The sequence below is a fragment of the Myodes glareolus genome, chromosome 13 (genome assembly GCF_982192425.1).
Source record: "Myodes glareolus chromosome 13, mMyoGla1.1, whole genome shotgun sequence".
NCBI classification, from domain to species: Eukaryota; Metazoa; Chordata; class Mammalia; order Rodentia; family Cricetidae; genus Myodes; species Myodes glareolus.
The window spans coordinates 39,214,291-39,358,469 of NC_142038.1; positions in this window are offsets into that span (position 1 = coordinate 39,214,291).

A 144,179-nucleotide genomic window follows, 5' to 3' on the forward strand; every position below is an offset into this window, starting at 1 on the left:
AGTTTTGATTTTTAGAGACAGTTCATAGAAATGAGTAGTATATTCTATTTGAAACCTTGGCTGTGACCATGCTAGTCTCAGACCTTTTATCTTAAAGATCTGATATAAAGCCGAGAAATCAGCACTCACTGGTGGCTCCAGGGCATGGACTCAAGGAGATGGAAGAAGCTACCGACTCTACACTTGTTTATCAGAATTTCACACACACAAATGAACTCTTGACTCACTGATAGAACTAAATCATGAGACTGAAGCTAGGATTATGTCTAGTTGCGGCTCACCCTACTGAGAACATAAGCAAAATGAATCTAATAATAAAACTATTTCACATGTGATACTGATTTTAATAATTGCAGAAACATGCCTTGTCCATCAAGCACAGTGCTTTTTTTTTCTAAATTGATATACACACTGCCCTGCCCCCTTGGAGATGAATGACTAAGGAGTATAGGGAAAGACAAGAAATAGGAAAGTTGTGGAGACTGAGGATAAGTATGTTTCTCAATTTTAAGTTGAGCGTTTCAGTTTAAGAAATGTTTTTAAATCTTTGTTTTTAACTGAGGTCTTGTTATGTGGCCTAAACTAGTCTTGACTCTTGAGGTCAACTGTTCCTCCTGCTTCATCTACCTTAGTACCAAGACTAATCACATGTGCCTCCCAGCGTAAAATGAATTTAAATGCCAAATAATTGAAACATCAAAGGCTAGTAGCTTTATGTGAATTTAAATACACATTTGCTATAATCTCTTAATGTTACATTATGGTCTTAAATTGAGACAACTTAACTCTAAAGAATGTCTTCCTTTATCTATGTATATCTATGTAGACTAAGAATAGAGCAAAGAGGGGATTTAGACACAGAGATACAAAAATAGAGGACAGAAACAGAATAAAGGGAATTGGGCAATGCTAGACTTTTGAACAAACAAACTATCAGAATTTAGATAAGGATAGACAGCAGGGAAGGTAGGATATAGTATACCTTAACCCAAACAGTTTTCAGGTATTGAAATTAGCTTCTAAGAAAGTGCTCAGAGAAAATGCCGAAAGACAGAAGACAAAGCAGCCTTTTCAAACCTTCCTGGTTACCATTACCATAAAACACCAGCACTTTGAAAGAAAAATACCATGTAAGTTCTAAATAAATAAAACTTCGGCAATGTGTTTAAACAGTGTTGAAAACTGAGGCGTTCCAGGATGCTGAGTAGTATTAAATCAATAAAGCGACTTTTCTCCATATAAATACATTCTATTCACATCGCTCATTACCCATACTTCACAATGATATTCTGATTAATAGAGCATGGAGTAGATCTCCCAGATGCCAGCCAGATGTTCAAAAAAAAAGTTAATGTTGTTTGACTTAAGGAAAAAAGTATAAATCATATGTATTCTGACATGCATAATGGAGCAAAGGGGATGAAGTCCCATGAGAAATCCCTACTTATTTCATAATTCTATTTAAATTAAAGAGAGAGAAAACGGAGTGTAACTTTGGTACCATATAGAAAACAGTGAAAAATAAAAAAGAAAGATAACTGAAGAGGAGCAGATAAAATTAGTGGTGAAATACACTGAAGTGAATAAACATTAATGATAAAGCATGCTCACTGTAATTTAACACCAGGACCATTCTCATCATCGATTTGCTATAACCTAGCAATTTGGAGATAGCTGTAAAAGAACAACTTGGCAGGTAGGAATAATATGAGGAAAGGGTTAATCTACAAAACTACAGGCCCAGATAGGGAGAGAGGTTTAATATATTTTGATTTATTAGCAGTTGTACATACCATCAGATGTTAAATATGGAGACAAAGAATATATATATATAGTATATGTATATATAAATTATATATAACTATATATTAATGTATAAATTATATATATATATATATATATTTAGAGAGAGAGGAGAGAGAGAGTTTAGTTTCCTTTCATCTGCTATAAGAGTTCAAGAAACCATGTTGTTGGCATTCTATACCCTCTGTCTCGGTAGGCTTATCTGACACTCTTCACTTCTTATGGTTGTAAGGTTATGATATATGTAGATAACACATGCCCATACCTTTCCACAGTAGTGAAAGGAAGAGCTAAGAGGATACCAGGTTACCCAGAAAGAAAAAAGAAAAAGAAGTGGTTAATTGGTATATTTGTGAAAACTGGCCATCAAGAACAAAAAAGTCTCATAAATAATGTTTCCCTATTTCTATGATGTAACTAATCCCACTACAGCCAACTTCAAGTTGTCAGAATATTGTTGATGTAAAGCAGGAAAGAAATGTGCAAAAATGCCCTCTTGGTGGTGGTACTGTCTGTAACAGATCACCAAAAAAAAAAAAGAAAGAAAGAAAAGAAAGAAAGAAAGAAAAGAAAACACCTCATCTGCTTTCTGAATAGAGTTTGAAGTATGTACTGAAGGGCAAAGGCTGCTTCTAACCGAAGTTACAATTAGGAGAATAATTAGGTAGTCAGAATAGACACACATTAAAATGTGTTAAGTTTAGTTAATGAGATAACTGAATACTGTCCAGTATTACTATAGTGATGAGAAAATCATTTGCAGTCCACTATCGCAAAATGAGGCTCAATGGGTAAAAGAACTTCCCAATCAAATCTGATAATGTGAGCTCTGTGTTTTGGATCTACAGTTGAGGGAAAGAAAAAACTGCACACTATCCTCTGACCTCCACACTGATACCTTGGTACATGTGTGCCCACATGCACATGTGTCAGACACATCACAGGCATACTTTCATGTGCATACACACAACACAATAATAATAATAATAATAATAATAATAAAATACATTTTAAAATGCTTAATAAAGAGAAATCTTACCAACTAACCCAAAGATGGTTATTACTAGATTTGTATCTAGAGTGACCAGATTTCACTTTCTATCATTACAAACCTGAACCTTTTATTTTTCTGTTTTTTTTAAATTTGTAAATAATACTATAAGGTCTTTCATTTTTCTAAAATTATATTGTAAATAGAGCTCACTGAAAGAATTGGAAAAAAATAAAGTATCTTTCTCTTATGCTATTTTAAGGCACTTGAGTGTATTTGCTATGAATAAAATAATGTGAAAATACAAAAAAAATGCACGCTATCCGTTTTTCATGAAACCTACCAATCTTAAGGGCAGGTTTAGTGGCACATATCTGTTATTGCATCTCTCAAAAGATGGAGGTAAAAGACAATGAATTTGAGACCAAGGCTATGTTACATGGCAAGATTCCATTTAGAAAACTTATTATATTGTATAATATGAATTATACCGTCAAGAATAGAGCAGGAGTATGAAAAGGGTCATCCTTTCATATATGTAGCAATTTTCATTAAACTTGAAAAAAACTGTCTATGTGAGTATACACTTGGTTGTCAATTTGATTTGATTTAGAATAGCCATGGAAACAAACTCTAGACTAGGATAACAAATGTGAAAAACCCATCCTAAATGGGCAACCTCATCCCAAGAACTGTGACCTTGATTGAATGAAAAGGAGAAAGTGAGCTGTGTTCTAGAACTCATCTGTCATTGCTTCATGCTTGATGATACACTGTGATCAGTTAGTTACCTTCACTATCTGTGCTACAACTTTCCTTTCATGATGGACTACATACACTCTTTACCTATGAGTCTAAATATCACTTCCTTAGGTTGTTGGGGTTTTGTTTTAATTGGTGGTTGTTCTGGTTTTTTGTTTTGTTTTGTTTTGTTTTGTTTTGTTTTTTGAGACAGGGTTTCTCTGCATTGCTTTGTAGCCTGTCCTGGAACTCACTCTGTAGACCAGGTTGGTCTGGTCTTGAACTCACAGAAATCCACCTGCCTTTGTCTTCAAAGTGCTGGGATTAAAGGCATGTGCCATTAATACCTGGCTCCTCAGGTTGTTCTGTCAGGTCTTTTGTCATTGATGTGATGAGCTGTCCAGAGTAATCAAATGATACTCTTCTCATTTCTTGATGCACAGATGCTCAACACATGGACCATAAGTTAAGGTACAAAATAAAAGGAGTTTTTAGTGTTCTCAAGTATTTTTTTAAAATATAATATAACTGGAGGCTGGAGAGATGGCTCAGTGGTTAAGAGCACTGGCTGCTCTTCTAGATTTCGTGAGTTCAGTTCCCAGCAACTACATGGTGGCTGACAACCATCTGTAATGAGATTTGGTGCCCTCTTCTGTTGTGTGGGCATACATGGAGGCAGAATGTTGTATACATGATAAATAAATAAATCTTTTAAAAAATATAACTGTCTATTTATATTCTTTAATTCTTATCAAATTAAAAACTTCTCTACATTCTATGCAACTTCTAATTAAATTTTAATCCTTGAGAAATAGACATGGCCTCACAATTTGATATTCTTTTTGACAAATGTGGCTTTTACCTTGAAGTTAGAGTTACTAAGTAGAGGGAATGAAAACGAGTGGAAAACCTGGTACAGTCATCATTTTGCTCTGAATTTAACTTCCCCTGCATGAACTTCTTGGGCTACGAGCCCCTTTTATTCCTTGAGATTTATAACATTTCATAACACCGTATGAATTACAAATCAAGATGTACTGTAGAGACAGCAGAGTATTGATTTCCTAAGACCATAAGCATCAATCTTGCTCACAATGACTTTCAGAAATAACCTGATTCTTTTTCTTTCAGCCTGCTTAAAAGTGAATGAACTCGTGTCATGACCTGTCTTTGCAACTGTCTGCTTTCCTTCACAGTGCACCACTGTTTCCTGCTTTAACACCTCGCCACATGATGCTCTTATGAAGATATGTCTTTTAACTGTCTGGTGTTCTTCTTATCTTGTGATCTGGTACATTCGTCCAGTACATTTTGCAATGCATACATCTATCTATGGTTCATATACTTGACATAAAAAATGCTTCTGCCTCTTACTTTTGTGATAAACAAAATCTTTTAGATAAACTAATCTGCAGCAATAAATGATGAAATACAGATCAACCGTGAGAGTTAGGATGCTTGCTTCTCAGTTTCACTTGGGAACACTTTCTTTATCTAGAGTAATACTTACTGAGTAGATTGGTATAAAGGATAAAAGTAAAAGATACATTAGCATATCAGGCAGAGACCTCAGGTCTTTCATACTATATACTTGTACTAATGTGATGAAAGGATAGCCCTGCAGAAACCCACACAAAGATTTTGTTCTCTGGATCATTTCAATTCTCTATTTTTCAAGTAGTTCAGAACCACGTATATGAGACAACTGGATCTTAACACAGGTACTCTGATGGGTCTCCTGACCTCTTTGTTCAATTCTCCTGAATACCTCATGTGCTCAGGTTTCAGCTGAGCCAATCTAGTGCATCTTAGTTTGGAAAGCATAAATACTAATAGATTTAAAACGTTCAAACTTGTCCTTCAGATTGCTTTCCTCTTAAATCCACCTCACCCCGTTAACTTTGGTAATGTGAATGCAAAGCTTCAGAATCTTCATGTCACAAAGTGATGGTGCTTTGTCAAAGTGTGGACAAAAGAAAGGGTGAACAACCTATCACTTGTTACTGTCTTCTGAGGGGGAAAGTCTATACACACATCTACATCTTCTAATTAAAGGAGGTGCACACCATAGATGTTTCAGATGCTAAAGGACACTGTATTTAAGAATTGAATTTGTTTCCTGTTCACTTAATAGGATTAAGGTTACCCATGGATACTAGGGGCATTTTAAAGGAAGACCATATTCTTCACATTTTTTTGGACCTGTTCAATAGCTATTTGTGAGTTATGCAAGATTGCCTGGACACAATGTATAAAGTTTTACAAGATCTTTGTTTTGTTATTTGAATTTAATTACTCTAGTTTCTTCTTCCTAATCTGTAGCTATTGAAAAGAGCCTCTTACAAGGATAATGTGGATGTTTAATGAGATAATGTACACAAACTTGTTGAAAATAGTTTCAAGAGCATACAAACTCTCAAAATCTCCATGGTGATGACAGCATCAGTAAGATGGCTGCTGCCTTACCTGCTAGGATACTGGATGCGTGCAGAAACTGTCAGAGCTTCCCCATGTAGTGGTGATCACGTTTGTCAAAATGTTCCTGTGTTGACTAGTCTCATGTCCACTTGAAACACACTAGAATCATTTTAGAAGAAGCAACCTCGTGTGAGAACATGCCTTTACTAGATTGGCCTGTGAGCAAACCTGTGCTACATTTTCTTTATTGATGGTAGATGTAGGAAGAGCTAGCTCACTGTGAGTGGTGTCCCTCCTGGGTTGGCGATAGTGAGTACTATAAGGAACGAGGCTGAATAAGCAGCGGGAACAAGTCAGGAAACTGTTACTCTATGTCTTCGACTTCAGTTCCTGCCTTCAGGTTTCTGCCTTGAGCTCCTGCCATGATGCCCTTCATGATGGACTATGACCAGGACATGTACGCTGAAATAAATACTTTTCTCCCAAGTTGCCTGGGTCATGGGGTTTTATCACAGCAATAGAAACCCTAAGGCAGTTTTCACGATTTTACTTCTTCTAACATAAAAAGAGTTCAAGTACGCTAACATTCAAAGCAACTGAGTGCTTATATGGATGGGTACATCTCCTACCTTAAAAACTAAACCAATAGACAACGCTGTAAGCATTTTTGTACATATCACTACTAACATATAAATTCATTGCTTCATGTTTTTGAAAGCATGGCTAGCCCACTTTAGATAACACATCTTTCCTCAAACTTTTATGCACAGAAACTCCAAATGCAGGGCTTGAAGAGCATATACCTCAAAAGCAGCTATATCCACTCATTTTTCTCATGCTTTTGCCCCCTGGAAACCTAGTCCTGACCCACCGAGAAGCTTAATGAAGCAGTCAAAATTGTTACTCAAACGAAGCAAGAGCCTAAATTCATGGTCCCCAAAGGAAACGAAAGTTTTGAAAAGGTTACAGGTGAATTTTATTTCTCTCTCTATTGCTCCAAGTTTCTGAAAACATATTTATCATTTTCAAAAGCAGCAGCAGCCTTGGCCAGAACCTTTCCCGTATCCCCAGGGAGTTAGATGACCATATGCAAACATTTCAAGCCAGACCAACAACTGTGCATTCCTTCTCCAAGACCCAAATGATATCCCAGGAGACAGAACTCACGGATTTGCAAAACACGCGTTATTATCCTAAAGAAAGGAGCAAATAATGAAGCCATTTTTTCCTATTACAGCGCTTCCTGCTCAAAGCGACACCTTCAAGGTTGTTAGCCTTAAAAATGCACTCGCCTTACATAATAGTCTCCATGGTCTTAGTATCCTGATGTTAGGCAATGTGTTTTATTTTAAAACTGTTCTTGTCATGAAAGAGAAATAGCAAAAATTCCCAGTAGAACCGCCCCAGATCAGGTCAAGTAAATCCTCCTGGGCCCTTACTGAGTGTGTACACTCTATCAAGATACACACATTGTAAAAGAAAACTGCTCTGACCTCCAGGCCCAGGCTGCCCTATCTGGTGAAAGATAAAGGACTTGATTTGGAGACTCTTAAAAATATATAAGCTCATTTCTAGAAAACAGATCAACCACTTCTTAGTATTTCATCTTAATCATTACTCATATTTTGATTTTCTTCTTCTGTGTTTACACACATTTTTCATTTTTCTAGCCATTGTATTAAAAATAAATATTAACAGAAAAATCAGTGACACACACTTTAACATATTTACAGAGAGATTTCAGAGGGGAAAATAATGAAAGAAGTATCTGTAAACACTTAGAAATCTAAAATTTTTGAGTCTTGGTTGCTTGATAATGTCTGTTATGTCCCAAGTGATTTGGAGCAGAATCCAAAGTAAATAGTCACAATTTTCTAGATCTAGTACTTCAAAGTCACTATCCATTGTACTGCTAACATCAGTAGACATTTACTAAGCATTCACCCTGGCACCCTCTGTGCTAGGGTTTGGAGCTACAGAGACAATACCTGAAGTCCACTTATACAATGACAAATGTTCAAAATAGAGATGCCAACTGCTATGAAAAGGATTCAAATCTTTAAAAGCTAGAAGGGCAACAACTGACTCTGCACTTCAGAAAAGATACCATGCACACATACATTAACTTATTGATGAGGAAGTCCATTAGAAACTGTAATATCTGATGAGATCTGTCTTCATGAAATTATGGAAGAGAAACTATGCAAAAAAGCACCCCGGCAAGAACCTGAGAGTTGACATTATAGTCATAGTAAATAATAATATGGTGGTGGAGTCAATAAACAAATGAAAAGATCTTAGTTCATATTGAAAAGTTTGAGCATAATTGCTACCTTGATAGCTCAAAAATTACTTTGATCATAAGGTAAAGATGGGATTGGGAGGAGATGTGGTGAGGACAGAACATTTCATGGACAGATGAAGCAATGCTTGAAAATATCCAGAAGACATGTCGTGTTATTAGAAAGGAAGGAAGGGGTTTATAAACCTGAAGCATAGCAGACATTTGAGACAATCATGAGAGCTAAGCAGGGACATGTGAAGGCACATACATTAAGGGTGGGAACAGGGTATTAGATTTTCAAGGAAAGGTGAACATGCAACCCCTGAAAGAAAGAATGCCTGTAGTGAACACTCAAGAACATCATATGTTAGCCTAGCAAGATACAATCAGACCAGTGGACTGCAGTTCAGTAGTTAACATGAAAGTATAAAAGGGCCAAGAAATATAACTAACTTTCACCTGTTGCACATATCTAAAAATATTATCTCTCTGTAGTACTTTGTTGTGTATTTAACCTGAATATTCAGGGCATATTAAAATCATATTTACTTTTTTCCATATATATAGCTAATAAGAATGCCTTTTTTTATTTTAAAATATAGGCTTTTGAAAGACAGGGAAGAATTGCTAGCATTAGATCAACATGCCCAATTGTTCTGGCTTGTTTAATGTTGACTTGACACAAGCAAAAGTCATCTGAGAGGAAAGAACCCGAATTGGAAAAGTGCCTTCATAAGATTAGGCTATAGGCAAGCCTTAATGATTGATGGTCGAGGGCCGAACCTGTTGTGCATGGTACCATTCCTGGGCTGGTGGTCCTAGATTCTAAAAGAAGGCAGGCTGAGCAGTTTAGAGAAAGCAAGCAAGCAAGAAGCCCTTTTCCATGGTTTCTGTATCAGCCCTTGCCTCCAGGTTCCTGCACTGCATGAGTCTCTGTCCTGACTTTTTTCAGTGATGAACAGTGATTTGGAAATTAAAGCCTAATAAAACCTTTCACCCCAAGTTTCTTTGGTTATGGCATTTAATCACAGCAATTGTAACCCAGTAGGGTTAGTTTAGTAACCCTAACTAAAATATCAATTGATATTTACAAATGTAGTGGTATAGTCTATATGGAGAGCCCAACCCTAAAAGAATATTCTTGACTTTGTTTGATAATTTTTACTTGCTGATGTTTCTTTAAAATATTACAAAACCTTTGACAAAAATATAAATATTCTAGCTATGTAAATATTTATGTTTACTAGGAGACAAATATCAAAAAACATGAAAACAACTCACTTGATAATTTCCTAAGAAATACAAATAAATATAAATAAATAATATTTTCTTCCTAATTTATGAAATATGTGTAGGCTTATAGCAGTAGTTTTCCATAAGCGGGCTAAATTAAAACAAGGAGGAATATGCCAAGATATATCATTTGGCTTCATTTTATTTTTAAATACATAGTAAACTGTGTCCTCAATTCATAAGTTTCATAGACATTCTCTTTCATTCAGAAAGACTTAATTCACCATTTATAACTCCTCTAGGTGATTCTAGTGTACGTAAAACTTAAGAAATCTAGCTTTTAAAAAATATTTCTATGGCTGGGTGGTGGTGGTGCATGCCTTTAATCCCAGCACTCGGGAGGCAGAGGTAGGAGGATCTCTGTGAGTTTGAGGCCAGTCTGGTCTACAAGAGCTAGTTATAGGACAGGTTCCCAAGCTAGAGAGAAATGCTGTCTTGCCAAAACCAAAAAAAAAAATAGAAACGGAAAAGAAAAAAGAAAGAAGGAGAGAAAAAAGAAAGAAAGAGAAAGAAAGGAAGAAAAGAAAGAAAGAAAGGAAAGAAAGAAAGAAAGAAAGAAAGAAAGAAAGAAAGAAAGAAAGAAAGAAAGAAAGAAAGACTTCTAGGACTAGGCATGATAGTCCATCCTTTTAATCCCAACATTTAGGAGACAGAAATCAATGGATCTCAATGAGTTCAAGACTAGACTAGTTTACATATCAAGTTATAAGACAGTCAGTATTAAATAGAGAAACCTTGTCTCAAAATCAATCAATCAATCAATCAATCAATAAAATGTTACAGGGTTAGAATGGGACAATTATATATATTCCTGTTTCTCTCTTTCCTAATTATTATGTATACAAACATATAAATTAAAACTGTTGTCTCCATTTATTGTTGGATATATATATGACTGACCATTGGATAACCTAACTGGGAGCTCCTTTCTGGGAACACTAACTTTCCCTCTCTCAGAAGCCATTTATTGCCTCTAACTTATCATCTAAGTTTCAGACCCAGTGAGACTTCCCCATCCATGTTAGCATGTCACATGGTGTTGTCATTTTATATGTCTTGTTTAGGCAGTCATATTGTTGAGATTTCGTGAGTCCATATACTTTCCTGTCATATATAAAGACACACTCTCATGTTAGACATTGTGTTCCTCTGGCTCTTTGGGTCTTTTCCCCACCTTTTCCATGGTGATGCCCAAACCTTAAAGGCAGGGTTTGGTCTTAAATGTATTTACAGGAACTGGGAAGTCCATGGTCAGTTGTTCTCTTCATTCTGACCAGTTGCAGCTTTCTGTAATAGTCTCCATCTGCTGCAAAAGAAAAGAAGTTTCTTTGATGAGGGATGGGAGCTACTGTGGGTATCAGGTAAGTGTTTAGAATGTAGTTAGAAATTATGTTGATGTAGGAAACTGGCAGTCCTAGATTCTCCTCGAGAGTCAGGGCCTTCGCCACCCATGGATAGTTGACTAGGTTTGCAGTAAATTATTACATGACCAACATGCTATAGTTGATATCAATTGTAATGGTGTAAATAAGAATGGCCTCCATAGGTTCATGCATTTAAATATTTAGTCATCAGTTAATGGCGCTTCTTGAGAGGGATTTGGAGCTGTGATCTTAAAGTCTTCCTTGTTGGAGGAAGTATGTCACTGTGTGTAGCCTTTGGGGTTTCAAAGTTCAAACTAAGCCTAGTAACTCTCTCTCCTCTCGCTGCCTACAGCTCGGGATGTACTTATCACAGCTACTTCTCCAGTACCTTATAAGCCTGCTTGCCACCGTGTTCCTCACCCTGAAGATAATGAACTAAACCTCAGAAACTATAAGCCCTAATTAAATGCTTTCTTTTATAAGAGATAATGTGATCTTCGTCTATTCTTCACAGCAATAGAACACAAAGACACCAATATTGTCAACACAAGCCAAAATAATATGAATTACTAGATTTAATTCCTACTCAGGATCACATAAAAGATTTTATTATTTTCTGATCTAAACGAAGATGTCTTTACCTTTTTACTTCTCAAACTTGTTAATAATATTCCAGCCCAATGTGCACAAAACATTTTTCATCTCTTAAAGATGCCTCAGCCAACAGATGGTGCTATGTATAACATTTTTATGATAGTATATAGTATTAAAATATATATTGCAGCTGAACTTCATGTTTAATTATGTGGAAGATATGCATGAAAATAAATTTCCTGAAATATATGTTTCATAAGCTTTTAAGATGTGTGAAAAAATTACAAAGTCACTGAAGAATGTTAAAGTTGAGTCAAGGGTCATAAACCCTTCAATTATGTATGTAAACTTGTCAGAGTTTGGGAAGGTTCATGTTCTTTAAAATTAAGCTTAGCATGTGACTTCATCGAGGGGAATCTGGGATCCTGGAAGTCATCAGTTGGCCTCTTCTGGGCCAGCCCTCCATTCAGAAATTACTTTCTCTAATATACTGTCTCTGTAGTCCCTTCTCAAAGAGCTACAGCTTTGACTTTCAAGGCTTCTTTTTTTATATTTAGCAATGGGGAGCAATTGATATTTTCAGCATTCTCATGCAAGAATTCAATGCACACACACGCACACAAACACACACACAAGCACCCATGCATACACAGATACACACACACGTGACACTGATCTTCTAAGATGTTATAGACAATTCAGCATAATTCACTTTGTTGAGCTCTATTCCATCACAATCTAGGTAAGGAGTTTGTGAAGAAAGTGCACCGCTGTGTGCATCTGGCACTTCTGGCTGTGTCTGTGAAACTACATTTTCAGACAAAGTTAAAACACGAGGGCTCTGACCAAAATCAACAGCATGATGCCTTGGTGGACTTGTAATATGAAACACTGTTGTGGGAGATAAGGATTAGTTGCAGGAAGTAGTTCATTCCAGAGTGTTCTTGGTGGCTGTATCTTGTCCTAGCCTCTTTGTATAAACCTTTTTCTCTACTTCCTACCCATCGTAACATGGACTTTGCTGTCCCATCATGCCATCACTATGATAGGAACTCCCTGTAACTGTGATATGTAATCTTTTCTCTCCTTGTGATATTTATATAAAAATTTCACATTGATTTCAAAATAGCTAATATTAATCAATCAATCAGTGATCAGCATGGCTCTATATGGCACTTTTTGTGCAAAATATTTCTCATTATGACAGTCTAAGAACTCTGGTCCAACTCTATAACATTCCAGGTCAGAGCATCACAGTATTTGCTGCTTGAACAACATCTTGTTCAAGGCTTTGCTGTATCTCTTTAAACCCCAAATAAACCAGTTGATTATTATTTGTAGTCATTGAGCAAACTGAAAGTTTCATAGAATGTGCAATAAGTAATATCAACAAATGAAAATGAGTCTGTTTTCAAGGCCCTCTATCTATCATCAGAAGGTTAGTTTTATGATCATGAAGAGTTACATAATGTATGAATTTTGTATTATTTTCTGATAACTGAGATCTCACACCTCACTTTGTAACAGCTGTGCTAAGGTTGATACCCATGCTGCAAGAATTTCCACTTGTTTCATTTTTATAATTATAGCTCTGCAGTATTATTCATTGTTTGTCAAGTCATTCCTGCCATGCTTTCCTTTAAGTCTTTAACTGCGGCCATCTTTGCCTCAAGCATCTTAGCAGAGGCTTATTCATAACATTTGCTAACTCCAGGCAGTTACTGCCTGCTGCATTGGGACATTTGCTTTTATTTTGTTACTGAGTATGGATCACAATTTATTATTGTTGTTTTCAGAGTAAGATATTTATAAAATAGTGGGTGTTTTAATGACTATAATTGTAACTTTTAGATTGTCTCTTATAACTTTGTTTTGATCAAGTTTATTTTTTTGTTGTTGTTCTTTTGTAATATCTCTGAACTGTATCTGTAGACTCTCACTATCATGTCAGAAAGCAGCATTTTTTGATTAATACAGTTGTTTTATATTTAACCCTATCTTCTTAAGGGTTTGTACCATATCAGTCCATCTAAGAGTTTAGCAAAATTTGGTCAGCAATTGTGTTCAAATATCCCTAGCAGTAAGTGGCTCTCCAGAGCCTGCTTTATGAAAGGAGAGAACTCTCGCCCAGTAGTTTTCCTCTTAGGTTTATGTATACACCATGTCATGAATACACCCCAAATAAAAATAAATAAGTAAACAGATAAGTAAATAAATGCAGAACAATATTGTTTAGCAGCATCATTGGTAACTTTATTACACGGAGAAATTCTTATTTTAATTGACATCTAGTTCCTCAGAGATGGCATTTCATAAGGGAACTAAAAATAGTTAGCTCTAGGATATTATTTAAGAAGAAAATTATGCTTTTTGTTCCACCTCAAGCAATATCCGATTAATTTATACCTTTAAACTTATCTTTCTCTTTTCTGAGAGTTCATATATGCATAAATTATTTGTATCATTAGAGTTAAAATAAGCCAGATCTGAGCACTGTTTCATTCAGAAAATAAAACACAGAGAACAGTTGGCAACAGGAACCCTGCAAAGATCTCCTGCTGCATTACTTCATCATCAGCAAGGTTTGCACGCCCACAGAAACTGGCTGTTGTCATTCATCTGAACTTCAGTCTATTGTTACTTTATTTATTATTATTGTTATCATCATTATCATTTTACTTTTTTAGTTTTTGTTATTTTCTATTAAAAATAATTATTTAAACATTCTCATCATCTTCTTGGAAAACTGTCCAGTGGTTTAGAGATGAGAACTGTCAGTGCCTTCTAGGCTTCATACAGCTTTCTGCTGTTGTTGTGTGACAAAATGGCTTCCTTGGTATTGGAAACGCCAAATATGATTCCCATCATTTTCTTTGGACGCTTAGAGGCATACTTGGGTTTTAAATTTTGAAACTGTGTTTACCTTAAGTGTGATTACATAATAACTAGTTATAATATTTAAGAAATATATATAAACTTAATAAAAATAGAAATGTAAAACTATATAAGTTAAGGAATTTACATTTAAGTTACCTCAGAGGACATAGGGAACGTAGAGGGGGAACTTTTTAAGACCATATACGAAATAGGCTGAATGTGAAATTCCCAACAGAGGCTCCTATGGCAGAAGCTTAGCTCCCATTTCATAGCTCTGTTGAGGTATGATGGGTTCACAAAGGCATTTACATCTACAATGGATCAATGGGCTAATGAGTTCATGCTTGTGAGGCAATAAGAAGGAGGGGTCTACAAGGAGGAAAGAGATCACTGGAGCATGGTCTTTGAAGGCTGTACTAGTTTGTGGTAAAAAAAGAACTCAGTGCAATAGACTGCCCCTGGATGAGTCTGATCAATATTAAGTTTAGGGAGAAAAATAAAATTTTGAAGAGGAAATGATTCTCCCTGCCCATGCCCAAGATAGAATTTACATTTTCCTCTCCTCTTTCCTCTTAAGTTCCTTCCTGCTCCTTCCCATTCTCCTTTTTTTTCCCTTTCTTGCTTGGTGTCATGAGATGAGCAGCTTTTCCCCCCATCATGTTTGTCCCACATGAAATTTCTGACTTGAAACCTAGTGTTAGAGAAAAAGGGCTGGAAGCTGAACCACTGAATCGCAGCGCTAACATGAGCAGTGTTTTGCTTTAGTTGTTTGTTTCAGAGCTTTTCCCAGGAATGGAGCATCAGCACAGTCCAGTCATAGCTACTGGCTCTGGCCGGGGAGATACTTTATGCAGTATAGGATATGAAGTAGCAAAGGACATCATTTCAAATTCTGATTTTATTGAGTACTTTATAGTATGCTGTAGCAAATTGTGAAAAGAGTAAAATTCTATTAGCCTACTTGTAATTAAAACAGTAGCTATGCCCTGAAATTAGGCTGTATGCAATTCGGCTGGAGAACAGGCAGAGTAAAGCAGGTGGAAACACGTTTCACTGTTTTCAAATTCTCTACAAAACTATAGAAAATTCCAAAACAAATGTTTTTTCACAAGAAGTTACTTGCAATTTACTCAGATTACGCACATCAATACAATCCCCTTCTCTGTCATGCTCTAACCCTCTTTCTTCGTACATATGCAAATACATTTGCATAATATATAACAGATAGGTGGCATACATCATATCATGTGTGCAAGTTTTCACTCACTACAAGGTTGGGATATAAAGTTAGTTTAGTGGACATCAAATTGCCATTCACAAAACTGGATAAATCTGTTAACTCTGTGAACATTTTAGTCTGAAATGACATGGTAATCTGTTTGGTTTACCATAAGTTATCATTTACACATTAAATTGTAAATATTTTATAATATTTCTCTGAAATTTAGCTTTGTTAGAAGGTAAAAATGTCCCTGGCATCTTGTAGACCTATTTCACAAATATTAAGTTTTTTCGCCAAGTCAGATTTCGTTCACCAAATGTCACAAAATCTCTGTAGGCATTTTAATTCTTAAAAGTGACATTCTATTCCATTGTAAATGACTCCTGGGTTTTCTGACAAAGTAGGCTTGATATTTTCTAATTGCAATTATTTCCAAAAAAGCTTTTCTTCCTCCCTTTTCCCTGTGTATTGCTCCCAAGACCCTTTGGACAATTAGCAACTGAAATTGACTATCAGAGGGCAGAGAGCTGAAATTATTAAAATCATAGATGAAGATGACAAAGGCGGTACAGAACAAATTTAGAACTCTTAGCAATCATTGCTCTTTGTGTTCTGGGAACAGCAATGCTCCCTTAGTGTGTATATAGAATATATTTTTAATCAATCCATTTCTACAGCACTGTGCTTTATGTTTAAGTTGGAGTGTGATAATTAACGTGAAATAGAAAGTAGAGGAAGATGTTATTGATATTTAGGCCCTTAGAAGACTCTGTCCATGACAGAGAGTTTAACAAAGTATGCCATTTTCAAACATAAATTGGTCTTTTCATTGTTAAAAGGAATAGCCTTTAAAAATAGCTGAGAAATTGATCCTGATGTTGTCTCCGCTATTTGTCTTTTCCAAGAGATGGGTAAGTACTGGGAAACATAGTGAGTAGATGAGTGTTTAATTAATTAGGACTGTAGACAGCTGCATGTCTGCAAATGAGCAGATGTGTGCTACAGCCACCCTCCCCCCAAAAAACTGCTGCTCCCGTCATCCCTAAGAGTCAACACAAAACGTAACAGTAGAAAAGCATTGAATCAAAGACTTCCAAAGCTTGCAAAGATGACTTTTCAACTCATTGCTGCCATTTAGGAGTGAGTAGTTTGCTCTGCAGAGGGTTTCATCATTAGTAAGGGTTTGAAATGAACTCCAATGTGCAACTTTATAACCCATTGACTTAGAGTTTGGAATAACTTGCGCTAGGATAAAGCAAGCTTAAACCGATTTGAAAGGGAATTGCACCACAGCAAAGATTTTTTTAAAGACTTATTTCTAGGGCTCTGCTTATAGTAATTTATTAGCACATGTTATATGACCATATGGAAACTTTGATTTATAAACTGCAGGTGTTTCATTCAATTTTTTCAATTATTGAATAAAAATATTTATAGCAAAGATTTCTTTTTCTTGTTCTCTCCACCACTTTTTTGTTTTACTAAACTGATTGTGACCACACTGTGCCACTTTTCTTTAAATGAGATTCAAGACGCCCCCTGCAGAGATGGTTTTTTTTCCCCAGTCCCCTTTGAATTAGGGAGAGATCTGATCAGCAGGCTCTCCTCAGCTTTGAGAGCCTATAAACATAAGCATGTGCCTGGGACGCCATGAAGATTTGTGAGCTGATGTAGCTAATCAAACGTCCTTTGTCATTTCTGGGCATCTCATACACTGGCATATGAGGCGCTGTTTGTCCAAGCTTTCTCTTGCCTCTCCTATTGTCTTTACAAGTCTCAGGAAAGCTGACCTGTAAAGATTGTCTCTCATACTGCGGGATGTCTGTGCACTTTTCTGATTGTTTGCGTTGCCGTATAAAAGACATTTTAATTCCATGCGGTCTCTTCTTGTGTCTAGTTCCAGTGCTAACGCTATTCTGTCCCCAAACTTTGTGCCTACCCCAATGTCTTGAAAAGTAGTCTATATATGTGTCCATCAAATACTTAACAGCATTTCAGGTTTAAAAATTAAGGTCTCAGTTCCATTTTGAATAGACCTCTGTACAGAGTAAAATATATGGATCTAATTTACTTCTTCTGAAGGTGAATACCAGGTTTTACTATCAATGTTTGTTGGATAGACTATCTTTTCCCCAATGTATGTTTTTGTCTTTGTCAAAAATTTGGTGAGCATAGCTTTATTGATTTATGTCCAGGTCCTCTGTTCAGTTCTGTTCATCCGCTGTCTGCTTTTCTGACAATACTAGGCTGCTTGTATCATTTTAGTACAATTTGAGGTCAAGTATTGTAAAACTTTCAGCTGTGTTCTTACTCCTTAAGATTGCTTTGATATTATGTGATTTTTGTGATTCCATATGAATTTTGCATTCTTTTCTATATATGTGAAGTAAAAGCATAACCTTAATAGGTTTTTTCATTGAATCTGTAGTTTAAATTTTGTAGTATAGCCTTTTGCATCATTAATTTTTTTTTCAGTTTGGAAGCATCTAATGTCTTCTTTGATTTTCTGTTTCAATATCATAAAATTCGTATTGTAGAGTCTTCTTTTTCTTTGTTACTATATATTCCTAGGTACTTAAAATTATTTTGGAGGAAATAATTTTTCTAACTTCTTTCTCTGAGAGTACATATGAAGACCACTGTTTTTTTAATATTTACTTTCTACCCTTCAATTTTATTGTGCATGTTAGGTTTAAGATTGTTCTACTAAATTATATTAGGTCTTTTATGTAAGAAACCATGTCTTCTACAAATAAGAGTCTTGTCTTTCCGATTTCATTGTTTCAATGTATTTCTCTTGTGTAATTGCAATCACTGAGACTTCGATAATTACATCAAATAAAAGAGGCAGAAGAGGATATTCTTGTCCCATTCCTCAGTTTAGCATTTATACATCAGAAAAGAGATACTATCCAGAATTGACACAGACCTGCAAAATTTAAATACCAAAAAAAAAATAAAACTAATAATCAGCAAGTAGGATGATGATTTGAATGGATTGTTTTCAAACAAAGAGGCATGAATAGCCAAGATATTTTTTAACATGCTTGACCACCACGCAAATGCTAACTCTAGAGAAGTTCATATGGACATAAAAATCTTTGGGTCTATATAGAGCTTGTTTGACTGGTCAAATTGATTTGATGATGTTTTCTATTTAAAAATTCATTACAATGAATTAACTTTCAGAACTCTTTAAGATGCTTTGTTTTCTACAGAGGCGAGGACATCTCACTTTCTGATTCTGTACTTAGCTGGTGCTTGCTCTGCCCAAGCCAGCTCAGTAAAAGGACAAGAGACTTGGCAGCTGCTCTCTTGGGCCACACAAATCTCCAAAGTTATTTATTGAAATAACCATCACTTCAGGAAGGTAATTGGTCAAATTCCAACAAGAGACAGTGAAAGGGGGAGAGTTTAAAGCTGAAAGTTGAAGCTGACCTCAGAGTCCCAACTTGTTATGAACTGCAAGGGAGCTGGCCAAGCTAGAATAAATGTCAGAGACCTTTGGGAGGTAACAGAGAATACCTGCAAATCATCTGAGAAGATCTTGGCCAGGCCCTATGAAACTATATTAAAAGATAATTATTTTTCAAATTAATATTCAAGAATGCAACAGTGAAGAAAAGTTCATATTCATTTTTCTTAAAGAAGGAAACGCCAGGTAGAACAGTATTTTAAGACTACAGCACTAATACTTGAAGTCAGGCGGTGATAGAAAAAGAAAACTAAAGCATCTACAGTAAATAATCCATCAGGACATGCACTTCTTTGTAGCCAGAAGATGATGTTGGTATGATAAAATGAGAAATAGCATTTAGTGGGTGCTTATTTATGCCAGGAATTATGACCCCAGCTTTTTGTCTTATAACATTTAAAACTGCCATATAACCAGACATTGACATTTTTACCTGGGTCTGCACAATTTGTTATTTTATTTCATATTCATGATATCTATAAACAACTTTTATCTTGAAGACTTATAAAGAAATTAAAATTTTTCTTTTCTTAAATAAGCACTGTTTAAATACATATCAAGAATTAGCACAGTTAATTACTTTACGGACCATATTTAGCATTAAGACGTAAGTATAGGTGAGAAAATTGAAGCATAGAAAAATGAAGTACATTGTTCATAGTTGCAGAATTGACTCTTTCATTTGGTGCTGCTATACTAGAATACGAGAGCCTGGATATTTTATGAAGAAAAGAGATACTTCTCACATTTCAAAGGCAAAGAAGTTCATGTTGGAGGGGTTAGAATCTGGTAGGTGTCTTTTTTCAGAGTCATAACATAGCAGAAGGCATCATGTGGGTAAGAAGTAACAAAGCTATGGTCATCCATCACGAGAAAACTACTACTGCTGTAATGACGTGATATATTATGTAATTCCTTATAATGTAATTATCACTCACTTCTTTTAAACTGTCACATTAGAGATTCTTCTGTAAATACAAGCTGTCTATCCATTGTGTAAATAAAGATATAATGTGAATGGAGGCAAATGGATTCCAGATTTAACATTCGCAATGAAGAAGCATGCAGTACTTTTCCCAACATCAGTCAGTTAGAAAGGAGAGTGTCTTTTTATTAATTGTATTAAGTGATATTCTCTCGATAGTTGAGAACTCAACAAGATTAGGTAATAATTGGAAAGTATGAGGTATTCAGTAGGAATAAAGAATTGTGATTTATTTTTATGGCAAATACTAACATAGGTTGAAAACTTTTGATGTAGTTAGATATTAGGCTAGTAACTCATATAACATAAACTTTAATTTTCCCTATCTTAAAGATTAAAAAAATCAACTTTAGAAATAAATTCTTAGTAACCTGTCCAGAATGGTAAATCAGATAGATGCATAAGCTCAATTTCATCTGATTTATGTTTTGTGTTGCTCAGGAACTATCAAATCTTTTACCAACTATCATTGTTTAGAATTGGAAACTAAGCCAATGGGACTTGCTAATGAACAGAAAAGGTCTTCAGAACTATGCCCATGCATGGCCAGCTAGACACCTGGGTCACTTCCAAGATGGAACAAGAATTTCTGCAAAACTTTCTCTTATGCCAAGCCAGATATAATTTCAAAGGTATGGTTTACAACAAGTTCCAGTGTATTCCTTTCTGCAGGAAGCTCTCTCACACAGTGCTGACATCAAAATGCTATCTCTGCAGGGTTTTTTTTTATACAGACCTCTACCAAGAAAGTAAACAATTTAAAATCGTGAATAGTGCTCTGGAGGAGAGAGGAAAGATAAGAGACTTGACTGCCCTTGCTTCCTGCAAACAAGGCCATGTTGGGCAGCAGCTGGCGCACGGGTAACTCATTAGAGCCTCTTGAAGCCTTGGCAAGTGCAGTGGGTAATCTGAGAGCTCAGCAAGGAGACTCCTCGCCCAGAAGTCAATCAATCTGCTGTCAGGTCTGAGCAGGAAGCATATCAAGGCTCAAGATTGACCCCCCACTAGAGCACATGGTCTGCTAAGCAGGAAAACAGTATTGGGTCATGAACAGCAATGCCTGAGTGATGCAGGTAGCTTGGACTCCATTCTCCCTAAACAGAAAGGGCATCTGATGCGAGGCTTCAAAGATAGAGACAGTTCTATCACTCCGTACACAGACTTTACTTATTATATTAGTCAACACCAGAAATACACAATCTGAATCTGATGAGTTCCCTGGAAAGATCATAATGAAGAAACAACAAACAGTAGGGGAGGCATATTATAAAATAAAACCTCAAAAATAATATCGAGGAACCCAGCAACTAGTCATAGTTAAAAAGGAGCAAAGGGGCTAAGCCTACAGAAGGCTAGGGACAGGGCAGGGAACTATGATTACCAGGGTGGAGCCTCTTGTAAAGCAGACACTGGCACTGCAAGGGAGTGAGCATACGGGTGGATATCATCTCACTAGTGTCCCCTCTTGCCCATTGGCCTCTTGCCAATGTCTCCAATTGACTAAACCAGCCTGTAGCAACATTTGAATAAGAGCCCTGGGAAACCAGTCTGTTCGTATCAGCTGCTCGAGGAGCAGGGCAGAACCTAATGACTCTGGGTGGGTAAAGACATTAGCCATCGTTCGTGGTGAGGAGCTCCCCCTTTAGCTCTGTGGTCCTCATGCCACAGCGACATAGGACAGCAGCCATGAACACTGGAAGAGTAAGAAGCTTGACAATGAGCATGGTGTTCACAGCCAAACGGCAACCCCAGTAAGAGCTTCTTTTTTACCTTGACTGCATGTGGAACTAGCACTTCTGAACATCCTTTTTGAGAGCAGAAGCTAAAAGTTCAAATCACTATATTCTTAAATGACCTTAATTTTAAGCCCTGGAAGCTAATTACCAAAACAATTCATTTTCAAGATGGTCAGCCAACAAATCTTCTCTGGAAATGAAGAACGTTTCAATAATGATGTGAATTCAATCAATTTTTAAAGATTGATATAATTGAAAACAGTACTCTGACGACCAAAACTTATCTGTGAGGAATATGTCTTTTCCAAGGCAATGGTACTCCTTTGATCACATATTTCGGACTCAATTAATGCAGACATTGCTTGACAAAAAGGCATGAACTTCTCAGTGGCAGTGAGTAGGCTTGACTTGTCAGCCTTCAATCTTCTGATTCTTTTAGCCCTACATTTAAAAGTAATATCCTAGGATTCAAATGTGAGTGGAGCAGATAATGACCTTTGTGACATCCACACTAGTATATTGTCATCCTCTTGCCTTGCTCTAGCCTGTACAATTCCAACAGTCATCTATAGAATTCATTGGTAATCACTGGTAATCATTCCAAATGGTGAATGAGGATGGGAACACAGTTTTACACTCCCTGACAAATCTGCTTTCCTTTTCTGGATCATCAGATCAGGAGGCAAAGCCCATAGTCTCTTTCATGGGTTGTATTTCTGGAGAGACTCCTGGTAACTTCCCTCAATTTTCAAATTATGTTTAAAAAAATCTGACCTTGAAAAAACAGTTTATGTGCAACAAATGCAATGAATATTCATGGCAAAATAAGTCGCCCAACCCTGTCTTAAATTAATAGATACACTTAATCCCAGAGAGAAGAGAGAAATTTATCTAAACAATTATGCCAAATATTGAACAAAGTTAAAAAGAAACCAAAAAATTAATTTCTGTGAATAAGGATAAAGTTTTGTTTTGTATTGATTGCTGACACCTTAAGAATAATCCATGGACATTTATTTAAGTATTTATTTTTTATGTGTTTGTAGATTAGTTCCCAAAGTAGAACTGACTTCTTTCTGATAAATGAACAATGTAGATAGAAATAATAATATCTTTCATAATAATAGAGAAGCAAAGAGGCCTATGAGCATAAAAAATGACATTGTCAATGATTTCTACTTATATGTTATGCTCATCAAATTAGTTTTTATATTCAATGCCTATTTATATATCCAATGCATATTCATTAAGTATTTTGTATTTGCCAGACAATGGAATTACTACAGTAAAACCACAACCTCCATATCTGCTCTCTTAAGGTTTATAGTTTAGTTGGCTAGAATATTAAACATGCCAAAACATCGAATGAAAAGTTTGCCAAGGAAATATGAAATATTTTAGGATTATAACTTTGGTCTTTCTAGCTCCACATGTCAGACTGAAGTGAAGATAACTTCTGGACATTGTGTTCTATATGAGAACTTAAGAATGTGTCAGTTACACAACTAAAGAGAAGGAAAAGGCAATGAATGCACTGAGCAAAATCAAAGATAGCTGGGGGTTAGTGGCGCATGCCTTTAATCCCAGCACTCGAGAAGCAGAGGCAGGTGAATTTCTATGAGTTTGAGGCCAGCCTGCTCTACAAGAGCTACTTCCAGAACAGGCTCCAAAGCTACAGAGAAACCCTGTCTCAAAAACCAAACAAAAAAACAATCAAAAATTCAAGGGCTGTGGCTTGCGGGAGCATGTTCAAATGACTGGTTATAGGTATTGTGGTTACATTGTGATACGAAACTTAGAACAGGATAGACAGAAAGTAGGTCATAAAATGAGCATTAAGGAGTATGAGCTTTGCTGCTCCTGACTGACAGGGGGCCCTGGGCTCTCTTCTGTGTGGTGGGGAGCAGTAATTCCAGTAATTCCTAGTATCCAAAGCCTAACCTCTGCAAAGATTAAAGGGACAGTCTGTGAACAGACCAAGTACACAGCAGGTACAGTGCTAGGATGGACGAATGAATATGGAAGTCGCTGTGAGGAATAATGGAAAGGCTTCCAGTTTGTCTTTCCAAGTGCAGTAGACGTTGACTGCACTGGCTCCATGTCTGTTACACTTTGAGACATATTTGTCCAATTGCGGGATAACTGTGAGAACTCAAAACATTAACATGATGAGCACTTCAAACCTGAGCATATCCAGCTCTTCAAATAACAGTTTTATTGAAACAGAGACTCACATTGTATCCTTGAACTTATTGCCCCGTGTGTCAACCTCCCAAACGCTGTGATTGCAGGCATAAGCCATCAAGCCTGGCTCAGGAATTTTATACTCTTAGTGGATTGGAAATGCATCATCTCTTTCTTTTGCCCCAAGCTGCTCTACCATACAAAAAGAAAACCAGCAACAATTTATCCACTCCACTCCATGCTTTGGTGGCTTTATTGAACTTCCCACTGCTTTTCTCTCCTTCTAGTGACTACTACAATTATCTGTTTCTCTGTACAATGGACTAATAACTTTCTGTGAGTTAATAAGAATATGTGGTTTTTACCTCTGTACCTGACTTTGTTAACAGAATGCTCTCCAGCCCTATTCAATTGCAAAAAGTGACAGAATTCTTGTGTGTGTGTGTGTGTGTGTGTGTGTGTGTGTGTGTGTGTGTGTGAGAGAGAGAGAGAGAGAGAGAGAGAGAGAGAGAGAGTAGGGAGGGGACAGATAAAGAAAGGCAGATTTTCTGTGAGTGATGAATTCATTGAGGTTCCCCATTATTATATTAGGTCCTACTTTTAAGTCTAATGATATTTGTTTTATTTGTTTGCGTATTCTTATGTGTGTATAACATATATTTGTATTCATCTATATATGGTTGCAAGTATGTAGATAATTAGTATAATGACTGCATTATAGACTAATAGAATTAATGTTTATATAAAATATAAATATAGGACCATTTATACTTATTTTCTTAAAGAGTTGAACTTCTTTTTAAAATATTTCATTGTATACTTATCTTACATTTGTATGTCAACGTTTTCCAACATTCCACCTTAATTTCTCTGCCTGTTTAACAATTGTATGGGTTACTTCTGGAAAGCTTTTAAACTATTTTTTAGAAAATTTAGTCAGTCTACATTGTTCAGTTGGTAAATTTATCTTAATATTAAAGGTTGTCATTGCCAAGCATGAAATCTTCCTGTCTCATTGATAACTATATTATATTTAACATAGGATTTTTGTTCCTTCCCATTCCTTTACATATTATTTCTGTGATCTGATAGCTTTTACCATTCCAAGGTTTGCTTTTTTTCGCCACCATGAATGTGTTCTAACAGGATGTATATGTCCATGTTGCCTTGGTGTTAGTTGTATTAGGTAATTTTCTCATTGCTTTGGAAAAATACATGACAGAACCTTAGAGAAACGGGGATTTATTTTGGCCTACAGCTAATGGGAGTATCTCACAGGAATATGAGACTACCTGCTCATGTCTCAGTGACCCAGGAAGAAGAAAATGGGACCAGGTTATGAGCTGTAAAGCCTGTCACCAATGACCCACTTCTTCCAGCTAGGCCCACCTCTCGAAGGTTCCCAAACCTTCCTGAAACAGTGCAGTAAGTGGAGACAAAGCAATTAAGCACATGAATACATTGGAACAATTCACATCCAAACATTGGCATTCTGCTCTTGGATACACAGCTATCTTATTAAAATGAAAGTCATCCAGGCCATCTTCAGAAGCCTCCATAGTCTTAACAAGTCAAACACTCTTCAGAGTCTCATGTAAGACTAACAGGAATATTTTTTTACAAGTTCAATTTTTAATTTATTAGAACCCAGAAGATTTTTAAAAGCAGCGTTGCTGTCAAATTAACACTTAATTCAGGGCAAAAATACATTGAAACAAACAACCCTAATTCTTAAGATAAAAGTAAAACACTGTAAACAAAACAAAGCAGCACTAATACAGACTGTAGAATGCCACAATTTAAAGAGATCCACATAGCACTTGATAGCACTACAATGTTAATACAGTACTTACAGGAATCTTAACTGTGAGAAAGTTTTTAAATATTTTTTTCAAAAGATAATACATAAACATTTGAATTCCAAAAAGGAAAAGCCAACCAATCAACCAAACAAACAAAATAGAAGCCCAGCAAAGACAGATCTAAGCAAGACTGAGACCCAATAAAAAAATAGAAAATCGAAAACTTTATCTCCCATATCTTGGGCTTCTGTTTCCATTGCTGAGGTTATACAAACTTGAATAGCCTCGTTGTATGTGTGGTCTCTCTCTTGGGCTAGGCTTATGAAAAGTGTGTGGCTTTTCTTGGTGAGTCTCCCATATTTCTTGACGGTCCAATATTATGGATTTTCTGCATCATTGTAAACTCTGTCTCTACAACTTCACACACAACACACTTTGGAGTTCCACTCAGAGAACTCCGTCATGCTGCATACTTCCTGGCTTAGTACCTTCTGTAACTTTGGTGCGAAACTCATTGCCCTGCACACTTGTGAAAGCAATACCACATGAGTGATGTTAAGCGTCACTGCTAGTTTAGATAGAGCCAGGTCTCATTGGTCCACAGCTGAAGCCATCACTGTGTGTCTTCACAGCTGAACCTGGAACCACACTGCCGAAGAATTATTTTTTAGGCAACCATGCTGAAGACTCTCTCTCTCTTTCCAGAGATTTTCCTTTGAAATGAGTTTGTGCTGTTATATCTTCACATTTTTCATGAGTGAATTACAACCACTTTGACCACACCTACTTTGTCTCCATTATTAACTGGGATCAAGCTCCCTCAGTAAGGCCTTATTCATTGAAACTTTCCCAGCCTACCAAAACATTCAGGAACCACAGATTTACAAGCGTGAACCTGGGGAAGGCATTTCATCATCATTTTATTTCTATTGCGTTTTATTTCTATTCTCATTGGTATTTTACATGGGAATTCTCTGGGTAAGAATTTCCTCACTTTCTTCCTATCTAGGAAAGACTTTATTTCCTCCACGACTTAAGGCTCATTTTGCTGGGTGTTGTATTTCAGGCTGGCAATCTTTGCCTATCAATAATTTGAATATTTCATTCAATTCACTTTGGGCATACATAATTTTCGTCAAGAAGCTGGCTAAGTATAGATGACTTTCCATTATCTGTGATTTGAGAGTTTTTCTGTTTTTAGTATTCTCCTTTTGTCCTGTACTTTTGGCATTTGATTACCTTGGTGAAAGGTGTTGTTTGGTTTGAGTTTTGTTTTTTTTAAAATTCCTGAGTCCGGATATGCATATCTCTCATCGCTTTGGAAGTTTTCAGTTATTTTCCAAAATAGGTTTTCAACGGGATTGGCTCTTGTTCTGAAATCCCTATCACATGAATATTTATTCAATTATCAGAATTCCATTACCAACTTTCTTTACTCTTTAAAATCTCTCCCTTTTTATGTCTGTATTAACTAAAATGATATGCACAGAAATCCTTTGCTCTAGTTGCCTGTAGTGGGCTATGCCTGTGATTCCAGCATTCAATACAAACTGAAATAGTGTAGGGGGAGCGAGGGAGGAAAGAAGAAAGGGAGGGAGGGAGGAAGGAAAGAAAAGAAGGAGGAAGGAAGAAAGGAAGGGATGGTATAAGGAAAGAAGGAAGGAAGGAAGGAAGGAAGGAAGGAAGGAAGGAAGGAAGGAAGGAAAATTTTCTGTTGTGTTGGTCTGTTGTACAAACTATTTTCTTTGTTGTCCTACTAATTGATAATTTATCTAAAGCATCTCTTTGATATTTTTTATGATTTATATCTCTGCTAAATTGATGTGGGAGAATTGTCTGTATTCTGTCAATCATATTTTAATAAAATGCTGATTGGCCAGACAGGCAGTATAGGCGGGAAAACCAGACAGGAAGTAGAGGTGATGCAATGAGAACAGGAGAATTCTGGGAAGCAGGGAGGTTCCTCTGCCACTCCTGCGCTGACCACCGAAGAGGCAACATGTAAGCAGTCAAACTGAGAAAGGTACTGAGCTGTGTGGCTAACATACATAAGGATAATGGGGTAACATAAGTTATAAGAGCTAATAAGTAGCCTGACCTAATGGGCCAATCAGTTTATAACCTTATGGAGTCCTGTGTGTAATTTCTCTTTGGGATTTGCCGGCTGTTGGGTACCGGGCGGGACGGAAACCCCAACAAGCCGGCCCACTCATGTTACACTAAATGTCTCATTCATGTTCCAAATTCCTCATTTTTTTCTCTTGATGTCACTCACTGAGTTTTCATAATAAAACTCTGAAAAATATTTCATTCTATTTTAGAGGTACTTTCCCCTTTTGTTGATGCCCTTTTATCACCCATTCCTTTCAGTTTTATATGAGGGATTTTCTTTGATTAGATGTGGGGTAGAAAGACTTGTTTAAAAGATGCATTGTGTTTCTTAAAGGAAGCTGTAAAAACACAGCCTCTAAGTGTGTTTCTTATCTTGAATCAATGTCCACAAGAATGCCTTCACATCTATACCACAGCAGTAGCTAAAGATATGACTTTGTTGTAGACCAAGACTTCCATGCACCTTGTAGCACGAATTCTATTTGGTCTTAATTAATCAAGACCTAGAGACAAATATTGGAGCCCAAGCTAAAAGATCAGAGAAGCAAAGCAGCCTGCCACTGGCTCTTACTTCTACCCCAGACTGAAGTGGGCAAGACCCTGTCTCCACGAATCCTCAGACTGAAGACTGAGTCTGAGACCTGTCTCCTCCTGTCTTATATTCCTCTCTAGTGCTGGGGTTAAAGGCATACACCACCACCGCCAAGTCTCTATGACTAGCTAGTATGACTGGTTTGTCCTCTGATCTTCAGATAAACAAATAATATACCACTATAGTATCAGTATTCTCAACCTGCACAGAATGAAGTTCTGAGAGCATTAGGTGCTGTGGCAGCAGCTGCCACAGGATCTTATAGTGTGACATATAAAGATTTTCCTTATATCTCTCAGTAGCTGTACAAGTGACACCCAGAACTGTGGCTCTAAAACCTGATTTCCAAGCCACAGTGTGTACAGGAGACCTTCCCCAGGACTCTCAGTTTGAACGTGGGAGATGCCTAGCACTGTGGTTTCTGGATCCATGGGATAAAACAAGAAATTCTCTCAGTTTCACAAAATTGCCCTGAGTTGGAGTCTTCAGCTCTTATAAACATGATCTGAAAATTGAGCAAACAAAGATCCTGGGGTCCTATAAACAATTTCAACTGGTGTATAGGACTGCCATACTGCGTGATGTCATTTACTTGCATTGTAGAGGAAATGACCTTTGCAGAGGATGTGTGGCAGGGGCTGGGCTTTGAGGTTTCAAAATTCCTTCTTTCCCTCTTTGGTTTCCCTACCTTGTACTTATGGATTGGACTGTAAATTCTTAGCTATTGCCCCAGCACCTGCTGCCATCCTCCTTTCTGTAATGGTCACGGACTCATCCTCTGAAGGTATAAGGTCCCATTAAACATCTTCTACAAGTTGACTTGGTCATGGTGCCTTATCACAGAAATAGATAGGTAACTAAGAAATATGTCTTTCCAACTCCCCATGCTAGGAGATTTCTGTACTTCAAAATATATTTTCGTCTCTTTGGCAGTATGGTAATGAGTTACACTGTTAAAACATCTTGGCTCCTTTTAGCTTTAAAGTTCTGTTTAGTTTTGTTAAGATAGGTCTCACTATACAACCCTGACTGCACTGGAATTCTTAGAGATCTATTTACCTCTATGTCTCAAGTAGTAATACCAAAGGCATGATCCACCATGATCAACTTTGGTCTTTTGAAGTAAAAAAAAAATCTTGATATCAAAATTAACAATTATGGACATTCTTAAAAATTAAAATACTTCACAAGATCAAACAAACTTGCATATTTCATTTAACTAATTTTTAATGAAGTAAAAGAGAAATATACTTAAATGTTAACATTTAAATTATCAAAATGATAATGGGCTTATAATTACTGTTGGCATTTTTTCTGGTGATGCTTCCTTAAGTATGAAGAAACTGAACAACTTTTAATTTTGAGCAAGAAATGGCTTATTACTTCCTATTTTATAACCTTGAGAGGATCATACCATCAAATTATTGTATTTTTATACCCAAATTACCTGGAATAATTCCTTTCACATGGGCATGCATTCCAAATGCATTTAGTTGAACAAAATTTATAATCACAGCTATGTTAGCAATTAATTTTTTTAAAAAATGAATGAATGACATATTTAAACAAAGAATGTATTGAAGAAACACAAGTAACAACCAGTTCAATAGTTCAAGGCAACAGGAAAAGGATAGCAATTCCATGGGGAATTTAACGTGTCAACGTTTCACACATTAATACAAAAGCACCTTATATATTCATCACGGAAAAGAAGATAGTTTTCCAAGATCATAAAAGAGCTCTGGAGAACCTGATGCCACTTAGGTGAAAATACATCTGAGAGCTACACTAGCTGGTTGTACAGGATCTTCTACTCATTGTATACTTCCCTTAGATTTCTTAAAATAAATGATCGGTACCTTGGTTAAGGATGCAAAACATTCTAGAACAAACATTCAACTTCTACCCTAGAAAATGAGCTTCAGAATCTCAGGGTGAGCTTTGTCCATGACAATGATAGAGGTCATAAGTCCAGAGACTGATACTAGGGTAAGTCTTCAAAGACACTTTCTTTTCTTTGTATAATATTTTTCAAAGTGTCTTTTACAGAATTTTGAAAATTGTCACTCATTCCACCTTCTACTTCTCTATAACTTGTGTCAGAAAAGTGAAAACAAATCTGTGGTCCAGGGCGAATAAATATAAGTGACATGGACACGCTGCCCCAGTTTGATCACTTATTTCAACCAAGCAACAGCCTGTTGTATTCTAGGCATGATAAGTCTCTTTCAAGGACTCGTTGGCTGTTTCTCTGACTAGATATTTCAGAATGTACAGTCTTGCTCTTACATGGAAAGCTCTGGAAGTACTTACACATTTATTCTTGGGAATCAGAAAAAATATGCAATTAGGGATGGTAACCCAACTTAAGTTACCTCAGCACCCAAGAGACTAAAGCAGGAGAATTTTCTCAACTTTGGGACCAGTCTGTGCCTTGAGGCTAGTCTGTGCTACATAGACATTTGAAGTCAACCGTTACAGTGTGATGCCCTATCTCAAGAAAACAGTCAAAAGAAAACATACTTTCCATTTAATTTGTATCTCCATATTCAAAATAGTTTAGACTGTATCCTTAGATTATCAGCTTTATGTCTTAAGAAATAAGTGGATATCTCTTTGACATTACCAAATTATATCTTCAGCATCACGAAGGACCTTCATTGTGTTTGAGGCATGGTCTTGGATTATTATTGGAAATGGGAATATGGAGGATGTGGTAGTACTTTATTTTGAGTTAGATCTGTCCTAAAATGGTAGAATATGTGAGAAAAGGGATGAATAAATAGTGTCATTCATTCGTCTCTTCAGAGACAGATTTCTTAAATATCCCTAATGAGGAAGAATGCTTAAAAGAAATTCAACACTATCTCAGAATTGAGTATAATAGAGCATTATTTATTTAAGGGTAGACTCACAGATCAAAATCCTTTGCTGGAACAAGGAACAGGAACCAAATCCCACAGCCAGAAAAGAGGCCGGAAGTGCGCTTTACATCAGACTAAATAGTAAAAGAGGTCACGCCCAAGTGGATGGGTAACTTAAAGGCTACTGGCAGTAGGAATTCCTACAGTACCCTAAACGCATATATAGCTCAGAAACTATCTCCATCTTAGCACCATGATGCTTCTGGAGACCTCATAATGTTAATAAATATTTACAATGAAAGTTCAATTGGTATAATGTGAACTGATTACATTTTTTTAAAATAATCCATGTTAATGCCACTTTTGCATTGCCCACTGCTGAGTGATTCAGATTACAAACATACATGTATATGTATGTATATGTATATATACCACATAACTGAATAATGAAATCTACCATCAATTTCTTTCAAATCTTGGAATGAAATGCAACTGCAAAATATTTGTGTTCATGGAAGTGATCTATCAAATCCCCTTCCATTACTAGCCAGCTCTTACCCGTACTCTTTCCCTTATGATTGATGATCTTCCCTGCTTCCTAATTCAGAACACGACTTCCCTCAGAAATTAAGTTTACGGACTGCCTTTGACCTACTCTCTACTAGATAAAAATAAATGTCAACGCACTGAAATCCAGAGGTCTATTCCTTCAGCATTGTGTGTGTGTGTGTGTGTGTGTGTGTGTGTGTGTGTGTGTGTGTGTGTGTGTGTGTTAGCACAAAGTAATGGTAAGGAAAGATAAAATGATGCTTTAAAAATCTCACTGCAGTTTCTCTAACCAAGGCTGCAAGCTGATGTGGATCAAGTACATAAAATGACCAGAGCCAAAGAATTCACTCCAAATTCCTCAAAAAGCAAAACAAAAGGAAAATTCATTCTACCATGTCTTAGATTTGTGTAACCCTTTATGACCATCCCCTAGAATTAATAAAATCAAAAGGGACTCTTTGTCTTCTTTCACTTTCTTCCTTAGTTTCTACTTGCTTTGTTCTGTATTTGTGTTAAGAAAGGCAGAATCAGAATGCTCTGGTTTGTTAAAAACAACCATTGATATTGCAAAATGAATTGTTGTCATTGTTAAAAAGACATAACAACATAACACCAAAAATCCCAAAAAAGAATAAAATGTATTGGGAAAAGAAAATTCATGAAGTTTTAAAATTTGAAAGAAAAACAGTAAGGATCTTTTTAATTCTTCAAATAAGCCACCACAATATACACTACACAAAATAGTGTCTCAAAGTAAGGTAAGAAAGGCAATTGAAAAGATGGCATTGGGTAAGCCAAAGATAATCCTGCATGTGCATTACATTTTCTGTTCAGAAATTCAAAAAAATTACAGTTTTTGCTTCTCCCTGATAAATTACAGATAGAACAACATTTTCTTCAATCCAAAATATCTCCATCCTCTTAAATTTAGAAACCTATAGACAATTAATGGTGATAGTGGCATAGTGGGTATGAACTTGGACTTCAACTGTGGGTCTTAATATGAACTCTTACTATGTTTGGTTCCATGTTCTCAGACAGATACCATAATATTCCTCAGCTTATGATTACCTTCTCACTCCAAATATACAGAAATAGAAGCTTATATGTTTTTTCGCCGAGTTTGTATGATGTCCAGCCAAATTTCAACTTGCATTGAACTATAAATTTCCTGCCCTGTTGAAGTCATTATACCAAAAGATACCTGACAATGATCATAATGAATATTCTTTCTGTCTATGAGGTTATAGGCCTGAAGTCACGTTCACACCACACACTTGTAATTGCTATTATTTTAAGGTCATATTCAGTGACTTTGGCTGGAGGAAATGATTTGGGGGTGAGATGTGGAACACTAGAAACCTGAAAAAAAAAGATTGACATTTATTAATATGGGCAGCCATCCTTGTGAAAAATAAATGGAATCGATTATAATGATGAGATTATTTTGAAGACTTAACAATCTGTCATAAACATATCCAAAAATATGGTGTGACAGTATGCTAACATAATTCTACCTGAAAGATTAGTAATTATGATTCATGTACATAAATTATGATAGAGTACACATGAAGTTACTATGTTTTAGCCAGTATCTAAGAGAATCCTTATTTTGGTAAAGATAGACCCTGGGTGGGAGAGTTTTGGCAACCAGAGTGAAAAAATAAGAGAATTTTAATCTCCCATATTAAATTTGACCCAGCAAAGACTGAATCTAGTAAAACATACTGAATTGCAGAAAGCAACTCCGTGGAGAATGATTCAATTCACATTATGTTAAATTAGATCCTCCATATAAAAAGTGCTCTTTCTAAAGAAAAAGAACTGTATAAAAAACTGAAGGGTATTTATTTCATTAGAGTTATTGTTTGTTACATGATATTCCTTACTTCATCTGGGATGAATTCACCATGAGCTTGTGATAGATGAGTTGATGTTTCCTACTCATGTCCTTTAGAAGTGCTTTAGAATATTTTACTTCAAGTAATATCCCTAGAAGTACAAATTATAAATGAGAAAGTTATAATATTTTTAAAACCACATTTATAGTTCATTTTACAATTAATGAGAATATAAGACATAATTTATTTGAATGGAAGAAGACCATTTCACATTCATGTATAGCTGAACCACTTAAATATTATTTATGGTGTTGTGGTTTCCTCTAAGCAGAGAAATAGCCAGTGCTTTTATAAAAATATCTATTACCTTCACTGTTAAAATTATGATTACCTAAACACAATTTTCGTAAAATAAAGAAGAATGGTAAAATCCATGATATATGTCCCTTGTTTTAAACTGCGTCCTCCAGTAATTGCTTGCTGAGTGACTTTAAGGGCTTAATGTAATGTTGCGAGCAATGTAAAATTTGCACAGAACATAAAGCCTTCACCTCCGTCATATCAATACTACAAATAGAGTCATGAAGTTTAAGAAGTTATAAAGATGACTTTCCTCATATATATGGCTTTAAAATTGTGGGTGATTTTAGATAATTGAACGAGTGAATCAAGTAAAGTGGGGTAACATAAAAATATTACAGTGTATATATTTTCCATTATTATTTATGATAGCTTTCTTATGTGATACCTTTTATGGAAGATACATAAAATATAGGCATGATAACACTGGAACTATGCTTTCATTTTATGTGGACAGCAATTTGTCATCTCTCGCTTAATAGGTGTTAGGAATGTTCTGAGGCATATTGATTCTGGGTGTCACTGCAGGAAATAAAATTCATTTGTTGAGTAACACTTGACATCGTCCATAAGGCAACATTTTTTGCAGAATTTTTTTAAAAAGTTGCATCTCTGTAACTTTTATAATTATTTCTGATACATCTATGTAATTTTCTATGACATTGAACAACTAAATCTCATTAGAAAAATAGAAAATTCAGTAAAGAACAATCCTGTGTCTATAAACAAAGACTAGCTCTGGTCAAATGTTCAGCTGGATTATCTTAAAGAGTTTAATGAAAATAAATATAAGTTTAATGCATAAAAGAGGAAACTGACACAGTTTAGGCTAGAAACAGTCATTTCCATGATTCTTGTGGCATGCCATTACCGGCCTCTAATTTATGATTAAACCATTCTAGAATACTAGTCATGAATTTGAACTGTAGAACATCCATTCTTCCCAACGAAGCCTACACAATGCAAGGGCTAGACTAATGCAGCCTATATTCCCAGCTCCCTTTGTCTGTCTTCACCACTTGCCCTCCAGTCTCAGGCTATGAGCTCACAGTGTTTCCCAGTGCCATGAAGAAATGTGAGCCCCAGTGGGACAGTCTGGTGGTTCATCTGCCTCATTACTGGCTATGGCACAGAGCTCAATCCATCCTTGAGAACATGAAGGTCACTGTACCTGCAAAACTCAGATATTACTCAGCTTAGATTATCTAGGGCTCGCCTTCTTCGACATTGCTTCAACTTTGGGCAGTAGAGTGTAATGAAAGATCCAATTCCCTGTAAGCAGGATAAGGTAATAAGAATGATAATTTACTAGTAATTTAGTACTGTGTTGGAGAAACACATAATTAGAGAGTTGTCAGTGGCCCTCCATCTCTAATTGTATGTGTAGATAAATCCTCTATAACAACCTTAGTACCAATGGAAGACACAAAGTGTAAACATTTTTCTTTGCTAGGTAGTACCACATGTGAGTAGCTAAAGTGTTATTTAATCACATATGTACCTTAGAATTAGGCAGCCCATATGTATATGACTGTGGATCCTAACCTAGTGTTTGCTGGTCTAAGGAAGCTATGAGCTCAGGACACAATGCAACTTGGCATCACTGATTTTTATTGATATAGCATAGAAGCAGAAACTGGTCAGTTCATGACGGTGTCCCTGTCAGGCAGAATCCTTCAGTGTAGTATCACCACAGACCAGCGTCTCTGTGTGAGACAAACAGGTACACCTAAATCCCAGGGTGAGACCTACAGGCACGCATCCCTCTCTCTGATACTCTGAACACACACTAACAAAATGTTTGATCCACAGTGGCTCCTTTGAACTGAAACAGTAAGAAACCCCCAATAGGAGGGCCTAGAAAATCTGGACCTGGCTGACATCTAGAACTAAAATTGTACAAATTAAGGACAGTGAAAATTAAGCAGCCTCTTTAGAATTTCTAGAATGACAGAATAGAAACAAATGATCCTCCAGGTGCTAAGAGTATATCACATGTCTGTAAATATCAGATTTTTCTGGAAACCATGGCCTCATTAAGTATTCAAATTTAGATGCCAGATAGGAACGGGGGTCAATTTACTTCAATGGCGTGATACTATGTACATATTTACATATCAATCACACTCCAGCACAGGCACTATAGGCAGGAGTAGTGAGCCAACAAAAATTGGACACCCTCTTTTTTGCAAGAGAAAGAAAACATGAAGTCGGGTGTGTATATAAGTGGGGGAGAATCTGGGAGGATTTGGGGATGGGAAATAATATATATTATGCATTGCATGAAACTCAGTATGTTAAATGAAATGTACTGCACTAAATTCTCAAAAATAAACATGACCATTGTTTTTTTTTTAAAATGAAATGATAGGAACTAATCATGCAGAATCAATATGAGAGAATTGTCAGGGAATTTACAACAATTGTTTTATGGAAATCCAACAGAGAAACACTGCGTATTTTAACAGGAAAAAAAAACGTAAAGAGGTGAAAGCAAACAAAAACTGAATAATTTATTGAATTAAAAGTAAAGTGAAATTAAAATACAATTGAAGGCATCAGTATTAGGATAGAGCCAACTGAAGAAAATAAATAGTGACCTTAAATCCAAAAAAAAAGCATAGACTTAGTACTCCTTATAAGAGCATTGCATAGTAGTTAAAAGAATAAAAGTTTAGCAAGTTGGAGTCAAGAAAGATATGAGAATGCTAAAGGGGTAAGAAATTAATTCAAAGAAATATCAATAGAAGCTTCCCAAACCTAGAGAAGGAAATTAATATCTAGTAAGGAAGGTGAAAGATTATGCACATAATCTAAATCTACAAAGATGTCTTAAAATCAAATTTTCATGGGTGAAAGATATAGAAAATTCTTAATAACAAACCATTTTGGGGTGCCCCTCTTGACCTGATACATAAATTCTTGACAGAAACCTTATAGGCCAAGAAAAAATGCCATGAAAAATTTATGGTACTGGAGAAAAATTCTAACAACCCAAACCAATACCTATCTAAACTATCTTTTAGCAATGATGAGAAGATAAAGACTTCACCAGATAAAGGTAGAGAGACTATATCTCCACCACATCTATTCGATAACAAATGCTGAAGGAAATCTTTAAGCTAAAAGAAGTAGACATTAATGAATAAGACAATATCAAACAAAGATATCCTATCTGTGTAATTATACAAATTCAGATTATCCTAATAGTGCAAGGAAACACACACAACATTTATACCATTATTCAGGATTAATAAGTTTAAGTGGAGAAGAACTCCAAGAAAATAATAGTTGGCAACGTTTAACTCCTTGCTGTCAGCAGTGAATATATAATTCATAATATTTTCCAAAAAAATTAGTGTGGGATAGCACCCTGGGCCAAATGGACATCTACATGACATTTTGGCTAGGAACTCCAAAATTCTCCTTTATTTTCTTACTAGATCATTATAACATTACTCATGATATAATGATATGACATTCACTATTTAGGGTTTCACAAAATAAAACAGTATTGAAATAATGTTGAGTATTTTGAGGGGCTAACTACAATAAATTTTGGAATCAGCATCAAGAAAAATCCTGAAAAGTATCCAGATCCGTGGAAGTAAAAACAATTAGAGGATCATGAAAGAATACACAAATATTATTAAAATATTTCTTGAAACAAAAATAGAAAAAAAACCCAGGTACATGCAAAAGCATGTGAGATGCAGCAGGAGTGGTATGCATTGGAAGTTTAGACACATCAGTCTCATAAAGGAAAAATAGAAATAGCTCCAATAGATGACCTGATTTCAAAGCAGAAAATCAGGAACAATCTAAGCCCAAAATGACAATAAATATTAGTCAAATTAGACAGAAGGAATGAAGATGAAAAGTATGACAGAAAAATTAACAGCAAAGAAAAGCTGTCTGGGGAGAAGTAGAATAGGCTCCTAGACTAGAAAGAGAAAAACCAGAGATGAAGAGAATGATATTATAACTGATAAAACACAAACCAAAAGCTTTGTTGGGAATTATGGTGGAAATTATATTCTAATACATTTGAAAATGAGTATGAAACAGAATAATTTCTGGATACATAAATGTTCTTTCAAGAATGGATTATGAAGTAAGAGAAAAAGATGAAGAGACTCATAACAAGCAACAAAAATCAGCAATAAAAAGCTTCCCATGAAAGAACAGATACACTCGCTTCTAAATTCCATAAAACACGGATGAAGACCTGGATGAACATTATCCTTTTGTTATTTTAAAAGATAGAAGAGGAAGGAGTTCTTCAAAACACATTCTCTGAGGCCAGCCTTATACTGATAGCAATCAGATAAAAGTAAATTGTAGGTTGGGCTGGCTTACTCCTGTCATATCAGAAAGTGGGAGGCTAATTCGGGAGGATTGTCAAATGCTCTCAGCTAACCTGAGCTATAAAATGAGTTCCAGGCCAGGCTGGACTACAAAGTAAAGAAGAAGAAGAAAAGAAGGCAGAAATACAGGAAGGCAAGGAGGGATGCTGCAGGGGATGGGAGAAAAAAAGGAGGGGATGAACAGACCATATGTTTGATGAATGTATATGCAAATATCCTCAAAAAATAATACTGATAAATCAAAGGTACTGAGCTTTTCCTTTTGAGCCAAAGTCATCTCCCAAATCATGACACGGAGTCTTATTAGTTTTGAATACATGGCTTTAGCTTAGCTTTTATTTTAATGTTTCTCTTTATCTATGTTTTGCCTCAGGGCTTTTAACTTTTCATTCTTTCTGTATATCTTACTTTTCTGCTGTCTCCAAATGTGGCTGGCTGGCAGCTGCCTGGCTTCTGGCCCCCAGCATGTCCCCCTCTTTCCCCTTGCTCTCTTCTTTCTTCTCTTCTCTTCTGAGACTAGTTTCTCCTCCTACTTTTTCTTTCTGCCTCTCAGCCCTACCTATCCATCTCCTGCCTAGCTATTGGCCATTCAGCTTTCTATTAGGCCAATCAGGAGTCACAAACAGGCAAGGTGAAACAAGAGCAACGCATCTTTCCAAAATTTTAAAAATTCAGCATAAACAAATATGACACACTCTAACACAATTTGTGTAATATTTCACAGCATAAACAAATGTAACACATCTTTGTCCAGTTAAAATGATATTTCACAACAAATACATCAACATATTAAAAGATTATTAATTAAAGTTTTAAAAAAGTATTTATCATTATCAAGTTATAGACATTCTAGGCATGCAAAAATGACTCAATAGAAAAATATCCATAAATGAGAAACATCTTGTCAACAGAATGCAGTACAAACCATATATACCTCTGAATTTGTACAAAGTAGGCATGCATCAAGATTTAACATGGTCTGTGCTGGTAAGAAGACTCCATCATTTTATTGTTTGTTGCATTAGCATGAACAACTGCATTCAAATACCAGCTCCAAGGTAAAAATTGTATAAGGGGAGTTTTTCTGTAATCACTGTTGACAAGTGGGTATGTGTGACTCAGCAAGCTCTAGGCTCAATGAGAGACCTTAAACTCAGACTTACACACGCGCAGATGCACCATTTCACCAGTACATTTAAACATGTTTTATTAAGATTTAACATATGATAGAGAAAAATATTTAATGAATTAGACATACCAGAAATATACTTTGACATAATAATTACCATATATAAAAGTCAAAAACCAACAATATATTCACAGAGGAAAATTAAAATTTTCTTACTAAGACCTATAACAAATCAAGAATAAACACTTTTGCATCTTTGATTCAACATAGTGTAAGAATTTCTGACTGGATCATATAAGCAGGAGAAAAAATAAAGGAAATAAAATTTAGAAAATGTAAAGTTAAGTAGTCACACTTTGCAAGTGACATAAAAGACTTTACTGAGAACCTATTAAAATAAATGAATTTAGCAACATTTCAGAATACAAATAAATATGCAAAAATCAGCATAGTTGTTATATACCAATAACAAATTTGATAAAAGTAGTGAAGAAATCAGACTCAGACCTGGAGAAATGGCTCAGCAGTTAAAAGAACTGGTTGCTCCACCAGAGGACCCAGATTGAATTCCCAGCACCCACGTGGCAGCTCACAGCCATCTGTAATCGCAGCTTCAGGGGTTTCAACATCATCTTCTGGATTCCAGAAGCTCTATATGCACATGGTGCATAGACAATACATGTAGTCAAAATATCCATACACACAAAATAAAAAGAAAAAAAACAAAACTCTGATTAATAATAGCTACAAGAAATATCTATGTAGAGATATATATGATCAAAGAAAAATATATTTACAATGAAGATTCTACAACATGATGTAAAAAATTGGAATTGAATACACACACACATACACACACACACACACACACACACACACACACACACACAAAAGATATGTTATTTCCAAGGGTTACAAGAATCATTATTGTTAAAATGTCCACAGTAGCCAAAATCAGTTATATATTCAAGGCAAACCTTATGAAAATACAGAATTTTTTATGAAACTACTAGGGAACAATTCTAAAATTCATATTGAAACACACATACACACAGAGGGAGAGAGAGAGAGAGAGAGAGAGAGAGAGAGAGAGAGAGAGAGAGAGACAAAAATGTCATCCTGATCAAACTGAAATAAACAAGAGGTATTATTTTACTTGACTGGAAAATAGCATGGTATTGGAATGAAACACACACAAACCAATAGATCATAATAGACTCAGCAATACACCCACACAGGTATAGCCAAATGAGTGTTAACAAAGATGCTGAGAAAACTCATTGAATAAGTAGCAATATCTTCAAGAAATTTGTGTTAGGAAAATTGAACAAATGTAAATGCAACAAGATTAAGTTTTTTCCCTATAACTCACCAGTTTGACAGATACATTCAAATTATATTAAACATAACACCAATCTATGACACTATAAGACAATGGGAGATGTTTCAAAAAAATAAGACCAAAGCACACGAAGCAAAATCTAAAATAATTAGGCAAGTTGGTTACATTAAAAGATTCTGCACAGTGAACAATCAACAGAGTACAGGGACCCTGTGAAGAATGAGAGAATAATGGCGAATCAATCCCACACCAGTTATGCTTTAAGGGGTTATTTATTTTGGAGGGTAAAACTTACATACACCATAAACTGTCAGGAAGGGAGCCTAGTCGCTGGAGCAGGAGCAGGGAGCAGGAGCCGTGACCAAGCGCCGGAACTAAGAGGCCTGAGCCAAGATCTGTGACTCTTTTTAAAAGAGAAATATACCACGCCCCAGTGGACTGGTATTTCAGCGGCTATTGGCTGACGGAGCGGAAGGCCCTCCCACAGCACCGTGGGCTCGTGCTTCAGCAACTATTGGCTGAAGCAGCGGAAGATACTCCCGCAGCACCTCCCCCTTTTGTTTAAGTAAGAGAGTTCTAAGCCTACTACAAAATTATATACAGTAAGTACAAACCTACACAATTATATACAATAAGTACAAATATCCTATTCTAACTAACTAAAGTCTTGTATAATAAATAACTTGGCCAAGTCATGAGAAGAAAGTAGCTACATTTATCTAGTCTTCAACCCCATAGAAGATCAGAGAAGGGAAATAATGTTACCTGAGTAATTAGGAAGTGCAATCAAAGAACTTCCAAAACATGCAACAAATCACAGAGACAATTGGCTACCTGGGCAATCACCAAAGACCTGTTTGCAGCGTTGAAGCAACCAACTTTGACTAAGGCCTAGAATAACTGACAGATTATTTTTAACAGGCAAGAGATTTCTCAAAACCATCTTACCCTGTCTTGGCAAGATTTAACAGTTCTGTTTATCCTTTTCCGGATTTTATCCATTTCCGGATTTTAACAGGCAAGAGATTTTTCAAAACCGTCTTACCCTGTCTTGGCAAGATTTGACAGTTCTGTTTATCCATTTCCGGATACCGTGTATTTGTCAGTAGTTGAGGTATGGGCAGTTCCTTACCCAGAGGCCAGTTTTGTCAAGAAGACAAGCTCCAAGTGGAGTGTCTTTGGTGCTCAACAATCTCTCGGGAATAGGTCGGTATTGCCAGGAGTGATTGTGTTTCACTACACAGAACATTAAGATTAAATTAAATGCCATTTTCTACAGTTCTTTGAAGAGGTTGAAGATTATTTATATATAATCTCTATGTATCTAAAGAACCTGATTAGTCTAACCATAAATATGACAAACATAGATGACTATTGATCTACAATTCTTAACATGTATCTAACTTAAAGACTAAGAGAATAAACAACTGTGCAATAAATGAGGACAATGGCCTCCAAATGTAAACAATAACTATCAATACTTAAACAACATATGAGTATCTTAATCAGAGGTAGAAATGTACACTGCAATATGGTACACACATATCAATACAATATATATCAATACATAAAAAATGTTTTAAACAGGTAGAAGCATGCATACATACAATATTCAATATATGCTGATGTAATTATCTATAAACAATAACTTACAAATACCATTATTATCTATCCAATTATCCCCCCCTTTTTTTCCAAAAGATCCCTGAGCTTATTAAATTCCTTTCCCAACTCTCAACCGTATACTAATTATAATCAATCCCTAAATATTGTTCCTAAACCTTAGGACAAACTTTGCTGAGAGAGGGGACATTGTCCTCTAGAATTACTTCCAGCTGTCATGGGGGTATGGTTCTTTCTGAAGGATCCTGTGAAACTAAAATGATGGTTAAATTTCAAGGTCAATGTATTTTAAAATTGCAAACAGTCTCTGAGTATTTGGTGGAGGTCTGGCCAGAATGATGTACAAGATGTGCACCATTTCAGCTAACCAAGTTGGAATCATCTGTGCAGCTGATACCCGAAACAGGACTTGTAGTAGCACGATCAGTATCATGACGTCATATCAACCGAGTGGAGTTGTTGTTATGTTGTTATGGGGGTCCTATCTTCTTCCTGGAAACTTCAAATGTCAGTGCAGAAAGAACTCATTGTTCATTGTGGAAAACTTCAACATTAATTATATAGACATATACAAACATATATTCAATGAAAGGTATGATAGACATATTCAATGAAAAGTATGATAGATATGAAGAAAAGCAAAGATGTTTTCTAAACTCATATTTCTTTCGGTCTCATATCATGGCTCTTGACATAAGACAGAAACTCCAGAAAGTCTGGGTTTTTCTCCTAACAACAGGCTTGGAATTAGAGAGGGACCGAGCCAAGAGTTCAACTCCAAAACCAGCTCTATAAATTCAGAAATATGATTTAGTATGTTCCAGAACTTCATACTCACAGAACCTATTCAGTTTTCTTGATAATCCATATTGGGTAGTGATTTGTCCATCTGTCAGTATTCAAACATCCAGGGTCCTTTGAATGTTTCAAAGACGAGCGTTTTCCTATGGAGACAAGAACAGAACCCTGCCCCCATTTTATGTTTTTCTTACCACCTGTATGGTCATCATCATTGTAGATGCTGTCATTTCTCCGTTCCAAGAGGATTCTTCTCTTCAGATCTAACCTTTATTAATTTTGATGGTATCCACAACTTTTCTTCTCCTGTGGAAACAAGAGAAAAACCCCTTCCCCAACACAGCACATCTCCTGGTTTCCACTGTGAGGTCAGCATATCCTTGAAATAAATTGGTTGATTTAATTCAACAGACTTTTCCAATATCCAATGTCTTTCTGCAGCCGTTGTCCCCTTCTCATTAGCCTTGAGAAAATTCAAGGTTAATAAAGCATTATGTAACCTAGTCCTGGGGGTATTTTCCACCCCTTTCTGTTTGTTCAACATATCTTTTATAGTTCGATTTGATCTTTCTATAACTGCTTGACCTGTGGGATTGTATGGTATATCTGTACCATGCTTAATATTATAATAAGCAAAAAATCGTTCTTTTTTCCTAGAAAAATAAGCTGGACCATTATCCGTCTTTATCTGTGTAGGTATACCCATGATGGCCATAACTTCTAATAAATGAGTGAATACTGAATCAGCTTTTTCTGAGCTTAAAGCAGTTACCCATTGGAAACCTGAGTACGTGTCAATGGTGTGATGTACATATTTTAATTTGTCAAATTCTGGAAAGTGAAACACATCCATCTGCCAATTTCATTCCATTTAATACCCTTTGGATTAGTCCCTGCAGGCAATGGTGTTTGGTTATAAAAAGAACAAGTAGGGCATTTCTTTACAATCTCCTTAGCTTGTTGCCATGTAATAGAAAACTCTGTTTCCAAGCCTTTGCTATTGACATGATGTTTTTTATGAAATTCAGATGCCTGCAGCACACTACCAATCAATAATTGATCAATATCTGCATTACCTTGTGCTAGAGGACCTGACAGACCCGTATGGGATCGGATATGTGTTATATACATAGGGCAGAGCCTGTTTCTGATCATGTCTTGTACCTGGATAAACAATGAGGTCAGTTCTGTATCATCAGGTATAAATTCAGCAGTTTCAATATGCAAAATAACTCTTTCTGCATATTGTGAGTCAGTAATTATATTAAGAGGTTCTTTAAAATCCCTAAACACCATAAGGATGGCATATAATTCTGCCTTCTGGACAGAATCATAAGGACTTTGTTCTACTTTACTCAATTCTTCTGATTTGTAACCTGCTTTCCCTGATTTATTAGCATCGGTATAAAATGTACGAGCTCCGGTTATTGGAGCATCGTGAACAATTCGAGGGAGGATCCAAGAAGTTCTCTTTATAAAGTTAAGTCTCTTGCTTTTTGGGTAATTGTTATTGATTTCTCCCAAAAAATTAGCACAAGCTCTTTGCCATGGTTCATTGTCTTCCCACAACTTTTTTATCTCATCAGCAGTGAAAGGCACTATAATTTCTGATGGGTCTATACCTGCTAATTGACGAAGTCTCAATTTTCCTCTTATAATCAATTCAGAGACTTTTTCCACATAAGTTTTTAATTTTTTACTTGGTTTGTGTGGTAAAAAGATCCACTCTAAAATAGTATCTTCCCTCTGCATTAAAATTCCCGTAGGAGAAATTCTGGAAGGCAATATGACTAGAATGCAACTAAGATTTGGTTCCACCCTATCTACATGTGCCTCCTGTAATTTTTCCTCAACCATCATCAGTTCCTTTTCTGCTTCAGCTGTTAACTCTCTGGGACTATTCAAATCTTTGTCACTATCTAAGGTTTTGTTTAAATGAATTATTAGATCAGGTGTTATCCCAACAGCTGGTTGTAGACTGGAAATGTCTCCTAATAATCTTTGAAAGTCATTAAGAGTTTGTAACTGGTCTCTCCTGATTTGTGCCTTTTGAGTCCTAATTCTTTGTAAACCTATTTTTTAACCTAAATAATTAACAGAATCTCCTCTCTGAATTTTTTCAGGAGCAATTTGCAATCCCCATTTAGGTAATACTATTTTTACTTCTTCAAACAGCCTTTCTAAGGTGTCTTTGTTTTGATCAGATATCAGGATATCATCCATATAGTGGTATATTATGGACTTAGGAAATTGTTTGCGTAGAATTTTCAATGGTTGGCTTACAAAATATTGGCACAGGGTGGAAGAGTTTAACATTCCCTGTGGGAGGACGGTGCACTGGTACCTCCTTGCAGGCTGAGAGTTATTATAGGTACACACTGTTAAGGCAAACTTTTCTCTATCTTTTTCTTGTAATGGTATAGTGAAGAAACAATCTTTCAGATCAATAACTATAAGAGGTCATCCCTTTGGTAACAGGGAGGGCAGAGGAATTCCAGATTGCAGGGGGCCCATAGGTTGAATAACCTTGTTGATAGCTCTAAGATCTGTTACCATTCTCCACTTACCAGATTTTTTTTCTTAACAACAAATACAGGAGAGTTCCAAGGGCTGGTAGATTCTTCTATATGTCCAGCATCTAATTACTCTTGTACCAGTTGTTCTAAAGCCTGTAACTTTTCCTCAGCTAAAGGCCACTGTTTAGTCCATATTGGTTTCTCAGTCAACCATTGTAGAGGCATGGCTGTTGGTACCTCCGAAGGGTCATCAATTGTGTTGTGTTCTTGTATAGCTCTAATGGCTGGTGTCCGCCATCTGTAATATTTTGTAATATTGTCCTTAGAAATATGGCTCTGGAAGCAGCAGGAATGTTAATTTGGGAATTCCATTGCTGCAATAGGTCACGGCCCCATAAATTCACTACAATATTTGCTACATATGGCCTTAGTTTTCCTATTTGTCCGTCTGGACCTATACAATTGACCCATCTCATGCTTTGTCTTACTCGAGATAGGGTTCCAATTCCTAAGAACTGAATGTCTACCTCCTGAAGAGGCCAATGCGGATGCCTAGATTCTGGAGTAATGATACTTACATCCGCACCTGTGTCCAGTAAGCCAGTAATAAATTTGCCATTTACATACACTCTTAGCTGTGGTCTTTGTTCATTTATAGAAGTCTGCCAGAATATTATATTACTTTGTCCTCTTAGATTTCTTGATTCATTCACCACATTTAACTCATCCTTCAGGCCGTTATTGCTTTTAACAGCAGGCATGAGGCATTCTAATTTCCCTGAAGAGGCATGTTCTCTGCAGTGATCGGAAATGACTGGACCACATTTGCCATCGGGGCCTTCGAGAGGCCCCCTATTGAGTTTCCCGATGGCAACGGGTTGCCCTGTTTATCTCTTGTTGACCTACACTCATTCATCCAATACCTGCCCTTTCCACATCTCCTACATAAACCTGAAGGCTGAGTCCTTCTATTCCTGTTATTCCTAAAAGAGGCATTATTCCTGGAATTCCATTGTCTGCAGTCCATTTTCATGTGTCCCATTTTGCCACAAAGAAAGCATTTTGTAATCTGATGTCTCCTTTTACCTTTGGAAATTGTTTCTTGCACCCATGTTTCATTGCCATAATCAAATGTATCAACATTCATTGTATGTAAAACCCATTCATCCAAAGGCACTGATCTGAGCTTTAAAGGCCCCAGGATCCTTCTGCATTCTACATTGGCATTCTCATAAGCCAAAGACTCAATTACTATATTTCTTGCTTCTGGATCAGGTATCCCTATTTGTACAGCCTTAGTTAGTCTTTGTAAAAAGTCACTAAAGGGTTCTCTCTGACCCTGTTTGACCCTGATATATGATTCTACTCTCTGACCTGAATCTTGAACCCTGTCCCAGGCCCTTAGAGCTGTTGTAGCACATATGGATAAAATGTTTTCATCATAAAGAGCTTGTTCCTGAGGATCAGAGTAAAGTCCTTCCCCTAGAATTTGATCTAGAGAAACCTCAATTCCTTTCCCTGATTCTTGCTGTTGTAAAAGTCTGGCCTCTTGTTTGAATAGGCATTTGAAATGCCATAAAGGTCCGTTCTCTAGGACAGCTGACGTAAGCTGGTTCCAATCTTGAGAGGTGGCCCTGCTGCTCAGAGCCCAGGATTTTAACATCTCCCTAACAAAGGATGAATGTAGTCCATAATTCACAATTGCTTGTTTAAATTCTTTCAGATCATTCATACGTATAGGCTCCCATGTATGTTCTTTAATGACCTTAGGGTTTTTGGAGCCGGTTATCTTTTCTGATATTATTACTGGAAAAGCAGGTATAACTCTATGTAGACTGAGAGTTTTTTGAGGTGAATGTTGCCTTTCTACCTTTTGCTCCTGCTCATCAGAGTCTATGATTTCTTCAATCTTAGTAAATCTGTTCACCATTGCCTTCTGTAAGTCCTGAATCTCCTGTCCAGTATTATGCTCCAACGCCTTCATTAACGATTCTAAGGCATGGAGCTTGTCTGTCAGAGACACCATTTCCTCCTTGGACACAATCCTCATGGCATGTACTGTGCCTTCTTGTATGGAAATCCTGTCAATTAATCTATCATACCCTTTTGATAAAGTCCGATTTTCACATTCAATGGTTATAATCCTCTCAGCTAATGTTTCAGCACTTACAGTCATGGACTGGAGGTTACGAGTCATTTTGGTTGTCCCCTCCTCCAGAGCAGTGAAGCTCCCTTCTAAAGAAGCAATATCAGACTGTACCTTCTTGATATTTTGGTTAGTCGACCAAGTCATATCAGACAAAGATCTAGTCTCCTCCTTGAGAACTCCAAACTCTTTTTTGAGGAGGTTGGTATCAGTCTGAATTGTTCTTAAGGTTTTAATCTCTGCCCTCAGCATTGTAGATTCAGTCTGTAAGGACTGTATCTTTCTTATAAAATAGCCAAACACCAGAAAAGCGACAGATCCCAGGAATAACAAAGTAAGAGGAATATCAGAGACATCCATCAGAATATCCTCCATAGCGCAATAAAAAAACCATTGAACTTTTCGATAGTAATATTTTCTGACATTTTCAATCAAAAGAAGTTGTACTTGTATGTATGTATGTATTTATTTATTTTCAACCGAAAAGAAAAATCTTACCTGTAATGACCGTTGCCTGCCAGTAGGAGGTGGGGCGCACCTGAATCCACGTGGCAATGGCGTCGAATCAGGAAGTAAACTCTAGAATATATACACTCAAATCCAGAGGTTAAATTCACAGATCACCAAAGGTTAGAGAGCTTCTAGTGGCCAATAAACAAGGCAGCCTGGCCTACCCTGGCCGGGCTCTCCTGGCCTGCCGCTCTGTTCAACCCGATGCAGAGGGTTGTGACACAGCCACTGCACTGTTGCTAAAGAGGCCTAGTGCTTTGGGCCCCGTGTCCCTGTGCTGGGATTAAGGGTCAAGCTGCTTGCAGCACTCCCAATCAGTTATGGCGGATGGCAGGGGTTTCAAACAGCTTGCTGGAACTTCAAAGGGAGCTTGCTCTGTGAGCTCTTTGACTCACATTGCAAGGAAAAATTTAAAAATCCGTGTAGAACAGGGCAAAGTAGGCCGGCAGAAACTGTCTGGACCTGTGTATCCTGGGAGGCGTGGAGGTTATGGCTGAGGGAGGGCTCGTGCCAAGCCCAGCTGGCCAAGCAGAGCTGGGGGTGGGGGGGGTGGGGGCTGGGGGTTGGGGGGTGGGGGGGTGGGGGGTGGGGCTTGGGGGGGTGGGGGGGTGGGGGGGGTAGGTTGGTTCTTAAACCAAACGCTGGGCGCCAAATAACGGCGAATCAATCCCACACCAGTTATGCTTTAAGGGGTTATTTATTTTGGGGGGTAAAACTTACATACACCATAAACTGTCAGGAAGGGAGCCTAGTCGCTGGAGCAGGAGCAGGGAGCAGGAGCTGGGACCAAGCGCCGGAACAAGAGGCCCGAGCCGAGATCTGTGGCTCTTTTTAAAAGAGAAATATACCACGCCCCAGTGGACTGGTATTTCAGCAGCTATTGGCTGACGGAGCGGAAGGCCCTCCCACAGCACCATGGGCTCGTGCTTCAGCGACTATTGGCTGAAGCAGCGGAAGATACTCCCGCAGCAAGAGAAAATATTTATAAGGTCAGTATCTGACAAGAGCTTGGTGTCTAGAATATATTAGAAATTCAAATATTTAGTAGTAAGAAAAATAATCCAATTAAAAATGAACAATAGATCTTTCAAATAGACAATTTTCAAAAGAAGACCATATAAATACTGAGCAGTTAGAGAATAATATGCTTATTATCACTAATCATCACTAAAATGTCAATCTAAATCATCATGAGATATTCTTCAGTTCAAAAATAATGGATAGCAAAGCAAAAATAAATAGAAAAAGTGCTGGTAATCTGAATAAATAGGAATACTGGCACACTGTTGCTGAGAGTGGAAATTAGTATGGCCACTGTAGACAAGTTTATGGAATTCCTCTGTATTAAAAGAGAACTATAATACAGTCCAATAACTCCATCCCTAAAGTCAGAATACAAATGTCTGGGCCAGTGATATTGCTATGCATGCTGACCTGAGTTCAGTCCCTGAAATGTACTTACAGATGGAATAGAGAACTGCATCCCAAACTCAGCCTCCAACCTGTGCACATCGCTGTGATACATATTCTCCTACACATGCCCATAATCTAAAAACAGTGACAAAAGCTATGAACAAAAAGAAAAAGAAATGTCATGTGCAGGAAAATAAATTAGTAAGCAAAATAAGCTAAACCAGAACGACAGTGGTCACGTATTCTCCCACAAAGCAGCTGAGAGAGGAGGAAGTAGAAGAGAAAAGAATAGCATCCCTGAATGTCGAAGAGTAATTATTAAGGAGTGGGAGATGGAATCAAGGTAGATGTGGAAGTAGAAATTGATGGTAGTGTGTGTGATGCATGTGTGTGTGATGCATGTGTGTGTGTGTGCATACAATCAATGCATGAATCTCAATAAGCTATACAATTAACATATGTTAACAAGATGATTGCATGGAAATGGTTGCACAAAAACCAGAAGGTTAATATCTTAAATACGTGGATTCTGAATCCTGGAAGAAAGCACCTGTCTCTAAATATTTACTCTCTGTTTTAGGAAGAAATGGCTAGTTCTCCATGGGAAAGTTTTGAATATTTTTTATTACTGCTATAGCTATTTTGTATTTTGATGCTGTGTTCTTAGTTGTTTCTTTTATTTATTTAGTCTTTGTGGTCATAGTTTTGTCCATGTTGATACATTTTTATGTTAAACTTACATTTTGTCTAACTTCTAAACTAAAAAGTGAAAGATGATTTTTATTAAAATTTAAAAAGGCAACGCTTGATCCATACTCATCATTTGTTGGTCTAAAATTTTATTTCCTTCAGGGTAGCTTATCCTGATTACCAGTATATAAGTAGCTTCAGAAAGTACACTAGAGTCCCTAAGTGAGAACCTTGTGTATGAGCTTTTTTTGAGAACCCTGTGTAAGAGTCCTAAGTGACAGTCTTGAGTGACATCCCTGTGTGGATGCGCTTGGTGAGACTATAGGAAAACCCTGTGTAAGAGTCCTGTATGGGAGACCCTGTGTGAAAGCTCTGAGTGAGAACCCTGGGTGAGAACCCTGGATGAGAGCCTTGAGAATCTGAGGGTGAGCCTTGAGTGTGGGTCCTGTTATAGAGTCTTAGACAGTCCCTGTGTGCTTGCTGTAATCTTTCCCATCTTGTCTCAGTAGATCCTACTTCCTTTCTACTGTCACAAAAAGCAAGTATACATTTCTGCACACACACAAACACTTAAACACCCACAAATACAGACTCTTACACACACACACTCACACACACATGCACACACACAAACTCAGAGAAACAGAGTTCTTGCCTTGACAAGCCATAATGAACAGGTCTGGATAACTCCTCTGGCTTCGTACACCAGTTTCAAAACTTCTCAGTTCATGATAAGCATTTCACTCCTAAATAGCAGTATATCACCCTAGGCCTTATTATCTCTAGTAGCCTACCTAATGGAATTCTAGTGGAGGAGATAATAGAATGTATCTTGATTAAAAGGACCAAGAACAGTCACAAACAGATACAAATACAAATCTTATTAACTCAAAGTCTTCCATTAGCCCCAGACTCTTGACCTTTTCCATGATGTCTTTGTTCTTGGAATATGTGAATAGTAGGGAAAAAGAGGATGTATATTGTCTACAAAATTTGGAATAAGCTGTTAACATTAAGGAAGGCTACACTATATATAAAAAGGCAGTCAAGGAAAAGCTGAGAAGGACTCCCTGGCAAGGGGGAGGGGAGATGTGTCAGGTCTGTTGGAATTCAGGTTCAGAGACATTCCTAGCTGATATGAAATACTGAGGGTCTGTGCTTGTTGACTAACAAAGGAAAATGCTAATGTTTTCTAAAAGTCTGGTGCCTGTAGGTCTCACTAGGCTAACATCCTAGGTCCAGATCATGCCTGCAAAGGTGAATATCTTACTTGTGAACTTAAGATGGCTGTAAACAAGATACAGATCTCAAAACACAGGTCTTTGCTTCTGGCAACCAAGGAACATCACAACTTCCTAGATCACTAGTATTATCTCATTACCTGCAATGATTGACTAGATTGACTGTTTACCTTAAAGTTTTCTAATCTATTGCTAATGTGGGCAAAGCACATTAAAAGGTGGGCTTAAAAGCTCTTTTTATCCAAGGGAGATGGCCAGTTGTTTCTACCCCTCTACTGAGTGCAAGACCTGCTGTGTATACAGAAGCCACACTCTTCTTGGTCAAGGAATACATTTGAGCCATGGTCATTCATGTCCGGGCTCTTGTTCACCATAAATAATGGTTGACATACTGAGGCTGTTGTTCTCAGATCCATAGTAGGCTGTCACTTCTCCTGAAATAATGAGCTATTTGTTATTATTTTATCATTTTGATTTTTGTCATGTATGCAGTTTTATTCAACTTGTACATTTAATTTGATTGTGGAATTTGAATTCAATGAATTCAATTTTAAATTTTAATTTAAATTTCTAGAGTTGGATCATTATTTGTTTAAAGTCTGCTCTAATAAAATTAGTGAACTAAATTTTTATATCAGAGTATATTTATACTCTATATCATTGTCTTAATCATCTTTGGAACTCATGCAAGAAAATACATGGTGAATATTCTAGAAAAACAAGTGACTTTAAACTTTATGAAATTGTTCGGATACAAATAAGGCTTACAGCAGAAAAACAGAAACAGAAAGTTCTGAATCTACCTAGAAAAGTATTACAGGCCATACAAGTCACTGTATTCTAAGTCTACTACACACCTGGTTAACAAATGGGAATATAAAGGACATCTTGTAGCCTAACAGACCCAGAAATAATTCTGTCAGGAAGAGAGTTTGCAGACACCTTCAAATGTATGGTGTATGAGAGATTTTCCTTACAGGGAAAAGTGACCTTTTGCTTACAATATTTTTGTAAGTCAAAGCAGAAGGAAAATGACTTAGTGATCTAGGTTTAATTAATGGTAGCAAGTATTGCTAAATACTGAATAAATCAGGCTATAGACTTCTTTTTTCTAAAGGCATATAAAAATGTTTGGGTTTAAACTGAAGACAAGGGTAAGTCTTCTGTTTATGTTAATTAATGAAAAAATACAGCTTATCCAAGCACAAAGTCTACATATTTATTCCAGATTAACTTTTTTGCATAGTTAACCAAAGCAAGAACCTTCAGATACTCAAAATGGTAAAGAGATGTTGTTTTTTCAATCTGTCTTAGTAAATGACATTGAAATTTATGACTTCATAACTTGTAACTGATACAATTTTGCAAAAACTGTAAGACACAATTCTAAGCTAAAAGATATGCTTACAAGAATAAGTAAACAAATATCATATTACATATTATAGGAAGCATTCATCTTGCTATGCCATTTTATAACTATCTTCAAAGTTTGAATTTGGCAGATTGTTGCAAACACAATAAAGGCTGTTAGGAAATAAATCTAGCAATTATAGTGTTTTTAAAGAAGATATTCTTTTCCTTAAAATTCAAAATCTAAAAGCAAATCAAGTTAGCAAATACTTAATTGCATCCTGATGTCAAAGAAAAAAAAAAACAACAGAGTAATGCCAGAAATATAAAATGATACACATAGATGGGGAATACATGGAAAACAGAGTTAGTTAGAGAAAGACATTGCTTAGGAAAATAACATTGAATAAGAATTTTCCAAACACAGAAGGGAGAAAGTAGACTAGTAGACTAAGAAGAAAAATAAGCACACAAAACCTTGAAGGAATTGAGGATTAAAGGTGTGAGAAAAGGATGAGAGGTGAAGTTGATGTACCTCAGGGGCAAAAAAAAAAAAAAAAGAAAAAAAAAAAAAGAAAAAGAAAAAAGCAAGGAGTGGAGATTAGGAAAAAATTGCAAGGATGCTGATTAGAGTGTTTGGACTTAACAAGGGTCAGAGAGAATTCATATGTAAAATTGTATCCCTGGTCTCAGTCTGGGATTTTCCTAATGTGGTAATTCGAATGCAGCCTTTCTAGGGGTCAGATTGTGAGAATCACAATACATGGCACTCAGAGTGCAGTGACTGACTAAGGGACTTGAGTATTCCTCGGAGCAAACACAGAATTTATGTGAGAAAGGCCAATTGCATCACTTTTCTTTATCTATAAATGGCTTTTAAAAGTGTTTCAGAAAATTGTAAGGCTACTTTTAAACTGGAGAGGAAAACAGTAATTTGCTAACCTGCCCAAGTCCACATACCTAGCCCCATGCCTTGGGGAATGGTTGGCTGTTTGCTAAGACCCTAGTGAGAACATAGAGTGCACAGAGAAAGTAGGCTGGGGGTTTCAATGCACAGCTACCCTGCGGACTCACTGCCATCTACCTGACCTACCTGACATTGCAGAGCTTTTCACATGTTCATCATTCATAACAAAAGCGAGTCTCACCAATGAAGAAGAGTCCAAATCCTAAAGTTACAGCCAAACAAAGAAACTCTTAGACCAAGTAGATGAGACGATGGCTTTCAACAAGCAAATGATATTTATACCCTTAGTTGTCAATAACTACAAAGTGCTGTTCTAGAGCACAAGCCTGCCTACATATGTATGTATGTGTTTGATGTGTGTGTGTGTGTGCATGCCATGACGTATGTGTGGTGCTCAAATGGCAACCTTAGGGACCAGTCTTCACTTTCCGTGTTATCCAAAACAGTGTTGCTTCATTCTTCATTGAATGTGAATTCACCAAGACAACTGGGCTGCCACTTTTTAGACCGTCTCCTGCTTCAACCTCCCATTTCACAGTTGATGTTGGATTATAGGGGTGTTGTTATGTCAGGGTTACAAGGGATTTGTGGATTTGAACTCAGGCTTTACCCCTCAAGCCATCTTCTCATCTGGTATTTTCTGTAACTTTTAAAAAATGTGAAAGACATTTGGAATATCTCTGTATTGTATATGTGACAAAATAAACAAACCAAAACCTTTACAGGATGCAAGTTTTAGGAAATAAGTCATTTTTGGGGAATTTGAGAAACAGTGATTATAATAACAGGAAATTAATAATCTACACTTGAGGAGAGAAGATATACTAATAAATGATCAGTATTAAACAACTGTAATAACATGTTTGAGAGTAGCAGCAACACAGAGCGTTTTTACCCTCTAAGATAAGCTTTCTATTATTTATCTTATAAAATAAATGCAGTAACTGTTTTTGAAACTGGTCCTAACTGATAGAAATGATGACTAATATATAATACAAAATTCAACTATATATAATTTTTAATCCTATACATTTATTCTAAATATAAGACTTACAGAGAAAGAAGAGACCAGTTTTGGTAGGTTTTTTTGTATTAATTTGTGAAGGAATCTCCTTGAGAGTCCAGAATGCTCAAGTTGAAATGTAGAACTAGGCAAGTTCAAAACTTGTGTCTTTTCATTATCATTTTATTTGGCTTTAAAAAGAATTATTAATACCTAGAGTATCATGAAATCATAGCCATGCACATGTAATAAGAATTCTTCAGTGGAAAATATTGTTATATTAATCTAATTATTTAGAAATCATGTGAACAACAATAGAAAGCCAGGATGATTTTCAGTAGAACAGGAAAGCAAATACATGATTACAAATATCTATTTATGTATCTCTATCAGTAGCTATCTATATCTTTTGAACTCAGTGAGATGCTTGGTATATAAATGCAGAACTGTGGTTTAGCTGTTTCCTCAGATTTGAAACATTCCCTCCTGGAAGGAAGAGGGTAACAAAATTTACATTTACAGGAAGTGCTTGAAGTTTACAAGATTCACAAACTTCTCTCTTCAAGGGTTTATTATCAATAACAACTCTAGGGAGCAGTATCTAATATATATTCTGCCTGAAAACTGTACAGAACACTTCGGGGACATAGCTTTCACGAGTCACCTCCCTTGCCACTGTGGGCTTTTTGGTGGTGTAGCTGCTTTTGACTCACCCATTCTTCTTATTTATTAAACTAGAATTGGGTACAATCTACTTTTTGGGCCCGTCATCACTACTCTCGGTAAGATGAAGTCTGTTCACATTGACCCAGAAAACATAATACAATAAGGATATGTGTGTGTGTACCTGTGTGTGTGTTCACCTATTTATCAATGTCTTCTTATTTCAAAGCATGGGATACCTATTATTCTATCCACAAAATATATGTCTTCAAATTGTCATTTTGATTCAGTAGAGGTGGTAAAAGTTTTCTCTGCAACCATTTCCATTCATTAATGTCTATTCCATCTATAGCCTATTTAGACGTAGAATATATTCTTTCAATAAGAAGAGATCAGTTTCACTGACATTATATTAAATAAGATTTATTCCCTTTTTTGATCACTATTCAAGTAGTACTTTGCATAAATAGAAGACCATCTGAAATACTGATGACCGTCTTTGCAATAATAGAACAGCTGATAACGGCACTTTGCCCATGTGTACTCTAATGATCTCTTATTTTTAAAATTTAAGTATCAGTGTTGTATTGGTCTTTAGCTTCAAAAACCTGCCTTCCATTTCCTGACCATTTCTAATTAATAAATACTGTTAGAAATTTCCTTAAAAGAGAAGATTTTGCTTTACAGAATGCTTATAGTACTAGGGATAAGAGTAAATAATTGAAAAACATAAGACTTGTTAAAATTACAGGGTGGGAATAAGTTTCAGGTATAATTTTCTTCAAAATAACAATCATGCCTTATAGCATTCAACTTATCTTATTTCCTATTAAGTTACTTTGTAATAAATAACAAAGAACGAACTGACTTATATTTTCTTCATAATATCTGTGGACTTGGGATGAGAAGGGTCCCTGTGTCTACAATAGCTGTAAATAGCAGGGTAGGCAGTGTTCCCAAAGAATGCTGTTCACAAGGATGAGTCGGCCCTCAGAACAGATGCACAGTTGCTGGCATTTTGGAGGTACCATTTCTGGCACCTTAAACTATACATCTATATCCTACATTTTAGAAAATGCCAACAGGTTCCTATCAAAAGCTTTGCTGTGATGGTCTCAAACATGGAAGGATGACACACCACTCTCATTGGTGAGGACCAGGAGTAGGAGGGAACAACAACACATACATAGAAATTAGTCATTGATCACAGAAACTGAAGAAACCATCTCCACCTCAGTTAGCTTCCTCTGCTTGAACTATGAGTATTTGTCACCTGGTAAGTGTGATACTAGGAAACAAAATGTTTACTCTATATTTTACATTAATATGTTGGGGTGTGTCAATTAGACCTAGTCCATGGTCCATGAAGGACTAACTGAGGAATTCATGATCTCAAAACTTCTGTTCCATTTGAACTATTAACCTTTCAGTCTCTCTAGCAGTATCTATAACATAGAAAGGTGTTGTCATGATCCAACACCTCCCAAAAGATTTCATGCATGCAAGAATGGCACCTAAAATACCTAAGTCTTATTTTTCAAAAACTTTAGGTAAATATTAGCATCCAGTTAATACTATTAATTACTAATCTAAAAACTATTAATAATATTAATCTGCAAAATACATAAGATTCCCTTTTTATTGAGGGATTAATCATGTAGCCATATTAGAGCTTTAGTCTTTCTAGTGAAGATGCTAATAAGAAATTTTATGTAGAATTACACTGAACTGGGTTTTCTGCCATTTGTTTTACTTTTCAATTCTTTGTATATCCTATGTTCTTGATAATTTTTTGAACATAGAATTCACTTCTAAAACAAGTACTCTTTTAAAAATGAATCCTTACCATATTATTCTGACCAACATTTTATTTTTCCTGGTGTATGTATGTATCGTGTGTGTGAGTGTGTGTGTGTGTGGTGTGTGTGTGTGTGTATGTGGTGTGGTGTGTGTAAGAGAGAGAGAGCACAAATAAACACATATGCAAGTCTGTGCACACACACAAATTTGCATGCATGCTTATTAGTCATTTTTGCACACAAAGAAATAAGTACATTATATAATAAATCAATATAGACTTACAATATGAACATGGCCATGTGAGTTCCAGATCTTCAACTGCTAGAAAATCATGCAAAAGGAATACATATCTCTCCTTCCGCCCCACCTTTACTGAAATATAAAGATATAAGTCACACACACGTATGGTAAAATATATGCAATGAGTATGCAAATCCATGAGATACTGTAGAGAATGTGAAAGAGAAAGTTAGGAGAGAGGCTTGGCAGCATCAGTTCCTTTGAAAGTATGAGAGAAATATGTTTTCTGATGGTAAAGAGCAGATTTGGCAATACAAAAAGACTTGTAGCAATATTTGGCAATATGAAAAGACGCTCTAGACAAGATCTACCAAGAATGTAAAAATTCAGTTACATATGAAAACCATCTAAAGGTCCAAAAGAAAATGAAGCTATAAGAAATGTCAAAACATAAACAAAAGAGTGTTTCTAATTTGTGCCTCTTCTATGTATTCCTTATATCTTAAGTATACAGAACATTGCTTGCCAAATATTAAACCTGATTTGGTAAATCTGTGGGTCAAATTGTTGGCACACATATTTAAAGTAGGTTAAGTAATATGCCTCATAAATACAGAGAAATGAGCAATCTCTAAGGTGACATAAAGCTAGCAATAGGTAGAATATATATATATATGAGAGTCATCCAGAACCTTGATGGTGTGTGTGTGTGTGTGTGTGTGTGTGTGTGTGTGTGTGTGTGTGTGTATTTGAACTATGGATGTTTGTAGTGTACAACAAGGGCCTTAGACTGCATTCCAACTGAAATGAGATTCTAGGGAGGGTATCATCTTCATGAGGTGCTAATCTAAGTAGTGAAAGGACTGACTCTGCTATCCTTCTGTATATTTTGGGATGGTGTGACAGTTAGAATTTAATGGCCTCCATAATCTCATAAGGAGTGGCATTTTAGGAGGTGTGTTTTTGTTGAAGTGAGTATGGCCTTTGTGGATGAAGTATGTCAATGTGGGGGCAGGGTTTGGGGTTTTCTACACTCAGAATACTGCCCAGGGTCTCAATCAACCTCCTGTTGCCTGCAAAATGTAGGACTCTCAACTACTCCACCAGAACACCTGCCTTCATGCCGCCATGCTACCTGTCATGGTAATAATGGAATGAATCTCTGAAACTGCTAGCAAGCCACCCCACTTAAAAGTTTTGTTTATGAGTTGCCTTGGTGATGGTGTCTTTTCACATCAGTAAAAACTCTAAGATAGACAGAAAAATGTGAACCATTGTGCCACTGTATCCCTACTGTGGTCATTTCTGAAAACAGGGAGACTCAAGATTTACTGATGATTGGACTGAGGTAAAGAAGAAAGGAATCAACAGAATCCTGTGTTTTGGATTATGAAATAAGGTATACAATAGAATAGCTCGACATTGAGAGAAACAAATTTAGAGCATAAAATACAAGGTATCCTCCAAGGCAAAACAAAGACTGCATAGCTAAATGTATATGTGAAACTGGGGTAGAAGCAGAGTCACTACACAAACAGTTAGTTGCTATTTGCTTATAAATGATATTGAAGTCCAGAGAAATACAGAAAAAAGAAAGATGAAGTAAATGACAAGAGAAAAGCAAAATTCTGAAAAGAAAACTTAGCCTAGAGACATTCCAACGTCCAGAATTGAGGAAAAATGATTTTTTAAAACAAAATATTGACAGATTAAAACACATATGTACAATTAATTAACCTTAACTACAGATGAAAGCATCTAAGATAAAAATAAATCTGTTTGCAACTATTTATATCAAGTATAATTTTTAAAGTTTTAATTTTATAATTATTAGAGGTTATTCATTGAAATACTACTCTTCATTTCAATAAAACAAAGAATATGAGCAAATGTTTTCCATAAGCAGCAATCATAAAAACCAGGAAAATGTACATTTTGTTAGTTATAAAAGAAATAGAAAAACAATACAGTATTTTTCATCAGTGAGCAAAATGATTTTGCTTAAAGGAGAACATTCAAAGCTTGTGAGATTTTGGTGAAACTAATATAATTGAACACAGCTGTTTGTTCTGAAATGAACAATACATAGGGAAAGACAATATGTTCATCTTATCAAACTCAGTAATTCCACCTTTGGGAATATTTAAACTGAGACTATAATTATACAGAAGAGAGATACTTATATAAAGAACCAAATTTTCATCACAATATCTTTTAACTTAGAAATTAGAGAAAATCAACATAATTACACATGGAAAAGTGGTCAAATCAAGTATTGAGTGTACAAAGTGGGTAAATACTTTGAAACCATACACATGCACAAAAAAATCATCATACATAATCCATGGAAATCCATGAAAATAGGCAAAATGCAATCGTATTTTAGAAGATTAAATAAATAAAACCATACTGCGTTTATAAAAATCAATGGATAAATTTTGGATTTTTTTTCTGTTTTGCTTTGTTTTGTTTTTGGTCTTTTGTCAGTGTTCTCTATTTTAAAATTTAAGAGCTGGAGTTCTCCTTTGCTTACTATATACCTCTGCCATTCTACCTAACTACCCCCTTTCTAGGTAAACTTGAGGCTGATGGCTATGACTTACAGTGACATCACAGGACTTCATATGTAGAAAGTTTCCCTCAAAGTCATGACTCGAAATAAACATCCAACAAGTCAGGGCTGAAGCAGAAGCTACATGAATAGGCCTAGAGGTGACAGAATAAATGACTGTAACAGAAATAATTTGTAATTTACAAAGTGCTTTTATTATGATTATTAGAGGGTGTTCATTGAAATATTGCTCTTCATTTCAAACACAGCAGGAAAGTTTCAAAGTAGATAGGATTGAGTTCAAGACACTAGAAATTTGAAAAAAAAACTGAAAATGGAGGAAAAAAACACTTTTACTTGTGTCCCAATGTTTTAAAATGAGTTAAGTATAGAAGCTCTAAAAAGCTGTACTGACCTGAAATTTTCTTTTTGTGAGTGGGGGTGGTTTCAACAACATAACTAAGAAATATCTTTTTTATTATTATTTAAAACACATTTGAATGTTTAAATAAAAACACGGAAACCTCCAATACCTACCTTTGTTCTCCTTCTACAATTATCTAACCTATCCTTTTAGGGTACTTTGAAGGCTTGTTCCCCGGATGGTAGAAGTATTTGAGAAGGAATAGAGGGCATGGCCTTTCTCTAGAAGGTGTGTTTCCAGAGATAGGCTTTTATGTTTCAAAAGACTTGCATGACTCCCAGTGTGCTCTCTGCCCTCTTTGCGGCTGAGCTCTCAATTATCCCTGGTGTCATGTCTTTGCTTTGTTATTCTATGCTGTTAACTTATAGAACTGGAAGCCCTAATAAACACATTCTCTTCTAAGCTGCTTTGGTCATGGTGTTTTATCACAACAATAGAAAAGTGACTAAGATAACTTGTTTTCTGGGAGATACACACATATGCCAAATACTTCTAGTGAAAACTTTAATATGCAAGGTGAACAAAGGAATATTTTACTTCATAAGATTTTTTTTTCAAAATCTTGTCCCCAAATTGGAGCACAAAATATATCACAGCTTCCTAAGTATCTTTGCTCACAGGACTAGATCTATTCCTCTGTGGACTTCAGCACAAGCAACAGAGGAGCTATTGAACATAGGAAAGTTCAATATCCACTGCGGTAGATAATACAAGGAATTAACTGTTTCTATGTGCACATTTTGATCAAGCTTATGTTAAATTTCAACAAAGATCTACTGATGGCTAAGAAGTTGAGAGAAATTCTGTTTTCTGGTGTGCTATTTGCAAAATAAATAAGGCCTACCCAAGGACATATAAGACAAGCTAGTCACTACCAGATCTGTAAATCAAATGCCAAATATTAATCCCTTTCTCAATGTTATGCAGAGGCTAGGATTTTGAAGGATCTCACGATGGCAGGTGAGAGGTTCCCACTGTTCTGCTGCAATTTAGTGAAATCTTCTCATTGAAAATGGCAGCTGTGGGGCTTAGAGAACAGTGGGAAAGTGCTAGTACACATTTGTAGAGAGTGGTCAGATACTAGATAGTTAAATACCAAGAGTAACACAGTATCCCCAGCAAAGAAGGCTCCACAAATTGTTGAGTGGAGCATGGGACCATTGAGCACGGCTTTAGGTAAAAGAAGAAAAAAAAAGTTGCATGCACACAGAAAACATATAAGCCACAGACAAGGGACATGGGTCCTACAGAGCAAGCTGATGCTACAGATGTTCTCCACAGTTCCCAGAATGTTCATATAGTGTTAGAATCGGGGATAATATTTTAGTGGGCTATATTGTCTTAACTTACTGCTCTGAGGATTGGGGTTGCATTCATCTGTCTTCAGATGTTAATGGCCACTTTTCTCTACTGCCTCATTGGATGGTTATCTAGAGAGATAATATGGTAGCAGGGAAGCAATTAACAAGCATTTGTGAAGAACTTTGTGTAGTATAAGGGTAGTCTGAAATTCAGAAGCAAACAGAAGTCGTTTTTGTTTTAAATTGGCAGTAACATAGTCTATACTTCCAAAGCATGAACTGAATGATGAAGGTCACTCCTCGCCCAAAGACCTCGGGTCTGTGATAACCACAGTTCAGCCCAGAAACTAGGAGTGCCAGCACTTCTGCAGCACCATTACAGGAAGGCCCCAAGTTCCAATCACAGCCTATAGATCTGAGTCTGGAGTTAGGAAAGGATGTCTCTGAGTCCCATGAATCTAGGACCTTCCAGAAACTTTACTTTCCCAACAAAAGGAGAGAAATATTCTCTGACTCAATCCAAAGCCTAGAGGCATGCATGTTTGAATTGGGATGTAACAGTGGTGACTGCCAATCCCAAAAATAATATGAGAGAGTTGCTCGCATGTACTCTGCAGTGTGGGTAAACTGTGTGGCCACCGTTCTGTAAAGAACATACTGAACCTCATAACTCTAGGATCAGCCTGTGATTGTCATTCTCAGACATGTAATCCCTGTCTTAGATCTGAGTACCATCAGCTAACAAGTATCCAGGTCTAGTGACACAATTTCAGGAACATGATGACAAGGGAATACAGACTTCACTTGCACATTACTAGTGAGATTTTTCATGAAGATCAAAGAAACCAAATTATAGAGACTGCAGCTGTTGGGCATCGCTGGAGTTTGCCCTTACAAAGCAAAGGAAGGTTCTATCTTTGCTCTTCATCTCCAGGTTAACTTCATAAACTTGGAAATAATAGACTCCACTACAGATTTGCAAAAACTCAGTTAAGAAACCAAAGATTATGAAATGTCAAATATCCAAAAGAAATTCATGAGATGCCTCAAATATATCTTAAAATAAAATCTCAGGAAAACTGAGTGAGATGCAAAATAAGACAGGCAAGTACACCAACCAATTAGAAAAATGGATCATAATTTTACAAAATAATAACTTCAATCAACAAAATGAAAAAGACAATACAGAACTTCAACAGCATATTTGATGATGGCAACCAATTTCCATAATTACAGGCCAGGCCAGTGAATTAATAGCAAAAAGAAAAGTCAAAGAAGTAAATAAATCCTTTGAGATCTTCAGTGAGAACAAAAAAGTATGAAAAAACAAAGATATAAAAACAAAAAATATGAAAAAATCAACAAAAGTAATATCAAGTGTGAGAATCCAGATGATGGAAAAAATGCAAAAGGTTTTAAAATCCTGTTTTATAAAATAATAGCCAAATAGATCTCTCATTTTCAAAGAGCTTTTGACACTCATTTCCAAGATACTCTAAGAACCCCAGCCAAATTCAGCTGAAACAGAGTTTAGTGAGATATATTATAGTTAAATTGTTAAAAATTCAAGATAAAGAAACATACACAAAGCTGATTTTAAACAAAAAACTGTTCTAGAAGAGACAAGGCAGGTCATAGTGTATTTATAAAAGTATCAAAATAACAATAGGTATGAAAAAATAGCATATATATGTATGATATATATATACAGATATATATATATATATAGAAAGAGAGAGAGATAAATATATGCAAACATAGTACCCTCTACATAGAAAGTAAATACAATAAAATATAAAGGAAGAGGAATGCTTGAACACCACACAAAAATGACATCCCACACATCTAAAGTCAAATGTCAGACAACCTAACTACATATCTCAGCGACTTAGGAAAGCTATAGCAAAACAAATGCAAAAGGAGTGTAATATCTACACTTGGACCCTTACTATTATCCTAACTTATATGGGCACCCTACTTTAAATACATATTCTAATGTTTCAAAGTTTGTAACACATATGAGAGGAAACATGCAAAGATTTCCTTCTGGGTTTATTATCTCACTTGATATAACTACTCTTGGCTCCTTTATCTCATAAATTCTTTTTCTTTATAGTTGAATAATATGCTATTTTGGAATTGTAACTTTTTAGTTATCTAATTATCAGTTAATGGACATTTAGACATTTTACACTTTAGAGCCATGTTTATCACGTGGTAGATCTTTTTCTAGCCTTTCTCAGAACCCACTGATTTTCTTAGTTCAGATTTCAACCTGTGTGCACTGACATAACTATTGTATAAGTGTTGATCTTTTTCACATTCATGTCAGAGTTTGCTGTAATCTGACTATAGTATTGTGAAATCTCAATGAAGTTTTATCTTGTATTCCCCAAATAGCTAAAAATACATATTTAAAATAATATTTCTCAGTCATTTGGATTTCTTATTTAAGAAGTCTTTGTTCAGATCCATAGCTTACTTTTTAATTAGGTTGTTTAATTATTGGTGTTTATAGTTTTTAATTTTTTACATAATCTAATCTAGACACCAACCCATTGTCTCATGAATAACAAAAGTTGTTTTTCAATTTCTGTAGGGTGATCTTCAATTAAATGTTGTGTGGCATCCTTTCCTATGTAATCTTGTTAGTTTCATGAAATCCCATTTGTCAATTGTTGCTAAATTTTTATGCCTATAAACTTAAGTATCGTCCTTACTTTCTTCTCTATCAGATTCTGGATGTCAATGTTCCTGAGACAATCTGAGCTGAGTTTTACTATGTTAAGAGACAAAGATTTAGTTTCATTCTTCTTTATGTAGCTTTCCAGTTTGGTTAGCACCATTTTTCAAAGATATTGTCTTTTCTCAAATACATATTGTGAACGTCTTAGTAAAGCAAAATATCAGGTGTCTTTAGGTAGGAGTGTGGGCTTACATGTGAACCTTTCAGTTTATTTCATAGTCAATGGATCTCATGTCATGCTGTTTTCCTTACTATATCTCTGAAATATTCTATTTATTTAGGAAATATTTTATTAATTTTTAAGTCTATTGTGCATGAGATTTACCTCTTACTTTTTTAGTATATTTATTTTATTGTTAGAATATATAAAGAACATGAGGGTTGTGTGTATATGAAATTTCTAATCTACTACACTTAATGTGTTTATCAACTCCAGGACTTTTCTTGTCAACTTGTTAGAGTTTTATATTTATCTAAAAACGCTATCTGAAAATAAATACTTTAATTTCTTCCTTTCCTATTTTTATCCCTTTACCTTCTTCAATTGTATTATTTTTTAGGAAACTCTACAGTTATTATGAAAAACAAGTATAAATTCTTGAATATATACAATATATGAAAGTTTAATCAAGAATAAATAATAAATCTTAATAGATTCATAGTGTACAGTGAGACTGGTGGACTAATCAAGATTTCCTTGCTAAAATAAGCCCACATTTCAATGCTTTTACAGCTGGATTATATAGAGTGTTTTCTAAATATTTATTAGTATTATTTTATGTGTATGATTGTCTGCATGTATGTGTGTGAGCTGCAGGTACCTGGAGTAATAGATCTTCACGCCATGTGGGTGCTGAGAACCAAATATTAATACTGCCCATGAGTAGTGAATGCTGCTACCTTTTAGGCCATCTCTAGTCCCTCTCTTCAACATTTAATTATACAAATTCTCATTAAATCATTCCAAAAAGAGCAAAATGCTAGGAATTGTGCATCATCATTTTGTGATGCAACATTCATAGTAAATCCCGTAATACTACTATAATAAAAAAATAAAACTGAAAATGTGTATTCCTGACTAACAAAATGCACAAAATCTCAGTGTTCAAGATGATGCATTCCAAGTATGTTCCACATTACAAATTAAGAAATGCATGCAAATTAATAAATATATCAACAGAATGAAAAATTTAAAGTATATAATCATTCCAATACATGCATTAAAAACATTCAATAATGCTTAACATCCTTTCATTTTTAAAAAATAAAAGACTCTAAAACAAAATCTAAAATAAATATATTGAATCTAAAAAGTCTTCAATTTAAAAAAATTTTAAAAGTTTTTAATTGGACTCTGAAAACACGAACAAAAAAATTAAACAAGTGGGGACACATGCATTAAAAAGAGTTTGTTTAGTAGAAGAAACAAGATAAATAAATAACTTAAAATGAGAAAATATATTTGCAAATGGCAAACATTACAATGGCATATCCAGGCACGTTGTGAGATATATAAGACAATAAAAACCAACCCAGAATATATAAGTAATTCAAATGGAAAACATAAATATCTTATATTAGATTATTTTAAAGAAATTAAGACAGACTTACAAAAAGAAAATGCGTGAAGGGCCACCAAACACATGAGACATGTGAAGTTCACTGAGCATGTTGGAAATGATCATCAAAACCACAATGAGATTTCATCTTGCCCAGTTAGAATAATCATCAAAATAAAGTAACAAATGTTGGCAGAAATGCTGACACAGAGCAAGAGAAGTTCTGATATAATTAATAAAGCTGTTGTTAAAAATGTGTGATGATGTCTCAAAAACTAAAAATAAAACCACCATATAATTCATTATCCAACTTTTGGATGCATATCTAAAAAAGATGAAATCTTTAAACCAGAATATATACCGATATTTCCAAGTTTATTGCAGCTCTATTCAAAGTGACCAAAATATGGAATCAATCTAGATGTCTTTCACCAAACGAATAAGTTAAGGAAATATGGTATATTTATGCAGCTGAATATTACCCACCCATAAAAATAATGAAATCCTGTTATTCACTGCTGTATGTCTGGAACAGGGAGACATTATATCGAGAAAGTCGGACACAGGCAAATGCTGCATGTTCTCTTTCAGGGAGGGAAGGCAATAATTCAAGAGTGTAGAAGTAAAGAAGGGAGAAAAAAGACAGTGATGAGGGACAGGTAAGTGGGATTGGAAACAGAAATTAACAGACTTTTAGGAACTGGGAAAAGATCTCACATGGGGGGATAAAGAGGTCAAGGAGGAGTTCCAGGTAGGAGGGTGTGTGGACACAAGCAAAGCCTCGTGTGTACGTACATATATCAAAATGAACCCCGTTATTGCAATAATTAATATATGGCAAGCCTGCAAATTTAATTTATAAAAAAGAAGAAATAATTGAAGCACTGCTCCATACGATATATACCATCCTCAAGACTATCACATTGATTTTTTTATCACAGTGAGATTTTTTTCAATGGGTAAAATGATTGCTGCCCATTCTGATGACCTGACTTCAAGTCCCACAAATCATAAGACAAAAAGAGAAGATGGACTCCCACAAGTTGCCTTCTGACTCTACATGCTCACCATGGTACATGCTAGCCGCATACAACAAATAATATTGTAAAATTTTCATGTAAAAAGCATTATATTAAGTGACTAAAAAGGTAAACATAAAAATCATGTACTATCTGATTGTGCAGAATATTAGAACAAACACTGCATAGAAACACAAAACAAATTCCTGAGGGCAAAACTACATATAGGGACATGGGAACTAGCTGCCTACCCAAACAAGGCTTACTGGGGGCAGTGGAAAGATCTGGAACTAGATAGCAATAACTGTAAACTGTGACTTTCTCACATGCCACTTAGATGAGATCAAACATGTGCAGAGTGTCATAAACAATAAATAAATTAAAACATGAGGAACAAAACCTCTTTAATTTTTTTTCTTAAAAATGTGCTGTTGAATTAGAGGCTACTGGTTGCTTAATCTCTAAGAAATCATATAAGATGTGTTATTGGAAGAATTTAAGCATAAGAGGATGATGAAAAAACACATTTCTAGTTCCTTTTGCTCATGTGTGGAAGATTATCTCAGAGTTGGGAACTGGCCACACCTCCACATTCCATAAAGTTTGTGACCTGAGTGAGTCCGGTGTTATTTTGGTTCTGACTTTTGCTAGGGCTGTCCCTCAGGCAAGATACAAAATACTAGGACACAAGCTTGGAGCAGGACACTGACAGGTTGTGCCTGTTAGAGCCATACAAAGTCAGTGACCCATCATCAGCTGAAACAAACTCCAGCAAGGGAAAAAAGATGGGAAGTCCTGCATTCTCAAACTGTTACAGGCTTCAGAAGCCCTAGAAGGCTGATTACCGCAAGTACTGCTGGGTGCTGCTCCGGAGCTTATGATTCAATATGTCTGCCTTGGGACCAATATGGAACATTTTTATCAAGTTTATAGGTGATGTGATGCGGGTAGCTGAAGACCACACTACAAGAAACAATGCATGAGACTGTACCCAGTGCGGCATTCCTGCTGAGTTAGTGAGCCAACTTCAGCCAACTTCTGCAGTTCCTTCTGGTGTGATCCATTCTCCCCAGGCCACAGACTGCACTTTTCTCATTAGGCTTACAATAAATTGGCTCTTCATACCAAAAAGAAGCCAGGAGAGGCGGTGGAGATTTGCAGAGAATAAATACCATCTTTAAACTCTGATTCAGGTTGAGTGCTTTGTACCGACTGCATGTGGAGAGTAAGGGTTGGAACAAGAGTGGTTGCTGCCAGTCCCCGGAGTCTGATGGAATGTAGAGGGCTGATAGTCTCCCCTTGAATCTGCAGCCAAAACATTCTTTTCTGGTGTGATTTGCTTTCTTTCATTCAGTTACAAAAGGTTATATTTTTATGAGATGAGAATAATCATCTAAATAAAAATAAAGCTGACTGGCAATGTAACAAGCTCTTTGCAGAAACCATTGTATTATGTATAATCTAGACTATTGAGCATAGTGTGGAAATGTTTTCTGGAAGTGATAAACTTGGTATAGGATATAGAAAAATAAAGATGAATATTTTAAAAGCATCCTAGGAACATGGTTCTTCGCATTCTGCAAACAAAAAAAAATGGTCTCTTGGGAAGTTTTTGTACTTCCTAAGTTTCTCTTGAAACTGTTAAGACAGGTATCCTGATCTCAAAGGTTATCATTTCATCTGGAAGACACCTGCTTAAGAAAAACCAAGGTTCATGGGTAGAGGGAAATATCAGGAGGCACACTGTATTAAAGCTATTTTCTATGTAATTGCTCTTGCTGACCTTGAGGCTAAAGGACAATACCCCTATGGCCCAAAGCATAGTTCTATTTAATTGAATCAAAACTTTAGTAATAGAAAATATTGTAGGACCTGAGAATTCAGAAACACAAGACAAGAAAATTTTACATAAAGCAGAACATTGGGATAAGACCACTCTGTCATTCCATATGTATTGAAGACCCATATTGAACTAAGACCTTTGCTAAGTACACCAGAGTAGAAAGGCTTAAAAATAGTTTTGCCATCTAGAAATTTGTTGGGGTCATATGTGAGATGGTAAGTAAGCAAAGAATTCTAAGAATTTGATTTAGATTTGAGAGCAAATGTAATCGATTTCTTTTAAAATGTGTTCTTGCTCTATGATGTAACAGAATGCTAATTTCTGGACTAAGCCAGGAAAATTTATGGTCTGAAACAAATAATCATTATATTTGTATTAGTGAAACCTACATACACAGAATTAACTTTATGAAATATAATTCACAATCACTGACCTTCCATCTGTTCACCTCTCCTTTTTTCATGCTGTCTCCATCTGATGTAAGCTGACACAACATTAAAAGGTACCAAAGTGGAAAGTACAGAGGAGAATATGAATTTATAATAATAAAAATGTACTTGTATTTCATTAAATATAAATTCAATCACTTACTCTCCTCAAGTTTCTGGTTTAGAAGACAGGAAGAGTAGAAATTATGAACTTACTCTGCTATTTATGACCTAAAAGAATAAATCAGCCCACAGTTACTGTGGGAACTGAAAGAAGACAAATAAATTGGATGCAATGTGTAGACAGAATAAGGTCCCAGAATGGAATTTTTACAGTGAATAATTTTACTTGATCCACAATGTTCATTGAGTTAAAATGATATTTAAGATCTATATCTTATACCTACTTAACATCAATTTTCAAAAGATAAAATACCATAAGTAATCACCAAATATTAATAAAAGTGCTTGATGTGGTTATTATTGTGAGGACAAAGAGAAAGAGCTGCACCAAACCCATTTATTTTCTTCCCTTCTCCTGTACCTGTCTTCTCTTTTCTATTTCTCCTCCCTACCCATCTTGTTCTTTACTAAGGACTAGGTATCAGCCAATAGCTTTGGGTTGAGCATACTTCTGCTTCTTCTTTTGAAATAGGAGTTTTGACCTTGGGAGTGACTGCTTTCAGGATACTTGTTCTAGGGTGGATTCACAGCCTAAACACAGAATGCTAATGACTTGATGTCTCGAGGTATTGAAGCAAATAGCTGTTCTAGTTCTCCTTTGTATCATGTTAAAGAAGTCTGTCGTCTTCTTTCCCCGACCCTGCGATAGGTATTGGAGTATAAATGTGTAGAGAAAATTAAATGCAGGCAAGTTTCAGTATTCACTGGAACTCCCTCCTGGTACTATTCTATGTTTTCTGTGTTTATTATTTTCACTTGTGTCTTCCTAATCTTTACTAACTTTTCTAATCCCCAAGCCCCTACCCTGGTAAGTGATATTTTTGTCAAAGCTGGTCTCCAACAACTGTTGTGTTAGGTTAGGTGACACCCATTCTGTGCTCCGAAGGACAGAAAGTTTTGAAAGGAGGAAAATTTCCTCTAGTGGCATTTCATTTGTATTTTAATAAATAAAGCTTGCCTAAAGATCAGAGAGTAACACAGCCCCACTGGTCAGTCTCACAGACCAGGTAGTAATAAAACACACTTTAATCCCAGTTACCATACTAGTTTGTCATAGAAACCAGGCAGTGCATACCTTTATTTCCATAGTGCACGCCTTTAATCCCAGCCCTAGAGAGAGAACAGCTCACAGACAAATTCTCATTTTGAGGTTCCTGGAGGCACGATCACCATTTAAGACTGAGGTTGAGGTAAGAGGCAGTGACTGGCGGTTTTCCTTTTCAGACCTTTAGGTTGAACCCCAATTTTTGTCAGAGTTTTTTTTTCTTTATTAATTTTGCTACAGTTTGGCACCCAACTTTTGGTGTACAAATTTAGGAAAAAGTTATTTTCCCTGAGGCTTTTTCGCCACCAGCACAGGCCAGAGTTTGACCCAAACCTAGACACCTAGGTTTGGAAGAGATACTAGCACTCCTAGCTCCCATCTGCTTGACTTAGCTTTCATGTAAAGATGGTAATATAGAGAGAATTTGTATTCTATATGTTATTGTGTTGTCTTTGAATTATTTGTCTGCTAAGGAAGGAGTAACAACTGCTAAAAGACATTTGATTATAAATGTTGCTGGATTAACATAACCTATATATTTTGAAAATGTTTTGACTTCAAAATTTAAGTCAAAAGATATATTACTTGGGAGAAGAGATTTTGCTTTGTTTCTACAGGAAATAAGAAGTTGTGGATTCATTGTTGGTTAAGAAAAAGTGTTAAGGGCTAGAGACATGGCTCAGAGGATAAGAGCATTGCCTCTTCTTCCAAAGGTCCTGAGTTCAATTTCTTCCCAGCAACCACATGGTGGCTCACAACCATCTGTAATGGGGTCTGGTGCCCTCTTCTGGCCTGCAGACATACACACAGACAGAATATTGCATACATAATAAATAAATATTAAAAAAGAAAAAGATTTAATTGAGGAAGATCCCCTGAAATATCTCCAATGGGAATGGATGGCCCAGAGGATCCAACATTTCAGAGCACCTCTGCTGTGGTTTTCTCTAAGTTCTACAATCAGGACAGCCTCAAGAGTGCTGACTGAGATGATCTAGTCTCACAGAATACTCCAGTCAGGACTTGACCATAATCCTAAATTTTCTTTGGGTCCCCATAAGATTATCACCATGAAGTAGCCTACAAAACTACACCCATATTACAAAGAGGAGGGGTGGGTACTTTTTAGTTATTTAATGGATTATGGATATTTGTCATTGATTAGGGGGGTTGGTTACAAGTTATTATTGGTAATGATCAGGAAAAAAGCAAAACAAAAGAAACTAGATCCAAGGTTCTTGTTTTGAAAACAACAAAAAAAGAAGAAATAGACAGGATAAAAGGGTAGATAATTGAATCTACTCTGAAAATAAAAAAGGAAAGATGTAGCTATGCTAAGATTAAAAAGTTAGACTATTGAATCTAGTTTTAAAAAGCAACTACTAGTTTTAAGTGTTTTACATTGGATTGGACTTTTGTAGGTTTTGTACAAATTTTGTATTAATTTTGTTAAAACATATTGTACATATATTTTTACTCTTTTTCAAGGTATTATACTGATCTAGCTCATTTAGCAATATAATTCAAATTTCAAGTCTTTGAAAATTATTATTACTAACTGTTTAGGATAAAAAAGAAATGTAGGTTAGTAGTTAATCACCTAATAAAACTAGTATATCAAGCTTGTAGTCACAGTAGGTATATTTTCAAGGTCAAACAAAGGTATATTTTAGATACACAAATGTATTTTCAAACACTTCAGAGACCTACAGAATATGGCATTTAAAATGTTTTAATAACCTAGGTTCTTCTTTTAATGACAATGAGACATATCTGTTCCTGAAAACACCATTAAACTTCAGAGAAGATAATGGGCATCAAAGAAACTACACATAGAATTTACTTTCTTTGTGGCAAAAATAAGCCACTGGGCAAGAAAATGCCCTAGCCTCAAGTGCTGACGTTATGCTATCCTCATAAGACAAGGAGAACACAAAAGAAAGTGACTGCCAAACATTGTCAAAACAAGGAGGGACAGCCCTTCACAATACCCTGCTTCACAGAAATGTTTGTTATATATATTAGGCCTGTAGGCCAAAGATGGATGTACCAATGTTGCAGAGGAACTTTGGGTGACTTCCTAGGCAGCCAGCTGTTTCTGTCATTACTCACATATTTTGGAAGTTGCTTGCTTGCATTTCCTGCTTACTCAGTCAATATTATTTCCTTTTTGGGTTTCTGAGGAGGTTGAAAACTAGATAGTTATAGTTAAAGTCTCCCTTGTTTAAGAGACTCAGAAAAGAAATTCACTAAAGGAATGTAAAGTATTTAGGGTTGTGAGATAGCAAAAGATAGTTTTGAATGGTAATGCAAGTTGTGGCAGAAAGAAAATTAGGTACAAAATTTTGAATTCACCAAGATAGGATAGATGTTGAGTATTTTTTTCTGAATTTGTCAAATGCAAATAGACTAGACATTGTTAATGTGTGTATTGTCAGTATATTATATATAGTTATTGGACTTATATATAGTTTTTCTTATTTTAACTATAGCCTTCTTTTTGATTTTAGACAAAAAGGGGAAATGGAGTGGCATTTCATTTGTAATTAATAAATAAAGCTTTCCTGAAGATCAGAGAGTAAAACAGCCCTACGGGTCAGTTTTACAGACCAGGCAGTAGTAACACACACCTTTAATCCTAGTAGCCACACTATTTTGCCCCATGAAACTGGGCAGTGCATGCCTTTAATCCCAGTGGTGTATACCCCTAATCCCAGCATTAGAGGGAAATATAAAATGAGAGTAGACAGCTCACAGACACAGTCTCATTCTGGATTCCTGAAGACAGGATCACCATTTAAGACTAAATTTGAGGCAAGAGTCAGTGGCTGGCTTCTTTGCTTTTCAGACCTTTAGGTTGAACTGCAATTTTTTCCTCTGAGTTTTTTATTAATTGTGCTTCAATTACCCAGGTAAGAATCAGCATGGTTGAAATAGAGGAACGATGTGGCCCAGCTTGTGTAGCAATGAGCAGAACTTTCCAACAGAGTCCAACCTCAGTGTTTCAGGTTGGTGCACTTCCTGAACTGTTGCTACTTTCAAATATTTTGACAAAATCGATACTCCTTCCAAAACCTTTGTTTCAATTAAAGAGGCAATATATTAGTCAAAATCAGTGTGATAGAATTAGATGATTCCCCTTTAACACCCATCTGGTAAAAAACAAAACTATAGGGCATAAAATATGCATGCTGAGCAAAAAAAAAAAAATAAGATAAAGTTAACAATTTGAAATGTGTTGTTTTGATTTTTCCCTTAAATTAACCCTAAAATCACAATTGGGAAACTATTTTAAGACTATGTATCTCACTTTAGATATTCTAGTCAACTAAAGGGATCACAATAACATGAGCTTAATATTTTTATTTGGTAAGTGCATAAAAACTATGACAAGTACATCTTGGATCAAATTTAGTTCATAATAATAGTATTTCCATTACAAAAGTGTCCCTTGTGTTCAAAACAGATTAGAAATTCTTGGAGTTAGAAAAGGTCATTGGAACTTGGAACTTGCTTGGGCAGAAAGCTAAAGGTCATGGAATTTGACATTGGCAGAGTCTGGCCACTCAATTCTGTTTTTCTTATCCTATAAGACAGGGCAAGGAAAAGAAGGGGTTGGATGTGGGTGGAATCTTTCATTTCTTTGAATTTCACAATAGATATTTCTAAAATGAAAGGTGAATATTCTGATTGTCTACTCTACCTTGTGCTGATTAGTCCCTAGAATAATCTTTTTATAAGTGCTACCAAAAGTAATAACATAACATTTTATTTTATACTGAGAGCAAATGGTATAGAGTAATTATGAAAGATGGTAAAGAACTTGGGAGTAATACAAGCTCCAGGAACATATTAAACTATAGTAAAAGAAGGATCCAAAAGCATCACATTTAGTAGGTTTTTATTTATAATTTTTTTATTAATCAATTAATTAAATTTTCCAAGTCTGATCTGATCAGTTTCTTCTCCCTTCTTCCCTCCCAGTCTTTTCCCCCAATCTTCCTCCTGCCCCATCCACTCTCTCTCCCTTTCTTTCAGAAAAGTGCAGGTCTTCATGTATATTACCCAGCCTTAAGATATTTAATTGGAGTGTCTATGAGCTCTCATGAGCCCAGGTCATTTGACCCTGTGTGTTTTCCCATAGTGCCCTTGACCCCTCTGACTCCCAAATCCTCCCCGCCTTCCATAGGATTTCCTGAGGTCTGCTTAGTGGTTGGTTATGGGTCTCTTGCATATGTTTCCATCAGTTGCTAGGTGAAGCCTCTCTGATGTCAATTGGAGTAGGCAACATTCTATGAGTATTGCCAAATATCATTAGGAATCATTTAATTGATTTTTTTTCTATTTTGGCAGTCATATCTGGTTCTAGACTAAGTCTCTGGGTTGTCAAGCCACTGGATCCTGGCCCTATAAGCATTGTCAGGAGTGGATTCTCTCTCATAGCATGAGTCTCAAGCTGGACCAGTCATTGGTTGATCACTACCACCGATACCCCAGCGCATCTTGTAGGCAGAGCAAATTGTAGGTTAGAGATTATGTGACTGGGTTAGTTCCCCAATTCCTCCACTGAAAGTCTTTCCTGGTTACAGGAGATGGCCAGTTCAGGTTCTGTATCCTACATTACTAGGAGTCTTAGCTATGGTCACCCTCATAGATTTCTGTGAATTTCTAACTAAATTTTCTAACTCATCCCAGAGATGTCCTTGATTCAATTTATGTTTCCCAGTACTCTCTCCATTCTTGTATCCTTCCCTCACTTTATCTCTTCTGTTTATATGACCAATCCCTCTCCTTTCCAGATCCACCCAATCCAATTGTGATGTCTATTGTATTTTTTCTTTGCCGTGAGATTCATGTATCCCTCTCCCTCCTCTTGAGACTTCCTTGTTACTTATCTATTTTGGATCTGTAAGTATATTCCATGTTTGTCTTTCTGGATCTGTATTACCTCACTCAAGATTATCTTTTCTAGTTCCATCAATTTGCCAGAAATTTTCATGATGTCATTGTTTTTAACAGATGAGTAATACTCCATTGTATAAATGTACTACATTTTCCTTATCCATTCTTCAATTGATGAACATCTAGGTTGTTTCCTTTTCCTGGTGATTATGAATAAAGCCACTATCAACATAGTTGAGCAAGTGTCCTTTGTGTATATATCCAAGATTGGTGTAGCTGGGTCTTGAAGTAAATTGAGTCCCAATTTTCTGAGAAACTGCCATACTGATGTGTTTTCTTAAACCTGATGTCTGCCTGGATCTAAAACCAGTGAAGCCTTACAATCAGATCACGTTGGATTGAAATTACTTTGCCAAATGGGAACAATTAGCCTACAATAGGAACTAAAACTGTTCCTCAATAAGGATTGATGACCTCATGAGAACTGCGGTGTCTCTCATTTGGAGGGAACTTCTCTGTAATCATCTTCAAAATCCAAACAGAAATAACAGTCTGCAAGCCTACAAGGTGATGCAAAGTCTTTAGTCATGCATGCCTCTCACCTTCTACCTTAATTCATCCTATATTTAAAACTATCATTTTTGGAAATACTCCCAAAGATGGACTAAGATGTCTGATCTCTGCATCACAATGAGGCCATAGGACTAAGATCCTTCCATATCAATACATTACTATTTTCTATTTACTCTCTTTGGCAAATAGTTGATCTAATCTATTAGGACATTCTTCAGTTACATAAACACTCCAATGGAAAGACAGAAAGTGACTTGGACAAGAAAATCATATAAAGACAGGTGCTGTTTACAAGACACATATATAAAGAGACACAGTAACAAAGCAGAATTGATATAGTTTTAAAACAAATGTGAAAGAAAATCTGTTATACAAACATCATAAACTGTATTGTTTCAAAACAAGAAATTTCTCAAGAAATAAAATCAGAAATGACATTTCAAAAACTTTCAACTCAGCAGAATACATTATTTTCAAGAAAGTATAAAGCAATTACCAAGACTGCAGTCTGGGCCACATAAGAAATTTCAACAACTAAAAAGGACTGATATTATTCAACTAAGAAAAATCTATCAAGCCTAGTAGCACAGACTGAAATTAATAAGCGAGGTAAAAGAAGGCATGAGAGTATTGACTGAGTTTTCTGTCCTGCCCCATTCCCGCAGTCATTAAGTCCCAAAGAAATCACACAAGGTCTACATTAATTAAAAACTGATTGGCCCAGTAGCTCAGCCTTCTCATTAATTAATTCTTATAATTTATATTTGTCCATAATTCTTGTCTGTGTCAGCCACATGGCCCGGTACTTTATTCAGCTAGGCAGTCACATCTTACGTCCTCTGTGTCTGGGTAACAACTGCAGAATACAGAATCCTCTTCCCAGAATTCTCCTGTTTTCATTGCCCTGCCTCTATTTCCTGCATGATTGCCCCACCTATACTTCCTGCCTGGCTACCAGCCAATCATCCTTTTATTAAACAAGTACAAGAAACAGTGTTTACAGGGTAAAACCATTGTCTCACAACAAGAGAGGAGCTGACTTTAAGAAGCCAATACAGCAGAAGGGATTGGCTATAAAATGTTTCAAGGGAAGTGGGAGAGTGGCAAGTCTTGACTGTGAAACAAACTTCATCAAGCTGGGTACTTTAAAATTGCTTTACTGTACATGAGTTGCTCTTCAGTAATCTTTGTTTTAAAACACAAAGTGACCTGTCACTGTTGCCATGCACACATCTAATTTACTGTTGTAAATCAATGAAGGAGTCAACACAGTATACATTTATTCTCACTTCCCAGGAGGGACACCACAACTGCCTCCAACTTCTGACAACCTCAAAACTGTTGCAGTCAACAGCTTCACAATGGTGGTGAGATTCCTTTGGATCCATAACAATGAATAAAAATAAAAAGATCATACTTGCATATGTTTAATGGGTCTATTATTGATGGAGGTTAAAAAGCACTTATATTAAAAAATCAGTTCTGTTCTTAGGTAATGTTTTATATGCTTAGCTTTATAAATCACCCATTTGTTAACAGAAATGAATTTCCCCCACTTCTGATGATTTCAATTCCTACTATTAATTAATTGATTGATTTCTAAAATATTTTATTTTGATTTTTATCTCTCTCTCTGTGTGCATACATACTATATCTGTATGTAAGTATTAGTGGAACTCCATGGAAGGTGTCTGATTTCCTGAAGCAGGCAGCTGTGGAGGGCCTAACTCAGGTGCTAGGAGACTAAAAAAACAGTAAGTGCTTTAACCAGTCAGTCATCTCTCTTGCCTCAATAATTTACATTTTTCCTCCTGTTTATGGTCAAAGAGACCATCTCTTTTGAAATTCCAATAAGAATTAATGATTTTTCTTAGGTGCTCTGACATACCATCCTTATTTCCAGGTAAGTGGTGGAGGGGAGATCAAAACAATAACAATAACAACAATAAAACAAGAACACAACAACACTTACAGCCAAATTTTCAGCAATTAGTAAAATTGAGAAATTAACTCACACATCCAACTCATTTATAATATTTTCCTATGTCACATTTGGAAAAACAAACACAATGATTTTCAAAATTAGCATAAATTTGACTATATTGTTGGTAATTTTAGGTTCAAAATTGTTATTATAAAAACAACACTAAAGACATTGAATTTCTAGAATTTGGAGTTACTTAGGCAATTAGATAGATCTTTAATAGATCACTGGACAGTTGGCTGCCTATATCAGAAGGATATAATAATATAATAAAGGATATTCTTTATCCTTGATTCAATCAAACTGGGTTAAAATATACATATATATTTTAAAATGAGGCAATACGGGATAGTCTTTCTGTTCTTGCTTCAGTTCTTTAGACAGTACAGCTGAATAACTATTAGCAAAAATTTATATTGTATTGGGCAATATATGAAATCAAGAGAAAATTGAAATGATGTGGGGAGGTTGCATAAGTTCCATACAAGCACACTTTTCCCATAAGCACTGAGTATCATGGGTAGTTTTTTTCTACAGGAGGTCCTGGAGATAAGCCTGTGTATCTAGAGGGTTGAATTTAAAGACACTCTGAGTATACAAATGAATGAACATGCACACATAATACACACATAAACATGTGCATGCACACACATGCACACACACACACATACACACACACACACCATAACTCTTTTTGACCTTCCTATGAATTTAACAAACTTGGTAGCTGCTTCATCATCCAGATGCTTAAATTAATTTATGAGTTCAATCCCTGAATTGTGCATCACAAGTACAAGATTAAAATGTCTAGTTTTCTTTATGTAAGTATAAAAGAGGAAGTATGGTGTCTATATTTGCTATAAAATGTAAGGCATATTTAAGAAGTCCTATGAAGAAACTACAGAAGAACTAGTTTTTTGACTAAGGGGGGTGTGCATTACAGTGGATTTTAATGAAGTGAATTAATATATGAGCTTAATTCATATTAAAAATTTGATTTTATAAGGTGACTCAGTCATTCATCTAAAATTATTCCATTTCCCATAATATTAAGAGTAATAATTAAATCAGCAGTGCTGGTCTCGTGAACATGCAAACTGTTTTTAGGCACTTTAGATAATTTACTTACATCAGGTACTTAACAATGCTTCATTATTTTAAGTACCTACAGTGCTGTGCTGTTACAATTTTCGTCTTCTGTTATAAATATTTCTACATTTAATTAGATCTTACTTTTTTTATCCTCTAACTATTGTAGTCTGGTTAAAGGCAATTTCCTTCTCTGTTGCCCTAGGACAAACATAATTGCCACTAGAATTGGAACTGTACAGAGTAGATCAACCAACTAAATTTGAAAGCTGCAAACATTGTCCTCCAATTCCTTGGTCAAATCCCATGTGTTCCTTAATATGCTCTAATCATCTTAAATAGCTGCAAACATGCAAAAGGCATAGGCAAAGTAATCTAAGGAATAATTGATGAGCAACATGTTTGTTGTAAAGAAAGTGATTTAGTAAACAGAATTCTTGTTGACTGCTCACACAGAGTGCTCTAGATAATGTATCTCTTCCTTCGCCACTTCTTTCCCTCCTTTCTCTCCCCTCCCCCTCCTCCTCTTCCCCTCCTCAATTATTTCACTAACAGCCATTTCCATGTTGAGTATCTAGGTACAGGGGTAATCTATAAACTCCATGCTTCAACCTCATCCCCTTTTCTCTAGCTTAGCCCTGGGACGTCCCAGCTGCTGTCCTAAGGGATCCATTCTTGAACCTGTTCAGCCACACTGGTGTATGAGAAAAGTTTCCAAGGCTGTGAGACAGATTCTTGGAGGCAGTGGAAGAGTGCCTCAAAAGATGATATATATACAACATGCTCACAAGATTTTAAGGTTAATAGGATAATTTATTGTATTTCCTTGAACTAAAACAATGACCAGAGAGGGAATTTTTCTCCAACACTTGAAATCCCAGATGTTGGGGGTAAATGGCATTTATTCCACTTTGTTTTATGCTTCCCAAGTGGTTGTCAAAATAGGGGGTGTTGACTTAGAACAGCGGTTCTCGTCTGTAGGTCACAACCCCTTTTACAGAGGTTGTACATCAGATGTTTACATTACTATTCATAGCAGTAACAAAACTAAAGTTATGAAGAAGCAATCAAATAATTTTATGGTTGGGGTCAGCACAGCATGAGGACTTGTATTAAGGAGCCCAAGCATTAGGAAGGTTGAAAATTACTGACTTAGAAGAATAATGTAGCGTAGGGACATTTTTGTTAGAAAGTTGCCTTCCTCCATTACTGTGGGAACACATAAGTGGAGCTATTGAACACTGTCCTAAAGTAACACATTCAGTTATTTGTTAAAGTTATTCAGGTATTTGTCGAGAGAGAGAGAGAGAGAGAGAGAGAGAGAGAGAGAGAGAGAGAGAGAGAGAGAGTTACAATCTCAACATTCAGACATCCCACGTTATAATACTTTACCCTCAATTACCTTCTCTGATAAGGAAGGATACCATTCAGTTGATGGGTATCAAAGTCAATGTCAAGCACTTGGATTTGGCTTATGGAGGCATAAAAGTAGGCTAGCTATTTTCAAAGCCTTTCCTATTATAGTTCTGTGGAGAATGAGTGAAGCAACGAATGCATGTGTGTTGTTGACATGGGAACATCTATTTCACTACCAGAAGGTCTCTTAACAATCTGATTCCAGCATTTCTATATGTGTGCCTGTGTGCATCTTATTTCTTCATTTCCTCATTGCCCTAACCAGGATACAGGACCCAAGCTGTAGTAACATGTGACACAACACAACACTACACCATTAACATCAGGATAGAAAATGAATTAAAAGATAATGATGCACTCATGAAATATATTAAAAATCCCCAACGGGTAAAATTTATGCCAAGTCAACAATAAAAATAACAACAGAACAATGAACTAAAATGACCAGGACATTATAAAAGTCATCTTCCCTTCAGAATTTTTCATCTATCTTTTAGCCTTAAATCAACACAAGTTCTGAATTCAGCATTAACAAATTGAATCTTTTCTGGTAAAAAAATGTTGGCAGATCAGATTAGATTTCTCACAAATTAAGTTCAATGACATATAGCTATGCAAAACCCACTTAGGAAATATACCATGAGGCAGACTCAGCAGAATATAAAAAGGTAATAGCTTCAGATACTCAAAGAATTCAGATAATGAAGTTATCAGAAAGCTAAAACATTAATGTAATAAAGAGAAAAAAATTTCTTTAAGAAAATATCTAATAACATTACAAGACTGATTTTAGAAAAGAATCAAATAAAATTACAGAACAAGGGTCTGTGGAGTGACTTCTTAGGTAAAGGCACTTGTAAGACATGTCTGGTAATCTGACGTTAATCCTCAGAATTCATATCATGAACTCTGACCTCTCCATGCATGCTGTGGTACTTGTGCCCATATATACATCATGCCCATATGTACACATTAATACAAATTACTGAAAGATATCAGATTCTAGAATAAAAATTTAAACTAGGTGTGACAGCATGTACACTGTAACCCTGTTACTTGGGAGGCTGAGACAGAAAGATTGTGCTGTTTCAATGAGGCTACACTGGAAGACCTTGTCTCTAAAATAAAGAATCTAATGGACAGACAATAAAGCAATGAAAACATTATTAGAGAATTAGAAAATAGGTCTAAGAAGGTGCTCTAATATTTTACAGATATAAAAAGTAGAAAATATAAATTAACATTAATTAAATTAAAGATTAAAAAGGAATTATGCCTTTTTTCTTTAATAGCTAATAATGAAAGAATAGAAAGAATGAATAAAGATAACATGAACCATATCAAGAAAGATATTTTAATATGGCAAATGGCACACAGTATCATGCATACAAATTCAACAATTTTGATGCACTAAAATATATTGATTGCTCTGAGGGGATTTAAATCTTAGTTCTTGCAGTCTGGCCTGGGTTTGACTTGCTGTCCATCTGTAGAGAGAATGTCGTGTCACTCTACTCTAGAGCAATGGTTCTCAACCTTTTCAATGCTCAGACACTTTAATACAGTTCCTCACGTTGTGGTGACTCCCAACAATAAAATGATTTTCTTCCTACTTCATAAGTGTAATCTGCTACTGTTAAGATTTTTAATGTAAATATCTGATGTGCAACACATCTGCTGTGAGACTCCCAAAGAGGTCGCAACACACAAGGTAAGAACCACTTCTCTAGAGTAGAGGCACAGGTCTTCACTGCTTTCTCTACTACGTAAATCGGTCTTCTTCTCAGCATTCATAAACAGAGGTAACCTCAATAGTCTCTGACTGAAATGATTCTCCAGACACGGAAACTATGTTTGTATCCTCTAGCACGCTGTATGCTTAAAGACATAGTAGTACTCAATATAATTGCTTCTTATCAACCAAGGACACAATAGCATATGAAATTCCTTAACTTCTTAATCTTCCATGTTTCCTCCGGCTTCATTCTATAATTAGAATCCTCATTTGCCATAATTCTCAAAATAGTTTCCCCAAACCATCTTTTAGATACTGATATAAAATAATAAAATAGATAAAATGTCTCATATGGCTTCAGAGATGGAACTAGAGCTAATAAAAATTTGACATTCATGTTTAAAATAGAGATGTCTGTGAGACTGTGGAGATGGCTCAGTGGGAGTGAGTACTGAAGTTCTCGTTCTCATCCTTAACATCCACGTAAATGCTATCTGGTGGCCTGCCTGATCTGCCAGAACTCTAAGTGGAGACAGGGAATCCTAGAGCAAGCTAGACCAATTAGACATACTGAACCATCCTGCTATTGACTCAGAAAGAAGTCTTGCCTCAGTGTATAAAGTGGAGAGTGATGGAGGAAGACACTGATTCCTCCACATGTCCAGGAATAAAAGGACATATCTTTCTGCATACATACAAGCTGACACCATTATTAGAGAGAGAAGGAGGAAAGGAAGGAGAGATAGAAATAGGGAGAGATAGAGACAAAGACAGACTAGCATGAATTTCTTTAATTTACCCCAACTTCTTTGGACCCACTTCTCTTTTAATCAGGATGAAAAGACTGGAAGACAGGAGGAGGAGCCAGGATCCTGTAGAGGCTGAGTGGATCTGGGAACTATGACAGCCTTAACATTCAACATTTATTAAGTGGTGCCTACTGGAATCTTGAAAGTGTTTCTAGAATTTCTCTTTATGAAGACAACATGGAATATTGTATGCGATATTCTAGCAGAAGTCCTTCTAGACTGTGGAAGCCACTTCATGTAGAAGTGCTTGTGTTTCTTTTAGATTTTCTATTTATATTTATCATTTTATTACAAGTGTGCTCTTGTCCCTTAGAGAACTTATAATATCTCCTTAAGTGCCACAAGGAAAGAGCAGGAAGGAACACTATTGCTGGAAAATAGCCAAATCTTTTGGAGAGGTTAGGGTGGTGGTGAGAGGCTCTATAGGACAATTTGTGCTCTTTGGATTTAGGGTGTGTGAAGAGGAAATACAAGGGTGGGAAAAGTACAGCAGACAGGGATGTGGGAAGGTATGAAGAAACTCATCTCATACAGTATTTTAAAATGGGGAGTTGAAGGGAAGTGCCAGAATTGGTTATAGCTAAAACTATACATAATTGTCCAGAAAAGTCCAGTTCCTTCTGCAAATAAATACAATTAAAGTTTTTGTCTGCTGTTTCAGACTCTAACATTGACAACATTTAAATCCAGTAGGATCAAAATCGGGTTCTGTATATTCTCCAAAACCTACTCAACATAATTCCCTTTGTTTGTGGACAGCCCATAAAGAGGTCAATAGATTTCTGTAATTTATTGAGATGTCAACTCTGCAAAGTTAGCTGGAGCCTGGAAGGACAAGCCACATCTTTCTCTCTTTTGAAAGATGCATTGACTTCATGCGGAGAACATTTCAAGGAGTTTTGCTCAGGTAATCAATACATTTCTATATTTATAAGCCTAATCAGAGCCCATCTGCTTTTCTGTAAAGTACTAATCAATGAGACAGTCACATAATCTAAATTATAAACTTTATCCCATTGATCTTTTTGTTCTACTTGTTATTCAGACCACAAAAATAATTAAATATTTTCATTTTAATAACTACAACTTGACACAAAATCATTTCCGGGGAAATATTTCCCTAACGTCAAGACTATGACATCTTACACTCAGTTCTATCATTGCTCATCCTAATTATTAGACTGTGGTAGATCGAGACTTACTTTAAATGCTCTAGTCTTGAAACTTGCCAGCTGCACTCCAGGCCATAGATAGAAATCCAAGCAGCTGCCTGCAACTGACCTCAGTGGCACAGTCACTCAGAGCCTAATATCAGCAGTACAGACTCCAGTCTTCCAGCAGAAACCCTGCAGCAGCATCTATAAATACATGCAATTCACCATATTTCACATGCTGCTGTTTTGCTGAGGCAAGTGGCTACTGGCTTTACCCATGCAAAAACAAGCATCATTGAAACTTCAACTACATTTTATTTTTACTTAGAGGGTGTGCAGCTAGTCAATGTTTGACTGACTTCATCCAAGCATGGAGAAAGGGCTAAAAGAAATAATTATAGACGTGGGATATTTTACAAGGAACAAGGAAGGTTGGGTGTGTTGATGCGGGTATATTTCTTTCTGTGCCATGGGATCAATCATTCACTTCACACTGGCTTGTGAACAGTTATAATGGTAGGTAGAGAACATGTACAGCCAGCCCCCTTTTCCTTCCTGTCACATCCAAACCACCACCTCTATGGTTATGCTTTTCCTCTGACAAGGCAGTTAGACCTTCAGGGGATGAAGAGGACTTGAAGGCACCCAAATACTTAGCATCTCCACTTTGTGTTTGAGGATTCTGTTGATGTCATTTAGGCATATGGTGTTTGCACTCTGAGATGAATGTGCACATTTTGGCTTTTAGGCTTTCTCAGTTATGGGATATCTGAGTCACAATTTTTAGGTCTAGCCCTTTGTCTTAGATCCTCCAAAGGACTGAATCCATCAGCATTGCTTTTCTCATGACCAAATTACATGTCTGTAGAAGACCAAGCGAATGAGGTTTAAAACTCAGCATCTCTAATTTTAACAGTAACCATTTGTAACAACTGTTTGATGACTTTCTATTTGGATTGTTGTCATTTTAATAATAAAGACAGATATAGAGCCCCATTGTTTCTATGCCACAATTTATAGGGTTTGTGTTCGTGTGTATTTTAAGTCAATATTCTCTGCACAGTATATGATACCAACATATAAAATATATTAGTAAAATTATATATAATATACATATATATGTATATACACTGCATCTGTTATCATAAATAATCTTTGAATTGTCACAAAGCCTTTAAACCTAAAATCACCTCAGCCTTACTACAAATGTAAGCTGCTTTGTAATTTTATGTCTTCGCACTAGGAAAGGCTGTCATCCGGAAAACAAATGACAACAGGTGCAAGTCAGGATGCGAGGAAGCTAAATTCTTCCAGTCTCCACAAAGCATCTTGTTTGGTTTCCTTTATGAATGTATATATTTTAAATTACTGATGATGACGGTGGTGGTGGTATGTTTGTATGTGTCTGCTGTGTGTATAAGTATGATCTCATCACATGGTACATGTCAGAGATCAAAGGACAACTATTGGAAGTCATCTCTTTCCTGCCATGTGTTCTGGAACCTCAAACTCAGGTTGTCCTGCTAACATGTTCAGTCTATTTTATGGTTGAGCCATCTCACTGGACCTGCATGTGTTTTATTTAATAATGAAAATTAGCAACAACAACAAAACTTCAATATTTTCTTTTGGTGTCCCAAAACATCTAAACAGAAGGAGTTTCTATAATATAAAATAGCAGTGAATTTTCAGTAAATGTGGATAATTATATGCAATGATTTGAATGAGCATGATCCCATAGTTTCACATATTTGAATATTTGTATACCAGTTAGTGGAACTATTTAGAAGGATGAGAAGGTGTGGCCTTGCAGGAGGACGTGTGTCACTGGGGATGGACTTTGAATTCCAAAAGTCCATATGAGGCCCCAGTCTCTGTATCTCTCTGTGTGTATCTTTCTGTCTCTCTCTCCCTTTGGTCTATCTATCTATCTATCTATCTATCTATCTATCTATCTAGCTATCTAGCTATCTAGCTATCTAGCTATCATATATCACTCTGTTCTTCTCTCTCTCCGCAATAAAGGTATAATTTCTCAGCCACTGCTCCAGTTCAATGTGGACCTTCCTACTGACACACTTCCTTCTGCAATACACATGAGCTCATTTTCTGAAACTATAAGCAAGTCCCCAATTTGAATACTTCCTCTTATAAGTTGCCTTGGACATAGTATCTCTTCACAGCAATAAGACTGTAACTAAGACACTATTTTTGTACAGCATGCATAAATCTAGCTAGCATAGATTCTAGTATTTCATAAACAATGTTATTTTCAAAGGCAAGAAAAATAAAATTTCAAAGCCATCTACTTGTAGTTAACATCACCTTTGAACAATGCTGGACTTATATAATAACCTAAAATGTAAATTTTGAACTAGGTATAAGCCTGGATGGTTATTTAGGTCAAAATATGCATTTAATTTTCTCCATAGCATATTTTGGTACTACAGGACTTGACGGGCCTATTTTAAAGTAATTCCAAAGGTTTTGATAGATCATTTCCTATTGAGCTATCTTTTACTGTATCAGTCTGAGGTTTATCTCTGCAGGGCACAGTTGCTGCACAACAGATATATTCCCTGGAGTCAAAGTTATTTTTTTCATGTGAACAGATAAAATCTTTGCAACATTGAGTACCTCTTAGACATAGATATACAAGATTCTTGTACTCAGGCTGCAGATCTGGGTCATGAACATGGGAGCACACCGTAAAGTCCTGCAATGGAATGTGTCACTGCCCTAGATGTAGTGTGACCTGGGAGAATGGATAAATGAGGCTAACATAAATTTCATGAAACAACCAATTGTCTTCAAAGCATCAGGCAATATATATTCTGGAGGTTAAGAGAAGTTACGTGAGTAAAGTGTTCAGTCACAAGGGTAAGCCTCATGTGATGGGCAAGCATGTTTTTCTACAGAGGCATATAAACATATAACATTAGGATGCTGTAATGACTAACCTGAGGCGAACTCACTCCTATCCAAAATACCTAGGAGGGGCTCAAAAGCATAATCCTAGAGGAATTTTGTGGTTTTGAAGAAACTGAGGTCACAAGACTCTTATCTTAATTTCTTGTGTTTTCTCACATGCCCTCAGAATTCTCCTTCGCACAGCTCCTACCTTTGTGTTTACAATTAATTTTTAATTCTAATATTGCAAGTGATGCAACTTCACCTAATGTTACAGTTGACTTATCCTGTGTCAGGCGTTCTACTATGAGCTGCATAGCCATACAAACAAGGACAGTGATGCAAATATAATCCAAGTCGCTTTTATTTCACATTAAAGAAGGCATTTTTGCCTCACATGGCCTGGAGTCCAGGCTCCTTCTGCCTTGTTTCTACGTCACAATTTATCATCTATTATTTTTATTCACATGGTTTAAAGCAGCTCACAAATATCAGATACGTACACCAACCCAAGAGATTGGGAACAAAGCAGATTGCAAGTGGTCTGAACAGAACAGATCAATGTCCAGTGTGTCAAGAAGCCACACACCAACACTTACTACTTTCTTCCTTACAGGGACACCTCCACCATGTATTAGCAGAAGAAGTATCTGTCTATCAGTATGGGTACCTAGCCGGGTAAAGTTGGTGGCATGGATAGGCAAGAAAAAGAAAACTACCTGAATCTAAAAGAGCAGAATTAATAATGGAAGAGAATTAACACTATAGTAATATCTCCTTGAACATTAATTAGGTTAATTCTAATTTATTTTATATTTAATACTCATCCTAGGCCAAAATTTACATCTCTGATTAAGGCACCACTTAGATACGAGCCCAAATGAAAAGTCTGATACTATTATAAACACAGAATATTTTTAGGTGGAAATTTTTATGTTTCTGTGGGATACATCTATAATTTATGCTATTTCCTTAGTAAAACATATCTGAAGTTCAATTGCTACATCAGAAAGAATTATAAGCTTCAGGCTTTGATATACTTTTACCAAAATAGCCTCTGAAACTTTTGCTAATTTATACTTTAACAGAAATTTGCTAGGATGTGATTCAATGATTTTACAAAGCACTTTATTGAGTTGTAATTTATTTGCTATAGACGTTACCCTGTGATATTTATCTTCAATGACTTTTTGCATATTTATACAGTTCTGAATATCATCATATTCTTAGAACATTCCCATCCCATCTTCCTAAAAGATCCTCCCTTGACTGTCTCTTATGGATTTGACTTTTTAATAATTTTATGAAACTATAATTACATATGTAATTACAATTACAAAAGTACCCAGTATATAGTTTTGAGGGGAGGGGTGGGGGGCTTGCACTTAGTTTTCTTTCTTTTCAATGTTTTCTATAGAGTGTATCATACATCTGTGGTCTACTGTTTTTTGTTATTGAATTCTGTTATGTTTTGTAATATGATGCATTTTGCTACAGGTTTACCAGCTGATAAATTTTTAGGTTTCCACAATTATGAGATAAAACGTTTAAGGAAAAATTTGCCCAAGTCTTTGAAATGAGTTGAACTTGTTATTTCTCAACTTTGCTGGACTTTTCAATGCTTGTTAAATATGTAACACATAAAACTAGACATTCAGCAATATAGTTATACGGGAAAATGGCAGCCATAATTCTCTTAAGAAAATCAAAATTTTTCCAGAAAAGATGATAAATCAAAAATGATAGTGCATGCCTTCTACTTCTTTGAAATAAACTTTGTGTTTGTCTTATTCTATTAGGGATAGAAACATTGCTTGAACTAAAAAGAAGTGATATATCTTAACTATGTCCTTGGTACATAATACAGCGTTTAAAAACAAATTAGAAATACCAGATCATGACTGCAGTGTGACACAAACGCTTCTCTTCTGTAAGTTTAGGTTACTTCTATCATGGTGTTTTCTGAGCACCTATTACACACAAGAAACGCTTTGAAACTAAAAGAAAATAAAAATGAAGATCGTTATTGCACCATGCAGTGTTGTCAAGTATGCAGTTGGTTCCAGGATGATGTTATTTACAAAATAAAGATTCTGCTGAGTCAACAAAAATGCCTACTTCAAATATAGGAAAACCAGGAACGTTGCTAAAAGAATGAGTTCACAAAACTCCATTCCTAGCGATTCTTCCAAACTCCACACCTCTTAGTAAACACCTCCTTACCTTAGCATTACAGTGACTTCAATTAAAATCTCAGGATCTCCTCACTATATTAGGAGAAGTTGGCATGGAATGTACTCGGTATCCCCTGCTAAGTACTTTACTCTTTATGTTTTTGGTAACTCATGTTTTCAGTGACAGTGTCCTGCAGCCCCCACTTTGTCATCTCCACACGGAACATAAAGCTTCTCAGACTCCAGCCTGTCAATGTGTTACCAGTCACAGGATATCCCAATGGCAGTCACAGGATATCCAAGATGTGTCCGGTTAGGATTCTTTGATGATGGTGTATCAGAAACCAGAGGCCGTAAATCACACCAATGACTCATTTCAATGAACATACAGTAAACTGATGGGACAAAGAGAAGTATACTATAGGGCACATACACCTCCATTGCCTCCAGGATGAGTGAAGAGGTTTTGGAGAAGCAAGAATGGAAAAGAAGAGAGAGATTTTTCTGTTGTTGTGGATTTTGTTTGTTTTGGTTTTTTGGAGGGGGGATGCTTTTGCTTGATTGCTCGCATTAAATTGTTTCCGTATGTGGAGGAGACATGGCAGTGATGAGGGGAAGACAGGGGTACTGGGAGATGCATGGAAATGGGGTGCATGATGTGAAACTCCCAGAGTCAATAAAGAAGATTTTTTAAAAAAGAAAGAAAGAAAGAAAAGAGAGAGAGAGAGAGAGAGAGAGAGAGAGAGAGAGAAAGAAAGAAAGAAAGAAAGAAAGAAAGAAAGAAAGAAAGAAAGAAAGAGAAAGAATTCATACCCGGGCTGAAATCTAAATAATCAGGAAAAGAAGACGAGATTGGTAGATTGGTACAGGGGAGACAGCAAAATAAACAAAGACTGTGATTTCTCACAACTGGATTTCTTTGATAAAACATAAGTCATTCTTATAAGCTAACCTTCAGAAATGGTGATATTTCAACAGAAGATGCAGAAGCAAAGAGGACAAACTGATAAAGTATTCATAAATCAGACTAAAGACTATAAGTCAACTCTTTTTCTGAGGACACTGGTGTCTACACTGGTAATTTCTGTTTGTATAATAAGAATGTTAAGCTTTAGCCTCCTACCTGCTCAGGATACCTGTGATCTCAGCACTCCAAAGGCTGATTAGTCAAGGTCAGCCAGAGTTACACAATGAGCTGCATCAGTCTGGGCTATAAGATGAAACCTTTTATCAAGCTATCTTTAAAACAAACAAACAAAATAAACCTATAAATGGAGTTATATGTGTACATGAATAATTCTGAACGTGTTTGTTTGACTTTAGAAAAAATATTGTACATGATGGTGGAAACTGGATTCTCAGTAAATGTTTTTGTAATAGGTATATGGTCAATTGTCACTTTAGAATGAACACTGAATCACTATATCACCACTTAAGTTGAAATAACTAACTGGGAGCAATCATAAAGACATAGAAATGTAATGTGCGCTGAAAGCGAGGACAATTTAAAGTATATTAGGAAACAGATAAAATAGATCATTTATAAATAAAAAACAAAAATAGAAATCATAGAAGTTTTATGTATTCGACCATATAAAAATAACTGTAGGACAAAGAAATAAATAAATAAGCTATGTAGAAAAACGGGAAAAAATCAATAAACTGAAAGAAAAAAATAAGCAATGTGTCAGTGATGGGGACCAATTATCCTTAACACAAAAATCACTATGAAAATAACTGCTCCAAATATAGCACTCAGCAAGGAGAAATGAATAATGACTGCTGAACAGAATGCACTGAAATAAAGTGCAAACTATAAATGGTGACCATAAAAGAAGGTGTTAGGAAGCTAACACCACTGGAACCCAAAGCAGGAAAGGCTGGGAGCAAGAAAACAGAGGTAGCTCTGGTCATCTGGAGATAGAAGTCAAACAACAGCCATGTCAAGGTCACATAGTAATGTAGTCCCATTTCCCTGTCCAAATGAGAATGACCCTTTTCAAGTAGCCTATAACCCACTCCTCTACCTCTCCCATAAGTCATATTAACTACACCTGTTTTCCTACTGTGATATAGCTTCCTCCACCCTACCTCCTGTTAGAAGAACCAAATGAGAAGATTTCTTAATTTTTCTGGGTGTGAGTAGAGTCTAAACTCCCAACTTCAGACTCCACTGTTTAGCCCGTGTTTTTAAAGACCCTTTGCCTAAAAGGATCCCTCTATCCAACTCTAAAAATTTACAAAAGGGACTTAATCTTACTAATGCTGGCCTGTAGATAAATAAAAGTAGTCACTATATTACATTCTTACCTATTAGACTGTATTGAAAATGTAACAGAAAATTGAAATTTGAATTTATTCTTAGTGAAATAGAACTTACTACAACTTCAAGAATATTTTGGCAATATTAATATTTTGAATGTGTACAGCCTAACTTTAGGTATAATTCTAAAATACACTGTTGTGTGTAAATACGAAAAGCATAAGCCCATAATTTGAAAATGAGATGTCTACAGATAAAGCTTCAAGAAGTTTTTGCCTATTTACCTACCAGTTTCCTAACTATCCATCTATCTGCTCGTCTATATCATTATATTGCTATCCAAGTACCAAGTCTGTACTCTGAGCTTCCAGTGAATCTTCTGCCAATGCTTTCTAGGGGTGTGCTAAGATTGCAAACACTCACTACTCCATCTGAAGTTTTACGTGGGTTCTCTTGCTCCTTAGGCCAAGAGCTTCATCCACGGAGCCATCTCTCTACCCTGTCTAGATGATTAAATCCCAAATAAAAATATGCAGAATGTTAAAAATACATTGTTGTAAATCTTTGCACCTAGCCTGATAACCAGTTATCAACGAGGCATTATGAGTGAGATCAGAGAATACAGAGTATTTATGCTTTGGTCAAGGTCCCTGCATACTACAGATGGTGTAATAAAAATAGGGGAATTTAAGGAGTGTTTAATGAAGAGACATTTTATAAAGGTGTGGCAAGGTGTTGAAAAACCATTTGGGGCAGTGCAGTAATGTTTTGCTATGTGGCAGTGCTAAATAATCTCTCTTAGTTTTAGATAGTGTACAGTGTTATCAGAAAATGGAAATAGTCTGCAGCAGAGAGTCTCTAGAGGTCTTTGATAGGAGCTGAAGCCATTTATCAGCAGCATACTACAGCAACTCTGCCAGGAGAGCTGGGAGAGCAGGGCTTCAGTGCTCCCTCCCCAACCCCCAGCTCCTTGTTGGTGATCCTATTGACTGATGGTAGAGTGCACTTAAAATAAACTTCCTGTAGTACTGAGAAAGATGTTGATTGAGAGTGAATCCAGTGGGTAAAAAATTTGCATCTTTAGTTCTGAGCCCTACAAGTTATCAATTCTGTGAAGTTAAGCAGGTCAGTTTTCTGTACTCTAGATATTTTATATGTTACATCAGTTCAGAGCCAGAAAAGTGTTGAGTAACTTGAAATAAAGAATTCCTATTAAACTAAGTCAAATATTCTAAAGCGGCCATCCTCAACCCATGGATCTTAAACCCCTCAGGGGTCACAGATCAGATATCCTGCATATCAGATATTTACAATTCATAGCCATAACAAATTTAAAGTTATGAAGTCATCATGAAAAAATTTCATGGTTTGGGGTCACTGAAAGATGAGGAACTATATTAAAGGGTCATAGCATTAGAAAGTGTGAAAACCACTGCATCTAAAGGTCCTAAAGTAGCGAGTACAGCATGCAACAACTGCCTCAGAGCTCAGGATAATTGAACAGTGGGAAAAATTAAAAACTCAAAGGAATTTTTCTGAGACAGAAATTAAGACTTCTTGCAGAATATAGTCACCATCAGAATAAATGACTGCCAGGGGCCAGTGGTCAAGGGCTACAGCTAGCCCCCAAACAGGTCAGAAGTGTGGTACTAGATCTCCCATTTTTCTAACCTGACCACTAGGACAGTCCCTTCTAGTGACAGTGTCTAGTGCTGAGTCATCTGGAAATAACTGGCTTCTAGGTCCCCTAACAGTAAAAAGCATCACAAGTATGATGAATTGGAACATGAATTGTAATAAATTCATAACTGGAATGTGTAAATGAGCATAATAAGAACAACTTTAATTATTGCCACTTAAAAACCAATTATTAAGAAGAAAGCACATTGCTAACCACTTCAGAAGTATTACCTTACTCCTCACTGAAATTATGTTTGGAGTATTGTAGTACACACTTTACACATGAAGGAAATAATGACAAAGTATTAATACCACACTGCATACAACCAGAGATGTTGCACATACAGTGCACAAAATGCTATGTTCTCCCATTTTCTATTTGTATAAGTTTACCAGTCACATTATTTTTGAAACTTATTGTAGATGTAGTATCTAGTAGAGGAATAAGTCTGACACCCTTGCTAACTATGCCTTCACAATGCCCCGTGATCCATCCCTACAATGTTTTGTTGGCAGGAGACTGCTTGTACATTCCTGTCTGCCCAGGAAAAATAATCACACAGAAATCTGTATTAATTACAACACTGCTTGGCCAATAGTTTTACAATATTGTTATATAGCTCTTATATACTACAGAGTTGTCTGTCTCTGACATTGGCTTCTTTTGACTCCGCCTAATATCCTATATATCTTTTCCAACCTGGCTATATTTTGTTAAATCATTGGTCAAAAGCAGTTTCTTTATTAACCAATGGTAATAAAACATATTCACAGCATACAGAGGGGAATTTCACATCAATGTTTCCTCTATGCAATCTGTGGTACCTACCTTCCCTCCTCCTTTTCTATTTATGTATCATAAATGTCTATAAGCTGAAGCTGAAACATTCTATATTTATAGTGAAAATCCTCCTAGAAACGTCAGTGAATGGAATCACTCACATTTTTTGTGACTTCTAAACATGGATAATTTTTTTCAAAGTTTATTAAATTATAAAAGTTTCCATTTCCGCCCCTCCTCCCAACACCCTCCCACTTTCCCCACTCCCGCTCCTCCTCCCTCTCCATCCCTAAGAGCAGTCAGGGTTTCCTGCCCTGTGGGAAGTTCAAGTTCCTCCCCCCTCCCTCCAGGTCCAGGAAGGTGAGTATCCAAACAGACTGGATCCCAAAAATCCAGTATATGCAGAGGAAACAAGTCCCAGTGTCATTGTCAATGGCTTTTCAGAAAGACTCCAGACCAGCCACATTCAGAGAATCTGGTTGGATCACGTGCTCGTTCAGTCCCAGTCCAACTGGCCTTGGTGAACTCTCATTAGATCAGTCCCCTTGTATCAGTGGGTGATCGCACCCCTCGCGGTCCTGATTTCCTTTTTCATTTTCTTCCTCCTTCTGCTCCTCATTTGGACCTTGGGGCGCTCAGTCCGGTGCTCCAATGTGGGTCTCTGTCTGTATCGCCATCCATCGTCGGATGATGGTTCCCTCTGGTCTTGCCTTCTTTGCTCACATTCTCTTTCCTTCTGCTTCTCGTTAGAACCTAGGGAGTTAAGTCCAGTGTTTCAATGTGGGTCTCTGTCTCTATCTCCATCCATCGCCAGATGAAGGTTCTATGGTGATAAGCAAAATATTCATCAGTATGGTTATGGACCAAGGCCGGTTCAGGCACCCTCTCCTCGATCCAGAGAACAATCTGGGAATCTCTCCTTGGACCTGGGATCCCATTTATAATCAAGTCTCTTGTAAACCCTAAAATGACTCCCTTAGTTGAGATATATTCTTCCCTGATCCCATATCCATCCTTCCTCCCTCCCCCCCATCCCAGTACCCCGAGTTTTCCCCATTCGTTCCCTACTCCCTTCTCTCTAACCCTCTCCCCTTCCAACAACCCTGCCACCCCCCCCATGCACCCAAGGTTACCTGGCACTCTTGTCTATTTCCAATCTCCAGGAGGATAACTACATGATTTTCTTCAGGTTCACCTTCTTATATTTGTTATTTTAAACACATTTCCTTCTCTATTGACTTTTGCTTTTCTCTTTGCTTCTGGTGTTGGGTTTGTTGCTTGATTTTTTTCCTAATTTGGTTGTTTTGGAGACTATGTCTAGCTACACAGTCCAGATGACCCTTGAACTCATGACCCCTCCACCTTACCTCAACTTCACAAATGCTTCAGTGAGATGTCTGTGACAACCCTTACACTTCACAGTCCCCCTATGTGCTCTTTTTATCTGAAAATTTTTAAGGAAAACATTGCTGATTTTGAAGTTTAAAGTTAATAATTTGTTTAATTTTCTAAAGATTGGTCACTTTGTTGCATTTGACATTAATCTTTTTCCCCTAGTGGTAAAGAAAGCATGTGGGGCCTCTTTACAACCTTGCCAAGTACAGTAGCTAGCTAGGACAGTGTCAAGCATGCACGCATCTAGATGCCCTTCCTTTCAGAACTCAGCAGTGGATGAACAAGTGCTAAGAACTGCAACTACATCTGTGTATACATCACTCATTTGGGATGCAGAAAGGATAGATTAAGATTACAGCAGTTTATAATTGCTTCTGATATATGCCTGTAGCATGAGGGGCTGGCATAAGTGTTCTTTTACATTTAAAGGGGTATATGATATAGATATGAATAATTTACATTGGTATGGATTTTAAGGTCAATTTTGTTATATGTATATGTATTTCTGGTCTTAAGGTATTGTGATTGTGTAATTCATTTAAAAATGTAATGTATAATTAGGAAGTATAGGTTGTTAATGTATAATCATCGATAATAGTAAAGCTTGTAGTCATGTTAGATTTTCTAGATATAGAAATATTTCAGTTAGATAGGCATTCTTCATATCTTTCAAAGACTACAGAATATGGCATTTAATGTTTTAATAACTTAGGGCTTTTCATGACAATGAGACACGTCTGCTCCTGACAGCACCAAGCTGCTTCAAGAGGAAGATGGGCATTGAAGAGGCTCCTTATAGAGTTTGATAGCCATTTGGGCAAGAAACTGCTCTTGCCTGTTGCATACACTGGACACAGAGAACCCACAGAGAGAGGACTACTGAACTTACCTAAAGGTGAGATGGTCTTTCGGGGTTCCTGATTCATGAAAGAGTCTGCGAGACATTCTGCAGGACACAGCAGATAGTGACTGAACTATCTTTGAAATTTCCTGCTTCATGGAAATGTCTGCTGCATACTATGGGACTGTAGGCTGAAAATGGATGCCCCAATGTTACAAAAGAACTATGGGTGACTGTCCAGGCAGCAAGATGTCTCTGTCATTTCTAGAGTTTTGGAAGTTACTTATTTCTTGTTTGCTTAGGTGATATTATCTCCTTCTGAAGTCTTTGATGGAGTTGAAGAATGATTAGTTATAGTTTTCCTTAGTTATGATAAAAGATAAAGTAGATATAAATATTGTAACTGTAATTCTTGCTTGATACCTGTTTTATTATATGTAACTTTACTATGTTAAAGTTAAAGCCTTTCTTTTTGTTTAAACAGAAAAAGGGGAAATGATGTAGGAGAGTCCACTATCTATCTGTTGCTTTCATTGGCTAATTAATAAACTACTTGGCCTGAGAGGTCAGAAAATTAGGTAGGCAGAGTAAACAGAACAGAATGCTGGGAAGAGGGCCATGAGGCAGACGCCATGGAGCCAGCCACCAGGTCAGACATGCTGAATCTCTCCCGGTAAGCCACGACCTCGTGGTGATATACAGATTATTAGAAATGGGTTAATCAAGATGTGAGAGTTAGCCAGTAACTAACGCTCTACAGATAATGGGCCAGGCAGTGTTTAAATGAGTACAATTTGTGTGTTGTTATTTCTGGGGCTAAGCTAGCCATTCAGGAGCCAGGCGAGATGAAAAGCAGGCCTGCCCGCCGTTCCTCACTACATATGGCGCCCATGTGGATAACTGAATCCACAGAAAGCTTAAGAAAGCTTGGGAAAGAATAGAGTACAGCATGTTTTCTTGGTGGCAGCAATTTCTCAGGTCTGCGCTGCTTGCTAGAGGCAAGCCAGCACTCTCATCTAAGAGAGGCTTCCTGACTCAGCTTTAGCTGCAAAACCCTGTAGCTCTTTTAAGAGGTCCTGCCATGAAACACTTAAACGGTGTTGACGAAAAGCTGAACGCATGCTTTTCGGTTGTCAGCCATAGCAGGAAAAAAGCTGTGCTGTTTTAAAATGCTGGCTTTCTGGGCTGTCCTGCTAGGGCAATCTCTGACTCTTTCAGGCAGGCAGTCCGACTGAGTGTGGTCTGTGACCATAATACTGCAGCTTGCTTACTGGCAAGGACCTTAAAACGCCAAAGAGTTTTGGCAATAAAAATGGCTCCAGCGGTACCTCTCCCATGAGGCTGAAAAGCTAAGGAATGGGCTGGATCTGCCGTGGAAGCCACGGCTCTCCATATTGCTTAGTAAATTAAAGGCTCATGTGATCAGAAAAAGAGAGATATACAGTAAAGAGAGATTCAAAGAGGAAGATAACCTCTAAATGTTTTACAGTGTGTTAAAAATATATGCAGAATAAAAGTTAAAGTTCTTAAAGTAAAAAGAAAGAGAGTAGTTGGGTGTGGTGGTACACACCTTTAATCCCAACACTTGGGAGGTAGAGGTACATTGACCTCTGTGACTTCAAGGGGCAGAAGTAGATTGACCTCTGTGACCTCAAGTTGTAGTAGTACACACCTTTAATCCCAATGCCTGGGAGGCAGAGACAGAGCTCTGTGAATTCAAGGTGTGGTAGCCTTTGCCTTTAATCCTAGCACTGGGGAGGTAGAGACAGGCAGATCTCTGTGAGGTCAAGGACAGCCTGGTCTATAGAGTTATTCCAGGACAAAGATATACAAAGAACTTGTCTCAAAAAGTAAAAGTAAAAATAAAAGAAATAGAGGTTAAAATAAAGCCTCATAAAGATGGAAAATACATAGAGAATCCTGATACTGCATATTATTATTCTCTGTTTGAATTGTTTTAAGGCTGAGGAATGAGCAACAGCTGCTAAAAGACTCTTGTTTATAAATGCTGCTGAACTAACCCAAGATATGTATTTTGAAAATACCTTGGCTTCAAAACTGAAGTCAAAAGGTATGTTACTTTGGAGAAGAGATTTTGCTTTTGTTTCCACAGCAAACGAGAGGCTGTGGATTCATTCTGAGTTAAGAAAAATCAGGTTCAAAAAAGGAAGACCACCTGAGAAATCACCGATAGGAACAGATGGCCCAGATGACAGAGATCTACATCCAGAACAGATTCAAGACTGCTGCCTGAGATGATCAAGACTCACAGGATACTCCAGTCAGGACTTGATTATAACTCTAAATTTTCTTAAGGTCCCCATAAGATTATCAGTATCCCCAACCAGCAGGAAGTAGCCTGAAATACTACACCCACATTCCCAACAAATAGATTATGGGTATTTTCCTTTGTTTGAAAAAAAAAAGAGGGAAATGATGCGGGAGAATTGTCTGTATTCTGTCAATCATATTTTAATAAAACGCTGATTGGCCAGGCAGACAGTATAGGCGGGAAAGCCAGACAGGAAGTGGAGGTGGAGCAAAGAGACTGGGAGTATTCTGGAAAGCAGGAAGCTCCCTCCGCAGTTCTGCCCAGACCACCAGAGTGGAAACATGTAAACTGCCCAGCTGGAAAAGGTACTAAGCCATTATGGCTAACATAGATAATGATAATGGATTAATATAAGTTACAAGGACTAATAAGAAGCCTGACCTAATGGGCCAATCAGTTTATAATCTTATGGAGTCTTGTGTGTGATTTTCTTTGGGGTTTGCTGGCTGTGAGGTACCGGGCAGGACAGAAACCCCAACAAGCCGGCCCCTCATGCTACATATGCCTAACTCATATCACATCTAAGGTAAGTAAGCTAAGTGAATTAAAATCTTCCTAAGATTTTCCAAAGTATAGCACACTGGAGTTGTTGCAAAAACACATCTTCACCCACAGTGACAACATTGCCATGATACACCAAGAGTTTTATCCTGTGTAGTACTTCTCTGTATAATCATTGTAGCCATGTTCCTGGAAAGTAGTGAGTTTAATAATCATGAGTGCTTGATACTCATGCATGAAACCGATAGTAAACTTAGTTTAGATTAAAAGGGAATTTTCTTTTACAGTTTAAAATTGTAATTTGAAGTTATTTACCACATGAATATTGAGTTGACATTGTCCCAATGAATACCACATTCTCAAATGTTACCATTGAAGGGAGTAGCAGTGGAGATTGGCTTACAATAACAGGACCAGAATATTTGGGGTTAGAACATTCATGAGGTTCATACCCAGAGACCAAAATACACTGGGTTTGGATTAGATTTCTCAGTGTCTCATTTTCTGTATGCATGCCTTCCCCTGGCTGATTTTTATACTGAGAATTCTTCATTTATTCTTTAGTGGTGTGTTCATTGGATTTTCAAGTTTTCAGAGGACCACAGTGAACCTGTGGTTTGGGTATCTGATCCTCTGTTGGGTAACTTCAGTTAGCTATTGACTGTACCCTAACTATTTATTGTTTCCTACCTTTTTGTTGAATTGCTACCATTAAGAACGCTGTGTCTGCTGTATTGATGTAAACATTATGTGAGCCGATTGAAGTGTTTTACAGGACATTTAGTTTAGGAAGCGGAGGTCAATGTCCAGTTGCTCTGTAGATAAATTTCTGTCTATAATTAAAATCAGCTTGTTAAATTTAGATTTTGATTAGCTGGGAAGAATTCTTTTTCTCCAATGATCATAATTAGTAACATGTAAAATGAATATTTAAAAGAGATAGTTGAATGAATAAAAATAATATTTAACATATGGGGCAAAGAAAGAATTAGTTCACTTTAAGCATGGCCAATATTTAGATTTGGGGATGGGGGATGATGCTAAGAAATAAGTAGAAGATCAACTTTGGAAATTTTTTCAGTTAAATAAGTACAACATCTTCATTTCTTTCAAGGTCTGTAAAGAATTTTACTGGGATTTTGATGGGGATTGCTTTGAATCTGTAGATTGTTTTTGGTAAGACTGCCATTTTTACTATGTTACCTACCCAAGAGCTTGGGAGATCTTTCCATTTTCAGGTGTCTTCTTCAATTTCTTCATTCAGAGATTTAAAGCTCTTGGTCTTTCACTTATTTGGTGAAAGATACTTCAACACAGAGCTCTACAATATTGGAAACAGCTTGGTATTGGCATAAAATTAGACAGGAAGACAAATGGAACCAAATTAAAGACCCAAATAGCAATCCACACACCTATGAACACCTAATTTTTGACAAAGAATCAAAAACTATAAAATGGGAAAAAAACAAAGCATATTTAACAAATGGTGCTGGCATAACTGGATATCAACATGTAAAAGAATGAAAATAGATCCATATCTATCACCATGCACAAAACTCAATTTCAATTGGGTAAAAAACCTCAACATAAAACCAACCAAACTGAACCTCATAGAAGATAAAGTGGGAAGTACACTTGAACACATTGACACAGGAGACCACTTTCTAAATATAACCCTAGTAGCACAGACACTGACAGAAACAAATAATAAATATACCTCCTGAAACTGAGAAGCTTCTGTAAAGCAAAGGACATGGTCAACAAGAAAAAATGGCAGCCTACAGAATGTCAAAAAATCTTCACCAACCTCACATCAGACAGATGGTTGAGCTCCAAAATAAACAAAGAACTCAAGAAATTAGTCATCAAAAGAACAAATAATCCAATAAAAAATGGGGTATAGACTTAACGAGATAACTCTCAACAGATGAATCTAAAATGGCTGAATGACACTAAAGGAAATGCTCAACCAGGGAAATGCAAATCAAAACAACTTTAAATTTTTATCTTATACCTGTAAGAATGGCCAAGAACAAAAACACTGATGATACTTTATGCTGGAGAGGATGTTGGGTAAAGTGAACACTCCTCCATTGCTTGTGGGAGTGCAAAAAGTGGTACAGCCCCTTTGGAAAACAGTATGGTGAGTTCTCAGAAAACAACTCAGAAACAACCTGTCTCAAGACCCAGCAATACCACTTTTAGGTATATACCGAAAGGATGTCCTATCATACCACAAGGACATGTCCCCAACTATGTTCATAGCAGCATTATTTGTCATAGTCAGAACCTGGAAACAACATAGATGCCCCTCGACTGAAGAACCAATAAAGAAGATGTGGTACATTTATTTACACAATGGAGTACTACACAGCAGTAAAAAACAATGACATCTTGAAATTTGTGGGCAAATGGATGGATTGAGAAAACATATTGAGGGAGGTAACCCAGATACAGAAAGACAAATATACTATGTAGTCACTTATAAGTGGTTTTTAGACATAAAGCAAAGGAAAAACAGCCTACAATTCACAATTGCAGAGAACCTAGACAACAAAAAAGGCACTAAGAGAGACATACATAGATCTAATCTACATGGAAATAGAAAAAGACAGGATCTCCTGAGTAAATTGGGAACATGAGGATCATGGGAGAGGGTAGAAGGGGAGGGGGAGATAAGAGAGGGGAGTGAAGAAAAATGTATAACTCAATAAAAATAAATAAAATATAAAAAATCACTAAAAAGGATCAATGAATTAAATGTCTAAATGTAACACAATGTGGAAAAACTAAAAGTTTAGATTCCTTGAATCTACCCATTATAAGTAAACTCAGTTCTTACTCAATTCACTTTTGGATCTAGAAATTTGTATAAGAAACTCTCATAATTTTAATAATATTTTCATTCTGTGTGATATTTATTTCTTCAAATAACAGATTTCAACAGATTTGTTAAAAAACAATATACATGCATGTATATATATCCAGACATATGTGATTTGGTAAACTTTCAAATACCATGGGCCATTCCTTGGGGGACCTCATGAAAAGTGAGTTTCATCTTTTCAAAAGGAATTACCTTTTTAAAAAACTTCTTATCTATAAATATTTCTTCAGAATATTGGAAGTCCTATTTCCTTTAGACCTTAGTCTTCAGCTGTGTCTCATAGGGTTGTGTCACTGCAGTAGGATAAAGTCATGACAGGGGCTTTGAAGTTATTCTCTAGTTCCTTCTAACGCTTCTGTTTTTAGTTCACTCTGAGCTTGAGTGCTGTGTATAAATTTCACATACCCCCTATTGAGAGTTGTAGAAGCAGGCTGGGGATATCTCCTTAAAGAAATCATGTTTTCAAAGAAGAACTCTAACAGGTGTGAGAGAAGAAACAGTGCAAGGAAGGTTAAAAGTAGTTTTCTTATCTCATGATTCCTGTCTCTCCAGTCTACCATGTGGCAACAAAGTCAAGTATATGTGTTTCTGCAGTCTCTCTTGGTGAAACTATTCATATACTTGTCTGCACGCCGGTTTCAAACTGCTTACATTTTTAAAAGTTGTTTTTCTATTCAACAGCCATGACAAAATGTTTAATGTTGTCCTTAAGTGCCACCTAGAGTAGTCGCAATTCCACTGTCAGAGCGCAGTATGTTTGATTGACCAAAGTTAGAGGAATTTTGTTTAAATTCTTCACTAGGGAAAGTAAAGCACTCAGAACCCATCCTTAAAGCTACAGCTATGCCATATCACACAGCTTGGCAAACACAGATGGCATCCCATTATTATATATCAGTGTCAAAATCATATAAGAAACAGCTATAAGCCCCTGATGCCAATCTGTAAAAGCACTTCATGCATTCAAATGTTTTTTAGTGGAAGGGACTTATAAATCAAAACCCAAAATAATTGGCATTCAACTTTATGAATTTCCATTATCACACTGGGTCTTATAAAAACAAAAGCACAAAATCAGTTTTTAAGGCATGGGAATTAAGATTTTGAAGTCACAGAAGCATGTGCAAAGCAAGTAGGATGGATTTGTTTCCTGAATTGGCAACCAATGGATACTTCACACACATTGGGTATCACTCACTTCTCTGTTGCTTTGAGGAAACACCACGACCATGACAGTTTATGAAAGGAATGGTTTACTTAGCCTTACAGTTCAAGAGGGATAGGAGTCCATCATATCAGGGCAGCAGCAGGGCAGGCATGGTAGCAGGAACGGAGATAATGGAGAGCTCCCATCTTGAGCCACCAACATGAAGCAGAGAGAGAAAACTGGAAGTGGCAGGAAGCTTTGAATCTCAAAGTCCACTTCTAGCGAAACTCTTCTAATCTGCATCTCCCACACTTTTTAAACAGTAAATAATAACCAAATATTCAAATAATTTCATCTGTGGAAGACATGACTATGAATTTGACTAATAATTCTAACAGGAAAAGCAGGATTTCCTTCAGGGAGAATGTAAAATCAAAATATTTTTGCGAAGCAAAATGCCCACTAGAATCCATGGATTAACAATTGAAGCATGGCAGCATCTCCAGTAACAACGATTCATGAAGAGCTGTCACATACAGATTTTATAAATAGTGAGAAATAGTGACTGTGTTTCCTTACTTCCCAAAGTAGGGGTTATTTGGTTAGAGCTTCCAGCTCATCTCTGCACAAGCTGGAAAATCCCTTCTGCCATACTTCCCCCAATGCTGAACAAAGGAATGACACTCAAGTGCCTTCCCGAGGACTTAGCTATTGATCATACTTGGTCACAGTCTCAGCTCCTGCCTGGACAATCATCACCCCTCACCTAATCTCTATAAAACTTCCCATCCAAAGCTTAGGGTGCAACTTCTCTGGCCTTGTGCTCTGAGACCAGGGGATTCACCCAAGAGCTGCTTTTTTCTCAGTCATAATCCTGTTGCTTTACTTGCAATTTGGCTTGATCTAGCTTGATGCGTCAGTGTGGAAACTTATTATCTGGGGAAAAAAAAACATCATAGTTGTGTGTATGTGTGTGTGTTTGGTATTTTTCAGGGTTGCTTTGTTTTGTTTGTTATTTCTTTTTTAACATTTTTAATTTTAGTTGCCAAAGGATGGGGCTCTAAAGGAATGATGGAGAAAAATCCTGGGAAAGTCTTCTCTGCTGTGTGCTGGTAACTACTGATGACGTATTTATTATTATTATTGGTACTTCATAGAAAATCCAGTTCAGTTGTGTCTATCAACCATCAAGATATTCCTTATTTAAAAGACTTCACATCTTACTCTGATTGATACTAAAATGCAGAGTAGGGGAAATCACACAGTTGATATCTTCTGTGTTTACTTAGTGTTGTAGCTCCAGTTTATGGATTCAGCCCCTAGGACAGTCTTGTTACCATGCACTGCTGTTACTTGTCTCGTCAGCAGATGAAGGCTGAGTGATTTGCTTCTTTAAGTCAAATTCTCATTGGGCCTCTGCTTTTGTTTGCATTTGCAACAGTTTGGTTGTACAGGGTTGCAATTTCTGATTTTGTAAAGACTGACAATCTAAAACCAACGATCACATTTCATGAGCATTTTCCTCCACTATGTAATCTGTTTTGTGTCCTATATTAACACTGAGGTCCCTTTGACAAGAATTCTTTTTACCTCCCCGAACTCTAATAGCTCTCACAGATATCAACGTGAGGCACACACAACCATTCACGGGCCTCGCAGGTGCTGTGTGTGAGATAAGAACAGATTCTTATTGATTTCTTCTTATGGAGATATTACCAGCTATAGGATGTGAAAATATGAACAAAATTAATCAGCAGAGCTGGATGTAACTTTAATAGGTCATCGACTTCAAGGACTATTGTATCACAGAGGAATCCTTGAGGGGTTTCTGTTTGTTTTTGTACACGGATAGGATTGCTTTACTGCAATTAACGCTGACATTCTCCAGGGTGGTTCTGTCACTTAAAAACATGGAGAGAGCTGAAGAGCCTAAAGCATAAGTTAACTTGTAGCTCTTACGGAAGGAAATTGAAGGGTGAAATGATAGCAAGAGCTGAGATATCTCTAATAGCAAGGAAATGTTAATTACCTGGAGCTAACATAATGACCTTCCCAATCAATTAGGCAAGGAGTTCAACCATGCCTATAAAAATGTTATCTAAGAGTGAACAGCTGTTTTTCCATTTGTACTGAAATAAATCTTTTAGCAAATGTAGGTTTATGACCTGAGTTATCCCTATAGCTGCATGAACCCTGTACTCAGAAAACAATCTTAAGGGATTGCTGGGCACGGGGGTTATCAGTCTTCCAAAGAAGTCTAGCTGCTAGCTCAGGACTTCAGCTGGCTCCAACTAAGAAAAGGAAGGACTAAATGTCTTTAGGAAGAAGATCCACCCTACGTGTTAGAGATTAAGTACAGTTTAGCCCAAAGACAACTTTTTTTTCCAAAAAAAAAATATATTGAACTAGCTTATGGCATTCAATCAGCCATTTCCTGTCCTCACTTAATGTGTCAGAGCCTGTATGAGTCATTACCAAGATGAAGAACGAAGCAGAGGATATTACAGGTCCTTTTTCCAGTGTAATTCTCCAGACCTCAGCAAATACCTAAGATGCAGGAAGATAACAGGATTCACTCAGAATCACTAAACATTTTGGCAAAGGCAAGGTTTGGGCTGAAAAGCAGCCAACTATAATCCAAAGTTAACTCAGCAGGTGGACCATGGGCAATGTGAATCAAAGATGTCAGTGTATGTTTCTCTACTCTGAAAGTACAGTGTAAAAATAATGTCGAAGATGAAAAAGGGAATAAAACAATATTTTTTTCTGAAAGTCCCCCACCACCAAATAGAAATATATTAGAAGCCCTACCATCTGAGGAATGTGGACTTTTTAAGGTAGTTGTTTTATTTTTATTGTTGTTACTGTTTTTTTTGGGGGGGGAGCTACAGTCTTCACAAAAAAATGACACTTTTGGGGTGGGACAAAAATATCAGAAACTATTCATTACACATTAATATCCTCTACTCTTTTTAAAGAAAAAATTAAACTAAATTATTTCCATGTTGAAAATGAAGGTATAATGTTGTGTTAACAATGCTTCAGTGAGAAGGGCAAGATAAACACATAACAACAGCAAGATAGTTCATTTTCTCCAATGCTTTCCAGTGATGTGCTATGTGCCATCCATACATACTGACTTGAAATATACAGTGACCACCGTACATCTGAACACTGTCCGTGTAGCATTGAGCAACATGGTAGCTTTTAGTGAGCATCTGCTGTGTGTCAGTATCTGTCCCGCGCTACTGTCTCGCCAGCAAGAACAACGCAGGGCACGTAGGATCCTTCTGCAGAACAGCTTTTTAATGCATCTTGAGAGCGAGAGCATAAGCCAACATGGCAGAGACCCAGAGTGAGGCGAACCCAGCCCTTATATAGGAAACAGTCCCCGCCTCGGACGTGTCACTCTCAGATTGGTCAGCTGCCCATCATCCCAGATGACGCCTCGGGAGAGGCAGGGACTACAGCGTTGGAAATTTGCCAACACTTGCGCCGTTATCCTGTTCACCGGGCGGTGGAACTGGATGTCAGTGCCATCTTGGAATGGCGAATGTGGTTGCGGTCCTCTACAAGTATCCACCTAGGGGCTAAGAAGAAAACAAACAGAAAAACAAATCCCTGTTCTCCTGAGGTTTACATACTAAAGAAAAAGCACATACAAAGCGATTAGATCTGCCACATATTTCATACATCTATAAATGGTTTTTCATAACCATCACAAACTTAAAGCTTATTTGTGGATTTCTTGCCAAAAAGCCAGAAAATCTCATAGCTTAAGACAACCAATATGGGTACAAATTTGCTCTACTAAGAAAGGTTTATCCACTTTGCAGGGGGGATGGAATGAGCTTCTGCATTATCACAGTGACCCTGACGCATTTTCAGATCTGTCATTTACTGAAGGGGAGAGGGATGAAACTCTTCACAGTGTATATATTCCTTCCACATAAAGAAATCAATGTATAGATTGAAATAAGATATTAGTCAAAAGAGTGAAAAATCATACAACTATATTTTGGAATGAAAATTCCTTAAAGATCATGTAATCTGAATTATGTCTTTTAAACAGTAAAAGTCAAGTAAATCAGGAAACAAAATAAAAACACTTACATGTGATTAACTACCCAAGGTCTGGTTCAAGTCAAAGGATATTAAGATGAGTTTCAAAATTAGCAATGATGATTCCTATTATTCAATGTTTTCATTAGTTGCTGATAATGCTACGGGGACCTGGGAGTCTTTAGCACAGTCTTAAAGGTCAGATTAATAATAATAATAACAAAACATTTTCTTTTCCTTTTTACATTTGATTTCTCTGAGTGAGTCATCAGTTCTTCTTAGCTATAGGACGTCTGCCATTTCAGCAGATGGAACACAGAAGTAGACCTCACTATTTACTATATTTTTTAAACAAAAGAGATTTGCTAAAATATAATAGGTAATGGATTTATTATTTTTAATGATTTACTTATTATTATTTGATGTGTATCATTTCATGTACACATGAAATGTGTCTGTATACTACGTGCATAACTGGTATGCATAGAGACCATAAGAGAGTATTATCCTGTAACTAGAGTTACAGACACTTGTGATCCATCATGTAGATTCTGGGAACCAAACCCAGGTACTGTGAGTATTTTTAACTGCTAATCCATTTCTCTCAATCTTGTGACTTTATTATTTAACAAACTCAATAAATATGTTGAAATTTCTCAAATTTAAAATACCAAAAATCAGTGTTCATAAATCTTTAAGATTAGTAGTAATAACAGGAATATAACAGAGTATCAATGAACTCATCTGGTTACTGTCTCAAAGCAGAATATGTTACTAAAACTACTGAAAATCATGAGAAGTCATGCTGTCACCCACTGAGCACATGCTATATGCCAGACAACATCTATAATTAAGTAATAGCCTTTTAACTGAAGTACTTTATTTCTATTATATAGATAAGGAAACTGAGAGTAAGAGAGGTTACATCGTCCATCATCAGACATGTGGAAGGTGGAGTAGCCCAATTGCAAACCCAATTCTAAAACCAACGGTTGTGCTCTTAGATGCTTTGTGAGCAACTCTTATGTCTCCTTAGACTTCTGATACCACATCATATTCATATACTAATGAGTGGAAAATCATGATGGTATAGAGTAGGAAATGAAACAGAAGAAAAGTGAGACAAGAACAGAAAAAAAATCAGTAGAGCAGTAGTTCTCAAACCTGTGGGGATCTGATGACCCTTTCACAGAGCTCACCTAAGATTATCTGCACATCAGATATTTACATTGCAATTCATAACAGTATCAAAATTGAAGTTATGAAGTACCAAAGACAATAATTTTATGAATGGAGTCCCCAAAATATGAGGAGTTGTATTAAAGGGTTGCAGCATTAGGAATGTTGTGAACCAAATGCAATAGAGCAATGAACTTCTTCATAGGAAATGGAGGAAAATAAAAGCTCAGTTCTGTTGGGGCAATAGAAGGAATACCAGCATTAGAAAGGCTCGGGATGAATATGAGATGAAATGTAGTAGGTGTGGCTGGCATTCCTTTAGATACCATCAACTATGAATGTCAGCAGTGACTGTAATTGCATGTACAGCATCTAAAACAAGTAAGTTAAGTAACAAATGGGAAAAAATAAAGCGCACAAAATCCTAACAGTACTCCTGTGTACTTACTCAAGAGAGATTGTGATAATCAAAATCCTCCTGAATTACTCCCTGGAAGCATTAAACTTTCTGTTTAGGTTAAACTGATTTTGATTTATTATTTTTCTCAGAGGGGCCTATTATGAGTTGACCAGTTTCTTCCTTTATATAAAATTTATAGAAATTGCATGAATCTTTAAATGAGTCCTTTCTATAGTTTTATATTCTTTATAATAATCCTTCCTCTCCTGCTGTCAAAATTGAATAGAAAGTAGAGAAAAAATGAAAGTGTTTATAAAAATTCTTGCTATCTCAGTGAGATTGGTTAACAAAAATGCAAGTGTAATAATTGCACAGGCTGTAAAGCTTGTGTCTCTGTCCCTGATTTGGGATATGAGGCTCTCCCTCTCTTTCCAGCTGAGGCTCGATTGCTGCTGAGAGTTGGTGCTCAGGTTACAGTCACAGTAAGTGTTGCTAATACATCTTTCTGGAGAATATGCTAGTGATCGATTAATTTTTTTTCTCTATTTAATTGAATACTAGTCGGGGAAAGAAAGAGAAGGAAGATTAACTTCCACTGCAGTTGAGGTCTGTCCAGGTTAAATTGTGTCCAAGTTAAAATGTTGGAGATGAAATAATGTGAGCAGATCACAAAGACACTACAAACTTTACTCTGAGTAGCACACCCCACAAATGAACCCCCTGGATCAGTCAACATCCACATATCAAATTCTTTTAGGAAAAGCAATAGTCATTACTAAATGTGTGCCTTATCCAACTGAAGCACCTTGACAGGCAACTCTTCCAACTACACTAAAATATCTAGTCGATGTGCTTTGTATCCATGTATTCAACCAATTGCAGATTGAGAATATTCATAGGAAAACTACATCTGCATTGAACATGTTCTAGCCATTCCATTTGTCATTAACCCCTGAATAAAAATGCTGTGGGACAATGATTGTGACCTGTAAAGATTTGTTTTTTGTACTTGTTCAATAAAATACTGATTAGTCAGTAGCCAGGCAGGAAGTACAGGTGTGGCAATGGTGAACAGGCAGGAAGCAGAGGCGTGGCAACAAGAATTATGGGAAGAGGAAAGTTTTAGTCTCCATTCATGATCCAGTTGCAGAGGAAGCAAGATAGCAATATGTGCCTGCCTCACCGAAAAAGGTACCAAGCCATATGGCTGACACAAACAAGAATTATGGGCTAATCTAAGTTAAAAGAGTTAATAAGAGGCCTGAGCTAATAGGCCTCTGTGTGTTTTCTTTGGGAATGAATGCCTGCAGGACCAGGCAGGACAGAAACCTTAGTCAACACAAAAAAGTTTGAAAACTATTCATGCATCATTTATATGATGCCATTAAATAAGAATACTCCAGCAACAACAGGAAAAAAGAAGGGCATATGTATACTATATACAAACACTTCCCTATTTTATATGTGTCTGGTGCATCTATGGAAACTAACACTCTTTGAGAGTATATAGGCTCCTATAACAAATCCCGTAGAAATATCAAATTATAGTTCTATTTTATTAACTTTGTTACAGTTAAATTATTTAAGTCCTATTAAAAGTGAACAAGTAGCTCAAGACTATCCAAATAGTAATTATTGCAGCTGGGAATCAACTGAGGCCTGTACTTTCAACCTCTGAATTACCCTGACCCTAACCCTAGAGTGTCACATTCTCACCCTGCTGCCTGCAGATCAACATGTAGAACTCTCACATCCTTCTTCAGCACCATGTCTGCTGCATGCTGCCATGCTTCCTACCACAATGGTAACAGACTAAACCTCTGAAACTGTAAGCCCGTCCTAATTAAATGTTTTCCTTTGTAAGAGGTCATCGTGTCTCTTCACATCAGTAAAATCCTTAGGTAATGGCTAAGCACTTTAACTTGAGAGATTTAGTAATCTATACTGATCGGTAACTGTGTGGCTACACAGTTACAGGCACAAAGAGATTAATTTCATTTGTGTTTCACCATGATGTCAACAGTAGGTATTGCCACAATACTGAGGAAAACTGAAAGTAAGAGGAGTTGAGAAATCCCTTGAAGTTTCCAGTTAATAGTAGCAGAGCCAAGATCAGAACAGAGGGCTGTAGAATCTGTAGGAAATGGACAGAGAACTTCTCCAATAAGACCTGAGGAGTCTCACTAATTGGTAGGAGGATAACGAGGGGGGTGAGTGGATAGCCCTTGGCTTTTTCAATACTGGTCAACATTTGCTGAGTGACAGCTCTATCTCTGTCTTTATCCATAGAAATGGCCTCTTTCTTGTCTTTATGATTGATATTCAATAGATCGTCTGAGATACATACAATTGAGTGCTCTAAGGCTATCTTTTAAAATAAGCTAGAAATTCATGATAGAAATTTCAAAAACTAAGTCAACTTTAAAAATATTTAGAATTGAAATAATAGAGCTTGTAATACAATTGTTAACTTTTTCAGTAATGAGGAACCAAACCCAAAACAAGAACAACAACAACAACAACAAACACTCTAGTACATATTCATATTATGTACTTTATTAAATTTCCTCTAACTAAAATTAAGGGACTTCTTTTTTTAATCAAAAGGAAATAATGAAACAATGATAAAATAAAATATGAGAAGACATGACTTAAGTAGAAGATGATAAATATTATTATGATTCCACAAAAGGAAATTCATAACCAGAGAGAAAAAATACAAAAATTTCTTAACTATATTGAAATAAAAATTAAAATTAGTTATAGTTATAATTGCACAGAAATAGAGACAAATAATCCAAGAGGACAGAAACAATTTAAATGACCTATAATAAGTGACAAGGTTAAAATGGTAATAAAAACTCTTCCAACTGAAGTTTAAATTCAGGCCTAGGTGAATTCTACAAGACCTTTAAGGAGGAGTTATCATCAATGTTCTGTCTATTTCATAAAATAGGGGAGGCCCACTATTAAATTCTTTTTATGAAGTCACTATACCAAAGCTAGACAAATACAAAACCAAATAAATAAAGTATTGTACAACTACAGTAATGAACATGAGTGCAAGAATTCTCAACAAAATACTTGTAAATAAATTAAACCGTACATAAAATAATTTTCCATACCCAAGTGGACTTCATAAGAGATGCAATATTGCTTTACTATATATATAACTGAATAATATATTAATATATTCAATGATATAGATCACATTATTACCTCAATAGATTGAGAAAAGGCCTTTAATAAAGACCAACTTCCCTTCATAATAAAAGCTTCAAAGAAATTAGAGACAGGGGAGACGTATATAAATAATTATTTAGTATATATTATTATTTAGTATAATGTTAGCATATAGTTATTAAGTATAATGTTATTATAGGTTTGTCATATACAAATATAATAAGTATAATAACATTATACTAAATAGGAAACATACAAGATCAGACATGTTCAGGCTGGTATGGTTATAAGCCTAAATAGAAAACAAAAGAAACGTAAGCATTTCTAGTAAAATTATCAATGAGACAAGATTGTCTACTTTCTCTACTCTGTTTCAGTATAGTGTTTGACCTCTTCACCACATCAATATGAAAAGAAACAGAAATACAAAAGAAGCAAATAGAAAAGAAAATAGGAAAGAAAGACACCAAACTTATTTGCAGATAATATGATACTGTACAAAAGCGATTCTCAAGGCTCAAATAAAAAAAAAAACTTAGTATTTATGAACACTTTCGGCAAAAGAGCAAGATATAAAATCAACATATAAAATCATTTTCTTTTCTAGATACCAATAGAAAACAAGTGAGAAAGTAATCAGGAAAACAGTTTCATTCATAATAGCTTCAAGAAACATCTAGGGTACTAGAGTTATTTCAAGGAACATAACGATATGTTTTCTCTCTCTCTCTCCCTCCCTCTCTCTCTTTCTCTCACATGCATGCACATACACACATGCACAGGCACACACACATTCAAAATATGAGTGTATGTATTCCATCAATGGTTGACAACACACTGGAGAGATCACACAGTGTTGACTGAGTTTTCTGTCCTGCCTGTTTCCCACAGTTATTATGTCCCAAAGAAATCACACAACAGTCTACATTAATTATAAACGTATTGGCCTAGTATCTCAGGCTTCTTATTAACTCTTTCTTTAAAATTTATTTATTTATTAAAAATTTCCACCTCCTCCTCTCCTCCCATTCTTATTAACTCTTACAACTTATATTAGCCCATTATTCTTATCTGTGTTAACCATGTAGCTTGATACCTTATTCGGCAGGGCAGTCACATCTTGCTTCTTCTATGGCTGGGAGAGGACTGAGTACCAAGCTTTCCTCTTCCCAGAATTCTCCTGTTCTCATTGACCCACCTCTACTTCCTGTCTGGTTGTCCCGCTTATACTTCCTGTCTGGCTACTGGCCAACCAGCATTTATTTAAAATATAATTGACAGAATAATGACCATTGTCCCACAGCAACATAGACACACAAACACAGTATGAGTGTATATATTCCAACAATGGCTGACAACACACTGGAGACACAAAGTACTTTATACCTGCTGATTCTTCAATAATGGAAGTCTCAGCAGAGCTGATCTGAACTTGCAGAACAAAGGATTTCTAAACAGTCTCTGGCCCTTAGCCCACATAGGAAAGCCAATGAACCTGGGTTCTAAAAGCAGTGGAGGATGACAGCAACCAGCGACAACAGTATGCACTCACAAATGGTGGCAGCAAAGTTCTTTTCTCAGCCCTCTTCATATCTGGCTTGGTGGCAGACAGTGTTACACACATGTGAAAGACTTTCCTTCCTCAGTTAATGCTTCCTGGGAATGTCTTTCTATAATGAAGTGGAGAAGTGTTACTTAATTGATTCCAGATTTAATCAAGGTGATGATCATGATTAACCACCTCACCTAGTAATAAATTTAACCAACATAGTAAAAGATCTCTACAGCAAAAATCATAAAACATTAAACAGAAATTGAAACAGAGGTCTCCTGGGTCCTGGGAAGACCAGCTATCCCTGGTGCACTGCTGAGGAGTTCTACCCAGAGAGGTGAGTGGGTGCTCGCCTGGGCAGCCTGCCTGTCTGGGAAGAGAGCACAGTCCCTCCCCCCTCAGCTTCTGCGGCAGGGTCTTTGGTGTTCCACGGGACCCCTCCCTGCCCCCACTACTACTGCCCTTTTATCTCCTGGGTCCTGGGAAGACCAGCTAGCCCTGTTGCACTGCTGAGGAGTTCTACCCAGAGAGTGCCGAGGAGCTCTATCCAGAGAGTGCTGAGGAGTCCTACCCAGAGAGTGTTGAGGAGTTCTATCCAGAAAGTGCTGAAGAGTTTCATCCAGAGAGGAGGAGATGGGCAGGCGCCAATGCAAGAATTCCTCCAACAACCTGAAAGGCAACATGACATCTCCAGAATCCAGGGAGCACGAAACTAGAAGAATTGAACACCCAATCCAGAAGAAATAGAAGAAATCGATTCTAAGCAGATCTTTATGAAAATAATAGAGGAACTTAAACAGGAGGTGAAAATCTGCCGTAAAGAAATGGAAGATAAGTATAACAAAAAAATTGAGGAAATGAGTAAAGAAATGGAAGAGAAATATACCAAACAGTTTGAAGAAATGAGTAAATCCGTAAATGAAATTCTGGGAAACCAAGAAAAAACAATCAAACAGGTAATGGAAACAGTTCAAGATTTGAAAACTGAAGTGGAGTCAATGAAGAAATCACAAACGGAGGTCCGGCTGGCTATGGAAAATCTAGAACCTTCATATGGCGATGGATGGAGATAGAGACAGAGACACATATTGGAACACTGGACTTAACTCCCTAGGTCCAAATGAGAAGCAGAGGCAGGGAGATCGTGAGCAAGGAAAGCAAAATCAGAGGGGGCCTTCATCCGACGATGGATGGAGATAGAGACGGAGACCCACATTGGAACACTGGAAGTCAGGACCGAGAAGGGTGCATTCACCCACTGATACAAGGGGACTGATCGAAAGAGAGCTCACCAAGGCCAGCTGGACTGGGACTGAACGAGCATTTGATCAAACCGGATTCTCTGAATGTGGCTGACATGGGGGCTGACTGAGCCCCCGAGGTCCAAATGAAGACTGAGAAGCCATTGACAATGGCAATGGGTCTTGTTTTGTCTGCATGGACTGGCTTTTTGGGATCCTGGCCTGTTTGGATGCTCACCTTCCTGGACCTGGAGGGAGGGAGGAGGAACTTGGATTCCCCACAGGACAGGAAACCCTGACTGCTCTTGGGAATGGTGAGGGAGGAGGAGAGGGAGTGGGGGGAGTGGGAGGGTATTGGGAGGAGGGGAGGAAGTGGAAAGAGTGTTTTCGAATACTTGAATAAACAAGAAAAAAAAAGAAAAAAAAGAAATTGAAACAGACCATAGTAGTTGGAAGACCTCCCATGTTCATAGGTCAATAGAATTAGCATAGTGAAAATAGTCATAGCACACAAAAACAATCTTAAGATTTAATGCAGCCTTCATTAACATTCCAATGGCTATCATAGAAGAAGAATAATAAAAGATTCAAAAATGCCCATGGTACCAGAAACAATCCTTTGTAGCCAGAATAGCAAAAAGAAGGGTTCTTAAAGTATCAAGGTGTCTGACTTCAGGGCATAATTCAGGGCCATAATAACCAAAGTCTCATGGTATCTGTGTGGCTACAAACACATTGAGCAGCAAAACAGAACAAAGAATGGGAGTCAGAAATAATAAATACAACAGTTATTTTTTCCCAACAATTTTTGGTTTAAATGTGAAACATTCCTACAATCTCATGGGTTTGAAACTTATTGCCTACATGGTGGCATTCTTTGTCTAAGATGGAAACCTTTAGGTGATGTAGTTTTGTGAAGGAACTCACTTGTAGGGGCTCCTTGAAAAAGGAGATCCCTGAGTTGGATCTAGTCAGTGTACTCTCTGCTTCCAGACTATAAACACCCTGTGACCAGTCGCTGCACATCTTAGGCTGGCCATCTCCAACAAGGATGGGATCTAAACATTCTTAAGCTGTTAAGTCAGAGTATATCCTTCTGTTGAGGAATATTTGTTTAACTGGGCAAAGATGTGATGCATTTGTTTAACTATGTAAAGATGTGCTGTATTTGCATTAATTAAACAAAATTAACCTGGGCTCAGAGAGGCAGCATTAGCAATTAGTTGACAGGAAGTAACAGAGGGGAGCATAGGTGAGGTTTTTAGTTTCAGTGGTTTGGAAGAAGTGTGACTTCCATGACATCAGCAAAGAGAGGAAGTTAGCCAGTTGCTACTCTAACTCTAAGCTCACAGGTTTTCACCCTAACTTTTGAATACATAAAATCATGTGTGTGCGTATATATCTGTTCATGTGTGTGCATATATGTCTGTTCATGTATGTGTGTGACTTAAAAGCAGAAGGGAAATGAAGGAGAAACTAGAGACTAATTGGATAGGGAAAGTTATCTAAAAGGAAGAAATGACCATGCTGAATACGTTGAAACTACATGACATACTTGAAAGAAATTGTCTACATAATATCCAATATTATGAACTATACATATTTTTTACAATACAAAAATGAAGATTTAGAAAAGCTTCTTTATATTTACCTTTTGGTGTGTGGTTTAAGAGTAGACCAGAAATAGCTAAAAAATAGGTAAGAAGTTTTCACTAGCTACATTCTTATTATTTTATTTTATTAGTATTGATATTTTGAGGCCATTAATAAATATATTTGGGGCTAAAACAACAACTATCAAGGCATATTTCAATATTGTTAATATTCATTTTTTAACATAAAAGCAAAATATAGAGAGAAATATATGATTAAAGAATTTAAATTTACTGTCACAATGAATTTATATTTATAGCACATATATACCTACATACTATATGTTCATGTCTAAATAATCATGTAGTGGGGTTATTTGCCTATATTTTTTTAAAAAATAAACTTTTTAAAACTATCTGCTTAAAAGTCTAGATATAATAACAATTTCAGAAATAATGAGTCCTCCATAGCTCATTTTATAGTTTACAGTCATTTTCCAGTAAGCAAAGAGGGCATTTTAATGTAGCAAATTATTTCAAATCTGGAGAAGTACAGGTTTAACAGAAACTGCAGAATCATAATGTCTAAAGAGATGGTTGTCAGTAATCATAGACTCCTACTGGCCAAGAAAAAGTAAAATTTCAGTACCAAAATGGCTTATCCTGTCAAAAACGGAATCCATGAAAGCACAGTTTTTGAGATGGGTTCTAACTATGCAGCATAAATGAGCCTCAAACTCTTGATTCTCCTGATCCAGCCTTACAAGTAGTTCGAATTACAATGACCATGCAATCATACACTTATTCAAATACATAAATGATATATACATCTCCATATTAGAGGACGTTGGAAAGTTAAATTATTATTTTTAAACTGGGCATGTCCAAGAAAGGAATTTTTCCTCTATCCAATCTTTTCTGTAACAGGTGTATAGCCAGCTAACCAAATGATAAATGGCAGACACTTTCCCATCTTTCTGTAACAGGTGTATAGCCAGCTAACCAAATGATAAATGAGAGACACTTTCCTTCCAGAAAGACTGCACTGATGAGTCAGAAAGTTATAATAAAAGATGATAATCACCACTTTGCAATCTATAATTGATGAATGGATCCAGGTATGGATCGCCAACACCTATTTGCTTCACAAATCTGATTTCATGGCCTTCTATAGTACATAGCCTTTCCAATAAAGGAGTTGGAGAAGGAGGGGGCACAGAAACAGTCTGATTTGAACATGCTCAGTCTGTCCTCCAAACAGAGTGGAGAAAGATCACGACCAAGGATCGTGGAACAAAATGAGGAAAATCAGAAGAGTAGGAAATTGCAGGGAAAAAAATTTCTTCAACATACAAAAATTAAAGGCTAACAGTTGAGTTGAACGTATGTCCCTAGGATGTTCAAAGGAAAATGGTGATTCTTTCCAAACATTGAAGGGTTTTTGAGTCACCATCCTTTACAACAGGAGAAAGTAGGTGGGAAATAATAGACACAGAATCAATTGTTTTTCTGTTGTTCCATTTGAGAAATACTGTGGGAGAAGCTACTACCCCCAACACTTGAGGAAACTCCCGTATCTGAAACAACATTGCCAAAACCTAGTCTACGGATACAGACTTCTGAGTTGTTGGCTAAAACTGTTGAGTTTGATGAATTTCTGGGTGCCAAGTGTGGGGCAGTGTAAGTGTAAGAAAATTTGAGAAGGGGTGATCTTAAGGAAAACTAAATTTTTCATGGAATTAATCACCAGGTTCTCAGAGAAAGGACAGATTGCTCTTGACTCTGGCAGAGAGAGTAATCATTACAGAATACAGTCAGAGACTTTGCCATGATGTGCCCTGCCATGGTAAAGGAAAGAGAGCCAGTGTCTTATTCCACTGGTAAAAGACTATTCATCTGATGCCCTCATCTTTCTCTCTTGTGTGATAAAAACAAACAATAAATAAAAAGAGGCATGCTCAACAAAGGTCAGAGGTCAGGGATTCCAGGAAGTAGATAGAAAACACTAGAGCAAAGGAGAAGTTTGAATCCAAAGTTATAAATTTACGTTATAACACTTTGGAAAGTCAGTCACAGCACTGAAATGGATTCATGGAAAGACTGGGACTTAGAAGAGAGAATATCACAGAATGCTTCTGAATATGCGGGGCTACAGTAACCAAGCTGCCAATGAGACTGCTTCATGATGTGGAAGAAGGGTTTTAGTGTGAATAAGAGAGAGAACAAATCCAAAGGCATCTGGAAGAGTACAGAGCAGAGAGAGAGAAACAGACTGAGTCTGGCCAAGGCTATCTGTGAGAGAAATGAAATATGGAATAGTGGAGATAGCAAGGGAAAGAGAATAAAACATAGCAAAAAAGGGAATAGCAAGAGACAGCTGGGTATAAAGAAGATGAGTAGGTCAGAGGAGGGTAAGGCCAGGAGGCTAGTGCAGACATTGAAATGTATAACAGGTAGGAGTAGGGACAGTGGAGCCTGAAAGCTCACATTTACTTTGATATGCAGATATGCAACACAGGTAACCATATTTCCCTTCTGCCAGAGGTAAGGGAAATGACTTCTTTTGAAATACCAGTTGTATAAGTTTCTGAGGAATGCTGACTTTAACCTGACCACCAGAAATTCTCCCATAGCCCACCTTGAGTTCATTTCTGAATATATGGACTGCCTTTTGGAGTTTAGAGAACTAGACCTTGACCCTGACAGCTTCCCTATCACCCACCCTGCCACTACACCCACAGACTCAATGGAGTAAACGTTATGACAGCCCAAAGAATCTCAGGATGTGGCCTACCTGGGAGAAGGTCTATTAAGCTACAACTAAAAGATCTTGTGGGCTATGTGCTATTGCAAGTCCTAGTTTAATTCATACAAATCTGAAACTGGAAGCCTCTCTACCACTGTTTCTATTAACTAGCACAACATGAATGACTAATAGCAAAATAAATAAATAAATATTGTTCTACAGGAAAAAAAATCAAGAAATAAAACAACATATTCATCAGAACCACACCCAGACATAGTACAAATGTTGAAAACGTCAGGCAAGGGCTCAGATGTAACTAAGGTTAGTATGTTAAGAATATTTACACACACACACACACACACACACAGAGAGAGAGAGAGAGAGAGAGAGAGAGAGAGAGAGAGAGAGAGAGACCTGGAAAATTTCAGTAGAATTTTCACAAACTGAAAAGCGGAAACTAAAACCAAAAGAGAAAGAAGTAGAATAATTCCAATAAGCATTATCCATATAAAATTGGAATGGCAAAAGGAGACAAAGAAGGAAATGACAGCACACATTTGAAAAATGGAAAGCTTCCAGTGTGGTTAAGACCTGGGACCAAAACAGAGGGTGGCAATAGATAATTCTATGAGATGCGATTGAAAGCTTATTTGTAGCTCATAATCCCTTTTTTATGTGTTCATCTTCCATGAAAACTATCTGTTAAGAGGCAAACAAATGATAAAACTGAATATAGGGTAGATGTTTACACAATTTTGTCATTGCAATTCTTTTTAATCTAAGTCTATTCTAAAATTAGAGTTAATTACAATAATTGAGAAATATATCATCTAATTAAAATATAGGTAGTTTAACTTGGTTTAGATATTTTGAAAACAGTGACATGTTGAGCTAATTGAAAGCCACCTGGTGGCTATTTTTGTACAGAACTTTTCTAATTTTCTGAACAAGGTATTTTATTGTTTTGAAGTCATTATCATGAAAATTGTCACAATCAGTTTTTGTTATGACTGTAAGTAAATAATACCAGGGAGTTGTTTGTAAAGTACTACATCTCTCGGTTCTAGAGGTGAGGAGCCCAGGAGAACTGAGCTGGCATGTAGGCAAGGCTTCTGTGCTATGCCACATCACAGAGGAAGGCAAGAGGTGTGTCAGTGTATGGGTGAGAGAAAGAAAGCCTACTTCTTGTCAAGAGCCTTCTCCTGAAACAACATGGAACCATTCATGAGGATTCAGCCTTTATGACTTAATTACTACTTACAAGGCCAACATCTTCATGTGATCACTGTGACAATTAAGCTCTAATAAATGTTTTAGAGAGGACAAATAAACCACAGCAAAAATGAAAACTAAACTTCAGTGGTGGAATAATTTGATGCCAGCATCTTCCTCTTGCTGTGTATCAAGAGTAGAGGAAACAGAATGGCTAAGACACGGAACAGGTCTGGTTGGGTTTCAGGGTTATTGGCTATGGGCTCAGAATAAACAGGGTTTGTGGCACTGCCCTCATGGCTTCTGAATGCAGTTGACTAAAAAGAAATATGGAAGTTTCTGAAAAAAACTTGTACAGCATCTTAAGTATTGGGAAGGGGGGATTAAAACTGCACAAATAAAAAACAGATGGACACATTTCTCTCAGTTAAAAAAGAGCAGTCTGACAAAGCATTTCAAATATTCACAACTTTGATTCTTTGAAATGTAACTATTCATTATTCTTAGCAAAAAAAAAAGTATAGTTACTCCATTCATTAACGAACCATCTGGGGTGCTGACATCACCCCATCCTTGCCTTTCTAACTACATATGACACAGAGAGTGAGATCTAACACTTAGCAGTACAGTTTGTACAGATAGAAAGAGGCATGAGCAGATATCTTATTAAACCCATATAAGACAGAAGCAGCTACATACACATGATGGAACTCCGTTCAAGAGGTTTATGGTGCTACATGTGAAGAGCAGCCAGAAACTGATGCCTGTTAAGAAGCATTATGGGAAATTACTAAATAGGCCTTATTATGAAAGATCAAGGTCTGTAACTACTGGCCAGGCAAAAGTGTAAATGGTTGTTCAAAATAAATCTCATCTTTATTCGACCCCAACCAGCAAAACTAGTACTTAAGGATATGTTATACTTTAAGATAGTTCTGAAATTCAAAATAAGTGAGCATGTGTGCATATATACACATTATTTTACACTAAAATTTGAAGAAATCATATCAAATGCATATAATGGAGCTTAGACATAAATAAAATAAAAATCAGTGGAAAGTTATAGCCACTGGGAAATAGTAAAGCCTTCATGTTTTGTAATGAAAGGAGCTGTAAGCTGTTCTGGCTTTAGGCCTTTTACACATCATTAACATCCACCATCTCAAGTCACTTTAAATTAGGCATCCAAGCACTTAAGTTCACATTTTCCTTGCTTCAAGAGAAGAATTATAAATGTGAGGCCTCCTCCTTCTTCCCATAAAAAATTAAAATGCTGCAGTTGAGTCAAAACAGAAAGCCAGGAGCCCAGAGCATGAGGGACCTGGAATTGCTGAAAGTGGTACATAGGAACTTCCATGGCTCTCCTCACTCCTGTGTTTCTTAACTGCATGGAGACTATAAATGTTTGAGGATGAGTAAAATTGTAATCTGTGTCTAAACAAATCTCTTTGTGCTAGACTTGTCGACTCCAGAGGAGGAGAATTCACCTAGGAGACTCAGCGCTGAGATTCTGAAGGGTAGCATCCCAGTGTAGTTTGGGGGAAAGTGCATTTCTTACAATGATTTATTCTTTGGAGACATTTGGAGCAAAGTTTTTCATTTAAATCCATGTGTCACATGTGTTATGTTTTGTTCTGCATTAAAGTATATCCGCACAGATTTCTATGCTGCATTATTATTTATGAGTATGGAAGAATTTAAAAACAAGTTCTAGCAACCAAGATTATTTCCAGCATGTTTTCCATCTTTAGAAATGTATAAATTTGTGGTCCAAAATATAACACTGAGCATAGGTCAATGGGAGATGGGAGGTGAAGAAGACAGGAGTGTCCTAAAACATCTGGGAACCTAGGATACAACACAAACATCTAACTGTGATTTCTGGAAAGAAAAAGAATGAATACAGAGGAAGAGACTGGAGTTAGTTTAGTGTTCATTTTGTTGCCCAGAATTTCAATACACACACACCACACACACACACACACACGCACAGCATAGTGTGTAATAAATTTCATGATTGCTAAAGATTTTAATACACTGTCTCAAGACAATTCACTAAAGACACATCTCAAATTGGCTTGAAAATGAACACTGTCACCTCCCAGAAACTGTCAGCCTGGCTGGGACCAGATAAATTCCTGAAGCTGATGACACCAAGGTAAATAAAGTAATGCAGACTGCAGACACAAAAGTGAAAACCATGGCAATTTTTTCCCTACTAATATTTTTCTTTGTACTCTCAGATGTTCACGTAGGTGGTAATTTAGGCACCCTTCAGTAAATATGTGGAGAGTCAAGAGAGAATGAACCAACTATACACAGTACTTTTACAGTTGGAATCATCCAGTATGACAGCGAAGTTCATGCCAAGAAGCAAATGGCATGCGGGGTTGAAGTCATGGATAGGAAGAAAACCCTGTCTGTCTTCAAAGATGGCAAGCGAACTTCAGTGACTTCATTTGACAGGTGCCGTTGACCTGAGAGTTTGCAGCTTTCAAGGTATGTATGCATAATCAAATCTGTCAGCTTTGAAGTGGTATTACATGCATGTATTTAAATATGGTACTATGGGAAGGAGGTTTTAAAAACGGCACTGGTATCAGGATTTAAAGGAGGGGGGAAGTCTCCTAACATCTAAGTCGTGGATGAAATTCAAACCCTATTTTTGTTGTGGGAGTAACTTCCGCTGCCTCAACCAATAGTCACTGAAATACGAGCCCACAGTGCAGCAGGGAGCAACTTCCGCTCCGTCAGCCAATAGCTGCTGAAATACCAGCCCACTGGGGCGTGGTATATTTCTCTTTTAAAAAGAGAAACATATCCGGAATAGGCCCTCTTGGTTCCGGCTCTTGGTTCCGGTGCTTGCTCCTGGCTCCTGCTCCCGGCTCCTGCGACTAGGCTCCCTTCCTGACGGTTTATGGTGTATGTAAGTTTTACCCCCCCAAAATAAATAACCCCTTAAAACATAACTGGTGTGGGATTGATTCGCCGATATATTTTGAAAGAAGAGGGAGGATGTCCTCATGACCAGGATTAGTGGGAACGCCTTTCTTGAATGAAGGATACTTAGAGCACGGGAACACCAGGCTATTGCTATAAACCTGATTTTTCTCTTCTTGTAACCAAATGACCTATCAGAAGCAAAGATGTTTCCTTTCAGACCAATTCACTAATTCACAAGGGTGGGAGGTAAGCAGAGTGCTGGGAAGAAAGTTGAATGGTAAAATTCCTACCGAGTACGAGGAGGAGACTTTTTGGAGATATGTGAGGCCTTTCTTTCTTTCTTTCTTTTTTTTAAACTGGGAACAAAAAAGAAATTCCTATCTAGAGTTAAACCTTCTGGAAAATGACATTGACGCCACTTTTGATTTTCAGTACCATGAAAGCAAATGAAGGAGTGCTAAAGATGCTACTGATAGCAATTGTTTCTAATATTTCTTGTTTTCAAAGTTAAGTCATTAAAAAAATGCCTTAATCTGACTACTTGTGTTCGTCATTCTTAGGGTGTAATATGTAGTACATGAATTCATAAATTGGCAACCTGTTAGTAAGTCTACCCAACTCCAAATGTGTAGATGTAGTGTGCTGTGTGTGTGTGTGTACGTATTACATGTTAATTTCTTAATTAAGGTGGTGTGCTGTGTGTGTGTGTGTATGTATGTATGTATTACATGTTAACTTCTTAATTAAGGTGGAACCTATTTATGTATTTTCTTCATACAAAAATGGATGTGGGTGAGCAATCCTGGGCTTGGTTAACAGGCGGTCAGCATCGCTGTCCTCTTCCCAGGGCTTTCCACCTTAGCTCTGTTTTGCTCTCCCTTTCACTGCCTGGCCTGTAGGTACTTCAGATCTTACATAAGCAAAACTGTGCTCACAGTGCGTTATCACATTCTGCAACTAGAAACTAAGCAGCAATATTTAATACATAGGGTTCTTTTTCAGTTCCAATTGTATGAAAGGAAAACTGACTAAACCAACATTAAGCTTTTTCTATTCAAGCCCAAGGGTAAAAAAAAAATCATATCATTGAAGATATTATCAGAAAGTAGTTGCTGCAGCTTAAAATTCTGTGCCCAAGAAAATGATCCGGCGTCTACAATTTTCAAGACTTAAAAATGAAGGAAAAGGGTCACTTAGACAGGAAACAAGCAAGAATTTTTGCACTTCTCTCCAGGTAAGGGTGGGCATAGCTTACATTATAATAACTGGTGCTGGGGTAGTTGCTTGACCAAATTTCTAATTTTTTTTAAATTTTTACTTAAAAGGTTTTTTTTTTTCATTTTACATACCAACCATAGTTCCCCCTCTTTCCCCTTCTTCCATTCCTCCCTTACCCCTAACCCCCCTTTCAGTCCTTAAAAAGGACTCCCATAGGGAGTCAACAAAGTCTGGCACATCACTTTGAGGTAGGACCAAGTACATCCTTGCTGTATCAAGGCTGAGCAACGTATCCTTTCATAGGGAATGGTTTCCAAAAAGCCGGTTCATGCACTAGGAATAAATCTTCGTCCCACTGCCACTCGGCTCACAGACTGCCTAAGCCACAGAAATGTCACCCATATTTAGAGGGCCTAGTTCAGTCCTATACAGGTTCCCCCTCTATCAGTCCAGAGTCAATGAGTTCCCACTACCTCTGGTTAGCTGTCCTGTGGGTTTCCCCATCAGGATCTTAATCCCTTTGCTCATATAACCTCTTCTGCCTCTCTTCAACTGGACTCTAAAAGCTTGGCCCAGTGCCTATCTGTGAATCTCTGCATCTGCGTACAGCTGTTACTGGATGAAGGTTCTAGGATGACTATTAGGGTGGTCATCAATCTGGTTACAGAAGGCCGGTTCATGCACTGTCTCTGTTGTTGCTAGGGGTTATCCTTGTGGTTTCCTGGGAGTTAGCCTAGCACCAGGTTTCTCCCTCCCACCTTATGGTATCAATGTATCTCTTTCCCTCTATCAATGTATCTCTTTTCCTGTTCTGCCTCTCTGCCCCTCCTGCAACTCAACCATTCTGTTCCCTTATGTTCGGATTTCTATGGCATCTAGTGTGGCAACTGGGATTAAAGATGTGTGTTAACATAACAGGGTCTTACCAGTGGGACTGTTTTACTCTCAAATCTCCAGGCAGTCTTTATTAAAATACTTGAAATGTCACTACAATTCTCTGTTTAGATCTGTACTCCATTTTTTAATTGGATTATTTAGCAATTTGATGCCTAATTTTTTGACTTCTTTATATAATTTGAAAATAAGCCCTCTGTCAGATATGGGGTTGGTGAAGATCTTTCTCCATTCTGTAGGCTGCCATTTTATCTTACTTACCATGTCCTTTGCCTTACAGAAGCTTCTCAGTTTCAGAAGGTCCCATTTATTAATTGTTTCTTCTCAATGTCTGTGTTACTGGTGTTTTATTTAGGAGGTGGTCTCCTGTGCCAATGCATTCAAAGCTACATCCCACTTTCTCTTCTATTACATTCAGTGTAATTCAGTGTAACTGTTTTTATGTTGAGATCTTTGATCCACTTGGACTTGAGTTTTGTGCATGGCAAAAGATAGGGATCTATTTACATTCTTCTACAAGCCAACGTCTAGTTAGTTATGCCAGCATCATTTGTTGAAGATGCTTTCTTTTTTTCCATTGTACAATTTGGGCATCTTTATCAGAAATCAGGTGTTCATAGGTGTATGGATTAATGTCAGGGTCTTTGATTTGATTCCATTGATTCAAATTTCTTTTTTATACCAATATCAAGCAACTTTTATTACTATACTATAGTATAGCTTGATGTCAACGCTGATGATGCCTCTTGGGGTTTCTTTATTGTACAGGGCTGGTTTGGCTATCCTGGATTTTCTGTTTTTCCATATGAAGATAAGTAATAGTCTTTTGAGGTCTGTGAAGAATTGTGATGGGATTTTGAATCTGTAGATTGTTTTTGGTAAGATTGTCATTTTTACTGTGTTGATCCTTCCAATGCAAGAACATGGAAAATCTTTCCACTTTCTAGTGTTTTCTTCAATTTCTTTCTTCAGAGACTTAAAATTCTTGTCATATATGTCTCTCACCTATTTGGTTAGAGTTACATCAAGATATTTTATGTTATTTTTGACTATTGTAAAAGGTGATGTTTCTCTAATTTCTTTTTCAGCCCATTTATCTTTGTGTATAGGAGAGCTACTAATTTCCCTGAGTTAATGTTCTATCCTGCCTCTTGTTGAAAATGTTAATCAATTGTATGAGTTCCTTGGTGGAATTTTTGGCTCTTTTACATATACTGTCATATCATCTACAAATAGCGAGAGTTTGACTTCTTCCCTTCCAATTTATGTTCCCTTGATCTCCTTTTGTTGTCTTATTTCTCTAGCTAGAACTTCAAGTACTATATTGAATAGATATGGAGAGAGTGGACAAACTTGTTTGTTCCTGATTTTAGTGGAATCAATTTGAGTTTCTCTCTTTAGTTTGATGTTAGCTGTTGGCTTTCTGTATATTGCCTTTAATATGCTTGAGTATGTTTCTTTTATCCTTAGTCTCTTCAAGACCTTTATCATGAAGGGGTGCTGGATTTTGTCAAAGTATTTTTTAGCATCTAATGATATGATCATGTGGGGTTTTTTTTCAGTTTGTTTATATGTTGGATTACACTGACAGAGTTTTGTATGTTGTATGTTGAACCATCCCTGCATCTCTGGTATGAATCCTACTTGACCACGGTGAATGATTTTTTTTATGTGTTCTTGAATTCATTTGCCAGTATTTTATTGAGTATTCTTGCATCAAAATTCATGAGGGAGATTGGTCTGCAATTCTCTTTCTTTGTTGTATTTTTCTGTGGTTTGGGTATCAGGTTAATTGTAGCCTCATAAAAAGAGTTTGACAATGTTCTTTGTATTTCTATTGTGTAGAGGAACAATTTGAGTATTAGTATTACTTCTTCAAAATTCTAGAAGAATTCTCTGCTGAAACCGTTTGACTCTGTGTTTTTTTTTTTAATTGAGAGACTTTTAATGACTGCTTCTATTTCCTTAGGGGTTATAGATCTATTTAAGTTGTTTATTTAGTCATGATTTAATTTTGGTAATTTGTACTTATCCAGAAAATTACACATTTCTTTTAGGTTTTCCAATTTTGTAGAGTAGGTTTTAAAGTATGACCTAATGATTCTTTGGATTTCCTCAGTGTCTGTTGTTATGTCCCACTTTTCATTTCTGATTTTATTAATTTGATAAGATATGATAAGAGTTTGTCTATCTTATTGATTTTCTTAAAGAACAAACTATTTGTTTCATTGATTCTTTATATTGTTCTCTTTGTATTTATTTTATTGATTTCATCCCTCATTTTGATTACTTCCTGTAGTCTACTCCTTCTGGGTGAGTTGATTTCTCAAAGTTTTTTATGTGGGCACTGCTATGATCTTGCCTCTTAGCACTGCTTTCACAATGCCCCATAAGCTTGGGTATGCTGTGCCTTCATTTCTATTGAATTGTAGAAAACTTTAATTTGTTTATTTCTTCCTTGACCCAGTGGTGACTGAAGCATATTCAGTTTCTATGAAACTTTAGACTTTCTGTATTTTATGTTGTTTTTGAATTCTACCTTTATAATGTGTTGATCTAATAAGACAAAGGTTTATTTCATTTTTTGTATCTGTTATACTATATATTTCTCTGTTATTTTTTGTCTGGCAAACCTGACCATTGGTATTGTAAGGAGGGGGGCTGCTTGTTTTTTTTCTGGTCACCTGGCTAGCTTAGTCCTGAAATAACCACACAGAAACTGTATTAATTAAAACAGTGCTTGCACCATTTGCTCTAACTTCTTATTGTATAACTCTCACATTTAACCCATTTCTATTAATCTGTGTATCACCATGTGGCAGTGGCTAAGCAGGTAAAATCCAGCATGTCTGTTTCTGGCAGCTCCATGGTGTTTCTCTGACTCTAGTTTCTTCCTCCCAGAATTCAGTTCTGTCTTCTCTGCCTATCTAAGTTCTGCCCTATCAGCAGACCCAGCACAGTTTCTTTATTAACCAATGAAAGCAACACAAAGACAGAAGAACCCCCTATACTGCATTGGTGAGAGTGGGGTGTTGAAGTCTCCACTATTAATGTGTGGGGTTTGACGTTTGCTTTAAACTTTAGTAATGTTTATTTTACAAATGTGGGTGCCCTTGTATTTGGGGCATAAATGTTCAGAATTGAGACCTCATCTTGATTAAAATTTCCTGTGATGAATATGAAATGTCCTTCAACTCTTGTTTAATTTTAGTTTGAAGTCTATTTTGCTATGCATTAGGATATATACACCCACTTGCTTTCATGTCCATTTTGTATTCTGTTAGCCTGTGTCTTTTAATAGATGAGTTCAGTCCATTGATATTAAGGGATGTTAATGACCAGTGATTGTTAATTCCTGTTATTTTCTGGTTTTGTTGTTGTTGGTGGTGGTGGTAGTGTGTTTGTGTTTTCTTTCTTTGGAAATTTTTTTTAGTGTGAGATCATCTATTGTGATTTTGTAGATGTAGTTAACTTCCTTGGGTTGGAATTTTCCTTCTAGAATTTTCTGTAGTGCTGGATTTTTGGTTAAGTATTGCTAAATCTTGTTTTGACACGAAATATCTTGTTTTATCCATCTGAGGTGATTGAAAACTTAACTGGGAAGTGTAGTCTTGGATGGCATCCTGGTCTCTTAGTGTCTATAAAATGTCCATCTAGAACCTTCTGGCCTGCAGATTCTCCATTCAGAAGTTGGATATAATTCAGATAGGTCTGCCTTTATATGTTACCTGACCTTTTGCTTTTGCAGTTACTAATATTCTTTATTTATTTTATATGTTTAGTGTTTTGATTATTATGTGGTATGGGGGCTTTATTTATTTATTTATTTATTTGGTCCAGTCTATTTGTTTGTTCTCTAAGCTTCTTGTACTTTCAAAGGCATGTCTTTCTTTAGGTTGGGAAAGTTTTTCTCTATAATTTTGTTGAATATATTTTCTGTGCCTTTGAGTGGTAGTTCTCTTTCTTCTATCCCTATTATTTGTAGGTTTGGTTTCCCAGATTTTCTGGATGTTTTGTGTTAAAAATTTGTTGGATTTGACATTTTATTTGATTGATAAATCTATTTCCTCCATTGTGTCTTCAATGCCTGAAATTCTGTCTTTTATTAACGAATCAATCCCACACCAGTTATGTTTTAAGGGGTTATTTATTTGGCGGGGGTAAAACTTACATACACCATAAACCGTCAGGAAGGGAGCCTAGTCGCTGGAGCAGGAGCCAGGAGCAGCAGCCGAGACCGAGCACCGGAACCAAGAGCCGGAACCAAGAGGGCCTTATCCGGAACTGCTTCTCTTTTTAAAAGAGAAATATACCACGCCCCAGTGGGCTGGTATTTCAGCAGCTATTGGCTGACGGAGCGGAAGTCGCTCCCCGCTGCACTGTGGGCTCCTGCTTCAGTGATTATTGGTTGAGGCAGCGGAAGTTACTCCCACAACACCTCCCCCTTTTGTTTAAGTAAGAGAGTTCTAAGCCTACTACGAAATTATATACAGTAAGTACAAACCTACACAATTATATACAATAAATACAAATATCCTATTCTAACTAGCTTAAGTCTTGTATAAGAAATAACTTGGCCACGTCATAAAAGGAAAGTAACTACGTTTATACAATCTTCAATCCCATCAAAGATCTGAGAAGGGAAATAATGTTACCTAAGTAATTAGGAAGTGCAATCAAACTTCCAGAACATGTAACAAATCACAGAGACAACTGGCTACCTGGGCAAACACCCAAAATCACGTTTGCAGCGTTGAAGCAACCAACTTTGGCTAAGGCCTAACGTAACTGACATACCATTTTCAAAGGCAAGGAACTTTTCAAAACTATCTTATCCTCTCTTGGCAGGATATGACAGTCCTGTTTTATCCATTTACGGATACTCTGTAACTCTGTCAGTAGTTGAGGTATGGGCATTTCTTTACCCAAAGGCCAGTTCTACCAAGAAGAAAGGCTCCAGGTGGAGTGTCTTTGGTGCTCAACATTCTCTCGGGAATAGATCAGTGTTGCCAGGAAGGATTGTGTCTCCCTACCACAGAACTCTGAGTTAGATTAAAGGCCATTTTCTACAGCTCTTTGAAGAGGTTGAAGATTATCTATCTATACTGAATATAATCTCTATGTATCTAAAGAACCTGATTAGTCTAATTATAAATGACAAACTTAGATGACTATTGATCTATATTATTCTCAATATCTATCTAACTTAAAGACTGAAATAGTAAACAACTGTGCAATAAATGGGGACAATATGACCTCCAAATATAAACAATGTGCAAGTATACATTGCAATATGGTAAATATATATCAATACATAAACAATATATAAGTATCTTAATCAGAGGTAGAAGTGTACAATGCAATATGGTAAAATATACATATATCAATACAATATATATATGTCAATACATAAAAATGTTTTAAACAGAGGTAGAAGCATGTATGCATAAAATAGTCAACATAATTTAACTTTGTATCAATATATAAGAATCAATACCAATATATTTGTCAAAAACAATAACTCACAAGTACAAAGCTATTATCCCATAATCCAATTATCCCTCTTTTTTTTTTTGATTCCTGCACTTATAAAATTCCTCCCCCAACCCTCAACCCTATACTAATTATAACCAACCCCTAAATGATGTCCCTAAACCCAAGGACAAACTTTACTGGGAGAGGGGACGTCGTTCTCTAGAATTACTTCCAGCTGTCATGGGGGCGACGTTCTTTCTGGGGGATCCTGTGAAAGTAAAATGATGGTTAAATTTCAAGATCAATGTCTTTTAAAATTGCAAATAGTCTCTGAGTATTTTGTGGAGGTCTGGCCAGAATGTTGTACAAGATGTGCATCATTTCAGCTAACCACGTTGGCATCGTCTTGTGCAGCTGGTACTCAAAACAGGTCTTGTAGTAGCGCTATCAGTATCATGATGTCATATCAACCAGGTGGAGTTGTTGTTATGGGGCCCCATCTTCTTCCTGGAAACTTCAAATGTCACTGCAGGAAAAACTTATTGTTCATTGTGGAAAACTTAAACATTAATCATATATATTAATCATATATTAATATCATATATTATATGATTATAATAATATATAATCATATATTAATCATATAGACATATACAGACATACATATATTCAATGAAAGACATGATAGATATATTCACTGAAAGGTATGATAGATATGAAGAAAAGTAAAAATGTTTTCTAAACTCATATTTCTTTCTGTCCCATATCATGGCTCTTGACATGAGACAGAAACTCCAGAAATTCTGGGTTTTTCTTTTAACAACAGGCTTGGAATTAGAGAGGGACTGAGCCAGAGTCCAACTCTAAAACCAGCTCTATAAATTTAGAAATATGATTTAGTATATTTTACTTACAGAACCTATTCAGTTTTCTTGATAGTCCTTATTGTGCCATTATTTTCCGTCTGTCAGTATTCAGATATCCAGGGTCCCTTGAACTTTTCAAAAATCAGTGTTTTCCTGTGGAGATAAGAACAGAACCCTGCCCCCATTCTATATGTTTTTCTTACCAACTGTATGAATATCATCATTGTGGATGAGCTGTCATTTCTCCTTTCCAAGAGGTTTCTCCTCTTCAAATCGAACCTTTATTAATTTTGATGGTATCTACAACTTTTCTTCTCCTGTGGAAACGAGCAAAACCCCTTCCCCAACGTAGCACATCTCCTGGCCTCCATTGAGAGGTCAGCACATCTTTGAAATAAACAGGTTGGTTTAGTTCAGAAGTTTTTTCCATTATCCAATGCCTCTCTGCTGCTGTTGTTCCTTTCTCATTAGCATTAAGAAAATTCAAGGTTAATAAAGCATTATGCAATCTATTTCTGGGGGTATCTTTTGTCCCTTTCTGTTTGTTTAGCATATCCTTTATAGTACGATTTGATCTTTCTATAACTGCTTGACCTGTAGGATTGTATGGTATACCTGTAACATGATTAATATTATAATAAGCAAAAAATCGTTTCATTTTCCTAGATACATAAGCTGGACCATTATCTGTTTTTATTTGTGCAGGTATACCCATAATGGCCATAACTTCTAATAAATGCGTGATTACTGAGTCAGCTTTTTCAGAGCTTAAAGCAGTTGCCCACTGAAAGCCTGAATAAGTGTCAATGGTGTGATGTACATATTTTAATTTGCCAAATTCTAGAAAGTGAAACACATCCATCTGGCAAATTTCATTCCTTTTAATACCCTTTGGATTAGTCCCTGCAGGCAATGGTGTTTGGTTATAAAAAGAGCAAGTAGGGCATTTCTTTACAATCTCCTTAGCTTGTTGCCATGTAATAGAAAGCTCTTTTTTCAAGCCTTTGCTATTGACATGATGTTTTTTATGAAATTCAGATGCCTCCAGCACACTACCAATCAATAATTGATCAATATCTGCATTACCTTGTGCTAGAGGACCTGGCAGACCTGTATGGGATCGGATATGCGTTATATACATAGGGCAGAGCCTGTTTCTGATCATGTCTTGTACCTGGATAAACAATGAGGTCAGTTCTGTATCATCAGGTATAAATTCAGCAGTTTCAATATGCAAAATAACTTTCTGCATATTGTGAGTCAGTAATTATATCAAGAGGTTCTTTAAAATCCCTAAGCACCATAAGGATGGCATATAATTCTGCTTTCTGGACAGAATCATAAGGACTTTGTTCCACTTTACTCAATTCTTCTGATTTGTAACCTGCTTTCCCTGATTTATTAGCATCGGTATAAAATGTATGGGCTCCGGTTATTGGAGCATCACGGACAATTCGAGGGAGGATCCAAGAAGTTCTCTTTATAAAGTTAAGTCTCTTGCTTTTTGGGTAATTGTTATTGATTTCTCCCAAAAAATTAGCACAAGCTCTTTGCCATGGTTCATTGTCTTCCCACAACTTTTTTATCTCATCAGCAGTGAAAGGCACTATTATTTCTGATGGGTCTATACCTGCTAATTGACGAAGTCTCAATTTTCCTTTTATAATCAATTCAGAGACTTTTTCCACATAAGTTTTTAATTTTTTACTTGGTTTGTGTGGTAAAAAAATCCATTCTAAAATAGTATCTTCCCTCTGCATTAAAATTCCTGTAGGAGAAATTCTGGAAGGCAATATAACTAGAACGCAACTAAAATTTGGATCCACCCTATCTACATGTGCCTCCTGTAATTTTTCCTCAACCATCATCAGTTCCTTTTCTGCTTCAGTTGTTAACTCTCTGGGACTATTCAAATCTTTGTCACCATCTAAGGTTTTGTTTAAATGAATTATTAGATCAGGTGTTATCCCAACAGCTGGTCGTAGACTGGAAATGTCTCCTAATAATCTTTGAAAGTCGTTAAGCGTTCGTAACCGGTCTCTCCTGATTTGTGCCTTTTGAGTCTTAATTCTTTGTAAGCCTATTTTATAACCTAAATAATTAACAGAATCTCCTCTCTGAATTTTTTCAGGAGCAATTTGCAATCCCCATTTAGGTAATACTAGTTTTACTTCTTCAAACAGCCTTTCTAAGGTATCTTTGTTTTGATCAGATATCAGGATATCATCCATATAGTGGTATATTATGGACTTAGGAAATTGTTTGCGTATAATTTTCAATGGTTGGCTTACAAAATATTGGCACAGGGTGGGAGAGTTCAACATTCCCTGTGGGAGGACGGTCCACTGGTACCTCCTTGCAGGCTGAGAGTTATTATAGGTAGGCACTGTGAAGGCAAACTTTTCTCTATCTTTTTCTTGTAATGGTATAGTGAAGAAACAATCTTTCAGATCAATAACTATAAGAGGCCATCCCTTTGGTAACAGGGAGGGCAGAGGAATTCCAGATTGCAGAGGGCCCATAGGTTGAATAGCCTTGTTGATAGCTCTAAGATCTGTCACCATTCTCCATTTACCAGATTTTTTCTTAACAACAAACACAGGAGAGTTCCAAGGGCTGGTAGATTCTTCTATATGTCCAGCATCTAATTGCTCTTGTACCAGCTGTTCTAAAGCCTGTAACTTTTCCTCAGCTAAAGGCCACTGTTTAGTCCATATTGGTTTCTCAGTCAACCATTGTAGAGGCATGGCTGTTGGTACCTCTGAAGAGCCATCAATTGTGTTGTGTTCTTGTATAGCTCTAATGGCTGGTTTCCGCCATCTGTAATATCTTGTAATATTGTCCTCAGAAATATGGGCTCTGGAAGCAGCAGGAATGTTAATTTGGGTATTCCATTGCTGCAATAGGTCACGGCCCCATAAATTCACTGCAATATTTGCTACATATGGCCTTAGTTTTCCTATTTGTCCGTCTGGACCTATACAATTGACCCATCTCGTGCTTTGTCTTACTCGAGATAGGGTTCCAATTCCTAAGAACTGAATATCTACCTCCTGAAGAGGCCAATGCGGATGCCAAGACTCTGGTGTAATGATACTTACATCCGCACCTGTGTCCAGTAAGCCAGTAATAAGTTTGCCATTTACACACACTCTTAGCTGTGGCCTTTGTTCATTTATAGAAGTCTGCCAGAATATTCGTTTACTTTGTCCTCTTAGATTTCTTGATTCATTCACCACATTTAACTCATCCTTCAGGCCGTTATTGCTTTTAACAGCAGGCATGGGGCATTCTAATTTCCCTGAAGAGGCATGTTCTCTGCAGTGATCGGAAATGACTGGACCACATTTGCCATGGGGGCCTTCGAGAGGCCCCCTATTGAGTTTCCCGATGGCAACGGGTTGCCCTGTTTATCTCTTGTTGACCTACACTCATTCGTCCAATGCCTGCCCTTTCCACATCTCCTACATAAACCTGAAGGCTGAGTCCTCCTATTCCTGTTATTCCTAGAAGAGGCATTATTCCTGGACTTCCATTGTCTGCAGTCCCTTTTCATGTGTCCCATTTTGCCACAATGAAAGCATTTTGTAATCTGATGTCTCCTTTTACCTTTGGAAATTGCTTCTTGTACCCATGTTTCATTGCCATAATCAAATGTATCAACATTCATTGTATGTAAAACCCATTCGTCCAAAGGCGCTGATCTGAGCTTTAAAGGCCCCAGGATCCTTTTGCATTCTACATTGGCATTCTCATAAGCCAAAGACTCAATTACTATATTTCTTGCTTCTGGATCAGGTATCCCTATTTGTACAGCCTTAGTTAGTCGTTGCAAAAAGTCACTAAAGGGTTCTCTCTGACCCTGTTTGACCCTGACATATGATTCTACTCTCTGACCTGAGTCTTGAACCCTGTCCCAGGCCCTTAGAGCTGCTGTAGCACATATGGATAAAATGTTTTCATCATAAAGAGCTTGTTCCTGAGGATCAGAGTAAGGTCCTTCCCCTAGAATTTGATCTAGAGAAACCTCAATTCCTTTCGCTGATTCTTGTTGTTGTAAAAGTCTGGCCTCTTGTTTGAATAGGCATTTGAAATGCCATAAAGGTCCGTTCTCAAGGACAGCTGATGTGAGCTGGTTCCAATCTTTAGGGGTGGCCCTGTTGCTCAGAGCCCAGGATTTTAACATCTCCCTAACAAACGATGAATGTAGTCCATAATTCACAATTGCTTGTTTAAATTCTTTCAGATCATTCATACGTATAGGCTCCCATGTATGTTCTTTAACGACCTTAGGGTTTTTGGAGCCAGTTATCTTTTCTGATGTTATTACTGGAAAGGCAGGTATAACTCTATGTAGACTGAGAGTTTTTTGAGGTGAATGTTGCCTTTCTACCTTTTGCTCCTGTTCATCAGAGTCTATGATTTCCTCAATCTTATTAAATCTGCTCACCATTGCCTTCTGTAAGTCCTGAATCTCCTGTCCAGTATTATGCTCCAAAGCCTTCATTAACGATTCTAAGGCATGGAGCTTGTCCGTCAGAGACACGATATCCTCCTTGGACATAATCCTCATGGCATGTACTGTGCCTTCTTGTATGGAAATCCTGTCAATTAATCTATCATACCCTTTTGATAAAGTCCGATTTTCACATTCAATGGTTATAATCCTCTCAGCTAATGTTTCAGCACTTACAGTCATGGACTGGAGGTTATGCGTCATTTTGGTTGTCCCCTCCTCCAGGGCAGTGTCGCTCCCTTCTAAAGAAGCAATATCAGACTGTACCTTCTTGATATTTTGACCAGTTGACCGAGTCATATCAAACAAAGATCTATTCTCCTCCTTGAGAACTCCAAACTCTGATCTAGTCTCCTGCTTGAAAACTCCAAACTCTGATCTAGTTTCCTCCTTGAAATCTCCAAACTCTTTTTTGAGGAGGTTGGTATCAGTCTGAATTGTTCTTAAGGTTTTAATCTCTGCCCTCAGCATTGTAGATTCAGTCTGTAAGGACTGTATCTTTCTTATAAAATAGCCAAACACCAGAAAAGCAACAGATCCCAGGAATAACAAAGTAAGAGGAATATCTGAGACATCCTTCAGAATATCCTCCATAGCGCAACTGAAAAAACCATTGAACTTTTGGATAGTAATATTTTCCGACATTTTCAATCAAAGGAAATTGTACTTGTATGTATGTATGTATGTATTTATTTTCAACCGAAAAGAAAAATCTTACCTGTAATGACCGTTGCCTGCCAGTAGGAGGTGGGGCGCACCTGGATCCACGTGGCAGTGGTGTTGATTGAGGAAGTAAACTCAATCAACTCACTCAAATCCAGAGGTTAAATCCACAGATCACAAAAGGTCAGAGAGCTTCTAGTGGCCAATAAACAAGGCAATAAACAAGGCCCTGCTGCTCTGTTCAACCCGATGCAGAGGGTCGTGACACAGCCACTGCGCTGTTGCTAAAGAGGCCTAGTGCTTTGGGCCCCGTGTCCCTGTGCTGGGATTAAGGGTCAAGCTGCTTTCAGCACTCCTAATCAGTTATGGGTTTCAAACAGCTTGCTGGAACTTCAAAGGGAGCTTGCGCTGTGAGCTCTTTGACTCACGTTGCAAGGAGAAATTTAAAAATCCGTGCCGAACAGGGCAAAGTAAGCCGGCAGAGACTGTCCGGACCTGTGTATCCTGGGAGGCCGAGCTGGGGGTGGGGGGGTGGGGCGGTTCTTAAACCAAACGCTGGGCGCCAATTATTAACGAATCAATCCCACACCAGTTATGTTTTAAGGGGTTATTTATTTGGCGGGGGTAAAACTTACATACACCATAAACCGTCAGGAAGGGAGCCTAGTCGCAGGAGCAGGAGCCAGGAGCAGCAGCCGAGACCGAGCACCGGAACCAAGAGCCGGAACCAAGAGGGCCTTATCCGGAACTGCTTCTCTTTTCAAAAGAGAAATATACCACGCCCCAGTGGGCTGGTATTTCAGCAGCTATTGGCTGACGGAGCGGAAGTCGCTCCCCGCTGCACTGTGGGCTCCTGCTTCAGTGATTATTGGTTGAGGCAGCGGAAGTTACTCCCACAACAGTCTTTTATCTCTTGTATTCTGTTGATTGTACTTACATCTATGGTTCCTATTCATTTATCAAGATTTTCCATTTCCAGAATTCCCTCAGTTTGTGTTTTCCTTATTGCCTGTATTTCAATTTTCAAGTCTTGAACTATTTTTTTCTCTTTGATTGTTTTTCCTTGGCTTCCCTGGCTTTCTTTAAGGGATTTATTGATTTCTTCCATTTTTTTTATTTGTCTTTCCCTCCATTTCTTTAAGGGAAATTTTCATTTCCTCATTAATGGTCCCTACCATCTTCAATACACTATTTTTAATGTCACTCCCATCTGTGTTGGGAATTTCTTGCTGTTGTAGAACTACCAGGTTCTGTTGGTGCCATATTGCTTTTTATTTTGTTAAATACATTCGTACACTATCTTCTACCCATCTGGGTTTGGGGGAATTATAAGTACAGACATGGATTCTTCCTCCAATCAGTGCAGGTGGAGCCTGTGTCTCCAGGTGGCCCCTGATGCAACTGGGACTTGGGGAGTAGCCTGCCGCTACAGTAGTTTTTCCTGCTAACTGGCCATTGAGGCTTTTCCTCTAATTGGTGTTGGTAGGGGCTGTGCTTCCAGGGCCCTGTGATGCTACTCTTCCTCCAGTTGGTGCAGGTGGAAGAGGTTATGCCTCTGGGGCTCTCTCATGCAGCTGAGAATGGTGGTAAAGAGGCCTGTCCAAGGGAGATTTGCCTTCTGATTGACTGCTGAAGCTGGGATAGGTGAGGGAGCTAGAAATTTCTTTTTACTTGTTGAATTCAGGTTTCATTGAGCTCTAAAACACTGAACAGTTAGGAGCTTCTTTTGTGAAAATAAGATTCTGATAATAAGTAAAGTTTGTGCAAAGAAGGTAGAAGCCACTATCTCTAAAATGGGCATCCTGCATAGTGAGGGTGCCTGGCTTCTCCTAGGTGACACAACTGATCTGATTACCCCACAGGCATTAAAATTGTGAATTTTCCACTAAGAACTCCTACTTAGAACAAAATCGTGCCCTGCTGATGGATATGCAAGGCCTGTCGTGCTAACTCCAAATCTAACTAGATCCCAACAGCAAATGGAGAACAAGAGACTGATTTAGGTTTCTGCATCTCACATAGAAACTTCTGAGGTCATTTGTGAGAACTCCATCATAAAACAAATCACTCAGCAGGGCTGCCAGGGGGCAGTAAAAACTTCACTGGCTCTATATATTCTGTGTTGGAGCATTGTGGGCAGCTTTCCATAAGGAAGTAGTAATAGGACAGGTGTGGCAAGACCATGAGCTAGAAACTCCCTGGGAAACTCTGGTCAGGGTTGACAAGGTGGTGCCGCTGGCACCCTCACCATCACAGGCCAAATGTCCCAATTAGGCATTAAGAAAGAACAAGCTGAGCAAACACATTGCTAAGACAGCTCCCCTGGGAAGACGTAAATACAAATTGATGCAATGTTCTGAGCATTTGGATACCCTGACAACAGGCATTCCTGGGAGAAATAAGGTTTGCAGTTTGTATGTGGAATGTCAAAGCTATTATGTTATGCCAAAGACTCCAGAGGATTGTTGAGTCTCCTATAGCAGAGGCCGGAATCACTGATGGGAGTACTGAAGACAGGCAGGTGACCTCATTAGACCCAGTCACAAATCCTGCATGACAGGCATGCTTCCCACCTCTGCATTCATTGTAGACATTACAAGCAAAGCAATGACTGGGAAGAAGCACAATACTGCTAGCTAATGAAACTGTGCATTTGTTCTACCATTAATTTATATTAAAGTGTGGTTAATTAATTTTCCTTTTTATTAGCATTACATACCTTAACACCTTGGGACAAAGAGTTCTGAGTATCAGCCATCAAGAAGTACTTTAAGGTTCCAAGGGACCCCTCCCCTCCCCCCACTGCTGCGGGCCCTTTGTCTCCTGAGTCCTGGGAAGAGCAGCTAGCCCTGTTGCCCTGCTGAGCAGTTCTTCCCAGAGAGGTGAGTGGGTGCTAGCCTGGGCAGCCTGCCTGCCTCTCTGGGAAGGGAGCACAGCCCTTCCCCCCTCAGCTTCTGCAGCAGGGTCTTCGGTGTTCCAAGGGACCCCTCCCCTCCCCTCACTGCTGCGGGCCCTTTGTCTCCTGGGTCCTGGGAAGACCAGCTAGCCCTGTTGCCCTGCTGAGGAGTTCTTCCCAGAGAGGGCTGAGGAGCTCTATCCAGAGAGTGCTGTGAAGTCCTACCCAGAGAGTGCTGAGGAGTTTCATCCAGAGTGGGGGAGATGGGCAGGCGCCAATGCAAGAATTCCTCCAACAACCTGAAAGGCAACATGACATCGCCAGAATCCAGGGAGCTCGAAACTAGAAGAATTGAACACCCTACTCCAGAAGAAATAGAAGAAATCGACTCTAAGCGCTTCTTTATGAAAATAATAGAGGAAATTAAACAGGAGGTGAAAATCTGCCGTAAAGAAATGGAAGATAAGTATAACAAAAAAATTGAGGAAATGAGTAAAGAATTGGAAGAGAAATATACCAAAAAGTTTGAAGAAATGAGTAAATCCGTAAATGAAATTCTGGGAAACCAAGAAAAAACAATCAAACAGGTAATAGAAACAGTCCAAGATTTGAAAACTGAAATGGAGTCAATGAAGAAATCACAAACCGAGGGCCGGCTGGCTATGGAAAATCTGGGTAAACGAACAGAGACTTCAGAAACAAGCTTAACCAATAGAATACAAGAGATAGAAGAGAGAATCTCAGACTCTGAGGACACCATAGAGAAATTAAACACTCTGTCCAAAGAAAACAGCAAATCCAACAAATTCTCATCACAAAACATTCAGGAACTGTGGGACACAATAAAAAAACCAAATCTAAGAATAATAGGAGTAGAAGAAGGAGAAGAATTGCATTTCAAAGGTCCAGAAAATATACTCAACAAAATTATAGAAGAAAACTTTCCCATCCTAAAGAACGATATTCCTATGAAGGTTCAAGAAGCATACAGAACACCGAATAGACTGGATCAGAAAAAAACATCCCCTCGTCATATAATAATCAAAACACAAAGCATTCAGACTAAAGAAAGGATATTGAGAGCTGCAAAGGAAAAAGGTCAAGTAACTTATAAAGGTAAACCTATCAGACTTACACCAGACTTCTCGATGGAAACCATGAAAGCCAGAAGGTCCTGGATAGAGGTACTGCAGAAACTAAGAGACAATGGATGCAAACCCAGACTACTTTACCCAGCCAAGCTATTGTTCACTATCAACGGAGAAAACAAAATATTCCAGGATAAAAACAAATTTAAACAATACGTTGCTACTAATCTAGCCTTACAGAGAATACTAGAAGGAAAATCACAACCCAAGGAATCCAACATTCCCAACACTGCCTACATTAACTCAGACATCTAGCGACCCTTCACAAGCACAACTCAAAGAAGGAAAACACATACACGCTACTACCCAAAAAAATGACCGGATTCATCGATCACTGGTCATTAATATCACTTAATATCAATGGTCTCAACTCACCTATAAAGAGGCACAGACTTAGAGATTGGATACGAAAACAGGATCCAACATTCTGCTGTCTACAAGAAACACACCTCAACCACAAAGACAGACACCTACTCAGAGTAAAGGGTTGGGAAAAGGTTTTCCAAGCAAATGGACCTAAGAAACAAGCGGGTGTGGCCATTCTAATATCTAACAAAATCGACTTCAAACTAAAATCAATCAGAAGAGATGGAGATGGACATTTCATACTCATAACAGGAACAATTCATCAGGAAGAAGTCTCAATCTTGAATATCTATGCCCCTAATATAAAGGCACCCACATATGTAAAAGAAACTCTTCTAGAACTCAAGGCAGTCATCAAACCACACACACTAATAGTAGGAGACTTCAACACTCCTCTCTCACCAATGGACAGGTCAAACAGACAGAAACCTAACAGAGAAATAAGAGATTTACTGGAGGTACTGAATCAAATGGACTTAACAGACATCTATAGAACACTCCACCCAAATAGGAAAGAGTATACCTTCTTCTCTGCAGCTCATGGAACCTTCTCGAAAATTGACCACATACTTGGTAACAAAGCAAACTTCCACAGATACAAAAAAATATTAGTGACCACCTGTGTCTTGTCAGATCACCATGGATTAAAATTAGAATTCAACAACAATGGTACCCCCAGGAAGCCAACAAACTCATGGAAGTTGAACAGTCAACTACTAAATCACCCCTGGGTCAAGGAAGAAATAAAGAAAGAAATTAAAGTCTTCCTTGAATATAATGAAAACAAAGACACAACGTATTCAAACCTATGGGACACTATGAAAGCAGTGCTAAGAGGAAAGTTCATAGCACTAAGTGCCCACCTAAAGAAAACAGAGAAAGCACACATTGGAGACTTAACAACACACTTGAAAGCTCTAGAAAAAAAAGAAGCTGATTTACCCAGGAGGAGTAGAAGACTGGAAATAATCAAACTGAGGGCTGAAATCAACAAAATAGAAACACAGAAAACAATTCAAAGAATCAATGAAGCAAAAAGCTGGTTCTTGGAGAAAATCAACAAGATTGACAAACCCCTATCCAAACTAATCAAACGGCAGAGAGAGAACTTGCAAATTAATAGGATCAGAAATGAAAAGGGAGACATAACCACAGACACAGAGGAAATTCAGAGAATCATTAGATCTTACTACGAAAGTTTATATGCCACAAAGTTGGAAAATGTAAAAGAAATGGACATTTTTTTAGATAAGTACCATATACCAAAGTTGAACCAAGACCAGGTGAACAATCTAAATAGACCTGTTAGTCGTGAAGAACTAGAAGCTGTTATCAAAAATCTTCCTACCAAAAAAAGCCCAGGACCAGATGGTTTCAATGCAGAATTCTACCAGAACTTTCAGGAAGAGCTAATACCTATACTCCTTAATGTATTCCACAATATAGAAACAGAAGAGTCACTGCCTAACTCCTTTTATGAAGCTACAGTTACCCTAATACCAAAACCACACAAAGACACAACCAAGAAAGAGAATTACAGGCCAATCTCACTCATGAACATCGATGCGAAAATTCTCAATAAAATACTGGCAAACCGAATCCAAGAGCACATTAGAAAAATTATCCATTATGATCAAGTCGGCTTCATTCCAGAGATGCAGGGCTGGTTCAACATACGCAAATCTATCAATGTAATCCATCATATAAATAAACTGAAAGAAAAAAACCATATGATCATCTCACTAGATGCTGAAAAAGCATTTGACAAAATTCAACACCCATTTATGATAAAGGTGTTGGAGAGACTGGGGATACAAGGATCATACCTAAATATAATAAAAGCAATATACAGCAAGCCGACAGCTAACATCAAACTGAATGGAGAGAAACTCAAAGCCTTTCCACTAAAATCAGGAACACGACAAGGCTGTCCACTCTCTCCATACCTCTTCAATATAGTGCTTGAAGTTCTAGCAATAGCAATAAGACAACATAAGGGGATCAAGGGGATTCGAATTGGAAAGGATGAAGTTAAACTTTCGTTATTTGCAGACGATATGATAGTGTACATAAGCGACCCCAAAAACTCTACCAAAGAACTCCTACAGCTGATAAACACCTTTAGTAACGTGGCAGGATACAAGATCAACTCCAAAAAATCAGTGGCCCTCCTATACACAAAGGATAAAGAAGCAGAGAGGGAAATCAGAGAAGCATCACCCTTCATGATAGCCACAAATAGCATAAAATATCTTGGGGTTACTCTAACCAAGGAAGTGAAAGACCTATTTGACAAAAACTTTAAGTCTTTGAAGAAAGAAATTGAGGAGGATACCAGAAAATGGAAAGACCTCCCCTGCTCTTGGATTGGGAGAATCAACATAGTAAAAATGGCAATTCTACCAAAAGCAATCTATAGATTCAATGCAATCCCCATCAAAATCCCATCAAACTTCTTCACAGACCTTGA